This window comes from Castor canadensis, chromosome 3 (assembly GCF_047511655.1).
Source record: "Castor canadensis chromosome 3, mCasCan1.hap1v2, whole genome shotgun sequence".
Classification (NCBI taxonomy): domain Eukaryota; kingdom Metazoa; phylum Chordata; class Mammalia; order Rodentia; family Castoridae; genus Castor; species Castor canadensis.
Window position 1 is genome coordinate 52,301,691 of NC_133388.1, and position 122,449 is coordinate 52,424,139.

General features: G+C 39.0%; 4 protein-coding genes and 1 non-coding gene across 12 annotated transcripts; 3 read left to right on the forward strand and 2 right to left on the reverse strand.

Annotated features, from left to right (window-relative positions):
- The first annotated feature begins 15,907 nt into the window (after window positions 1–15,907).
- Cdkn3 (cyclin dependent kinase inhibitor 3) lies at window positions 15,908–27,869 on the forward strand. 5 transcript variants are annotated; one of them, XM_074067960.1, is made up of 8 exons: window positions 15,908–16,030; window positions 18,409–18,491; window positions 19,974–20,029; window positions 20,538–20,582; window positions 21,647–21,869; window positions 24,182–24,213; window positions 26,289–26,392; window positions 27,644–27,869. In XM_074067960.1, the coding sequence occupies exons 1-8, from the start codon at window positions 16,022–16,024 to the stop codon at window positions 27,728–27,730; spliced, it is 639 nt and encodes a 212-aa protein (XP_073924061.1). In that variant the 5' UTR covers window positions 15,908–16,021; the 3' UTR covers window positions 27,731–27,869. The 5 variants fall into 5 exon arrangements, with proteins under 5 accessions (XP_073924061.1, XP_073924063.1, XP_073924064.1 ...); XM_074067962.1 differs by having other exon boundaries at window positions 26,292–26,392; XM_074067963.1 differs by lacking the exon at window positions 27,644–27,869 and adding an exon at window positions 26,612–27,634.
- A 5,227-nt stretch (window positions 27,870–33,096) lies between these two features.
- Window positions 33,097–47,295, reverse strand: Cnih1 (cornichon family member 1). 2 transcript variants are annotated; one of them, XM_074067965.1, is made up of 6 exons: window positions 47,105–47,295; window positions 43,088–43,156; window positions 42,791–42,838; window positions 38,831–38,943; window positions 37,663–37,806; window positions 33,097–34,002 (listed from the first exon to the last, which is right to left on the reverse strand). In XM_074067965.1, exons 1-6 carry the CDS (start codon window positions 47,183–47,185, stop codon window positions 33,975–33,977), a joined length of 483 nt encoding a protein of 160 aa, XP_073924066.1. In that variant the 5' UTR covers window positions 47,186–47,295; the 3' UTR covers window positions 33,097–33,974. The 2 variants fall into 2 exon arrangements, with proteins under 2 accessions (XP_073924066.1, XP_020017620.1); XM_020162031.2 differs by lacking the exon at window positions 42,791–42,838 and having other exon boundaries at window positions 47,105–47,287.
- Trnat-agu (transfer RNA threonine (anticodon AGU)) lies at window positions 40,731–40,802 on the forward strand. The gene has a single exon. It is a non-coding gene; the product is annotated as a tRNA-Thr (tRNA).
- Window positions 47,296–68,345: 21,050 nt separating the features above from the next.
- On the reverse strand, window positions 68,346–82,393 carry Gmfb (glia maturation factor beta). Its single transcript, XM_020162029.2, has 7 exons — window positions 82,252–82,393; window positions 77,920–78,016; window positions 76,488–76,537; window positions 75,844–75,893; window positions 75,312–75,394; window positions 73,951–74,024; window positions 68,346–71,965 (listed from the first exon to the last, which is right to left on the reverse strand). Exons 1-7 carry the CDS (start codon window positions 82,252–82,254, stop codon window positions 71,894–71,896), a joined length of 429 nt encoding a protein of 142 aa, XP_020017618.1. The 5' UTR covers window positions 82,255–82,393; the 3' UTR covers window positions 68,346–71,893.
- Cgrrf1 (cell growth regulator with ring finger domain 1) lies at window positions 81,467–107,385 on the forward strand. Of its 3 annotated transcripts, none has more exons than XM_074067966.1 (6): window positions 81,467–81,693; window positions 93,382–93,521; window positions 98,621–98,798; window positions 98,945–99,092; window positions 105,068–105,175; window positions 105,765–107,385. In XM_074067966.1, the coding sequence occupies exons 2-6, from the start codon at window positions 93,458–93,460 to the stop codon at window positions 106,083–106,085; spliced, it is 819 nt and encodes a 272-aa protein (XP_073924067.1). In that variant the 5' UTR covers window positions 81,467–81,693; window positions 93,382–93,457; the 3' UTR covers window positions 106,086–107,385. The 3 variants fall into 3 exon arrangements, with proteins under 3 accessions (XP_073924067.1, XP_020017617.1, XP_020017616.1); XM_020162027.2 differs by lacking the exon at window positions 81,467–81,693 and adding an exon at window positions 86,582–86,819; XM_020162028.2 differs by lacking the exons at window positions 81,467–81,693; window positions 105,068–105,175 and adding an exon at window positions 86,580–86,819.
- The last annotated feature ends 15,064 nt before the right edge of the window (window positions 107,386–122,449 follow it).

The following is a 122,449-nucleotide window of genomic DNA, read 5'->3' on the forward strand; positions in this document are numbered from 1 at the left end:
CTGGTAATTAGCATGTAGAAATATTTTTCTAAAAATTATCAATTCTTGCTACCTTTTAAAGAATGGCATCTACTGACTGTTCCTGGTACTCAGCTGATCAATGTTGATCTTCCCACAATTTGAAATTAATTGCTGCTTTGACATAAGACTCACTCACCGAATAGCTTAGCAAAGGTAAAAGTCTAACACAGGCCCAGCAGGGATTTGAATTGGTCTCACCTCTTTGGAAAGTATTTGTCAGAAGCTGGGTGTGATGGTACACTCCTGTAATTCCAGCACTCTGAGAGGCTGAAGCAGGAGGATCATGAATTTGAGGCTACCCTGGGCTACATAGTAAGTTCCAAGTCATCCTGGACTGCAGGGTAACACCCTGTTGGAAAGAAAAGGAGAGGAGAGGAAAAAGGAGTTAATAATCAACTAAAGACACTAATATTCCCTCCCACTTCTATTATATATCCAACAGCAAAAGACATAAACAAGAACGTTTTAGCAGCATTATCCATAACAGCCCCAAACTGGAAATTACCCTGTGGTATATATTAGCTGAAATGGAATGTCATCATGAGAACAAATAAGTACAACACAACAACAGGATTGGCTCTCACTAAGTTCAGCAAGAGATGCCATACATAAAAGATTCAACTTATAGAAAATCCACAAATAAGCAAATTTAACCTATAATGGCAAAAGTAAAACTAGATGTCCCTTGAGGAGGTGCTAATAAACACAGACACAAGGAAGTCTTCTGAGGCCTGGGAATGTTCCAGTTTTTGGTGGAGGAGCTGGTTACATGAGTATGAAAATTTATCAAGCTTACTATTTGTCCCTTCTGCTTCTTTTTACCAGTGAAGCTCATCAGAGGGCCACCCCGAATTAGAGGAGAGTTTCAGACTCCACTTTGTGATGGGAAATGACAAAGTCACATTTCAGAAGCGTACACAGGATGAGCGATATTATTATAGCAAATACAATCTGTTCTAGTTGTAGGATGCAAAATCGTTTAAAGTTTTATGTAGTATTTTAAACACATTTTACCATCTACTCCAATTGTCCAATGCAAGTAAAGAAAACCGTAGCACCAGTAGCCAGCACACACAGAGGAATGCAGTACACTTATGGGTCAGTCTAGATCAGGTACCCAACAAGACCGCATGGCACAGAAGAAGGACAAGTCACCAAAGAGAGAAGCAATGGGAAAACCACAGCCATCTGCTGCAAACATCATTTGCTGTACTGATGCCATCACAGGATAAATCCTTAAACACAGCTTGTCAAGACAAGGGAAGTGTGTCTCTCTCTCTGAGCATACATGTCAAATCCACTCATATTAATATTAAAATATTTTTAAAATATGGACCTCCAAGTGCAACTACTGAAGTCACATGTTTAATTTCTTTTGGAGAATTTCTCAAAATACAGAGGAGCTCGGAACATGTGTTCACACTTTTCCCTCTGGTAGTTTGAAAAAATCTTCCACCTTGTTTGACCACACATATTTCTGTTAACAGCTCTGAGTCACACACAGAAAAACTGACCAAAGACTACAGGTGTGGCAGGCATCTGCTCCCCATCTCAGGGGAAGATCTGGGGAGTTAGAGAGAAACCAGGTGACTGATCCCATTTAATCAAATGATTTGGCCAGAAACCTTGGCAGTTTATGTAGGATCCTCCACAAAGAAGGAACCCAGTGAAGCCAAGGAGAATATTTTAATCTAATAAAGCCAGGATTACTGCTTTTCAAGTAGTCTTAAAGTCATATTATCAGAATTAGCATATACTTCTACCATAGACCAGGCCATGGGTGGACAAACGTTTTCTGAAAGGTTTTCCATGGGTAGACGTCTTGGGCTTTGAGGGCTGTGTTAGTCAGGTTTCTGTTGCTGTAAAGAATATCCATAACTTAAAGGCAGGAAAGGTACATTTGGAGTCGTGGTTTCAGAGGTTTCATTCCGTCATCCCTTAGTCCTGTGTTCGAGGCCTGTGGTGAGAGAGTACATCAGTGTGGGAATGTGTAGCAAGAGACATGGTTCATCTTATGCAGCAAGGAGGCAAAGAGAGGGGGAAAAGCAGGGTCCACTGTACCAATATCTGGCTTAAGGTACTCTCGCAATGACCTACCCTCCTCCCAGTAAGCCCTCACATTCTAAAAGCCTCCACCACCTCCCAACAGTGCCACAAGCTGGGACCCAGCCTTTAATGCCTGGGCCTTTGGGAGACATTCAGTGTCCACACTACACCACAGATCACACAGTCTCTCTTGCAACTCCTCACCTAACTGTAAGAGAGCAAAAGTGGCCACAGATGATAACAACAAAATTCATGAGTGTGCTGTATTCCAACACAATCTAACAGCATCAAGCCTCCGGGATCCAGGCCATCAGGTATGGTTTGTCAGTCCAGACACAGAGATAGAGAGAGAGAGAGAGAGAGAGAGAGAGAAAGTTGAAATGTCTACTCCACCCTAGCCCTCCACTTCTTCCTGGCATGGGACCAGAACCGTCGTCCTCTCTCTTCAGAGTTGTCAGAAGCTAGAGCAGACTGAAACTGTGTCCACACCTGCTGAGGCCAGAGGTGACGGAATTTGCACAGTTCTCAAAAGGACTGGGGCTTTAGTCATCCCTGAGCAGTTGGTCAGGTAGGGATGGGGGGGTGCAGTATATCCTAAGGAAATGGTGGGATGCCTGATGGTGAAAAATAAAATTAGCTCTGTGGAGACACTGGAAGAACTGGGGAGAGGGGAAGAGTTCTAGAGTGAAGGAGTATCAGACATCCTAAAGAACACTGCATACCACTTATTCCCTTTGTCAGAGAGAGCTGTGCATTAGCTTACCTGGACCCACTCTTGAATCCTTCAGGAACAGAAAATGTTAGGGTTTGTTTTGGTTTTTTGTCTGTTTGCATTTGATTTGGTTTGGTTTGGTTTGGTTTTTGGTCTAGCCTAGGACCTGACAAACCCTGGTTCCTAGGTCTCTCACAGGCCCTGCTTCACTGTCTTCCTCTCTCAGCCTCACCTGACGGGCCTCCCACTCCAGCCTCCTCACTGTTCCTTGTTACATCCAGCACACTCCCACTTACGACCTGAGCACGTCCTTCTCTCCAAGCTGAAAACCCTTTCCCTAAACATCCAGCACTTCGCTCTCTCTCCAATAGGCTGCTTTACAGAGACCCCTGAAACATGCCTTCTGTCACTTCCTGTCCAGATAGTATCGTCATCAGGCTCCATGTTTTACCTTTCCTTCGTGGCATACATCACCACTTGACTGTCTCTCCCGAGAGCACACAAGCCACACAAGGGCAGGGATTTCATCTGATTGCTTCATGCCAGTATTCTCAGTATCTTGAATAGCACCAGGGGTACACTGGTGCCCAGTCAATATTTACAGACCCAGTGGATTAATCAAGTCCAGTGTTCATTGACAGTTAATTTTATGTGTCAAGTTGGCCAAGCCATGGGGCCCAAATATTTGATCAGGCATATTTCTGTAAGGGTGTTTTTCTATGAGATTTACATAGAAAAGGGTGGGTTTTGAGCAAAGCAAAGATGAGGTGGGCCTCATCCAATCAGTTGAAGGCCTGACTAGAATGAAAGACATCCCCTCAGCAAGAGAGAATTCTGCAGCAGACAGCCTTTGGACTTGAATTGTAGCACAGTTCAAGTTGGGTCTTCAGTCTACCTGCCCACATTGCAGGTTGTCTCCATAATCATATGAGCTAGTTCTTTAAAATAAATGTAGATACACACACACACACACACACACACACACACACACACACGCACGCACGCACGTACACACTGCCCATCCATTGTGGAGTACTATAATAGATCCCACTATCCTATCGCCCATTAGAACAATCCCTGCCTCCTTCCCCAAATCCCTGCTCCCAAGAACAATTAGAGACGTGACTGTGAAACACAAAAGAGGGCTCACTTGATTTATCTTTGGAGTTTGTTTGGCTTTCTTACAAGTTTGTTTTGATGGAGGGCAGCTGTTTTTGAAAATAAGGAATTATCTAATTAATCAAACAGCGAAGTCCACGTAACTTTATTTTGTGTCTCCAATGTCAACGGCTATGAGACTTTGAGAAGGTCAACAATCAAATGTTCCTCAAGTAGATTAATAAAGTCGATTCCCAAATGAATGGCACGATGCACCCTCTTATAAGTTCTATACAGCTAGTTGATGTTCAAAAGATGTTTTGCTGATTTTTTCCAAACTATACAAGGAGCAATGAGTGAGCGCAGTTGCAGCTCGAATGTTGATTGACTTTTTTTTCCTGCAGTACTGGGGTTTAAACTCAGAGACTGGTGCTTGCTAGGTAAGAGCTCTACCACTTGAGTCATGCCCCCACCCCAACATTTTCATTTGTATTCATGAGAAAGACAGAAACATGGTTAGCAGTCTGCAAAAAACTGAAACTAGATCCATGTATATCACCCTATACCAAGATTAACTCAAAATGGATCAAGGATCTTAATATCAGACCACAAACTCTAAAGTTGGCACAGGAAAGAGTAGGAAATACTCTGGAGTTAGTAGGTATAGGTAAGAACTTTCTCAATGAAACCCCAGCAGCACAGCAACTAAGAGATAGCATAGATAAATGGGACCTCATAAAGCTAAAAAGCTTCTGTTCATCAAAAGAAATGGTCTCTAAACTGAAAAGAACACCCAGAGAGTGGGAGAAAATATTTGCCAACTATACATCAGACAAAGGACTGATAACCAGAATATACAGGGAACTTAAAAAACTAAATTCTCCCAAAACTAATGAACCAATAAAGAAATGGGCAAATGAACTAAACAGAACTTTCTCAAAAGAAGAAATTCAAATGGCCAAAAAAACACATGCAAAACTGCTCACCATCTCTAGCAATAAAGGAAATGTAAATTAAAACCACACTAAGATTCCACCTCACCCCTGTTAGAATAGCCATCATCAGCAACACCACCAACAACAGGTATTGGCGAGGATGCGGGGGAAAAAGGAACCCTCTTATACTGCTGGTGGGAATGTAAACTAGTACAACTACTCTGGAAAAAAATTTGGAGGGTACTTAAAAAGCTAGACATTGATCTACCATTTGATCCAGCAATACCACTCTTGGGGATATACCCAAAAGACTGTGACACAGGTTACTCCAGAGGCACCTGCACATCCATGTTTATTGCAGCACTATTCACAATAGCCAAGTTATGGAAACAGCCAAGATGCCCCAGCACTGACGAATGGATTAAGAAAATGTGGTATCTATACACAATGGAATTTTATGCAGCCATGAAGAAGAACAAAATGTTATCATTCGCTGGTAAATGGATGGAATTGGAGAACATCATTCTGAGTGAGGTTAGCCTGGCCCAAAAGATCAAAAATCGTATGTTCTCCCTCATATGTGGACATTAGATCAAGGGCAAACACAACAAGGGGATTGGACTTTGAGCACAAGATGAAAGCGAGAGCACACAAGGGAGGGGTGAGGATAGGTAAGACACCTAAAAAATTACCTAGCATTTGTTGCCCTTAACGCAGAGAAACTAAAGCAGATACTTTAAAGCAACTGAGGCCAATAGGTAAAGGGGACCAGGAACTAGAGAAAAGGTGAGATCAAAAAGAATTAACCTAGAAGGTAACACACACACACACAGGAAATTAATGTGAGTCAACTCCCTGTATAGCTATCCTTATCTCAACCAGCAAAAACCCTTGTTCCTTCCTATTATGGCTTATACTCTCTCTACAACAAAATTAGAAATAAGGGCAAAATAGTTTCTGCTGGGTATTGAGGGGGTGGGGGGAGAGGGAGGGGGCGGAGTGGGTGGTAAGGGAGGGGGTGGGGGCAGGGGGGAGAAATGACCCAAGCCTGTATGCGCATATGAATAATAATTAAAAAAAAAAGAAAGAAAGATTTTGGAACTTATTGAAGCTTCATTGTGGTCAATACTGATTAGTTTCATTTCATTGTAGTCAATAATGGATCAATTTTTTTGAGTTTTAAAAGTGCTTGAAAAATATATATCTTGTTTTATAGGGCACTAATTATAAATCTATTAAGTTAATCTTTTACAATTCTGTTGCTTAAACATTTTTATCTCTAATTAACGTTAGCTATCTTTATGTCTACAAATGAGAGATTTGTTAAAATTTTCTATTTTGTCTATCACTTATCAATGCTACATTATTTATCACATTTTTTTAATTCTGTGTATTTATGATAGATATATCCCACCATAGAAACAACATGTCCTCTGTGTTTAACTTAAATGTTTGTATTTTACCTTGATTTTTAAAAATGTGCATCTTAATTTCTCTTTTTGGGTACATTTTTTTCTGATACAGTTTAGCCTATTACTTTATGTATAACTTTTCTGAACAATTTGATTTTGATATTTCTTTGTATTCAAAATAAAGCTGAATTTTTGCCTTTTAATCAACATTAAGAATTTTTAAATTAGTATAGGTTAATTTATACTTATTGTCTTAACATTGTTATTCTGTCCGTCAAATTTATTTCAATTTGTGAAACTTCATTTTTTTGCCCTTTAATTTGTATTTTCTTTAATTTTATTTTGTGAATAAAAACCCTTGTGTTTTTTATTTAAAAAAAAAAAGACAGAAACAAAGAACTGTACTCATCCATCAGTGGTGTGAGGGAGGTCTGCTGAGTCAGACAACAGCTTTCAAATAGCAGAGAATGTGTCCTCAACATTCTTGAGCTATTCACAAGGTAACAACTATAGGGATAAAATGCCTCCCCGGGGACATTTGGCAATGACCATTTCGATTGCTATGACTGAGAAGGCACTGCTGGCATTTGGCAGGTAGAGGTCAGGGATGCCACTAAACATTCCTCAGCAACCAAGTCAGCCCCCTCAAACAAATATCTACTTCAAAATATCAATGGCGCTAAGGCTCAGAAACTGAGCTGGACTACCAGCTAAACAGTACACTAAACCTGGGTTTGTAGTGGTTAGCAGAGCAGGTCATCTAACCCAAGCAGGGATCGAGATGATCAAAGCTGGCCCCACACCCTCTGCAAACACATCTATTGTCAGTTGGCTGTCGCTCCTAGAGTATGGCACTTTAAAGTCCCAGCTGAAAGCTTGGGGTACCTAGCAAGGCCCTCACCTTTGCCAGTCCCCAAATTCAGCTGTTTTATTTTTGAGACAAATGCTCTCGAGGTAACCCAGACTGGCCTTGAACTCACAATCCGCTTGCTTCCTCCTCCTGAGTGTGACATAACAGATGCATGCCACCATACCTAGCTAAACTCAACTTTTTTTTTCCCTCTGAACTGGGGTTTGAACTCAGAGCCTCATACTTGCTAGGTAGGCATTCTACCACTTGAGCCACTTGCCAGTCCTTTTTTGTGCTGGTTATTTTCAAGTAGGGTCTCACAAACTGTTTGCCCAGGCTGGCTTTGAACTGCAATCCTTCTGATCTTTACCTCCTGAGTAGCTAGGATTATAAGTATGAGCCACCAGCACCTGGTCAAAACTCAACTTCCTTATCCATGAGTCTATGGAAAGTTCTGCTCAGCTTCTCAGATTTTCAGTTCACTTTCAGAATTAGAAGTAGCTCTTAAGAGAAAACAGCCCCTAATGCTAGTGTCCCTTCTCTGGGTTCTCTCCACCTTCCACCCTGTTAGATCCCCTTCCTACAATTCCTGATATGTAGGCTATACTTGACTGGACCGCTCTCTGATGCCTTCAAACATTTAAAAAATATTTTTATCTGCTTCTTTAGGTATATAAAGTGGGCAGACTGGTCCAAATTATATAGCCAGTCATTGCCAGAAATGGAATAGTGAAATGATCTAATTCTTAAAAGATATCCCTGACCAATGAGAACAGTCTACATGAGGGCAAGAATCCAGAAGACAGTCAGGAGCTATGGTAATAGTCTAGAGAGCTATTCTGACATGGGATATGGTGGTGGTAATATGGTTAAATGATCTGATTGGGGATATAGTTCAGAAGGAGAGAGGAACAGTATGTAGCTTACAGGGTAACTGTAAGGATTACATGTATGTGAAGTGCTTTATCCATCATCATAGACTAGGTGATGCCTCCATAGTTAAAAGAAAGGTCCCACAAGTTCAGGGTGACAAAGATCTAGTTCTCACTCCCACTACACATCTATGCAAGTCAGGTAAAGGCTCCTCTCTGCATCATCATCCTCACCTCTTATCAGAGACCATCTCTTTGGAACTAGAGCAGAAGAAAAGAGTGTAAAATCATTTATTGGCTCTTTAAGTTTCCACCTGGATGTGACACGTCACTTCTCCACTGTCATTTGTACTTACTGAAATATAACTTCAGTAAAGTTGTATTTACAGAAATAAAGAAATTCACAGAAAGTAAATTTGAGTTGGAAATTGACCAACTTCCACAGGGAAGAGCCAAATAATAAAGACTTTCAGCTTTGTGAACCACATATGGTCTCTAGCATGTGCTTTCTATTTTTAGTAACACTTTAAAAATGTAGAACCCCTTCTTGGTTTACAGGCCACACAAAAACAGCCTGCAGAATGCAATTTGCTGAACCTAGACTAGAAGAATCAGTTGGCCGTCTCCACTTTAAGGAAGGAAGAGAGTGAACGCATTTCCGGGAGTCACCAGTGACTGCCACCATGCATGGTAGTGGCCACCACTCCACCGATGCTCAATTTCTTTAACTACTCGCCATCATCCTGAGGATTTCTGCATGTGATTCCTGAGCTTGCTTTCCATGTTTCCCTGAGATCGCAAATCTCAGAGTGCAGGTAGAGGGGAATGAATGCCTGTCACCTCATTCTTCACCATTCTCTAACCGAATCCCTTGCCTTCTGCCTTGCTGGCCTCCCAGCTACTTTGGTCCCGGATGTACCTTTTCTTAGTTAAAAGTTTTGCTATTCATCAAATTCCAGCTGAAGCCCCATAACAACACGAAGTAACAGTTAGGCATGCAAGTTGGAGAATCAGAATTTTGCCTTCAAATCCTGGCTCTTCTATTTAGAAGCTATAGAACCTTGGACAAATGGGATCTTGTCCCTCTGTGGTCTTATCAGTAGTCTCATCTTCAAAAAGAGGTCAATAATTCTTATCTGACAGTGCTAGTGGAAGTATTAAATTAGTGTAACTCTTAGTTACTGTCACAAAAATGCTAAAATCACCCCCAAAATCTCAGTGGCTTACTACAATTATTTATTCTCATGGTGTGTGTGTGTCAGCTAAGGACTGGCTGAAGGCCAGCTTATGTAGGCTATACTTGACTGGACAGCCCTGCTTATCTCACCTGAGTTCTGTACACGTGGACGCTGGGTAGGCTGTTAGCTGATTTTGACTGGGGACTCAGCATTACTCCACAGATGTATGCCATGTCACTCTATTATCCTCCCTGTCTCCTGTGCACTCACCTTCAAAAGCAGCTTTATTGTTAAATGCAGCCATTTTTTCTAGACTGTTCAGGACAAATAAATGCTCAGAAAAAAGAGGTGGGAAGTTGTGTGAACTCATTGTGAAACTTTCAGGAAATTCAGGATTCTGTTCTGTCTCATTACTGAACATGACATGCCTTTCTACTTAAGCGGTATTAGAATGATTTTTACAAAAACACTTTTGTCCCTTTGCACATATCCTTTCAGACTCAAGGTCTGATGGGGGGGGAAGTGATTAGGAAAAACTATCAAGTAATAACTACTAAATAGGAAGCACGGATTTTGTGACAAGGATAAGGAAAAAAAAATAACCCTAGCATTTAGAGAGGTAAAGGGAGAAGAAGGGGATGTAAGACATTAATGATCATTTTTTTGGAACTGCTTCTGGAAGTGTCCCTGTGCCTATGCTGCCTGTCCAAGCTGCTGCAGGCACTTTGAATCTAAACTGACTCCTGAGCCTGCAGGAGCTGAGACTGGAGCTCACAGTAAGATCCGCAGAAGGATGGTATTGGCCCTAACACCGTCTTCAAATGTCAAATGAAGTGATGTCACAGACAAGCAAACAATTTGGAACTGACTGTCTCAGCAAATCCATCTAAAATCAAGGACCAAACTGACTTATTTGGACTAGAATGAGAATCTTAGGGTGGCGGGCCCCATAGTGGGTGGCCATATTGGGATGCTATTAACCCGCTCTGCCTGACCGATGTATGTCCTGCATGGGGTGCTCTCACAGTTGTAAATTCTGTGTTTTCAGAAATGCTACCCATGCCTCCCGGGACTGTACTTTCTGAGTGTGTGCTCTGATTATCACGGCACTGCCTTGCCCTGGAAGGCTTCATTTACTGCCCAGAGTTGTGCTGTCCTGCATGATGACTCAAGCCAGGACAAAAAAGGCTCACACCGAAATTTAATAAACCACCTGGCTTTCTAAGACAGACCTTTATGATTAGTGGGATTTGTTTTAATTTATTAATCCCAGGACCTCTAATGGGGTAACTGCAATTTCATCCCACCCTACTGCATGGGGTCCTCCTGATAATTTTTCTGTATACATCCCTGTGACATTTCACATCTGTTGTCACAGCTCATTGCTGGGAGAGTTAAGAGCGTCCTGTGTGACTCTCGAGTAAGAGGATTCTGAGAAACATGAACCCGATTCCCTTGTGCACCCTTGGACTTTGCCTTGTGCACCTTTCTCTTGGCTGGTTTGGCTCAGTAATAAATGATAGATGTGAGGACAACTATCTGCTGAGTCACATGAGTCCTCCTAACAAGTCACTGAACCTGGGAGTGGGTCTGGGGAGCCCCAACACCTATACCCACTAACATTCCATGGGCTAAAGCAAGTCACATACCCAAAAGCCAAGGAGCTGGAAAATATATGTTGCCTACTGATTACTAGCAGGTACTGCAAAAATCTCATGGTAAAGTCATGAATACAAAGAGGAAAGATGAGGGCTCTTAATGCTGTCTATACAGTCTGTATAAATATGTAAAAAAATTAGAATAGCACTTGACACATTGAATGTGATTAATAAATTATTATTCTACAAAGCCTCCCCAAGTTTTTCTGTCCTATTTTGATTTCTCTTTGTCTGAATGTTTTTAGGGGAGTGATTGAGACAGCATCTCCTTACGTAACCAAGGATGGCCTCAAACTTGAGATTCTCCTGCCTCAGCTTCCAAAGTCCTAGAGTTATAGGCATGAGCTCATTCTCTGATCTTTTATCAACAACTATCACTTAGCTATACAACAGAACTTAGGGGAATTAATTGGTTGGTGTGTTAGCCAAGGCCTCATGGAGCTACAGCTAGTCTCCAGCTCTGTGTTCATTCATCCAATAAATGTTCACGTGCAAGAGGTTTTCCAGGGACTAGCAAACAAAGCAGACAGAACCAGTTCAACATTCTAGTGGTCCAAACTCTTCGGGACTAAGACTTTAAAACCAAACCAACAAGAGAGCAAGCTATAAACCAAATGCCAATTAACCATTTACAATGGAGGTGGACCTTTCCAAGGATCAAAATATCCACATTTACATATATAGTTAACGTTCATTTTATCTTTTGGTATTTGACAATTCAAAAATTAGGTTATGTCTTGCAATCAGCAGCATCTCAAAATGAATTTGCTGTATTATTTCTTGGTTTCCAAGCTCTCCCTGCCCCTCTGCATCAAGGTGATGTCAAAGCATGGAGACACATTTGTACAAAGTTCTGTATCAGTCAGGCCCATCAATGGCTCACATCACCTCCCCCCACCAATATGCTAGAACTCAGGCACATGCACTTCAAATGGCAAGGGAGAAAATAGTTTAGCTATGTGCCCAAAAAGAGGAGAAAACTAGTTAGGTAGAAAACCATCTCTGCCGTGCCTCTCCCTGGACAGGGTAGGGGGATAAAAGACAACCATTTTCTTTATTAGAGGGCTCCCTTTCTTGGACTTCTGCCAGATGCATTCTGTTGGGATGCTTTTGACACAGATGGATTTTTACACTTATCAGGTTTTAGCAGTTTCTTTCACATGCAGTTATGCCTTACTTGATACTATACCCTGCTTTTCCTCATTACATTTTCACACAGCTCTGCCATGAGATCTACTGTATCCTCAGTTAGCTTCTGCGGCCTACCCATGTCATCTAATATGTGTGTGTGTGTGTGTGTGTGTATGTTACTATTTTAACACCTACTATGTCACCCATGCCCAAGTTCTAGGGTTACTTTATTGAGCACACATTAACAAGTTACAGACCTCAACTGGAACCTTTCTTTCCAGTACTAGGGGAAGCTTTACCAATAGTACTTTCTGGCAATGTCGATTCTGTTTCCCATGCTTCATTGTGATCTTTCTCTTCCCCTTCTGGTGCCAAGCACATCAGGAGCCACAGAGTACAGTGCAGACATGGCCAAGTACAAGAATTATACCAACACAACCTGAAAATGGCACAGAAATGGCATCAAGAAACCCAGTCACAAAGGTGTGAGTCTCCAGGGGGAAGAACCCACATTCCTAAAGAACACTTGCCTTGCCAAGAAGCACAAAAAGAAGGGCCTGAAGAAGATTCAGGAAAACAATGCCAAGGCTGTCGAGGCCCATGTGAAGGCCAAAGAGGTTAGGCCCCAAATCCCAAAGGGTGCCGGCCACAGGCTCCAACGACTTGCCAACACTACCCACCCCAAACTTGGGAAGCATATTCCCACCCACATTGCTAAGGTCACTGGCTCTGCCAGCCAAAGATCAAACCCAAACCAAGGTCCAGGCTTCTGGTCCACCCCCCACTCTGGCTCCAGTTCAGGCTCCGAAAGGTTCCCGGGTTCCTGTGCAGTCTCCATAGTAAAGGCCTCCGCCAATCTGAGGACAGATGGACTGGTATGACACCCTACCCCCGGCTGCCATCTTTAGAAAGCTGGTGTCCTGTGCTATTTCTTCAAATAAACCCAAGGTAGGAAAAACAAAACTTACAGACCTCCAGTTTTGTAGAGAAGCAGCATAGCATTGTGCTCAAGAATATCAGCCATCAAGGTCCATCTGCCTCTGTCAACCCCCAGCTGCAGCACCAACAGTGGACATGGGGCAAGATGCTTCAACAGCATCTTTCTGTACCACGTCTTTGGGTAACTAAGAGATAAATGAAGAGGTACAATCCAAGACTTTAAAACAGTGCCTAGCACATGGAAAGCTTTTGGAAAATGGCTATTATTACTAATTATGGCTACTTAACGATCACTTAGTTCCAAAAATGCTTCTGCCCAACCATGGAACATTCCACATCCAATAAAGATTCTTCCTCCATCAGCTAGCAAAGAAACCTATTCTTTCTTTGTGCATTTCCTAATTGTGTCACAGGCTGCCAACAAAGCCTTTAACATGTGGGTATTTGGGGGACAGTATCCAAACCACAGCAACTAGTTTTCCTCCTTCCTTTTCTTGCCCCATTCCAGTCCCTAAAATGTATACAGAAGCATATCCAGTTTTTCTGAAATGTAAAGAATGCAATCACAGTTTTTCTGGATGTAAATTTCAAAAATCAGGAACTTGGGAACCTGAGACAGTAAGTGACTAAGCTATAAAGAAAAAGAGCACCACCACCCCAATGAGGCTGGAGTCAGGGAGGCAGCTGAGTGACAGAGTGAAACTTGGCCAAATACAAAGGCTGACAGGCAGAGTGGCCACAAGAGTTCCCAGGTGGTAGGCAAGGAGGAGAAGAGAGTGGCCTAACAGAGAGATCAACTGCCTATTAAACTTGAACTGAGAATCTTGAGATTAGGACAGCTCAAGGATAAGCTCCTAGTTAAAATGATTCACCTTCTATAAATTGTACAAAACTTGCCTCTGATTAACAAGTTTATTCTGCAGAATGTGAAACTGGAGATGGCTGTTGTTTTTGTGGTCTTCTGTTGCTTTATCGACTTTCGTGGGCCAGGACACCTTTTCTAGTGGTACCACCTGGCTGGTGGTGTTATTCCCTCCCTCCACCCCAGCTTCATCTTCATCTTATTCTCCACTCAAGGGCACTTTGTTTCTCCACACACTCAAGTGCACAACTTACACGTGCTTTATCATCCCCCATGCCCCACATCCCACCCACGTCCTGGCCCTGTTCACCTCTTAGTGGCCTTGGAGCAAAACATGGCAGATACTTCCATCATTCTCTCTTCTCCAACACACCTGCCCAGTCTACCTGACTTTAACTTCTGAGAGAGTGCATTCAAAGAAAAACTATGGGGGTCCCAAACACTAATAGTCACCCTTTATCTATTTTTACCAGCCAAGTTTGCTTTCAAATACATATGCAAATGTATTTAAAACTATGCATAGCCATTGTACCTAAAGAGCCCATGACCCTAGTCATACAACAGAAAGTAGGTGCACCTTAAATATTTGTTGATTCTATGCGCTAAAACAACATTGTAGGTCTAGATGTATACCCACCTGAAGTCTTCTGTATATGTACCATGGCTACTGACATGAACTGCAAACTAACACATCCAAACAACAGTCAAATTTGTGGTGGGTGGTGATCAGTTCCCCAGCTCTACTTCAGTGTCATCTAAGGAAGCAGATGTATATTAGAAAACAATAATTGTAGAGCAGTGATTCCTGGTTTCTGTTCTACTTTAGTCTTCTATTTTGGAGATAATCTGGCAATCTGGTATCCAAATTGGACAGTACAGGTCTAAAAGGATTCACTGACTATAGATATTTTGGTGAACACTATTCTTGATGTTTCTATGAGGGTGTTTTTGGATGAGATTTACATTTAAATTGGTGGACTTTGGGTGAAGCAGATTGTCTTCCATAATATGGGTGAGTTGCATCCTATCAGTTGAAGGCCTGAATAGAACAAAAGGCTGATCTCCCCTGTCAAAGGGGATTTCTTTGGCAGACAGTCTTCAGAATTCATTGGGCTCTTTCTGGTCCTATAACAGACTGCCTTTGAACTCAAACTACAACCGTCTCCTGAATCTCAATCCACTTGCCTCTCCTATCAGATTTAGGCTCACCAAGCCTCCACAATCACATGAACCAATTCCTTAAAATAAATCTTTCTGTATGCATATGTACACATCCTATTTGTTCTGTTTCTCTGGAAAACCCTGAGTAATGCAGGTCCTAAGTCAAACTGTGCTATCTTCTTTACTAAGGAATCCTTTCCAGTGACTTTCTACCCACCAGTTTTCAGACATGAGTCAGGGAGTTAAAACTTCTGGATTTTTTTATTTTTTCTCAGATCTGTAGGTAATGTTACTCCAGGTGATTTCCTTTCCCATGACCAACTAAATGGGGACTGGGGAATGGAGGAGGGAATAATCAAACACATTTTTAAAAGATTGTAACTGATTGTGTAGAAACGCGGCACTATAGACTCATGTGGTATCACTTTGTCTGCCTTTCAGAGGATATTGCTTCATGCAAATTTGGTGACCAGGAAGGCTGATTTACATCCTAACCTGTGTAGATCCTAGAATAGTAAAGAACATAAAATGTCAAGCATATAAATATGTTTATACTTTGGATTCGGGCCTTGATGTTATTTATGTGACTAGATATGACTGCAATTACAAAGTCTATATGATGTTTTTATACGAAATCTCCACTAAAGTACTCCCCACTAACAACGTACATTAAAAAAAAAAAAAAAAAGCTTTAACAAAGCAAGCAAAATCTCCCTACCCTGGTACCACTCAAACCTCCTGCCATTACAAATCAGCTGTGCAGCATCCCCAAAACATCTCTCTCAAGGGAGACGCTTTGCCCCGCCCCTCTCCCCGCCTCCTGCACCTTCCATGTTCCCAACTGGTGGAAGGAGGACGCACTCCAGCCAATCAAGGTTCCGTAAGGCCCTCCTTCCGCGCGTCTTTCAAAGGCCTCCTAGGAACCAATCAGAGTTTAGAGATTGCGCCCGGGACACACAGAGGCGGAGTAAGAAATAGGAAGAGTATCTGATTGGTTTCTAGAGGAAGCTTCGTCCCACCTTCCAAAGAAGGCTTTGCCAATGAGTTGAGTAGAGGGGCGGGCTCGCTAAAGCGGCTGGGACCTAGGTGCAGCCACCCGACGCAGCCACGGGGGGCTGCACTGGCGACGGTGTGCGGCGGCCAGAGATGAAGCCGGTGAGTTGGGCGGGCCGGGGATTGGAGGAGCAATGCCGCAGGATAAGAGTGGTCCCGAAAGCCAGCTCTTGGGCCAGGAGGGCAGCCTGAGCCTGGCCGCGGCATGACTCGCGCAGTAACCGTCCTGTGGGTCGGGGAGGTGGCGCTTCCCTGCACGGATGAGGGTGACCGCTGTAGGAGCGAGAGCCAGCGAAGCAGGGTTAGAGGGGGACGAGGGGAAGCCTGCTGTGGGCTGGCACCTGTCGCCTGCGGGATCTCGAAAGCCCTTGACACCCCTGCCGAAGAGGACACTGATGCGGAGAGGCCCGAAGTGTCTCAGCGGATCAGTTGGCATGACACCCCCGCCCCGAAGGGTGTCCGAAGCAGCTCTGCGCATGCATGCCCCGGATTGGGGGCGACATCACAACTGCCAGGGCCTCCCCGCTCTACGGCCTTCTCCCCAAGGTTTGGAAGCACTGGGCTGGGAGTGGCAAGGTGAATGGGCCACACAAATTTGAAATCTTCATTTCATCAGAATTATTTTAAAGGAAAAGAGTCGGGTGAGTGGCTCACGTCTGTAATCTCAGCCACTCCTGAGGCAGATATCAGGAGGATCACAGTTCAAGGACAGCCCTCGCCCCGTCCCCCGCCCCCCCCCCCCCCACCAACAAGGGTTAGCAGAGACCTCATCTCAACCAATAGCTGGCGTGATGGTGTGCAACTGTCATCCAGCTGCCAAATAGTGTAAATAGGATTGAGGTCCAGCCCAAAAACCTAGGCAAAAAAGGGGACATGATTCCAGTGATAGAGCCCCTGTCCAGCAAGCATGAGGCCCTGAGTTCAACCCCTAGTACCGGAAAAACAAAAAAAAGGGAAGTAGAAAAAAGAAAAAACAGATGCTGTCAAGAAGTTGAAACCCCACCTGACTCATTCCTACCACCAGGATTGATACCCTATCAAAGGGCCTTCTTCTGGGTTCCGTTGATTCTAATACTACAGATCCAAAGCAACTCAAATCCATAGCTTAAATTGGCTCTGTCATGTGACCTAGTAACAAACAGGACCATTACAGAATATGGCTTCGGAGCTAGACAAGGCATTTGGTGATTACACTTGCTAATCCCTCTTCCATGTGGGAGGCATCAGCTGTCCTTCACCTTTGGCCTCCAACATTTGTCCCTGGAAGGATAGAGTGAGTTATGGTTCCTAGAGTTTGGGAGAAACTGAACACAAGTAGCTCAACTTTTTTGATCGTTCTCTTTTGGGATCTACCTGCTGGACTCCAGAAGGTGCTTTCTAGTCATACAGGAACCTGGGGTTGTCCATCACTGCCTGTGACTGGGCAAGTCAGTCTGTCTAATTTGAGCATGAAAAAGTGACAAGCTCACTTGACTATGGCTTTAGGCTACACCCTGCATTTGACAAAAAAGCTAACATTTTGATCTCCATTTGCCCTTCCAATGTCTTGTTTCTTGGTTTCAACTAGAGCGTGGGAAAAAGGCATGTTTTTGGACTGGTCCTTTAAAAGTCCAACAGGGAGTATAGATATCTTCCATGTAGAAATGCTGCCTCAAGAATTTGAGTTCCAACTGCTTAGACCAGCAAACAAGGACCATCTCAATCTTTCTAGTCCAGTGATTCATAAAGTTGGGAGGTGGCTTGTTCACCTGCTCGCTTTTCCTCCCCACCCCACCCCACCAAACTTCTAGGCTGTTCAGGGGTTGTTTTTGAGAAATGATGTTGAATAAAACTACTTTGCTAGCCTCATCTCTTCTGATTCATATCTACTTTGCTATCACTTCCTGAATGCACAGCTCTTTTTCTTTTTGCCTTCATTGATTTCTTCCCCATCTACCTAGAAACCTCCTGCTCTTCCTTTGAAACCCAGCTTAAATACCTCTGTGAAACCTTCTGCAGCTCCCTACATGTTAGTCTTTCCCTTCTCGACTCTACAGCATGTAGTTTCTGCTTCCAGTTCACCATTTAAACCTGTTTGACTCTTCAACTACACTGAAGGCAGGCTATATATTTTTCAGATCTTTGCATCTCTAAAGGTTGGCAAATGAAAGCATCCAAGAAATGCTTGTGAATGAATGAACAAATTCCTTCTCTTTAGAGCTTGAGGAAAACCAAGATCCAGGATAGACCGAAGTGGTTTGTTGAAGCTATCCCAAAGCCAAGATTTCTTGGTTCGCAGTCCAACTCTTTTCACTGTGCAATGCTGTGATTATTAATAGCATGGTGAATAGTAATCATTTATTACTGACATTGCTGCTCTCTGGCAGTCCAAACTGATGCCTAGTAAATATGAATTCAGTAAGTGTTTAAGAATCAACTATGCTAAAAACTATATGTAAATATTCTTCACAGTTATTTAATGTAACATATTTCTTTTCAAGCCTGTTTCAATACAAGCCAGTGAATTTGACTCCTCAGACGAAGAGCCTATTGAAGATGAGCAGACTCCAATTCAGATCTCCTGGTATGTTATCATTTCTGACCAATGAAGGAGCTAAAATAATAGGCATGATATTTGTTCAATGTAGTGCACACAATTGAAAATTCTAAGTGATATTCTTATGATTACATAATTCTAGTCTTTAAGGGATCTTCTAATTCCATGATTTATTTACTCTCTATGATACAAAACGAGGCCTTTTGTTTGTTTGTTTTTCCTTTAGACATTGAGAAAACCTTAGTAGAAGCAAGTAAGTAAGGAATAGAGGTGGGTTTTTGAAACAATCTCCCACCAAAATCTACTTATTCTGTTAAGACAAAAGAAATAGTATAGCAAGAGGATGAGATATTTAATCATTCATCATTAAATTAAACCCTAGATAATACCTAAAATTACATATCACAGTAATGTACTATCATCTGACTCTGCTTAAAATAAAAGCCAAAATGAGTTTCTACATAAATCCAACTTCTAAAGCTTGGAAAATTACTTGTGGTTATATTATATGCTCTACAACCAGCAATCAAATAATCTCTCTCCTCAGAGAAGCACTATTCCTACTGCAAGAAAAGAAAGGAGTACCAAGTATCATTGTCTCTATAGTTCTTTGTCCTGCCATCAAATAGCACTATCTTTCATTTTCCCCTTTAAGCCCCTTTGAAACTCAAAAAGTCATCTATGGTTTTCCTCTAAATTCATCTCTTGGGTTGCAGACAAGGTTGGCCTCTGTCCCTGAGTACTGCAAAGTGGGAATTTGATTTCTTGAAATTATTTCATTTTTAATCAAGATCCATTACAATAGGTAATGGGTAACCTGTGTTTCTCATTATACAAAATGGATATCCGTTAAGGTAGTCCTACCAAAAAAAATCTTAAAATAACAATGTAAAAATGAATGTTAAAGCTGGAACTGTCAGGTGGTCATTTTTCAGCTCATTGACATAAGGTTACTACAGGTTGAACATCACTAATCCAAAATCTGAAATGCTCCAAAATCCTAAAGATTTGATCATCATGTTAACACTAAAAAGGTTTTAGATTTTAGAGCATTTGGGATCAGGGATATTCAGATCAGGGATGCTCAACTGGTAAGATTGATGCAAATATTCCAAAATCTAAAAACTCTGAAATGTCAGATATATCCGAGATTTCAGATAAGTGTTATGTTGTGATACAGCCTATCTCAGTGATCACAGCACAGGGTAACTTTGAATGCACTGCGTACTGTCTGCTGCAGGCATGATGAGCTTTCCCAAGGTGAATTTCAATTAACTTCCTAGTTTAAGACTTAAATTGTAACCAAGTAAGTAAGTCCCTGTTTTAAAACTTTCAGTCTTTCCAGGCCTTTTCGAGCCCTACCTTTTGATAATTAACTATGAATTTTTGTTTTGTGACTTCTGTAGAACTCTAAAACACCCCTTTTCAATGGCAGACACTCAGGATGTTAAAGTTGAATTACCTCTCTGTCTTTTTACTGAACTAAACTTGATAAACATTTCCTTTCAGGCTCCCTCTGTCACGAGTGAACTGCTCTCAGTTTCTAGGTTTATGTGCTCTTCCAGGTCAGTGGCACTATAATTGGCTCCCTGTCCATGTATTTAGGATGGTGTTTTTTGTCAGCTAACACATCATTCTGTGTACTGAGCAATAAGAGAACTTCACAGACCAGTACTGGGAAAGTGACTTTTTGGAAGCCTTTGTGGTGGGTTCTAAATAAAGGACCACAGATCCATTCTTCAACCTTCCAGATCTGCATTCAGAGCTCTACATTTCTGATTTACATATCTTTAACAAAATGTAAACCTTGGGGAACAAATGAGGCTGACGACTACAGCCAGAAACTTGTTATAGAAACCCACAGAAAAAAGAATTCTGGATTAGGAGCTCCTTCAACTAGAATCTATGAATCCCTGCAATTATGTTCCTAAGAATCTAAGGAGTTAAAATTCATATTTAAAATGGAATTGAAGCATGTATGATATGTAGAATGGCTTTAGCTCATGTTTGTCTAAATATGCTGTTATATATGACCCAAACTGACTGTTTTACTTGTCTTATTGCTACTTGTAGGTTGTAAATTTAAAGATGTTAGAAGAAATATTCAAAAAGACACAGGTAAGTGTAATACGACACAACCATAGTAATAGTTTAAACTGAAAATATTTTTGTCTAAAGAAATGAACTGGAATCTCTTCTCTATACACAAAAGTATTCAATATTTTGTGACACTTCAAACTACAAACTTATTCTAATGTGTGAAGGATATTTGTGAAGAGCCAAGAACTCACCATTTATCTAAACATGGGTTTGCTTTTCACTGACTATTGTAGGTAGACATATAAACTGCATTTAAAGCTGGACTGTATAAGCTAGGGAGAAAAGTATTAGTTAGAACTCTGACATACTGCACTGCCCAGATCTTTGAACATCCTGTCCTATACAGACTTAGCTGTGGTAGTAGAATTTAAGCCTGAGGTGGGAACCCAGAGGCAGCAGTGAAATGTCCATCATGTACACTTCCATGTACACTTTGTGGGAAGGACTGAGGAACTGACAGGAAGTTAAGAATCCATTTAATCTCATATTCAATGCACACTTTGTTGTACCTTTTTGTTTTGATCATTAACATCTCTCAGCACTGTGATATGACTAAAAGTGATGAAAACACCCAAGTTCCTCACCAATGTATGTAAAAGAGAAAGAAGTGAGGCATTTGATATGGAGAAGTAATGTGTTGCCTCTGCTCTGACCTATACACATCACTGAAAATCATCACAGAAAAATTAGAAAGCTACATCTAGATGGGAAAAATAGCAAAATGGTTTCCCATGCCAAGGCTGTGCAAACATGACTGATTTTGTGAGAAATTTTTAAAGAAATGCTGTCATTCATTGTTAAGAGCTTAAGTTTTAGTTTTTAACTTTATTTTAAAGAAGTATTTATTGCCATTTTTTTCAAGAGCAGCAATATCATTAACTCATCTTGAAATTCAATAAAAAGCATTCAACTTCCAAATCAACCAGGTTTAATTCTACCTAGCTTTTGGATCAGGTGTTATCAATAGGCATTTCTAATTTATAAATTATCACTTGTTATTAGTTTGGCTTAATAAATGTCACTCCATATGAAATTTGTAATGTTTTTTATGTGTGTCTGTGTGTATCTTGGTCTGTTGACAGAAGAACTAAAGAGCTATGGTATACAAGACATATTTGTTTTCTGCACCAGAGGGGAGCTGTCAAAATACAGAGTCCCAAACCTTTTGGACCTCTACCAGCAGTGTGGAATTAGCACTCATCATCATCCGATCCCAGATGGAGGGACTCCTGACATAGCCAGCTGCTGTGAAATAATGGAGGAGCTTGCAATCTGTCTCAAGAATAACCGGAAAACCTTAATACAGTACGTTCTCCTTTTCTCCATATAGCTATATAAGAAACGTCCCACCCAACATGTTTTCTTGAATTTCTCAGTTATTACTCACCTCCTATTTTTGACATCAGAATTAAAAGTTCCCATATGCATGAGAAGTACTAGCAGTGTCCAATACAGAGTAAGCCTTTTATCCTACAGTGACTACTTTTCTGGATAAAGATCATTTCTGTCTATTCTGCTGTCTTTGGGTGCCCACATTGCTAGATGCCATGGCAAAATCAGGGTCTGACAAAGTTTTTCCACTGTCCTGTTCTTGGCCAGTGCTAGCTCAGTGCTTTTGCCTAGGCATTTTCAGTGCTTTATAAAATCAGCTGTTTTATAATCATCGGATTATATGTTTGCCAACCATATTACATTGTTTCATGTAAGTGAAATTCTTATAAAACAGTACCACAAACTGGATGGCCTATAAAACAGAAACTTATTCTCTTCCAGTTCTGGAGGCTGGAAGTTCAAAATCAAGGTATTAGCGGAGCCATATTGTCTCTGAGTCACTGGGTAGAATCCTTCCTTGCCTCTTCCTAGCTTTTAGGAAAAAGCATCAGTCCTCATTGTTGCTTGGCTTATAGCTGCATCACTCCAATCTGCCTTTGTCATCACAGGCTTCATCCTGCATGTTTGTATCTTCACATGGTGTTTTCCTCTCATAAGGACACAAGTTACATTTGGTTAGGATGTACACTCATGACTTTATTTGATTACATTTGCAAAAGCTATTCCTTTTTTACAGTCTTATTTATTTATTTATTTATTTTGGTGGGACTGGTCTTTGAACTCATGCCTTTACACTTGCAAAGCAGACCACTTGAGCCATGCCTCCAGTCCAAGAATATTTCTGTATAATTTCATATTCATAGGTACTGATGTTTGAACTCAGAGCCTCACGCTTGCTAGGAAAGTATTCTGCAACTTGGGTCATGCCTCCAGCCTTTAGCATGACTTTATAAAGGACGTAATTCAACCTACAGCACCTACTGTATATCAAACACTGAGACTACAAAATGAGGCCACAGTCCCCACCTTCAACAGACCCACAGATGACACCACCTGGAAGTGCAATAAAGACTGCAGGACAGGGCTGGAGGCATGGCTCAAGTAGTAGAGCACCTGCCTAGCAAACGTGAGGTCCTGAGTTCAACCCCCCAGTACTGCCAATAAAACCAAAACACATTCCCCACAAAAAAGAAAACACCACAGGACAGTGATGGTTCTAACAGGGACACAAATTTGAAATGGATTTTGGAAGATGAGTAGGAATTCATCAAACAGAAGGTAAAAATAGCATAAGGTATGAAGTAATATTAATCTTGCAGAAACCCACGCAATCTACCTTTCTCTGTGTTTGTATGATATATCCAGATCTCTTTGAAACAAGCTTACACCTGAGTAATTCTGGGAAGTCAGCACCTATGTGGCCCTCTGTCTCACATCCTATAGTAAAATATGTATCTTCAGCTTTATCTAAAGTCATGAATGGTCATGATGATGAGTCATCAGTTCTAAAGTAGGTTCAGTAGTCCCTCTAAGCAAGTTATAGGATTCTTGAAAATGATTAAAACAAGTGGTTTTGCAGCTTTGAGGGTTTATCTTCATTTTTCTGGAAAATACAGTTTTGCAGAAGTGCTCATTTCTTTACATTGCTAGATAATAGCAGCTCCCATTTATCTATTTCTTACTCTGTGCCACACGCTCTGTTCTAAGCCCTATACAATGTTGCTTCATTTGACCTACTCTGATGTAGGTACTATTGCCATCACCATTTTATAGGTGAAAAGGCAAGGCCTAGCAAGCCTCACTAATGTGCTTAGTTAGCTTCATGCATTTCACAAAGGACAGATCTATGAGCTAAGCACTTGCTGTAAACCTCTGTGATCTGCCACCTTCCTACGCTCTGAGATAACAGAGGGTTATCGTGAGGATGCATTTGTCCCATAACCATTCAGGTTGTCTAAAAGATAGAGGAAAATTAAGTGGGCAGTTAGTAAATATTGTCTGATTCCTATCTGTTTAACAACATGCCCCATTCCTCAGATGTGGATCTTGGAGTTTAAAAAGGTCAATAAGAAGACCTTGCCTATCTTGCCTTAGGGATTCAGCATGCCTACCAACAAATAAGTACATTTTGCTTTTGGGTGACTAAGTGAACAATATGAACCTCTGTGGTCAAGGCCCTGTGCTGGACGTACAGTAATAAATAGCAGGCAGAAAGAACAAGTCTCTACTTGTGACTTGTGATGGAATGAAAATGCACAAACTTCAAAACTGTGTTTCCCTTTCAGCTGTTATGGAGGACTTGGGAGATCTTGTCTTGGTAAGAAGTATTTTTTACTTACTGGTTTTTAACTTCAAAGTAGGCAAACACTTGTTTTTGGGCTATATGCTCACCTCATATTAAAATGAGGCAAAACACAATAAAAGTTTGCCACAACTCAAAAGTATTAAGGTCCTGAACTTGGTGTTCAATAGAAAGCCTAAGTGGGACTGGGAGGTATTTTCAGTTTTGTTTAGAGGATTCCACAAAACATTATTTACAAGTTTCAGCACCTACATTCTTAATTTTTCTAATGTTCTCCCTGTGGAGGTTATTGTACAGTAGCTTCTAAGTAACGCATATCTTAAGAATTAAAAAAAACCTAAAGTTAAGTACTTACTGTATGGTAAATTTAAAATGTGCTATGAAAAACTCATGGGGAGAGGGCAGGGGAATGGTTCAAGTAGTAGAGTGCCTGCCAGCAAGTGTTAAGACCTAAGTTAAAGTCCCAGTACCACCAAAAAAATGTTCACGAAATGCCTCACTACAGTAACAGTCACTCCTTTCAGTGTTGACCAAGATCAAACTTAACTTTTGTGTCTCAAAGGCAAAATGAAAAGAATAGGAAAAAAATATTTTCAAACCATGTATTTGATAAAGGACTTGTACCTAGAATAAATAAAGTACCCTTACAACTCAATATAAAAAGACAAACAAAAAGGACAAAAAAATAGAATAAAAAAAAAGACATCTGAATTTTTAAAACTGAGTAAAGGGACTGCGTTAATATTTCTCCACACAAAATATACAAATGGCCAGTAATTACATGACAAAAATCCCCACATAAGTATTAGCCACCAGGGAAATGTGATCACAAATTCACAGTGGACATTGCCTCATACCTGTTAGGATGGGTAGGACTGAAAAAAAAAAAAAGTTGAAAAATTATCAGTGAAGATGCAGCAAAACTAGAACTTCACACACTGCTGGTGGGAATATAAAATGGTACAACTACTTTGGAAAATCACTTTCTTCCTCAGATGGTGAAACATGAAGTTACCATATGTCAGAAACTCTACCCTTGGAAATATACACCAAAGAAATGACACACGTTCACACAAAAAGTTGTAAACAGCCAGCATGATGGCACACATTTTTAATCTCAGCACTTGGAAGGCAGAAGCAGGAGTTATCATGATTTCAAGGCAAGCCTGGGCTACGTGGTGAGATCCTGTCTCAAACATTTACTGCAGAATTAACTAACTGTATTAAGCAAAAAATGTAAACACCTAAGTGTCTATCAGCTGATGAGTGGACAAACACAATGCGGTATAACCAAACAGTGGATTATTATTCAGTCACAAAAGAGATGGATATGTTACAGTATGTATGAATATTGAACATACAAGTGAAAAGTCAGTCACCAAATATTGAGTGATTCAATTTATGTGAAATACCCAGAATAGGTATATCTATAGAGACAAAAAAAATTAGAATAGTGGTTGCTTAGTGAAGAGGCTAATGGGGTAGTAGGGAAAGATAACAGTAAAAAAGAGTACAGAACTTCTTTTTTTCTTTTTTTGAGACAAGGGTCTTATTATGTAACAAGGGCTGTCCTCAGACTCACACTCCTCCTGCCTCAGCCTTCCAAGTGCTGGGACTAGATGTGTATCACCATTCCCAGCTGGGGATCCTTTTTGAGGCGATGAAAATGTTCCAAAATTCACTGTGGTAATGGCTGTACATGTCTGTGAACATACTAAAATGCACTGGAGTGCACATTTTAAATGGGTGAACTGCATAGTATGCAAATTCTTTCTTTCTCAATAAGCAGCTAGAATGAACCATGTTAAACTTTAATTCAGCCAGTTAAAAGCATAACTTAACTATCAGAGCACAGCTGAAAAGATCCCAATCTTCTAATTCATTTGGAACAATTACACCAGACTGAGTCTTTTCAACTAACATCAAATGTTTTACCTGATCACCAATTTTTTGTTTTGTCTTGTTTTTTTGGTGATACTGGAGTTTGAACTCAGGACCTTGTGCTTGGCAGGCAGGTGCTCTACCACCTGAGCCATGCTACCAGCTGCCAGTTTTGAATAATACATTATTTTTCTTTCATGTTCTCTTAGTAGCCGCTTGTCTCCTCCTATACCTTTCGGACACAGTATCACCACAGCAAGCCATAGACAGCCTGCGAGATGTGAGAGGATCTGGGGCCATACAGACCATAAAAGTAAGGAGCTTGAAGGTTCCTGTTTGCTTGTGGTTAGCCACTGCATAACATACAGAACAAGGGAGGAGGGCCGGGTACCAAGATGAAAATGCTACTATTCAAATACACTCATGTGTTATTTTTAATACACATTTAAATAGAACCCAGGCATCTGCAAATGCCCACAGCATTTTAAACAAAATAATGGAAAACTTTCAACTTTCTACTTTACTCTTTCAGGATCTACTCCTGCTCAGTTTTTGTCCGAATCGGTTCTAGGAATGGATCCTTTTCCCTTGGAATGGGATGCTTACTATAAACTTGGTAGTTTTTTTGTTTTGTTTTTGGTACATTTCTGACCAAAAAGATGTCAAGAGGAATTAAGAGTAATGGTGGGGATGAATCTGATTAAAGTACATTATTTGTGTGTATGGAAACATCACAATGAAACCCCTTCGTACAATGAAAATTCACTAATTTTTAAAAGGCCTAAAGAAAATCCTACTAAATCACTGAATCATTGAACAAAATCATTAAATTGATGGTACAAAACATAAAAAAGCAGTGCTAATTGCCTTTTACTGTGGATAACTGAAGTGACACCTTCACATTTTCCTTCCCCACACACTTCAAAACTAACAATAGCAATGCCAAGAGTATTCTGTTACCAAAAAGATTCTGCAGATTTCACTTGATTGTAGAACTATAAAGCTAACTTGCCTTCCTTTCTGGGCTCTCTCCCTACTTACTCAATAGGTGGAAAAAACCACACTATTTTTTAAATGCTTACTTACAAGGCATTAGATTTACTTTTAATCTTATTTAGTCCTCCCAGTAAAGGGAGAAAGATCTACAGACTTATAAAACATTCATCTGAATTTCATGCTACCTTCAGAGTTTGAATTTTCTAAAGCAATAGTTTTTCACATGGTATGCAGCTTTTTTTTTTTTACAAATAAAATCTGTTCTTTAAAAAATATTATTAGCATGTAATAGTTGGGGGGGGTAGGGATACATTGTGAAATTTACCTGTGCTTACAACGTATCTTAATTTGTTTCACCCTCTCCATCTTTCTCCCTCATCCCCCTCTTCCTGCCTCCAGCTTCATTTCAAGACAAAACTTCCTCAGGTTGCAAACACATTTTACCCAAGATGTAGAACTGTTGCTAGCAACTTTTTATTATTATTATTTCCAATTCCTGTTAGTATCAAGCCTACTCTGGTGACTAGTTTTCTACAATGTATTTCAATATCTCTTCACTGTTTTCCAGCAATATAATTATCTTCATGAGTTCCGAGACAAACTAGCTTCCTATCTATCATCAAGAGATTCACTGTCAAGATCTGTGTCAAGATAAAGGATTTCAAATAGCAATATGTGACCATGAAATTGGGAAGTTCTCCGGTATAATCTGTATTGAAACAAGGCTAATGTTATCTCCTTGAATGTAAATGTGTATGTGCAGATATTCCTAAAGCTTTTATTGACAAAAGTCATTGTGTCTCTTTCATCTCCTAGTGGAGGGATAGAAAAAAATGGAACAGTTTTCCTTTTAGAAATGCACTTGCTGCTCTGGTCTATCTCCCTTAGAGGTCATGCTGAGAGAAGATGGAAAAACACTTGCATGTTTGCATTTACTGCACTTTTGCCTCATCTTACTTGTTAGCATACAACATAGTAATAAGTATGAAGTTTTTGTACGAGTACCCCTGCTTACTTTTTAACAACATTCACCCTCTATTCCTCATGAAATCCTTCTCTTTTTTGTTTTTTCCATACTTTGTAGACTTACAGCTTTGAAAGAGATCCCATGAGTCTTCTGGTCACCTCCTCCTACTAGGGAGCTGAAAAGCTGGGACTTTTTCAGATGAGGAATTCATTGGTTCAAATAGCTGCTCCGTTTTTACAGCGTTTTTTTTTCACCCAAATACTACACAAAATAAATTTAATCTCCCAGTTTCTTAAAAAGTACTTAGCTGCAGATTAACAATTTCCAATTCTCCCACTCCTTCATCTCCCCCTATATTAATAAAACTTCCTGTCTTTACATTCAGCTTTGAGTTACCCAACACAGTGATTTGGGCTGTAAACAAGGAGTGCCCATTTTAACTACAGTGGTCTCATGGCTCTGTTGGCTACTGGTAATCACGAGGTGTACCAGTGGTCACTTGACGATTACCATCGTCTGCAGAGTCATAGGCACTTCCACAAAAAGGCATTTCACCACATCAAAAATTAGTTCTTAGATAATCATGTGATGACTGGGCGTCCTCTGCCTCATACTCTTCTGAGGAAGCACGTGAATTTCATTAGGGAATACTCTAAAATTAAATTACTAGTGCTATTTGGGAACGTCAGACCAAAGTACCAGTCTGTTCTGTAATATAATATCAGTATTTTAATGTTTACATATGCACTGCTTCTAGAACTAAAGATTTTATAAAAATAATAAGGAAGATGGAAGAATCGCATAACCCACCCCCATATTTAACCTAGGTAATTTTTTTTTAATCTCAGTAAGTGCCAAAAATTATGGCTAGAAAGTTATTGTTTTATAGTAGTCTACAATAATTGATTAGCCTTCATGATTTTTGTATCATGAAGTTGTATTTAAAGCAAATACAACTTAAAATTACAATAACCAATAAACTAGACAAGTCAATGAAACTGACATTAGCAAATCTTACATTTGCTTTCTCCCACTATAAATGTACAGCTTATTCATAAATATTTAGGAAAATGAAGGGAAAAAAATTGGCATGATTTAATCAAATCCTTTAATAAACTGAATTTTCAAAGTTCATGCATCTCTCAACTTCCAGTGTAAGTGCTCACTAACCATCCACATCCAAAATGCTTGTTTAAACTATTTTAATACCAAGTATAACGGAAAACATCAATTACCCACAACAGAGAAACTCAAGGTGTTATCCCTGAAATATACCTGTCCAGTTAAACTTAGTAACATGTGATTCCAACATTCTGGGAAAAGAACTTTCTCTGCCTAACCTGTGTGGTATCTTCCAAAAACATTGGGGCTGGAGGAGGCAGAAAGACAATCCTGGTTATACACAAGCCAGTTAGCTGCATTTGAAATTAATACATGATTGAACCATTATCCATAAATCACACAAGGAAATATTTGAGACAGTTTTTATTAAATATACAAAAGCAAAATAATAAGTAAGCTCTAAGAAATAAGGTTGGGCTACTTAAGGGCATTTTCTTTGGGCAGTGGTAAAGCACCATCAAGCTTACAGTTTAACAAACCATGAGCAAAGATGCCTAATTACATTTTCTGTTTCTCTTAGTAGTGTTAGGGGCTACCTAGTCATCAATCCATGTGAGAAATTTCTTCTCCAGAATACGTAAACATGATAGCCAAAGAAACTTAAATATTTAGTAAAAGCATCGTACAATAAAATTGATATGGAGATACAATCCATTCTTTTGCATGTCAACATGTTCACATCTTCCATGATGTGCACTAATAAGTCAATGCAGGAAAAACCCATCACTCCAACCCCACAGAGCGGTCACCTCACATAGCTAACACTGTTTTCCAAAGCAAAGTGAACAAACAGCAGTCATTTACTGCTTTTAGACACTTAGCTTTAGAACTCTAAGTTTTAATCAAAGTAAAACTGTTTTAAGCTAGTCAATGTATCAAGAAATAGAAGCACATTTTTACTCTTGGAATCATTCTGGAGTATTAGTTCACAATTATCTCCTAAGTGACATTACTAATAGCCCACAGTTATTAGTTGCTGGTCTGCAGATCAATGACCAGTTTGACCAAAAATACTTAAAATTATTTAAGACTAACATTGTTTCCCAAAAAGATGAATATGATTGTATGAACAATGCTAGACAAGGTATCAATATTTTTCTTTCCCCTCAAAAATGAGTATTGTTTTAGTCATCAAAATTTCTGATTTACAATTATACTATACAACTGACCAGAGCACATTATCTACATTTGAAACGAAAGCAGACCTCTGCAGGGTAGAAGAGATACACAGAAATCATTAGTTGCTCTATGGCAGTAATATTCCATGAACACTACTTATAATTATATTATATGTAACTGAAGAAATATTATGCAAAATATTTTGCCAGTTTCTTCCCCCCTTCTCCCCATCGGCAGTACTGGGGTTTGAACTCAAGGCCTGTGCTTGCAAGATATACTCTCTACCTCTTGAACCACACACCTCCAGCCTTTGTCAGTTCCAATACACATTCAAGCTTTATTTCCTCTTTATGTAATTACATGTATCTTCAAAATTTATAAAAGAGCTATTGAGAGCTATTAGCCTGGGCGTTCTTTAAGCTGAGAGACCCTGAACACACTGTCAAAGAGACACAGGCTGCAAACCACCCTGTATTTTGCTTCCTTGCAAGAGATCATTATCCAAACATGTGAACCTGACTAGAAGCTCATGATATAATTGGTGAAACTTCACTTATTAATACTCAAATATAAAACAAGTGTAGATTATCTGGTTTCCTATCACTTCCTCTTCCCATTAAAAATAATTCAAACTTCAAACAAATTAGCAGTTTAGCTACAGCCTGGGACCAAACTCACTTCTACCCTGGAATGAGAAATGAGGAGTATCAGTTAAGTATTGTGAAAACCATCAAATATCAATAACATTTAGATACAAGAATTCAATAGTTTCTACCCGTACATCTCCTCAATACTCTAGGAGCCTATTGCCATGATAGACTATTACTAAGCAAATAACTTTGCTAAAGAGATACTTATTACTTAAGATTTTTACTTCAGGAAAATCTGTAGAATCCATAGCAACAAAGAATTGTTAAAAATACAGCCATAGTTACACTAGATGCAATAAAGCAGGCACAAATGGGGGAAATGGTTTCTGAGCTAGAGAGCTGGCAAAGATGAAGTATGTGATATCAAAAGTAATTGTAACAAAGAAAAAGTAGAAAGCATGCTTAAATAAACCACTGTTGTTGCACAGTGTGAGCATTTGATATGAGCTGAAGAAGATTATAGACCCAGGCTAACTATGCCCAGCTGAACCTTCAGGAATAACAGAAGTAAGGCTAGCTCCACAATTAATCTCAGAACAAGAAAAGGAGCCAGTGGGATATTGCAGATATTTTGTCTCTGCTTTTTCTGGGTAAGTGGTCTAATTTCATCCAACACTGAAAAGGCAAAAGTGAGTAGATATGGGGATATAAATACCCAAGTCTAATCACTAACATGGCTACCAGCCAACAACCCACCAGTGAGAAGGGTGACCTAACTTCACTGTTGATCTTCGAATACATCCAACATTTTAAGCATAAGAATGTGGCTTCCAACCAACACTCTGTATTAACCCTGGGGATGACTCTGGTTATTAATGTTGGTTAAAAATGATAAAGTAGGGAGTGGTGGCTCATGCCTATAATCCTAACTACTTAGGAGGCAGAGAACTGGAAGGCAGCAATTTGAGGCCACCCTAGGCAAACAGCAAGACCCCATTTCAATCAATAAAAAGCTGGGTGTGGTGATTCAGTCTTGTCATCTAGCTACACAGGAAGCTTAAATAGAAGAACCACAGTTCAGACTGGCCTGGGCATAAATGCAAGAACCTATCTCAAAATAACCAAAGCTAAAGGGGCTGCAGGAATGGCTCAGGGGGTAGAGCACCTACCTCGCAAGTGTGAGTTCAAACCCGAGTACCACAAAAAAAGAGAAAAGCAATTCTAGTATTTGCTAGGAGAGCAAGGATTCATGAAAATACTTTGACAGGAATATTAAAATAACAGTCCTAAGAGATCTATCTGGATTGTAGAAATGGCCAGGTCTCATCAACAGTACTTGTGAACAAGAAAGGAAAATTATATAATTAGACATCTGAAACTGAATGATTACTTGTCCCATAATCAAAGTATGAATCTTCAGTGCCTACCAAGTGCTCAGTAAATAATTTACTGCACAATCTGAAGAACAGCCAAGTGTCCTTTAGTTCTCTAGACTACAAATTACAAGGTCTTTAAAGCTTTCCTTGTGAAATGGTTTGACTCTCCTCATTCTTCCAGCTCTACATTTTCTTCTTCAATGTACTCACCCTAATTACCCAATCCCAAAATGGAACATGGAGGAAGCAGTATTTCAAAGCATTTTTTACTAGTAGAAAATAAAACAACTAGTGCAAGAAGTTCTGAGAGTACAATATTCATAAATTCCCTTAATCATTATGGGAATTTCTTTGATCCTTTGTTGAAGAAACTCCAGAACCAGTTACATTACTTTCAATTACCTTGACTTTCTCATCCTAAATAAAGCACAAGCATGCTTATGAAAACATGCAAGCCACAAGAGACCCGCCTCACAAGAAACAGCAAAAATTCAAATTTGCCAATCACCTTTCCTCAAAACCAACTGTTTCAAAAAGAAAAACAAACTTAAAACCGTTAAGTGCCATAACAATTTTTTAATTGGTAACAGAAATGAGGCTGCTGCTCTATCAACAGTTAAGAAATCTTCTCAAATTAAAAAAAAAAAAATCTTCTCAAATGGTAACAGGGTAATGTGCTTGGCCACATAAAACCATTCGTTTTTAGATCTGGGCACAGTATTTTTTTAAGAAAAACCATGACAGAATCATACTCTACTTTTAAAAAATGACCGTAATATGTCTTTTGTTATTAAGCAAGTGAGAAGTAGCTCTCTGCAATCTTTAAAACAACGCACTGAAATGCATCTTAATTTCAGAGTTTTATTGTATTGCACTAAAGGAACAGCAGGATGGTTATACAATTCTGTTTTGAAAATCTAAAGTACTTGCAAATTCTTAAGAATACCTTTACCACCAGATTAGAACTGTAAGCATAATATAACCAATTTCCTAATAAGTAAGGTCTTACAAATAAAAACACATTTAAAATAGCTTTAAATGCATTCTTCACAAGTAACTCAGTATATATTTTTATATCATGTTCACTTATGCTTAAGAATTAAAGCAAGTATATTACTCTGATGGAAATATGGAAAATTTCTCATTCATGCAATATATAGGGATAATATTCAAGTCAAAGGGAAAAAAATCCCACTTTTCTTATTTTTGTAAATGTATCCATATATAATCATCTACATGATAAATGAGGAGACCTATAAAGTCTCCCACAGGTCAAATAAACATTTTCAGTTCATCAGAAGTACCTGATAACTAAAGCTAATTTATAATTAGATGGCATTTCAATAAAACCAATATGAGACCTACAAGTTCCTATAAACAAAAGCTTCCAATGGACTAAGGACAGTCAGTAACTGACGCAGTCATTCGGAGGATTATGGCTGTTCCTTAAGGAGTGCAAGTTCAAACCTTTCAATACCAGAGGTAATCATTTTATATTAATTTAAACGTAATTCCATTTAAATTCTTTATCCAAGTATAACATATGAAAACAGTCTTTCCACAAGCAAAAAATGTGGAAACATTTAAAAAATAAGGAGTCATTTTTTAAAGAAACAGATCAAATTCCATACGCTACTCTTGGAAACAGGATCTTGCTGGATAGAATCCCTTCACTTGGTGGCTTTTTGCATGCACTTAACTGGACCAGTTCTTCTGTGTGTTGTTCTAAGAGCTCACCAAAACATAGATCATGCTGAAAAAAGAGAGAAGTCATTAATTCAAACATTCTAAATTATAAAAACTAAGAGCACAAAAAAGTTGAGCTGTTTTATACAGCAAACTAGTATGTGGCACCATGCCATCAAAGAAATGAAAAGACTAATGGCGAGTTCATACTGTGATTTTAATTTGGATTTATGGACTTCTGACTAAGGTAAGAAGGACTTGGCCCAGTGCATGTGCTATACTTGCTCCCTATTTCCTTTCCAATTTTAGCAAGTAGAACAGCTCAGCTGAAAGCTTAATGGGGATCAGACCTTAAAGGTGTAATTCAAAACACCATACCCTCTGGAGCTGCACAGAGTGACAGGAGGCAGCAGCTCCAAAGAGCACACTTTGTGCTAGGCCCCTGTGATAGTAGGCAGTACCTCACTTTAATGCTCCATGCAGTCCTACAAGGGAGGTACTGGTATTATGCCCATTTCATAGAAGGGAATGAAGGATCAATTGAGTAATGTTCTCCTTAGAGCCTATTGCTTAGAGCCTTTCCCATTAGACAACAGGGTTTAAAAACAAAAGGGTACAAGCCAGGAGTGTTACTCAATATTTTCACCCTGTGAGACAGCTTCTCACAATAAAGAACAATCAAATCCAGAATGTCTATGGTATAAAAGTTGAAAAGCCCAACTTAGAGAATAGTGAAATGAGCCATCAGTATAAAAGGGGAGACACATCTATAACTGCACCACCCTACAGCACAAACTGTTGTGTTCTTTTTAAAATTAGGATACATTCACTATACAGGGAGGGATTTTAAGTGACAATTCCAATTAGGCTTATATCATACATTAGTTACATTGTCCCCATCATCTCCCCCTAATCCCCTCCCCACAACACTTAAAGCAATTGTAAGAGGTTTCTTTTATATATTCATATAGATATATGAAGTCCATCAACCATATACCCTCACCTTAATCTCCTTCACCCTCTCACTGGTTCTCCTCATACACACTGTACCTATTTTACAGTCCTCTCGTTATTAATATTTAAGTTGATGGTCAAAGGGGCTTCTCAACTTGTTCCCGCTCTGGGTATACTTTACTTTGGTCCATTCAGCCTATTCCATTACTCTCCGTTACCCCTTCGCCTCCTACCCACCCCCCATTTTTCAACAGCTTTCAATATACATCCTTATATTCTCTTCCTTCACAGACGTTATGTTTTACAGTATTACTGATGTTCTATCACTCTTTTCCTTTTTTCCCTATGTTCCATAGAGTAGTTCCACTATTACAGACATAGTCTACATGAGTTTGTATATGATCATGCCTTTTAGATCTCTCTTCCACATATGAGAGAAAACATGTGGCCTTTGTCTTTCTGAGGCCGGTTTATTTCACTTAACATGATGTCCTCCAATTGCATCCACTTACTTTCAAACCACATATCATTCATTATTCCTTATGGCTGAGTAAAATGCCATTGTGTATATTTACCACATTTTCTTGGTCCATTCATCAGTTGTAGGGCACCCAGGGTGTTTCCAAAGTTTGGCTATTGTGATTAGCGCTGCGACGAACAACAGTGTACAGGTGTCTCTACTGTATCCTGACTTACATCCAGTGAGTGGTATCACTGGATCATATGGCAGTTCTATCTTTAGTTTTTTGAGGAATCTCCATACTACTTTCCATAATAGTTGTGCTACTTTGCATTCCTACCAGCAGTGTATAAGGGTTCTTGTTTTGCCACATCCTCACCAGCATTTATTGCTGTTATTACCCTTGATTATGGCCTTGCTAACTGGGGTGAGATGAAATCTAAGTGTTGTTTTGAGTTGCATTTCTTTTTTTTTTTTTGAGTTGCATTTCTTTTAGAACCAGGGAAGTTGAACACTTCTTCATGTATTTACTGGACATTTGTACCTCTTCCTTTGAGAATTCCATTTAATTTATGTGCCCATTTCTTCATTGGGGTGTTGATTCCTTTGAGGTTGAGTTTTTTGTGTTCCCTGTAGATTCTGGATATTATTCCCTTATCAGATAAATAGCTGGCAAAGATTTTCTCCCATTCTGTGGGCTGTCTCTTTAGTCTAGTGACTGTTTCTTTTGCTGTGCAGAAGCTCTTTAGTTTGATGCAGTCCCATTTGTTCATTCTTTCTCTTAGATGCTGAGCCTTTTGAGTTCTACTTAGGAAGTGTATTTCCTACTAATTCCTGGTGTTGTTTCAAAGTTTCAGGCCTTATATTAAGGTCTTTGATCCACTTTGAGTTGACTTTGGTAGTGTGAATGACAGGGATCTAGCTTCAGTTTTCTACATGTGGATATCCAGTTTTCCCAGCAACATTTGTTGAAGAGGCTGTCTTTTCCCCATCATGTTTTGGGCTCCTTTGTCAAAGATCAGCATCCTGTAGATGCACAGATTTATGTCTGGATCTTCTATTCTGATCCACTGGTCTTCCTATCTGTTCTTGTGCCAGTAACATGCTGTTTTTATTATGGCTCTGTAGTACAGTTTGAAGGTGGGTACTGTGATACTTCCAGCAATGGACTTTTTGCTTTGGGTATTCGAGGTCTTTTGCATATCTATATGTAGTTCAGGACTGACTTTTCTATTTTTGTGCAGAATGTCATTGGAATTTTTATAGGGACTTTTCTAGGAATTTTTATAGGAACATGGAGATTGCTTTTGGTAGTATGGCCATTTTCACAATGTTGATCCTACCAATCCACAAGCATAGAGATCTTTCCATTTTCTAATGTCTTCTTCATTCAATTTCTGTCATCAGTAGTTAACACTTATCATTAAAAAGTTCTTTGGTTTCCTTCATTAAATTTATTCCAAGGTACTTTATTGGTTTTGAGGCTATTGTAAATGGGATTGTTGCCCTGATTTTTCTTAATCTGTTCGTTACTGTTGTACAGGAGGACTACTGATTTCTGTATGTTAATTTTGTAACCTGCTACTTTGCCAAAAGAATTTATAATTTCTAATAGTTTTTTGGTCGACTTTTTAGGGTATTTTAGGTGTACAATAATGTCATCTGCAAATAAGGATAGTATGACTTCTTCCTTCCTTATTGAAATGCCTTTTATTTCTTGCTCTTGTCTTATTTCTCTGGCTAGAGATTCCAAAACTATATTGAATAGGAGTGGGGAAAGCAGGCATCCCTGTCTGGTTCCTGATTTTAGTAAGCATGGTTTCAGTTGTTCTCCATTTAGTATAAATAAACTGTTTTTTTTTTTTTCATTCATCCCATTCAGATCAAGCAAACCAGAAAATAAAGAGCAGAACAGTTTATGAAGAATAGGAAAAGAAGTAAACACTATCTCTGGAGAGACACTGAAGCCAAGCACTTCTATTTTGCAAACTCACACAGTCCTATCCTCTCAATACCATTACTCTGACATGAAGAATAAGGATTATTCTTTACCAACTGAGTATATCTGCAAACTTAGGAACAGCACTCCTATTCAAACTCTGTGCCTCTGGTTACAGCCCACTACTGGCATGACATGTTCCACTGTACATCTCAAATGAAAATGTGGGAATTGGATGGAGTATACTGTGCCATTACCAATTACCACCACTCAAGACACTGTGTTATTCAAGTGGTCTTTAAGGTATTAAAATGCCTGCAACTTCATGGGCAGCAAAATGAAATCATATGTTCATTTTATTTTTTTAAACTTACCCATATAGGTAGTAAAAAAATGCTAGAAGGTAAAAAGCTAATTTGCACCATCCTTCTTTCTGACAGTATGCTAAAATATCTGCATTCATGATGGTAGTAGGGTCATAGAGTCCTGGTCCACTCATCACCGGTCTACTCATATACCTGGAAAAAATATAGCCCATTAGCCACCTGGAAAAGGACAGCAAACCTTCAAGACAAAAATGAGGATTTTTCTTCTCAGCGCTTGTTACAAGGAGGTGGTCCAGTTAGCAAAGTACACTTTTACTTAATTTTACTTAATTTTAAAACTAGAGCCCTTAAATAAGAATGGAGCAGCTACACAAATCATGTCTGGTTTTGATGTTTTCAGAAATCTAAGAAAAATAGGAGTAATTGTAAAAGGGAAATTAGATTATCTTTTAACTTTATCTCAACATAATTTTAGACTTGCACCAGAGAAGGTGCAAGAACCCTTCACCCAGAGTCAAAATGCTCACATTTACTGCACTTGCAGTAAATGCTCATTCAGTCACTAACCATGGGTACTTTTCTTTCTGAACCAACTCAGAGTTGCAAACATGATACCACTCTACTCCTATAACACCTTTTTAGTCTGTATTTCCTAAAATTGAGAGCAATGAGATTTTGACATGTTTATAACAAAAAATTCTTAACTCTATTCAAGGTAGATATAACTATTTGAAGTTATAAAATGTGGCTATCTTCTATAAAATAGCCAAATATTTTTACAGTCATAAAGTAAACATGGAGAAAGAAGAAGACACACACTGTTTTATTTTTTAAAGATAGACAAAACTAATTTAAGTGAGTAGAGAAGAGGCAGAAGGTAATCTTCTGGGGCTGAAATGCTATATACCTTGATCTCTGGGGGAAATTTCACAGATATATTCAACCATACATACAAATTCACTACATTTACACTGTAGACTTATACATGTTATTGTAAGTTATACATCATCTTTTTTTAAATCTCCTTAAAAAGTAACGAAGCAAGCTCCTTATTGTACTCCGTGAGAGGTACTAAAAGTTATCTGTTCCCTGAGTTTTTAAAAGTAAATGCTAATTAATTTTCAGTTTTCATTTAGGTGAGTAACATATAAGATAACCATGTCAACCACAATAAATTTTAACTAGAAAAAATATTTAAAGTATATCTAAATATTACCTCCAAATATGATATGCCAAGAGGGGCATATTGAGGCCCAGTGTAAGCCATTCTGCTGCACAAAGAAACATGACACAGAAGAAAGCATGGATGAGGTACTCTGGAAGTACAAGCTGGAAGAAAAACACAAGCCCATTACCAAACACCTTGGCAGTGAGTCAAATGCTAATCTGGAAAGGAGGTGGTAACCAAGTTTCCACACTTAAAAAAAAAAAAAAAAAAAAATCACTGTTTTCTTAGAATCAGAAACAAAATATGACACTGAGTTTTATTTCCATATTTAGCTTTTTACCAAAAGCAGATTACAAACAAACTGAACAGAGGCTATAGCTTACACTAAAAGAATAGGTATGACTTAAAATTTAAAACTCAAATTCTTGGAGGAATTGGAAAAGTTATACAAAGTTACCACCCAGATTGATCAGTTACTTGCTAATCAATTGGAATGCTTTTCATTTCCACCAGCAAAAATGACAAAAATACAAAAATGAAATACCTGGTCACATGCAAGATGATAAAAAAAAATTCACAAAACACAACTCCCATTTGTAAGTTCATATATTAGTGTTTTTAAGCCTTTAACAAAAACCAGGAATGTTACACATACAATATTTAGCCAATCACATCACATTACCACAAAAGTAAATTTTCAATGGAAAGCCAATCAGCCAATAATCTCAGCACAGTCACAAGTTGAAGATCATTAATATGCACAAATGCAAACGATGTGCTTTCTGCAATGTACGAGGGAAAAGACTGCATTCTTAACCATAAAATAAGAATTTCCCAGCTTCCGAAGTTCTCATTCTTACATGGCCTTTCGGTTCCTTTATACCTGCTTCAATGAAATACTGCATGGCAGAAGACAAGTAGAGCCTCAGAATCCAAAAAGAAACTAAGTCTTTTGATAGTAAGAAGAATTAAGTGAGGAAAACTTAATTCGAGAAAAATGTGTTTTATAAAATGGCCAAGACTTAATGCTTTTATTTTAAATCACCTTTCTCATCCTAAAGATTTCAGCCTAAAAATTTTGTTAAATAAAAAAAAATCAAAACCTTTTATTGCAAGATTCAGCCAGAGCACCTACAAAGTCATAGTTGAAAAGCCAGTTTCTCAATTGGCTTTATACCAAGTTAAATGTCATTACCATTGCTGTAGAAGTAATACAATTATACTACACACTAAAACCCAATTTTCCAATACTTCCAAATTACTTTTTCCAATTGAAAGCTTTCTTTTCCCCTTCTGATGCTGAGAACCAAACCCAGGTCCTCAGGCAAATGCTCTACCTATGAACTTATATCCCTAGTCCTAGAGTAAACTTTTTAATATTATTTTAAATAAAATTCTAGTAAAACCAACTAATTAATCTATGCCATTAGCCAGATATTTTCTATGAAATTCAGTCATTATAAAAAATGTCAGATAAATTCTGCCTATGTATATAAACCTATAAATAAAATGAACGTTTAAGCCAGCTCTGTTTATGATCAAAGTTCCCTAAAACAACAACAAAAAATATCTATAGGACATCTGTGAAATCCCATGACTACAACCAGAACAAATCAAGAAAAGCATACATGAGAAGCTCCACTAGAATTGTTTTTGTAACACTCATTTAAATTACAAACCTATTTCAGCCCTCTAAGCCAATTGATACCTAACCATACAAATTACCTTGCAAGGTTTCATCCTACACTTACAGACTGAGGTACAGAGGAAATAATTTTGAAATCAGCATGACCCATTGCCTAAAGAATATCCTTTAGGAAAAGAGCTAATATAAAGGTAGCCTTCAACTCTACCAGTTCTAATAAGAAACAAATCTCATACTCCTCAGAAACAGTCCAGAAACATTTATTATGCATTTCTCATTAAAAAAAAAAAAAAATCAAGGGCTGGTGGAGTGGCTCAGAGGTAGAGCATCTGCCTAGTAAGCGTGAGGCCCTGAGTTCAAACCCCAGCATCACCAAAAAAAAAAAATTAACAACAAAAAAAAATCAGTTCTCTCCAATCATTCTTCAATGAAGATGAAATTTCACTGTAAGAACCACAAAAATCATTCTATTTAGGAACCAAAGTTCACACAAAAACTAGTATCCAGAAAAAAAACCAAAAACCTCATGCAAATATGGCAGAAATGATAGTATTTAAACATGCAAAACAATATTCTTGTTAAAGTTCACGTTTTTAAAAGTAGTATTTGTCTTCCCCCATACTTTGGCAGAACTGTCAAAACAAATTTAAATAGGGAAAACTGTCAGATGCACTGCTGCTCAGCCAAATATCGGCACCCTATCCAAAATGTACTTGTACTGCTATAAAAGCATCTTTCCAACCTTCTGTACCATCAGGATGTCTCAAGCTCATGTCTTTTCTCAATGAAAATTCCTTTCCATTAAGAAAAGCCAGAAATCACACTCTATATGTTAAAATGAAATTACTCCCTCTTAAAATTATAGTAAATAAGGAAAACACAGAGCTTGAGCTTAAAGATCAGGATGTCTGGGTTCAAATTTTGCCTACCTTAGCTCTGTAACCATGGGCAAAGTGCTTCAAACTCACAAAGCAACTTGGTTAACTATGCTAATTTAGGAGAAGAAGAATATACATACCTCATACCCCTTAAGACTGTCATGATAACTGAATGAAAAAAAAAAAAATCCAGGGGAAGTACCTACAAGCACAGAGCCTGGCACCCAGGAAAATGCAACTGATGTCAGCTGTTACTCTCATGTCATTTGGTTCTTTAAAGTAATGAAAAGCCAATGGGCACAGAATGCTATTAATAAACAAAAGGAGAAAGTTCAGTTTCTTAACTTCTTGGTAACAATTAAGTGTAAAGTACTAAAGATGTTTTACAATACACACTTACTACTTTCCAAACAGAAGGCAGATTCATTCCTTGTTTTGTTTCCTAAGAGCAGGGAAACAGCTAGCAAATTAAAACTGCTAATTGTACCTGTATCAATTGAACCTGTTAACAGTTCTCTAAGCACAACCAGAAATCTATTTCATCATTGACATTAATCTGGGAAACAATGTTCAAACAGCAAAGTGACTTTATAGGTGCTTTACAAAATAAGATCTTCTACCATGCTAGTGCATTGGAGTTTCACACAATTCTCATCTTAAAGATTAATTACTACTTTCTATTGCTTGAATACAAACACACTGCTTTCTCACAGGCAACTTTTCAGTTTCTAACCCATCAGGCAAAATCACACTTACAGACTAGGAGAATCTTCCCAAAAGAAGAAGGAAAAAAAAAAATATATATATAAATATATTTATATATTTATAACCCTCAAGCACAAGGGAACCACACCATCACTAAATCCATCATAGCCTAGAACTTAGGTTAAGACAGGCCTGTTTTAGAAATTAAAGTACACAGGTATAACTATGTAGATCTTTATATATAAATTTCTATCTGCAAAGTTCTGGCACCTTGAGTCCAAAGGGCAGCATTATTGCAAGTAAGATTCCAGAGCCCAAGAACAGAGCAATCTACCTAAAAGATCCTGATAAACATCAGCTGAACGACTGAACCAATGTCTTCCAGAACACAAGGCAACCTCAAGTAATACTAGACACAGCAGGTGAGTCCACACTCCAGATTCCATTTGTATGCTGCCTCCTAAGTCACAGCCCAAGAACAATTTCACCTTCTAATAAAATAATTTTATGTTGAGCAACTTTCAAATACTACACCAAATAATTTAATGCAGATGTGCCTATGGCTATAACATTTTTAAATGCATAAGCATTTAACAGCTTTCCCTACTTTACTGGGCCAGCAAGCAAACATTTGCAAAAAGTATGAAGTTTCATGAAATCATAAACCTCAACAGGCATATGAACAAGCACACTGAACAGAACAGTACAAGTACAAATGCCCTAACCCTCCCCATGAAATGAACGTAGCATTAAAACATTAAACTAAAAAGCAGTACACACCTTTAGTGCAATTTTGACTCTTTTAATCTTTTTGACCTTTTCAACTGTCTTTGGCCGACAATGTAAAAAGCAGATTGGAAGAATGTTAGTATGACAGCTGACAAGATCACCAGTAGATTAATAATAGTCAGAATAGTCAAGCATGATAGGAAAAAGAATTATTTTTTTATTATTCTACCTACTTCAAAATATACAAATATATCATGCTACTGAGAATATTGGCCATTTTCAAATTACATCAAGTTAAAAGCAAATACATTTTAAAAATCTAAAGATAAATCTGTTACTATAACTTACAGGATTCAGGGTATTACACTGGTCTATAGGATTCTTGTAATCAGTCTTCAGCTCATCAAATGCTATAATCTAAAATAAAATTAACACAGTTAGGACCACTCATTTAAAAGCAGCAATAAGCCTACCCCATTGTCATATAATTATTGAATAAACCAAAAGTGCACTTGAATTACAGGAATTTATAGGAACTCGAATATGCTAAAGAGTAAGAGCAACCAGAGTCAGATTTAAAGAACTGAAAACATTTTCATGTCATTAGTACTAAAATGAACCTATGATCCTGTGATAAGTTTTTAATTACCAATGTTCTCAATGCCTCTGTTCAAGTCATTTTTCTACTTGAATTGAGTTTTCCTTCCCTTCATAACTGTACATAAAACCCCTCTTCCTGTGTGGACTCCTCTCTGTAGGTTTTTCCTGACTCCTGTCAGCAGAAGTAAGCATATTCTTGTCTAGGTCTCACATTTATAATGTAGTATGGTGTTTATGTGCAGGTTTGTTCCCCCCACTGGACTGTGTGGGCCTCAGGGAGGACCGTTTTCAATTATGCCCTCCCTCGGCACAGTGCTCAGGGAGATGCTAGAGAAGAATTCAAAACAACTCAGTTTATTCTCATTTGGGCTCAAATACATTTCTGAGAATGTTCTGTTCATGCTTTGGAGAAATATGGTTTTAGCCAAGTCAAAATGTGCTAAGAATCAGAACAGGGGTTGGTTGTATACCACTCTGAGCCATTAACTCAGGTGTCAAGAAGCCAACCAGGTTTCTGGGGGAGCTATTTTAGTTGCTGTCACTGGTCACCCAGGACAGAGGACCTAACTAACCATTCTGCTAGTGGGTTAGGCATAGTTCTTTGGATATGATAGAATGTTACTCAATATTATCAGTGATCAGTGGCGGTGCGTTATTTCTGGCTTTTAACATGCTTATTTCCCAATTAAAGTTCTTAGTGTCATAAAAACATGGGTTTTTCATAATTGCTAGAATTTCACAAAATTAGCCAACCTACTGTAATAAAACCTGCAATCAAACAGAAATAGAAGAAAAACTAAACTGTTATCTCCAGAACAGCAAAGATTTTCATTACATACACGACTGTATCCCAGGGCCTAAAATACAACATAATGCCTGGCACATAATTGTTTGACAAATATTTATTGAATGAAAGAGGGGGGAGGTTAAAAAAAGTGAAAGATAAAAAAAAGCACTAGGCAAACGAATTAAAAAACACAGAATTCAGCGAAACAGATTTTCCTTTGCTAATGATCTCTAACACAGTTAAATGTTAAAAGCATAAAGTACAATTACAGAAGTAAACAAATAAAAATAAAGTGTAATTAGAAAATAATTTCTGATTAGTTATGAATATAATTAGTCAGCTACATGACATTCAGTGTGCTATATCCCCAATGTATTTTAGTAACAAAACTTCAAAACCAGGACCATAACTGCAATAAATACAATTACTTGCTTATAACAAGCTCCAATGTAATAGCAAAATGAATACAAAGCTTATTTTTAAAACTAATTTTTTCAATTGGACATTTTCTTTCAGGTGGCTTCAAAGGATTTTTTGAGTCAGTTGATGAATGGGTTTCTTTGCAGTGCTATAAGAATTTTCTAAATTCTTCTGGTAAGATTCTTAACCTGGTGGTTTTCCTCCCTTTTTACAGCTGCGCAGCTGAACAAAAAACATTCGTAAAACTTTCCACATTCGTAAAACTTTCCACTGAAGTATGAAACAACAAATACATATCCCTACAGATGTCAAAGCACACAACTCAAGACACCTTCAAATCTGGTGAGGGCCTTGAAGGAATGACTGCTGTACTTTCAGCTTTAAAACCATCTGTGCCCCAGCTCTGCCCTGCCCAGCGCACCCACCTCAGGTCAGGACTAACTTAACTGACAAAACCATTACCAATGAAAACATCCTCCCATACAACAATCAGTGTAAACAAGATTTGGGGGATTTCACTTAAGGGTTCAAAAGAGTCTTCTGGAAAATATAAAGCTACATATTTACTTAAAACTGTTTCTGAAAGGATGCAATAATTTTCTTAACTAAGAAATCCCTGAGCACAAAAGCTCTCCACTAACCTGTGGAACAATTTTTTTAAATTCTGTAATAGGACTTAAAATTATCTACTCCATCCAGACACAATCCCTTCAACACTGCAACTCTGAAAAAAGGCATTTGAGGTTTTCCTTAAATCAAATCCAACCGGACTTAAAATGCAAAAAAGTGAAAAAATTCACCCCACAACTCTCTTCTATGAATCTCCATCCTCCCTGAGAAAAAGCGAACCTATCAAGCAGAAAGTGAGGGAAAGACAGGTGGAAGAACGCCAGACTTTCAGTTTCATGGGAGGCTGACTAAGGCGGAGTTAGTTCGCAGCTGGCATTATCTTATTTATTGTTCTTCCACCAAGGCTGGAGATGTCCTTCAAGCTTCTGGTTCCTGGAGAGGAGCATTTTGAGGTAACAGTTATTTCTGATGCAGTGAACAGCCTACACAAGCCTTCTCCACTCCACAAGCAGGCTGGTTCTAAAATAAGTACAATCATGCTGTTTGGCAAAAGGGAAGGGATTTGTGATATCAATCTACTTTTGAGACCATTGTTTGCACATAATACTGTTGCCATTTAATCACTCTGGCCCCCAAGTTTCCTAGGGAATGAGTGATTGGAGTGTGATGGTTCATATTTGTAATCCCAGCACTCGGGAGAGAAGGTTGGAGAATTGTGAGTTTGAGGCCAGCTTAGGCTATGTAGTAAGTTCTCAGCCACAGTGGGCTATGTAAAGAGATCCTGTCTTCTTTTTTTGTTTGTTTGTTTTTTGAAATGCTGGGCACTGGTGGCTCACACCTGTAATCCCAGCTACTTAGGAGGCTGAGACAGGGGAGAATACTGGTTGGAGGACAGCCTGGGCACAAAGTTCGAGAAACCCCCATCTTCAAAATAACCTGGAGCAAAAAATGGACTTGGGGTGTGGCTCAAGAGGTGGGGCGTCTGCTTTGCAAGTGCAAAGTCCTGAGTCCAAAACCCCTACCCAGGTCCCATCCAAAAAAAAAGAAAAAAACAAAGAAATCAGTTATGGTCATGATAAAATCTGCCTTAAAATTTACATCACTGAAACTAATACCAATGTTCCAGAAGGTACTGGAATATGGAAAGGGCAGAAGCATATATGGGATAAATTTTTAATGAATGTTGATCTCAATGCTTCTAAGGTTGTGCTAGAAAACAGAAACCGTTAACAATCTCTTGTAGACCCGTCACAGGGAACTTGGAGCTTGCTCCGTACAGGGCTCATTAAGAATCTGCTTCTATCCTGCAACATGACACAGGCAACAGAAATAAAACTGCCCTAGAGAAGTTTACGGTGTCTGAGCATTTCCAAAATCGAATGAGAACAGCTTCGGCTATAGGAAGCAACCCTCAATACAGAGGTGTCTTGGAAAGCTGCCTCTTGAACTCCCGCAGTCAAAGTATGATTTACGGGGAAACGCGGAGTTGGGAGTTGCAGCTTGCGCAGCCATCGATCCGGGCGACATCAAAGTTCACCAGCAAGCAGGAATCCAAAAAGCTCCCACCTCCTGCAAGTCGAGTTGCAAATTCAGCTAAAGTAGGTTAGGAGGATGCGCCCTGGCCACGCTCGGATCTGTCCGTATTCCAGGATGGAAATCCGCAAAACTTGACGCCAAGTGCGCATCACCGCTCCGCGCGCACTTGACATCCTCCCGGCCCTGGGGCCCCGAGGCCAGGGCCGTCCAGCCGGCCGTGGACTCCGCGTCGCCCGGCCGGGCCCAGGAGAGGCAGCTCACCGTGCGCGGCCTGCGCCGGGACCCGGCGGCGCATCCGACCTTCGGCGCGCAGGCCGGGAGCGCGCGCACCGCCCGGCCCCATCCCGGCTCGCCGACCTCCGGGGCCGGAGCAACGCCGACCGCGGGTCCGCGGCGACCCGAGGCTGCGGCGGCGCCGCCTCGCCCTCCCTCTTTCGGCCCCAGCTACTCACGTGCCAAATGGCGAAGAAGATGAGCGCAGCGGTGAGCAGCAGCGCCAGCATGTAGCAGAAGGCCGCGAACGTAAACGCCATGGCCGGAGAGAAGCTGGCAGCCGCGCCAGTGCCAGCGGAGAAAGGCAGCGCAGGGCCCTCTGGGTAAAACCATTCACTTCCCCCGGCAGCAGCCACGACCGCCGCCGCCGCCGCCGCCGCCTTGGAGCCCGCCCTCCCAACGCGCCTGCGCACCACGCCGGACTCGTCGGCGCCCTCTGTTGTCAAGAGTCTACGTGCAGTTCCGTTGTCCGCACAGCTGGTCTATTTGCTTGTCCTTCATTGTCTCGCTTATTCTTTGAACAAGTATTTATTGATTGAGTTCCTAATTTGTTCCAGACCCCATGCTTCTCCCTTGAGATACAAAAATAAGTAATATAGTGCTCGCATTGAAAGAATTTAGTGTAGTGCAAGAAAAGAACAGCTAAATAAATTACGGTTTTACAACCCTGTAAAATGGATGTCTTTCTGATGCTAGGGAAGGTCAAAGAAGGGCACCCAGCCTGTCCCGAAGCTCTCATTCAGGACAAGATTCCTGGAGCAGATGCTTCCTAACCCGAGTCCTAAATGATGACTAAAAGTCATCCAGACAAAGAAATACAAGGAAATGGTTCTGAATGAGCAAAGACATGGACAGAGAGAAAGCTTGGTGTCTTAGTGAAGCAAGCAGCAGTTCTGTATTAGACTGAACTGAAAGATAGGCAGATGAGAGTTAGGAAAGGGTTAGCCAGAGATCAGCTTACAGAGGGTCGTATAAGCTGAGTTAAAGGAGCTTAGATTCATATCCTATAAACCGAGGTTTTCAAACATTTTTGCTAATAGTGCATAATTAGAAAGATTTTTTCTGCACTATGCTTCTTTACATAGCAGCCCACCATCATCTCTCCTTTTAATGGTGTCCTAATCTTTGTTTTCTCCTTTAAAAAAAGGATTTTTTTTTCATTGCAGTCCACTGACATCATAAACACATCAAATTACAGAGCAATGGGCATCTAGATATAGGGAAAAAGAAATATAGAACCAAAACAAAAATTTCACAAAACAGTACCAAAGATCTATTTCCTTTTTTTCTATTTGGTTTTGTTTTTAATGCTGGCTGCAGCCCACAAAATTGATTCACCACTTCCTAACTGCTGCTGTTGGAAGTGTAAATCATCCAAGGCTTTTAAATAAGAGGACATGTTCAGATTTGCACTGAAGATGGCTCACACTAGCCATCTTCTGTAGAATGTTTTAGAAGAAGGTATCCAGTGCTATCCAATAGAATTTTCTGCAATGGTGGAAATTTGCTATATTGATATTTCCAATACAGTAACCACTGGTCGAACATGGCTATTGAGCATTGACAATGTGGCGAGTATGGCTGAGGAATCGAACTTTAAATTTTCCACCATTTTAATTAAGTGAAACTTAAATAACATGTGGGTAGCATACTGAACAGTGCAGTACTAAACTGCCAGGATTATGGGGCATCCTTGTGCATATTGCAAAGGTATTTTCTCCAGATAGACAGATGCCTACACTAGAGAATTCAAATTTTATACTTCAGCGCTGCTAACTTCCTTAGCTAGGCAGGTATGTGCAATACACAAATTGTTCAACCGTGCACAATGACCCTTACAAGTGGAAATGGGCTTACAGCTATGGTCCAGGCAAAGCTGCTGTGAATCTGAACTAGAGAAGAGAAGCTATGATGAAAAGGAATGAACATATTTGATAGTGTGTGGGAGAGAAGCTCGGCAGGACCTGATCAATTGGGTGTGTAATGAAGGAGACAGTGATGACTTATTCGTACTTCACATCACAGAAGTAGAACAAAATACAGCATTGGACATATTTGTGCAGAATTCACTATCTGATGAGATGCAGATGCAGCATTCTGGGCTCAGAGGAAAGAGAGTTTGATTGGAATTGTTCAGGCATAAGATCCTTCTAAAGGAATCTCATCTCTACCCTGGGAAGTGAGGTTTCACCACCAGATACAAAAAGAACCTAGCCTTTCACAGCAAACTTTTCTTCACCTTTACTGGAAATTTATCTTTCCCTTGCCTGACAACTATGACCAGCACCTTGTCTCACAGAATGAATCTGTCTCCCAGGGACCCAGCCTTAATTAAGAAGGGGCTGCCCCTATTTCACCTGAGGAGGTAGATGGAATTTATAAAAGAAAGTCTGTCTACCCCTCTCCCATTACTGATGTTATATAAAAACCATGTCCCTCCACTTCACTCAGGGATAGCATTTTACTTATCTCAGCAGCTTCACTGAGCACCCATTCTATGTCAGGTGGAATGCTGGCTGATTCTTATACTCATATAATCTATAGCATGACAAAGCCTCCTTCACATATTACCAGAGCACACAGATCAAAGTAAACTTTAGACCTATGCCATCTAATATAGGAGCCATTAGTCATGGGTGGCTATTTAACTTAAAATTAAATAAAATGAAAAATTAGTTCCTCAGAGACAATAGTCATATTTCAAGTGCTCAATGCCCTCTGTGATTCATGGGTACTGTATTAGACAGTGTAAATATAGAATATCTCTATCATCTCAGAAAGTTCTATTGAACAGCACGGCTGTAGATAACACTACATAGCTGTAATCTATTGGAGATACACCATTTTAATGAGAGCAAAGAGCCAATAAAATCAACCAACCATATACAAGACAGTTGATGATGAAATTAATGGGTTTCCTTGACATTTTGAAGGACCATTACAAACCATGAGCAACTTTTATCCTCTATGTCCAAAGAATTTTGGAATTTGCATTAATTCTTTCAGCCCATGAGATTACTTTTTCAGTACTTACTAAATTAAGTTGTATGTATGGAAAGGCTGAATCATATTGCAAAGCAGCACTAATCTGATGTAATCTGATGTATTCATTCTCTCCTGTTCTCTCTCTCTCTCTCTCTCTCTCTCTCTCTCTCTCTCTCTCTCTCTCTCTCTCTCTCTCTCTTTCTCTTCCTTTCCTTCTCCCCCTGGTCAAATTCCTTTGTTTAAAATGTCTTTCCACCATTTACTCCTACATGGTCTATTGACCATGCCTTCAGTCCAGACAAGTCAGGCACTGGAGACCTTGAAAATGAAACCCACACACAAAGCATCCTGTCAGAAAAAGACCAAAAACAATTCAGATACACTCCTGATAAATATCTAGCCCCTAGATGAGACAAAGTCAATATTGAGGAAGAGGGAAGCAGAGATGCTAAGAAGTTAGGAGAAGGTGAGCCTTAACATGTTGCAAACCTCTGCAGGAAAAACTCCAGGGAGTCACTTAGCAGATCAACTCAGTTTTCCCCTTGGTTTTCTTCATTTCCACTGCCTATTGAGGCATGCCAGTTGACAGCAGGACACCTCATCCATGGATCATCCAGGTGGGAGTCATGCTTAGCACCCTTCTAAGTATCTAGTCCACTCCACGTCAAGGAGAGTGTCCTTGTTCTTAGACCAAGGACACTTACATGTCACAAGCCAACTCCATGGGGAGAATGGAGTAGGGTATTTAAAGACAGGGTGGTAACATAAAAGTTCACTGGTATGAACTCACCCTATGCCAACTTAAGGACTCTCACAGACATGGAACAATAAATGAATCTGTCATCCCAGTTATAAATACTACATGGAGCCCACAATGCTTTGGGACAATATGGACCTTACCTTGAGTAAGGTACTTCCAAGAGGAAAGAACCCTGAGCATGGAAAATTCTAGATCAGCAGTTCCCAATCTTCCAAAAGAGGTTTGCATATTTGGGGAAGAAGTAATCTTGCCAGGGACTTATGGGTGGTTGTGGATATCATATGGGTCTAGACACATGTCCAAGGTAAGCCTTGGAATAGATAGCTATGAAATTGGGGACAGATGACAGATGGGTGACAGAAAGTGTGGGATGCTCCAAAATACACCCCCATGTACTCAGAGGAGGAGCCTTTCTCAGCCCCAGGTCTTGGGGAAAAGTAGCCCCTATCTTTCTAGAATGAAGTATAGCCCTCATGTAGCAGGGCTGATAATTCGTGTTGCTTTCTGTTCACTATATACATGTCTAAAACCTCAGGCTAAGGCTGCATGCAAGTAGAGAGTGTTGGGCTGTCCAGCTGGATGTGGTTTCTCAATCTCAAATGGCCATGTCACCCACGTTGACTTTTGCCCTAGGAGTGCCAGCCACACAACCATTATGAAAGGAATTAGTCTACCGAAATGACGTAGTCAACAATCTCATGTGCAAAAACATATAGCTCTTTATTGTTATTATTTTTTGTGTATTTTTTCATAGTCTCATAAAGGTAAAGTTTAAGGACGGTGAAATGTACAATCTCAGTAAATGTACAGTTCACTATACATTCAATATATGCAGACACTCATGTAAACTCTTTCCCCAAACAAAGTGAGAACATTGCCATTTACTCCACAAAGCTCCGTCATAGCCCACGATACCTACCCCCTACCAAGACAACAAATGTTCTGCTCTTCAGCACAGAACAAATTTATCTGTTCTTGAACTTCTCGAAGTGGAATCATGTGATATGTATTTTTTGTGTCTCTTTGGTGTGTTTTTTTGGCTCAGCATAATGTTTGGGTAGTGTTTGTTTTTTAATTTGAGACTTCTCCACATTGCTATATGTATCAGTAGTTTATTCAGTCATGAAGTCAACTTTATTAAGGCCTGATTTACATAAGATGTACCCACTTTAAGAGTACAATGAGTTTACATAATATTACACACAAATGTGATTCCACTTTCATCTTTCCAAACCCACAAGGCAATCGGTAATGTGCTTTCTGTCATTATGAATTAGATTTGTCTTTTCTAGAGCATCCTATCATTAAAATTAGATAATATGTCTTACATTTGATTCCTTTCATTCAGCATATTTTTGAGGTTCAGCCACATTGTTGTAATAGTAGTTCATTCTTTTGTTCTGTAATACTCCACATAATTTTCATACATCCTCCTATCAGTGGACACCTGGGTTATTTCCAGTCTAGGGCTATTATCAAGAAATCTGCTACATACATTCTTGAACAAGTCTTTTTTTTTCTGTGACTGTATGTCTTCATTTCTCTTAGGTAAATTCTTAGTTTTGAAACTGCTGGTTCGTGGAGAAGGTATTATGTTCTTTATTCTATTTAGGTTTGTTGTTGTTGTAGTTTTGGTGGTACTGGGGTTTGAATTCAGGGCTTTACACTTGCTAGGCTGGCGCTTTACCATTTGAGCCACTCTGCCAGCCCTGTTCAGGTAGTTTTATTCTAAACCTAGTCCTCCTTCCCCTGGATTAGTAACTATTCTGTCTCAAATTTTGTGGGTAACCCCCGTCAGAATCACATTAGAGTCTCAGAAATGTATGTGGGCACAGCAATAGAACTGGCAGACGTCCAAATCTTTGCCAAGGTTTGGAGCTCTAATTCCTCCAAGGCCTCACCAGGATTAACCTCTTCACTATCATCCCCATCCCAGCCCTATAGCCCAAGCCACATGTCTCCACTGCATGCAAGACACACAGGCTTCTTGATCCCTTCCTGGTTTAGGAGACTAGCTGGTTTAGGACCTAGCAAAGCTTCACTCACCACTTTCCTCCCCTGAGGGTCACCTAGCAGAGTCTCTGGTGCATTGAGGGATTTTGAAAAAAGCAAGCAAAGCTATTGACTTCAGATGGCTTCTTTTTTCTGTCCTGTCTGTGAAAAATTCCTGAGGCAAAGCAGTCAAAAGAGCCTGGCCACCTTCCTGGTGTGTGTGTAGGAGGGCAGGGGGGTGATAAGGAAGGAAAAGCAAGAAAGCACCAATAATTACTTTGAGAGTTACTTAGCTACATTTTAAGCATGGAAAAATGTTTAATCTCTTTACAGTAGTTCCACACATTTGATTTTCTGAAGTGTAATTGGAACATCAACTTTGTTGAACTACATCTGTGAAGGAGCCAGAATGGCTCTATGTGACATTCTGTTCAAAGTTCACTCACCATGATGATCCATAAATGAGGTAGTCAGGCTCACTGGAGTTGCAAGGAACAGAGTCGTGCACAAGTGTCACGGTTCCAGGAAGTTTACTGTAAGGATGCACTGGGAATTAGAGGCACTAGGAGGAACCACAGCCTTTGCACAAATGCCCTCACAGGCCTCTAAGAGACTCCATGGTAGGCCAAAGATTCAGAACCCAGGAGTCTCTGCGTGACACGCATGTGCTGCCCTCATTCCAGTGCCACAGCTTTATAGTAACAGCATCATCTCAAGTTCAGGTTCACCTTCAAGGGCCGTGAAATGGCCAGGTTCTTGACCCCACACAGGAACCTGGACACACACTAGGAGACTCAAGGCTACAAGCATTGAGCACCAATTCCTGGTCTTAACAAATTAACTGTCAGCCGCAGCTTGCAGAATATATTAGAAGGATGCAAAGCCTTCCACAAATATTGATTCACAAAGAATCTGAATTTTAACTTTGAGCATGTACACAATCAAAACATAAAAATTCTACTGGATGTGGTGGTGCATGCCTATAATCTCAGTAGAAGGAAGCCTGAAGCAGGGGAATCACAAGTTTTAGGTCTGCTTGGTAGACATAGCAAGACCCTGCCTCAAAAACAAAAATACAGACAAATTAAAAAAAAAAAAACACCTCCAACTAGTAAATAATAAAAGCTCCTGAAGGCTTGAGAGAAAAGATGATGCAAGACCTTCTAGAAAATCCCCAGAGTTGAATATAGAAGAATGGAGCTATAACCTAAACTAGTTCCTTATTAGACAATGTAAGAAGGAAGAACTAGCCATTGACTTTGGGATCTATCATGAGGAAGTGCCCTTGCCAAGAGTTCAAAGGCCAGTCCTGGAGTCAGAAACCACTGTGCTGTTACTTCTAGTTCTGGAGTGACTTTGGGGGAAGTAACTCTACCACTCAAAGTCTCTATTTCATCATCTGAAAAAAATATGGATGGCAATAACATCATAAAGATGTAAGGATTCAATGAGACACAAAAGTCCTCAGCTCAGTTAAAGAGAAGTGACAATAATCCCTACCAGGAAGTGAGCAGGCTCAAAAGTCTTGGCAAAAGATAATTTCAGTGCAAAAGGAATGAGGAAAAGGGAAGAGGTAAGATTCAGAGCCTGAGTGAAAAAATTTACATTTAGAAGAAAGGTATTTATCCACACCCAGAAAGAAGTCTGGGGACATGTTCAGACCTTCACTGACTCAAACAAAAGTTGATTATGTTCCCCAGGCTTACCAAATTCATCCCTTCTAAGGAAAACTGATCATGTAACTACAACAACCTGTCATGGCCAGTTGGACCCAGGCTTGTGGCTGGGCCTCTCAATCAAGCCTCTTGGTCTCAGGAACCAAACAATGGTAGGTGCTGCCTGGGTGATGCTCTTCCTCCCCAGAACCACAGTCCTGATGGACTCCATGGATTCTTTGTCTCTCAGGCATTTTAATGGGAGACATACAAGAACATTGAGCAGCTGAGGGCAAGGCACAAGTAGAGAGAAAACAGTCAATAGAACCCAGAAATATGTGGGATCCCAGAGTAAGTTGAAATCATGAATAGTAGGAGTTATGAGTAGGTCAAAACAATATTTAAGCAGAACCAAACTAATCACTTCCTTGCAGGTGCCTCTTTCCCTTCCTAAACAGGAATGAGAAGCTATTCAGAATCATACAGAGGTTCAGTTTGCTCTGGTCCACTCAGGCTGCTCTAACAAAATACAATAGTCTGAGTAGCTTTGAAACAACATTTTTACCTCACTGTTCTGGAGGCTGGAAAGTCCAACATGAAGGAATCAGCGGGTTCAGGGTCTGGTGAGAACCTCTTTCTTGTTCATAGATATAGCCATCCAGCTATGCCTTCATATGGTGGAAGGAGTGAATAAGCTCCCTTAGGCCTACTTGTAAGGGCACTAGGTCCATTCATGAGAGCAGAATCCTCATGACCTAATTTTCTCTCAAAGGCCCTACCAGACCACAGCAAATACAAGTCACTGTTTGGTTGCTCCTTACATCTACTGTTCCGATCAACCTAGGTCAACCTCTCTAGACCCTGAAACATCATAGAACTTGACCTTGGGAGTCTAGTACCTCAACTGGCTTAGACAACATGAAATGAGTAAACTTCTGTAGATGTAACACAACATCTCTTGGTGCATGGAGATGCTGTGCAGCTGATACCGAGCACATTCTCTGTCGTCCACCTGTGGTAATTAGACTAGCTAATGAAGGTATGGGTATCTTGTTTACCACTTGTTAATCTTTATATTTTATACTCTTGTAATTAATCTTTAAACTGCACACTTTTAAATTTTAAATGCTTTTATTATTAGGAGCATTTTGTAATTTTTTTAAAGCTTATACCTTTTTAAAAAAGAACATATTTTCCTCTGATTCCAATGAACTAACCCCATTTCAGTTTCTCTGAGAGGACCACAAGCTAGAACAATGATGAGATTGTACTTTCTTACCTCCAAAGCTATGAGGAGTCTCACCTAGAGAAGCCAGGCTGCAACTGAGGTGGCCAGGCCTGGGACAGATACCATCCAGGACATCACACATTGGACTGTTTGCAATGGTGTGGGCAAGATTAAAGGAAACTGACAAGGCATGGTGCAGCACTCTGGGCCAGCCATTGCCAGAAGCTATAACCACTCCCAGGCCTGAAGGGTTGTAAAAGAAACCAAATTTGAATTCATAATCCAAGAGTGGCTATTAGGCAGGAAGGGCTAAGGTAGGCCATGAGTGAAGGGAAGGCAAGTCAGTCATAAGTAAAACAACAACATGAGGCAGAGGAAAGATAAACAGAACTGAGGGTGAGGTGGGATCTGACTGCAGGCGTACTGAAACTAGACAGGGAGGCGATTTATTACCCGATGACAGGTGACTGCCTCTGACATGAAAACCAGAGCATTCAACCTGTGCAACTAGAGGTGGGTGCTGCCAATTTCCAGGCATGTTCAAATGTCAACGTGGATGGACAGCCATCGCTAGGCTCGATCTCTTTACAATCAGGAGTGACCTCATGAGGAATCCAACTGGAGAGTACCCAAAGTGACTCCTTATTCTTGATAGGCTCCTAAAGAGCCTGGTGAAAATGAGCAGCCAGAAATTTCAACAAGGAGTGAGTGTGTGCTGCCCATATGAGCAAAATTTTGCCACCTCACTGAGAAAAATGAAAGACCTAAATGAAATATCACTTGATCAAAGTTTGTAAAGATGCCATTTGCTCCCAAATTAATTGGTATTATCATGATTATAATCAAAATCCCAAAGAAATTTGGAACAAAATTATTCTGAAGTTCACCTTAAGCAATAAATACATGAAAATTCCAAGTAAGTATCTGAAAATAAAGAAAAGTGAGATGAAATTAACTCTTCCAGATTTGAAAACACTTTACAAAGCTGTAATAACTATGGCTGAGGCACAAGAATCAACAAACAGATCAACATATTAGAATAATGTTCCAGAAAAAGATCCCTTCCAAAAGAAGGGATAGTATTTTTTAAGAATCATATAGTTTTAAAAGAAGAATACCAAATTGTTGGAGAAATCATTTTTAGTGGTTTTGGGCTTTTGTTGAGGTAAATAATTAAATTGGGAGGGGAGTGCTGGGGGATCAATCCGGGGTCTTTTGCATGCTAAGCACACACTTTTACCACTAAGCCCTATAAGTTAAATTCTCTCCTCACAGGTAAATCAAGACTAACCATAAAATGCTAACAGAACACAGAAGGACTCTAAAAAAGAAAAGAAAAGAAAGAAAGAAAGAAAGAAAGAAAGAAAGGAAGGAAGGAAGGAAGGAAGGAAGGAAGGAAGGAAGGAAGGAAGGAAGGAAGGAAGGAAGGAAAGAAAGAAAGAAAGAAAGAAAGAAAGAAAGAAAGAAAGAAAGAAAGAAAGAAAGAAAGAAAGAAAGAAAGAGAAAGAAAAAACCCAGTGGATTAGATCACAAAATAAAAGTCAATACATTTTGCAACAACAAAAAAAATAAGTATAGACTGGAGGTGTGGCTTGAGGGGTAGAGAGCACTTGCTTTGCAAGTGTGAAGCCCTGAGTTCAAACCCCAGTTCCCCCCAACAAAAAAGTATAAACATAAAAAAATTACCAAAATAAAAAGGGTACTATAAAATACTCCCAGCAAAATGATGAAGGGTTAATAAGCACATTAAAAACTCACTAAAATAAGTTCTAAAATTACAAAAACCTCAACTGATGAATGGATATAGGGTAAATTTATAGCTATAATTACAGCTATAATTATAAATATATGAAATTAATAAATACATGAAAAAGGTCAACACTCTCTAATAAAGAAAAATTTTAAAAAGAGACAACCATTTTGATCAATCAAATTAGGCAATACTTTAAATAAGCAAGAGTATTCAATGTTGGCAAGACTCTCTTGTCTGTTACAGCTGGGAGTCCAGTTATAATAAGGCTCTTGAAAATAATCCCGAAGGTGGTAAAAAAGCACAAAAAGTATCTCTAGCCAATAGTTTTTGTTTTGTTTTGTTTTGTTTTGTGGTGCTGGGATCTAACCCAAGGCTTCATGCATGCTAGGTAAGTGCTCTACCACTGAGCTACACCCCAGTCTTAGCAATAGTTTTGAAAACCACCAAAATATGCAAGAATAAGGAAATTGCTAAGTAAATCATGATATATATACTCAAAAATATTACGAAACTATGCTGGAGAATGTTTATATGGTACTTATAGTATGAAGTTGGATACATATCATATACAATAACTTTTTAAAATACATGGAAAACAATTGAGAGAAACTAATGTTACAGTGTTTGTGATGATTAGCCCAAAGGGTGGTATAATAAGAATTTCCCCTTATTTTCACATTTCTGTATTTGCCATATTTTCCACCAGGAGAAATACATTTTTAAATACATGCTATTATTATTATTATTATTATTGGTGGGACTGGGGTTTGAAGTTTGCATTTGCAAAGCAGGCACTCTACCACTTGAACCATACCTCCAGTCCATTTTGCTGTGGTTATTTTGGAGATGGGGTTCTCAAGAACTATTTTCCTGGCCTGGCCTCAAACCAGGATCCTCCTGATCTCAACTTCCCAAAATAGCTAGGATTACAGGCATGAGCCACCAGCGCTCAGCAAATTTTATTTTATTTTTTTAATGGCAGAAAAGATGTAGATAATTTGGCTTCAATTCAGAGTTTATCTGGAGGGCACTCTGAGGTTAATATCAAACATTTATTTTTTAAAAGTACACAAATAATGTTTAAACAAGTGATAAAATTGTTATTACTCTGGAGCAAATGTTCACTGGAAGCCCAATGTTCTTAGATTGAACTGAATCTTAACTTTATTTTAAAGAATACACCATTTGAAAACTTCAACCCTTTTTGTAATATAGTCATGCAATTCAGATTCAATTTTCACTTGCTGCCCTTTTCAGTGTTCAATAAATGTGATTTGATTGTCCAATCTATGTTCCAAACACGTTACAACACATCTAATTTCATAGTATCTTAAATGGCAAGATACTATTTAATAACACATATTTACAGATAAAAACAGTGAATTGAGAAATTCAGCAACTTATTCAAAGTTAAATGTGTAGCCAATGGATAAAGTTTGTAATTGTTTCAAAGTAGATCATTGAAGAATTCACATTCCCAATTTTGAATCTTTATACAAAGATAGAGTAATCAAAATCTTGTGTTATCGACATAAACATAAACATAGATCTGGTCTGGGTATAAAACATAAGACCTTATCTGAAAAACAAAATACAAACTAAAAAGGGGTGTCACTCAAGTGGTAGAGCACTTTCCTAGTAATGGAGAGGCCCTGAGTTCAATCCCTAGTACTGCCAATAAATAAATAATAAAAAATTAACACAAGACTATGTTAAGGAACAAGAAATCCATTTCATCCCTTTCGTTGGAAACTGGTCTGGAGACTTACAGAGTTTACAGGTGACCAAGGATATTACTTTCGGGCTGTCCAGGAACACTGGCAAACTTGAGGATCTCAGATATAGAGAGGTACACATACATTAAAAGATAGAAGATGAGAAAGGCTGGGGATATAGCTCAGTGGTAGAGTGCCTGCTTAGCATGTGCAAGGCCATGGTTTAATGCCTAAAGCCACAAGAAGAGAGAGAGAATGACAAGATCTAAAATCTTAATTCTTGAGCTTAAATGAGGTAATAAGGATAAGTGAAAGGAAAAAAAAAACAAGAATCAAATGCTTTGGCATTTTCTAAGAAATCTCCAGATAGCAGTGAACACTAGCTGGGCACCAGTGGCTCACACTGTAACCCCAGCTACTTGGGAGGCTCAGATCAGGAGGATCATGGTTTGAGTTCAGTCTGGGAAAACAGAAGACCTCCATCTCCAAAATAACCAAAGAAAAATGGATTAAGGCGTGGCTCAAGTGGTAGAGTGCTTGCCAAGCAAGTGTGAGGCCCTGAGTTCAAGTCCCAGTCCCATAAAAAAATAAGTGAACACCGTGGCCTTAGTAATCTTACAGCTCTTGTGATGGTTAATTCCAGGTGTCAACTTGGCTGGAGGAAGGGGTGGCCAGATGAAACATTATTTTTGGGCATGTTGGAGAGGGTGTTTCTGGATGAAATTCACATTTGAATCACTGCACTCAGTAGATTGCCCTTCCCAGTGTGGGCAGGCATCACCATCACCCAATAAATAAGGCCTGAATAGAACACAATGGGGAGGAAGGATGAATCTGTGTTTTTGTTTCCTGCCCATGATCTTCATTCAGCTGGGAAATAAATTATCTCCTGTCCCTGGGCTGCAATTTGCACCATTGGCTACCATTCCTCTGCCTTTGGACTCCGACTAGAATTAAGGCACTGCCTTTCATGGATATCCAGCTTGCAATGCGCAGATCATGTGAGTTCTTCATTTCCATAATTATATGAGCCAATCCTTCATAATAAAATAGATGATGGATAGATAAATAGAAAGACAGACAGAAGGTACTTAGCTCTCCAGATCCATGGGTTCTACAGCTGTGGATTCAATCAACTACAGATCAAAAATATTTGGAAAAATATTTCATCTGTACTACACATGTACAGTCTTTTTTCTTGTCATTATTCCTTAAACTATTTACACAGTATTAGGTATCATAAGTAGTCTAGAGATGATTTAAAGTATAGGAAGATGTGCACTGGTCATATGTAAATACTATACCATCTTCTTTAAGGGAAATTGTCCACAAAGTGTGTTATCCAAGGAGAGGTCCTGGAACCAATCCGTGGGTCATGGAGTTTTGTCTCTATGTGTGTGTGTATCCTGCTGGATCTCTTTCTTGGTACTGGAGTTTGAAATCTCTCTCTCTCTCTCTCTGTACTGGAATTTGAACTCAGGGCTTCACACTGTGTGAAGCAGGTATTGTACCTCTTGAGCCACACCTCCAGTCCTGGATATACTTCTCTAGAGAACTCTGATGGATACAGCTCTATCCTGATGAACAGACCAAGGACATCTTTGATGTCAACCAACACCTCCTATTTTTGTAGCAGGAACAAAAAGGGTCGTGACACCAAGATCTGGAAGCAGCAGTGCCATAGCTCAGCAGGATAACTCCCAAAGTCTGAGCCCCAAACACAGTAGGGCTTTTACTTTTATACATAAGCAAGTTCTATGTACACCAAGGCAGGGAGTTAACACATTTTCATTGGAGAACAGCTTTTTATATTCCTAATATGGGTGCAAGCTTGTCTATAGCACAGCAGGGCAAGGGAGGGGGGGTGTCAAAGTGGGCAAAGAGGTTTTTACTTCTGTTTTTTTCACTTTTGCCATTGCGGTTATCTTGCTGCAGGCACCTGTCAGCAACTGCAAACCCCTGGTTTTTGCTTCTGTGGCTAAGTGTCTGTGAGTTCAGCTACTGCCTGTCAACAAAACTGTTAAAATTGATTTTTCCACTTTTCTCTGCCACATTATATCCATGTAAATAAAATATTCCACACAGGACAGAATATTCCATACAGCTTAAAAGCTTTTACCTACAAACTATATGAAGATCTACCACTGAAACTCATTTGGAGATTTCTTCTCTAAAGCAGAAAACTGGCTTAAAGGGAAATTATCAATCCACATAAAAATACATATATCACTATTAATCATGATTATGTATTATGTAAAATTAAGTCTGTATCTAATTTATACCAAAAATGTAAAAAGCGATTGACTTGGTGAGACAAGCATCCAAACATCAAGCACCTTTTCTTTTTTTTTTTTTTTTTTTTTCATTTTTCTTTTATTATTCATATGTGCATACAAGGCTTGGTTCATTTCTCCCCCCTGCCCCCACCCCCTCCCTTACCACCCACTCCACCCCCTCCCGCTCCCCCCCTCAATACCCAGCAGAAACTATTTTGCCCTTATCTCTAATTTTGTTGTAGAGAGAGTATAAGCAATAATAGGAAGGAACAAGGGGTTTTTCTGGTTGAGATAAGGATAGCTATACAGGGCATTGACTCACATTGATTTCCTGTGCGTGGGTGTTACCTTCTAGGTTAATTCTTTTTGATCTAACCTTTTCTCTAGTTCCTGGTCCCCTTTTCCTATTGGCCTCAGTTCAAGCACCTTTTCTTAAGGAAGACAAGTTTTAAAGATTTTCTACCTCAGTGGTTCACAGTGGCCGCTAGACCAGTGATATATGCTTCACCTGAGAACTTGTTAGAGAAGCAAATTATTGGGCCACACACCAGACTTACTGAGTTAGAAACACTGGGGGTAGATCCAGGAATCTGTGATCTAACATGCTTTTCAGGTGATTCTAGGGCAAGCTGAAGTTTGAGAACTACTGGTGTAAATATATGAGTTAAAAACTGTTCCACAGTAGGTCTGAGTCAGAATTTTTTCTTTTGCTTTAATTCACACCCTTCAAGAAGTTACATTCCTGATAAAATACTTTAATAATTTTCTGATAAACTTTGACGGCATTAAGACTTGTTCTGGGAAATTAATTGCCTATCCATAACATTGACCATCAGCTGACTGAGAACCAAGGGTATTTTGACCAGATTTGTTATTATTGTTTCTAGACTAACAATGTCTATACAACCAATCTTTTCTCCTCTAAAGTGTATCTACTAGAAGCAAATCTTGAAATCAGTCTACTAGGAAGCTTTTAAAGATTGAAAGACATGTTTACTGAGGTTCATAGAAAACATCCCATTTCCATATGCAATCACAAAAACTGACCATAGAGAGGGAGAGCCTCTAAGGTGAAAAGGTGTTCAGCATCACTAGTCATCAGGGAACTACAAATTGAAACATTAATGAGATATGACTTCCTGCTCATTAAACTGTTTCTCATCAACAAATTGGAAAATAACAAATGTGGAGAAACTGAAACCCTTGTGCACTGCTGGGAGAAGTAAAATGGTACAGCTGGGATGGAAAACAGCATGATGGTTCCTCAAAATATCAAACATAGAGGAACACTGAAACCAGTCAAAGTCATTTTAAGAAGGGCGAAGGGGAAGAGAACAATTTAAGAAGTGAACCAAACCAGGGTACACTGTAAGCATATATGGAAATGTCACAATGAAACCCCCTGTACAACTACAATATACTAATAAAAACATTAAAAAAATTAAAGATCGAATTACCATATGATCCAGCAATTCCCCTTCTGGATACAAAAACTTGAAAAAAGGGTCTATATGGGTATGTCTGTGCACCAATAATACCATTATTTACAAATGCCAAAAGGTGGGAAAATGTGGTAGTTAATGTTCATTGTTGATAAATTGTTTCATTTTATATAAGAACAAAGAAGAATTTAGGACATGTAGTAATGTCTTTTTAAATGTATTTTTAAAATATTCAACTGTAGAGATGGTGCTAGCTACCTATTCCAAGGTTAAAGTCCTTTGTTGAAATAAATAGGCATTTTTGTTAAGTATAAAGAAATTTTACTTTTTTCATTGCTTACCTTAGCATTGTTTGTTCTTACAAATAAAACTTGTGTGACTTTAAAAAATTATAACTGAAACCTTTAAATCGGCAGGGAGGCTGGAAAAGAAAATTGAGGGAAATCTCCTAGAATAAGAATAAAAAAGGCAACGAGTAAATGAATGACAGAAAACATAACAAAATTAGTGAATCACAGCAAGTGGCCCAACATCCAAATTAATGAGTTCTAGAAAGAACAAAAACATGGAGGTTATCAAATAAATAATAAAAAAAAAATTCCTGAACAATAGGAATCTTCAGGTTCCAGTGAGCAATCAAATCTCCAACTCAATGAATGAAACCTGACCCATACCAAGTCTCTTCTCAGAGACATTTCGGAACAGGAGAAATAAGGAGAAAGTCCTAAAAGCTTCAGGAGAGGAGAAAAAAGTCAATTTATTAAAAAAAAAAAAAGGAGTAAAACTGGTATCAGTGTTAACAGCACACAGAAGCTAGACATAGAGGAGCCCTTAGAATTCCCACTCTAGAATTTCATATCCAGAAAAGTAATGACACATTCAAATCAGGATAATTTGGAAAAGATTTGATGAAGGGTCATTACAAAGCAGTGGGAAGGGAATACTGTGATACTCCGTACAATACAGGAGAATGATGGAGGGGTGAATTCAACTATGATACATTTATTGTAAGAGTTTTATAAATGTCACAATGTACCCCAGCACAACAATAAAAAAAGAAAGAAAGAAAAACAGGACAAAAGAAGAAAAGGAGAGAAGTGGTGTTTTCCAGGATTCAGAAGGAGCAGGTCATGAAGAGAAGTCTGTTTTGAGTGGAGGAGTGACTTGAACAAAGGCCCATAGCCTATCAAGGAAGCCCTAATGAAGTGACTAAGGAATAAATCTGTCCTCTTTCCACTCTCCCTAGATTGGCTGAACCCAAGCAGAAACCAGAGGACAAGAGAGCTACGTGGCATAGCTCCTAAAGGCCAGCCTCCTGGGGGCAGAGCCCAGGTGGTGAAGGTAGAGAGGAGTTCTGGACAGGCAAAATGAAAATATCCAGCAGTGAAATCACCAGTCGACCCTGAGCATGGAGGAAAAACATTTCAGAAATACACTGAGCTTTAGCAAAATGAATTAACATGACAGTGAATATATAGGATCTAACAAGGGACTCCAGCTAAGAAGGCAAATGAAAGAACCTCAGGATGACAGTGGTACCTCATGCTTAGAGAAAAGCCTGTCCAGATTTTAGGAGGTAGGTGGAAGACTGGAAAGGGTGGCTCTGAAGGGAAGAAAATGAACTGACAGATTATCTTACATGTGGGGCCATTCAGAAAAATTGCTAGGCATTCGACCAATCTGTTGAGGTATTTGTGTGTGGGGGGGTGGGGAATAGCAATGACTACATAGAAAATTAAAAGAAATGGGAAAAGATTATCAATAACCCAAGTATGCCAAAAGCTGTAGAGAGTAATCAAGAAGAAACCTTGAAAGGCCATTTAAGGTCCCAAAGATGACCCCCAGGAATGAGCTATCATTTGGATTCTTGCTCCACTTTTAGACTTTATATGTTAAACACGAGCCCCATGGCATCCAGAATAGAGTCTATCCATCAACAACATGAGGATGCTTACCAATCCTTAACCTGTCTGCCTTCCCTCTCCAAAACAGCATAGCAGGACAAGAAAGGCCAGGCACCGATGGCTCATGCTACTCAGGAGGCAGAGATCAGGAGGATCATGGTTCGAAGCCATCCCAGGAAACTAGTTCTGTGATACTCTATCTTGAAAACCCTTCACAAAAATAGGGCTGGTGGAGTGGCCCAAGGTGAAGGCCCTGAATTCATGCCCCATAGCAGGGCATGAGGACATGTTGCTCCTTTACCCCATCCCTTATCCAAAGCATAAGTTTAGGCCCTGCTGAGAGAATTTTAAATCAAATACAAGTTGAAATGTTTTAAATTAACAGAAGTGAAACTTAGTAACAGAAAAGGCACTTTAAGCAACTAAATGACTCGGATATTATGGAAAAATCCTATCAAGGCAAGGCATCTAACCAGAGGAAAAGAGAGTTTTGACAGGGAACAGAAATAGCATTTTTTGGGAAAATAACTAAAAAAATTGTTGTTACATTATTCCATTTGAGAGTCCTCAATCAGACCAGTTACAGAATTTAGAAAAGTATCAGAGGAGGTAAATGGTAGGCAGAGAATTAAAACATATGGATGTGATGGTGAATGTGTTGTTATCTTAGGATGGATGAGCAGGAGAGGCCCCTGGGAGAGGCAGCCTTAAAGCTCAGTTCAGAATGAAGAAGCCAGTCATAGAAATATTTGGGTTGGAATAGGGAGAAAGTAGGCAATCTTCCCGGAAAAGTGAGGACAGAATATACTCAGCATGCCTTAGGGGTGGTGGACTAGGATGAGAATAGGACAAATTAAGATGAAAGGCTTGCAGGAACCAAGTGAGAGCTGACCCTGCTGTCAGAGGGAGCAAGCTGTATACTTGGCTAAGATGCCAGTCTGGAGAAACAAGGTGACTGTAATAGAGAGGCTAGAAGCCATGAGCTGGGAAGGGCAGTTGCTAAGCCATCTGCCAGAGGAGCCATGACCAAAGCCAGGGGACCTACAGCCCAAGTTCCCAATGGGGGAGTAACCAAGAAACTCATAAAAACAACATCATGGGAGGAAACAGTTGGTAGTTGGTGGCTACATTTAGAAGGCACCAACTCTAGATGATGTCTACACCAGGTTAATAAGTATTTTGCTCCATGGCACTGACTCTCCTTTTCTAATCACAAAGGGACCAAAGACAACTAGTGATAAAGGAGTAAAGCAGGAATGAGGAGCAGGCCACTTCCCGCCCCCTACCTTAGGTTTATGGACAATGATGCAAACTTGAAAGTGAGGCGGAGGAGAGGGAAGGAAAGGAAGAGAGCTTTAAATAAAGCTGAGGTTTTTATTATCTGAAAAAAGTGAGCATAATTCCATATTTAAGACTGACCAGAAAAGCTATGGCTCCAGAGAAAAACTTCCTCCACACAGGGAAAGATACAACCATAATGTCAAAATGGATTTCCCTGGACCACAGAATTTTTCTTCCTTTTATTTGTGCCTTATAATTTTTCTCTAACGATATACTAGTTGTTTAATAAGCGTTTATTTTTAAACAAGAATGATCAGATTTCATGGTCTAAAAAATATTTGAGATGACTTTTGAAGGTCATTTATTTTGGCAGCCAGCATAAACATGGGAAGTGTTTCTGTTAATGGAAAATGATGAGCTCAGGCCCTGTCTGTAGGTAGGCAGGAGTTAGTGTAAATGTAGAAGACAGTGGCAGATAAACCTGGAGCTGCATCGCAGTTAGGCACTTTTGTATGAAAGTAAACAGATTTACCCATGTGAAGCAACAAAGGGTTTCACCTAAGGAGATACGCAAAGGAAAAAACTGACCAACAGAAATAAAGGCCTCGGAAACAGAGGGCCCTGAAAAGTGCTGGATCAAAGGGGCTTTCAGCAGGAGCATGATTCCTCAGTTTGGTGCTCCATATTTAATCTGATTCAGCTACTTTGCATGACTGCTTCATTTGAAACTGCCCCAGTTGGCATCTTCTTTCCCTCTGCTCTGTAGGTTGCACATGGCCTCTTTTCTACTTAATGGCATTCTTTCAAGTTCAGCTCCCACTACTAACTACCTCATTCAAGAAAATGATTAGCCCAGTTCATTTTTGGTACCAGTTGAACAACATCATAGAGGTTGGCTGTCCTTGGGTTGAACAAGGTGGGGCAGAAAGCAACCATCTTTTGTGTATCAGATAGAAAGGGGCTGAAAACAGGAAAGTACAGCCAGGGGCAGTGGCTGGGACATTTCCACCTAACATAGGGAACAGCGGGCTTAGCTGTTCATCTGGTCTCAGTGTGTCCCCTAAAACTTATGTGTTGGGAACTTAATCCTCAGTGCAGTGTAGTGAAGTGTAGCCTTATGGGCAAAGCCCTCATGAATGAATGTTTAATGGCCACTATAGAAAAGGGTTGTGAGAGTGGGTTTGCCTCTTTCTACCTTCTGCCATGTGAGGATGCAGCAAGAAAGCCACCAGGAGCCAGCCCCTCGATCTTAATACTTCCTAGCCTCCAGAACTGTGAAAAATAAATTTCTATCCTTCATAAATTAACTCAGTCTCAGATATTGTTACAGCAGCATAAAATGGACTGACAGCTGTCCAGCTCAGAAAATAGGCCAAAATATGAGTCTTAAATTCCAGAATAAGAAAATCTGAACTTAAACTATGTAGGTTACTGTGACTTTAGAAAATTCTCTCTATCCCCCTGCTTTGTTTTTTAGGTGGCTTCAGAAAGAAGGTGACCTCACCAAGGAACTTTCACAAAACCTAAGGCAGATCTCAGTGGAGGATAAGTCTGTGTGGACTCTCCATGATGCTCAGCAGTAAAATCTTTAATTTAACTGGCTCCCTGACATGGGAAAATATTCTGTACAAGATACAATATCCACTCCAAGTATATCCTCAAGCAAGTGAGAGTGGGCCTGTTGTGAGGCTAAGTGTTTATAAATGCTTTTTGCTCCTAAAAGTGAAGAGGACAAAAAGTTAATAAAGATTGTTTACTGACGGTGAAAAAAATAAATTTAGGAAATAAGTTAGATACAAATGTTTCTTGGCTTTGGCCAATTCTCCTTGGGAGACTTTTTCCTTGGGAGATTTTTAAGATAGGAAGACGTAAACTTACGCCTTTCATATCCAAAACAAACCGTGATTATGACTATATATTTAATCACAAGAAGTCATGGTATACTCTAAAACATGTAAGCATGAGTGATTTGTATCTATTCTAATAGAAACTTATGACATATACCATCTAAACTCTGTATAAAAGGCAAGATGGGTTTCAATAACTGTTTAATAAATAGCAATAAACTATTTCCAACCAGAGAACCTTTGATCTTATTTCTTAGGACATGCGCAGACCTCCTAACTTCTAATTTTCCCTTTTGAAACAAGGTTCATCATTTGGAATAACTCCCTCTCTCTGCCCCATCATTCACTGACATTTTCTACAAATCAAATAGTTTTAACATCAAATTAAGTTTTACAACTTTTCATAATCTCATAATATCCTCTCTTCACCAAGATACTCAGTGATTCTTATTTCTTTTGCTTCTTAGTTTTTACAAATAAAGTAACCTGCTGAATAGGTGTGTGGCTCACACAAATGAAGTCAGACAGCTATCAGTAACTTCAAAGTGGGGAAGAGACAAGTAAAAAATGAAAAACTGGAAATTCTTTCATGTTAACATTTTATTTAAATCAGTACAAGCACCATGCTTAACAAAAGACTGTCCAAAATAAACATGCAATATGAACTAGCAGAGACTGAAATCACAGCTTGAGAAGTTGTGCCAGTTGTTGGTTTTGTTAAACAATGACAAAGAACTGTTAAAATTCACAAGACTAAACCATTAATGTTTCAAGCCTCCTGAATGAGATTGTATTGGACCATCTAGATCAGTGGGAGTTGCCCTGGCATGTTAGTGATCTCAAACAATATTCAAGTAATTATTTGCGTATGAATTATATTCCAAAAGCAAGAAGTTTCCATCACAAGCTTAACTTAGCTGTTTTTAAACATTATAGGAATATCTTCACTGATTTGAAATGTCAAATGGCCTAACAGGAAACAGGATTCTCAAGAATAGTCAACTTGGGACCAATGGTTTCAAGTGGCCTAGATTATTTACATTCTTCCAGAAATACAAAGTAAGATTTGTCCAGAAATGTTGAAACACTTAAGTTGTAAAGGCTCAAATTTATAGATTCCAGTATTATCAGTCTATTGAACAAACAGGAAGTGCAACCATACTAAGAATACTTGAATGGACAGAATACAAGTTACTCTCTACTTCCACCAAATATCAGCATTTAAACTTTTATGAAAATATCTATTTATCACTAGTCCACATGCAGATTAATGACATTGCTTGGGTTTTAAAAGTAGTTCAAACATGTTTTTAGTTCACTTTCCTTAATATCTACGTGGGTAGGGGAAAAGAGCCAAATTTAATTTGGCAATAAACTCCCTTAACTGGAAACTTTTAGTTAAAGTGTCAGACAAGGATACAGCTTATGGCTACATTTGACTCCTGAAAATAGGAGATAAAAAAGGAGGGATGTGCAAACAGACATTTTGCCACACAGATTATTTAGTAATGACAATAAAAAAATTTAGCAACACCCTCTGAGACAAGAATATGTTTAACTGTACTAGGCATTTAGTAAACTTTTTAGAAATAGACAATTTGAACATTTTCGAAGTCAATTAAACAAAAACAGTACACTTTTTTTTTTCCCTAACGTAACTGCTTGAATACCAGAACAAAGTGATTACTATTCAAAACTCAGGTATTTTGGAATTTCAGCATAGTAACCTGAGGACAGTTTTCTTCCGATGTCAGTTATGCTGCCACAAAACCCAACAAAATACATACTTAAATTACTAGTTGGTTCTATCAGATGCTATGCAGAGCTTATACACAAGGCCCACAATCTCAAAACTAATGATGACTTAGAAGACCATGAAGGAGATTCCCAGGAAAAAGTTGCTGTCAAAAGGAAAGAGTAAGATTTAAGGCTGAATGGGAACTGTTGTACCAGAAAGTTATGGAATGTAAAAATCGGAATTATGCAATCTGTAGTTTCTATTTCTGGAAAGGCAGAAAAAGAAACTAGACAATACATTTTAAAAGAACAATGAAAAATTTGGTTCAAGGAAAATTTCTATAAATACTTGAGGAATACTTTAGAGCATGAGATCTGCAGATCTCCCTACATGATAAACAGAATTTAAAAATGTTCTACTGACCCCTAACCCAGTCTGTTGTCTTGCAAAACTCACATTACTGATAAGAAACCAGATAAACTCAAAAAAGCATAGCTCTTAAACACCTGTGTATGGCAAGTGAGTACTATCTGACCTTATGGAGGACTTCCAAATTAAAAAAAAAAAAAGTAAACTAAAATGCACAAGGCTAAAGAAGGAACCTCATTAAAAAATATACATTCTCACAGCACTAGTTTCTCTTTTTGATGTAAATCAGATGAAAGGAAATCCTATTTACTTCATTAAAAACATTAAAACCACTTTCTACTCACTTGGGTGTCATCTGCATTTCTGCAGAATTATAAGCAAGTTATTCTCCAATATTAAAAAATCTGCTTAAAGAATACTTAAACTTCCTGGGTGAAGTTTTTCTTTCTTCTGGAAATTGGAATAAAGGAACTTTCTCCATTCATTAACTAAAACAAATCCTTCTTCTAGCACTTGCTCATCTCCAACTTATAATTGTTTCTGACTTCCAAGATAAGTGAAGCCAGTGCTGGGAGCAGAAGATGCTCTATTCAAAATTGTTCAAACTATTTTCACCTCTTTATTAAAGTTGGCACAGAGCCTTCAAAAATCAAACACAAAGAATGAATGAATGAAAACTATACCAAAGTGAAAAGAATGCCTTTGCTAGTTTTGAAATGACTACGACATTCTTAATAAAAGAATTCACTCACTAAATTTGGTTAGTCTCTAGTCTCTGGACATTTTATCAAATTAACACTCAGCAGTTTATTAGAATTCTTGCTTTATCCTTCATCTAATATGACTGATTTAGCCAATCATTCAGGTGTCCAGTTTAGAATATCTTCTGGCATTTAGGATAAAAGGTGTGATTTCTATTGATGTGTTGTTATTAACTATGGCCAAAATTTTATATAAGTAATTCTTACATATGGCACAAAACTAATCACAAGTAAACCTAAAATTATTAACTCTTTACTTGCCATATATTCACTAATGCAAGCAGATAGCTGGAATTTTAAAAATAAGAAGTTGATTTTTAATATAAATTTCAGATACACATGTTAGAAAATTGTTTTACTTGGACCCTTTAAAAAAGTATTAATTTCACCAAATCTAGAATACTAGCAGTGTAAAAGTCTTAAACTAACTTTAAAGGTAACAAATCAAAGGCACAGTATTAACACATTTAAAATAATTAGTGTTCACAAGATGTTAGGAAGAGCTTTATAAATAAAGTATTATTAACTAGATTCAAAATTATTTAGAATTGATGTAATTGGGAATGAAGCCCTTGATTATTTCAATCTTCCAACTTCTAAGAGTAAGATGCTATTTTCCATAAGACAAAAACCTAACAGTCATAACTCTATCAAAAAATCTAACTCCCAGACCTTAAGAATGAGTGATTGATGAAGCTAAGTTTCTAGACCTGATTTAAAAAGGTAAAGGAAACCAAAAGAGGTACAAAAATTGGTGAAAAATGTACTTGTAATGCAGGTTACACTACAGTAAATTATTATTCATGGCTCAAAATTAGGTTACTCAAGTCTTTAACCCCAAATTAACTTCAGTGATTTGACAAGTGATAGTATGCTATTTTCATTTACAAACTGCTAATATCCAGTATTTGTCAAAAGGAGGCAACTGTTGTCTCTCATAATCTAATACCCACTCTCCAATGGTGTCTGCAAATAGTAACAAATTCTGAACCGTAAGTTATAGAAATTAGTCACAAGAGTGCAAAAAGTCCCTGGAGAAAAGTTGTCCACCTAACAATTACAAATATAAGGAAACAGTTTACGAAGTTTTATTACTATGAAGATGATTTTCTCTTTGTTCAAACTTTGCACAAATGAAGAATTTTTCTTTACTGCAGGAAACAAACTGTAACAGTGCATTTTTAGGCATAAATAAGTATTTATGTCTGGTTCCAGTATGGTCAGGTTAATACATAAATACTTTAGAAACACAGAAGTTCACATTAGTGGAAAAATCCAAGTTTCTCACGCAACCATTCTTCAGTTAGGTCTTCAGTGTTTCTTATTTCAAATACCTAAAAGGAAACAAAACAAAGCAACACAACCACCTTAAGTCACACTCTTTAAACTTAAAAAAAACACAACACATTATATATTTGAGTATTAAATACAAAATTCAGCCTCCTTCATATGGGTTGTGAATCAAACTGTGTAAATCAGATGCACCTTTTTTTAGGCAGTACTTTACTTCTTTAAATGCTGAGTAATCAGCAAAGGATAGCAATCAAGATGACATTAAACCAAAATTCTCTTAAAAGCACAAATCTATAAATATTCTTCTGTAAATCTTACTCATTAGAAGAAACAACCAAATATACACATCTAAATCACTCTAGCTAGAAACTGGAAGAACATAATGCCAGTCCTCCATAGTTTGAACATCAAATGAAAACACCAACCGTAGATTGTTCTGATAAGGACTGAAGTCCAGTCCACAGGTACCAAGCTCCAGGAAGAATGTGCATTATCACAGGCAGAAAGTACGACTATAGGGAGACACAGCTTGCAGCAGAACAGATGGGATTTGGGACCAGATGTGAATTTGAACACTTGCTCTGTCTTACTCTCATGCAAACCCGGGCAAGTCGTTCATCTTCTGAACCTGTTTTCCTATCTACAGAACAGGGATACTACCATCAACCTCACAAAGCTACGGTAAGGATTCAATGAGATTATGTACAAAAGTAATTTGAAAATATAATGTGTCAACTCTAGCAATCTGGGGCACAGAGAGGGTTAGAAAAGACATAAGGCTGTTAATAGAACTCCTTTGCAGTTCTGGGTTGACTAAACCCAGACTTTGCACATGCTGCTTATCCACCCAAAGCCTTCCAGCAACTCCTGAATGTTCCTATGATAGGAAAAAAGTAGTATGTAGAAGTTGATGGTATCAGTGATAATCACAGGGGCTTAAAAAACAAAAGCAGGGCACACATAAAGATGTTCCCTGAGATGGTGAGAAAGCACGCAAGGGGAGAACATTGATGCTGTCCTTAAAACCTGAAACATTCTCTAATACAGCTTTAACGATACCGTATTTTATTTCAAAACCTTAAATATACCTATTTTTTCCAACTCAAAACAATTATATAGAAGTTAAATTTGACAGCAAGGACCTCTTACTCTTCACCTTCAAAAATGCAAGACAGTGGAGATACATGACACCTTAACGCAAGTGTCTCATATAAAAGTATTGTAGCTTTATCAATATACTTAACAATTTAATTTTAGATTTGGGAACAACATAGTTAGCTACATAGTACAAAATTCCAGCATAGAATCTGGTTCACTTTAGACTACGAGAAAGGGCTCAGGAAGCCTCAATATGACCTTATTTATTAGAAATTATACCATGGAAGATAAAGAACTCACAATAGATTTAATCAGTAGCTTTTCCGAAGTTGCTCACATTTTTAATGTGATTTCTTCTAATTGACTTATGAAAAAAATACAAACACTATTATTATTCTATTTTCTTTAATTTTTTTTCGGGGGGGGGTAGGCAGTACTGGGGTTTTGAGCTTAGGGTCTCCTGCTTGCTAGGCAGGTGCTGGTACTTGAGCCACACCCCAGCCCATTTTGTTCTAGTTATTTTTCAGATAGGGTCTTGTGCTTTTGCTTGGGTGGGACTCAACAGCTATCCCCATCTCTGCCTCTCACATAGCTGGCATTACTGACATAAACCACCATGCCCAGCTTGTTCTTTGAAATGGGGGGTGGGGCTCACTAACTTTTTGGTTTTTTTTTTTTTTTACTCAGGCTGGCCTTGAACTGCAATCCTCCTACTTCCACCTCCCAAGGAGCTAGGGAGTATGAGCCACTGCACCCAGCCCCTAACATCCTGTTTCTAACTAATTAACCTTGTCCTGCATTAAAAACAAACAAACAAACAAACAAACAAACAAAAAAACCCAACTTAATCATCCAGGCTATTTTAGCTATTGTTCTATATTATAAGGGAAAATATACTATCAACAAGCAAGTCAAATATAAGTATTACCTTGGTTAATTCAGCTGTTTGAACTAACTTATTCTTACTCCCAGCATACATCATCTGTTGTTCAGGTTTACATCCTAGAAAAGAGAGATTAGTGTAGAAATGAGGTAAAGATTTTTAAAAAATAATGATTTTCATTACTTTTTATTTTTAAAAAACTTTTTTTTTTCTTTTTTTTGGGTGGTACTAGTATTTGAACTCAGGGCCTCGTGCTTGCTAGGCAGGCACTTAACACTTGAGCCACTCCACCAGCCCTTTTTCTGTGTGTTTTTTTTTTTCCAAGATTGGGTCTCATAAACTATTTGCGTGGGCTGGCTTCAATGAGCGATCCCCCTGATCTCTACCTTTGGAATAGCTAGAATTACAGGCATGAGCCATCAGTGCCCTGCTGAAAAAGACATACTTAAGATTTCCTTTGCTACTGAGTTTACAAAAGCTCTGGTGTAAATGTCTACGGGCCGATCAATATATTGAGTCTTATATTGCATAATGCCTACAGAGACATAGCTATAAATAAGCCTACAGATCAACAAAAGAAAAAGATTCTAGACCTCTATATGTTGACTTACATAGCCTTGCAAACACTTTGTTCAGCACTACCTTCCTTTTGACACTGAATACTAAGATCAATTTTATGGATCCTTAAAACATGTAAGTTTTGAGATAGTGGTGGGGCAGGGATACGTGCTCTGAAGAAAAGTTAGTCTGCTTACAGATTTACTTAAAAATATAGTACAGCATATTTTAAGGGCTAAGAAAATGACACAGAAAAGAGCTCAGTGAGTGCATTCTTTCCTGCGAGCATGAACACTGGTGGTAAGGGAGTTTGGGTGATGAGTCCTTAAGTGCAATGATCCATTTCAACATCTAAGCTGTTCTGGAACAGTCTCAGGATTACAGACAAATCACTCTGGATTACTTTTAAAAGGTAAACACAAATACATATCATGATTATACAAAGTTTACACACTTACAAACAAGACTAAAATAAAATATGTAAGAAAATATAGTTCTGATATCTAAAAAAGTGTCACAGTATTCCAAAGTCATTAAGACGTATGATTTGACCCAACAATTATCCTTGCAGGAATTCATCTAAGAAGGTAAACACATTCTAAGAGATAGTGCTTTAGAGTACCTGCTTTCTAGTGACGTATGCAGGTGCATGTAAACACAAATGCACACCCCCAAATTGAATTATTCAACAATCTCATCTTTAAAAAGAGGCATGGCCTACTAAGTCCTAGGCCAAGTTCAAACCCAAGTACCTCAAAAATAAATAAATAAAGCATAAAGTCTATATAGTAAATGATGATTTAGTTAGATCAGAGCCAAGGACACATTATTTAAAGAAATTCACTTACCAACAGGACTGGAGAAAATAAAGCACAGAGGATATGAAACTCTTCCATCATCATGTTGATATTTATAACTATACACAATGAAAGTTTTTCTCAAGTTAAAGAAACTGAAGTTCTTGCTCTGAGACAGGTCATTCACCAATACCCAGGGAGCCAGTGAGTAGTAAATTGATACCTTATGCACTTAGGCCATGACTTCATTATTATCTTTCCACAAAATTATAAATGGGACCCAAAGGTAAGTTACAAAATCATGTAATCTCTGAAAAAGAAAATTTACTAAAGTATAGACTTGATATGGTTTGTTCTCAATTTTTATTTTTAATAAAGAGAATTATTCTTAGTCATCCCACTAAGACATCAACTTTTCAATCAATTTTCTTAGCCTAAAATATAATGCATACTTTCATTTGATCGTGATAATAATGTAGGACATTAAAAAAAATATGTATCTTTTCAAAGTTTAATCAGTTCATGACTAAAATGCTAATCACAAATGCAAACAAATCTTTCTAAAGCACTAAGAAAAGGATATCGAGGTTGCCGTTCAGGTAGCTCATCTTTAAGTTCATCCGGAGAAATGCCCTAGTACCACAGAGAAAGCAACTTTAAAGCACACACCAATAGCGTTATCTCCTAAAAGCTGTAATTCTACTAATAGCTACGATTTCATTATTACCTGCCACAAAATAAAATTACTTCCATTTATTAACTAAACATGGGGCTTAAAGACACAGTATTCTTTCTATGCTTATGCTCCAATTATCAGGAAATACTGCATGAAATAAGCCAACACCTCGGAGTAATCATCAGATTTCAGAAATAAAAAAGTTAATTTATTTCCACTCTAGTTACTTAATAACTAAATACTCAAGTTGTAGGATTTTAGTTTTAAATTACTCTCCAAGCAATTTAGAAGTTATAAAGTTGACTCACTTTTTACTGGGCATCAAGCCCTAACTTCTACCACTTATTAAACTGGATCTCATTAATGCTTTTAGAAGGTAGTTAAATTAGTAAGAATTTAGTATAAAATAATTCGTCCACGCTTTTCATGCATAACGAGTATGTATTTAAAGAAGGTTCAGAACTCATTTTAGAAGTACATGTAACTAACACAGCATCTTTTGAACAATAATTGCTTAACAACAAAAACTGTTTTTAGCTCATTAAACAAACCTCAAGTTCCTCATCCAGTACCACCAGGCGTTTATCCTTGTCAATTTTCACTAAAATGAAAATAAAATGAGTAAAATGATGATTCTAACGTGATCTTGGATCTACCCCACCCAAACAGTCTCAGACCTTTTGGAGGGCATCTAAAATTAAAACATCAAGAAACACAGCATAAAACTCATTTGCAGTTTTAGTTAATGGTCTATCAGCTTTGCTTTTGAAGCAGTTACCATTTAAGCCTTTATCCAAAATTCCCAGCACCTAGTTTGCTTATTTAGAACTTTCTGTCAACTCCAGTCATGAAGAACTTTGAAACTCAAAAAAGCAGCTTCCTAGAAGAAAAGCAAAGGTCTGAAAGGGTGACTATGATTGAGATGTATCCATGTGAAACATGGTTATAACTGCAAGGGAAAAGTGGACCAGGGGCCAGGACAGAGAAACCTCGAGATTTCCAGCTTCTCCAAAGTTAGGATTTCATGGCGCAGTACCATTATTCTGAGAAACTGAATTACCAAATAGCATTGATAGCTGCGTTCAAATATATCTAGCATAAATCAAAGCCAAGTCAAAGTAAGCATAGGTAATCTAAGACTTTATTCTTTTCCAGTAGTCTGAAAAGTTGGCCATGTTTTAGTTTTGCACAAATCTTGTAGTACATCCTATAAAATATAAGATGATCTCAAACAGCTGTTGTGGTAAGATGGCACTAGCATGCATTTCCACTTTTAAGAACCGCATTATGTTCATAATGGAGTCAGAACTCATGACAAGGTGCATCACCTCTGCTTAATTCACAAACTAATGCAGCTGTTCAGCACAGTCTGCAGTTTTACATTTCACCTCCTCACTATTCCTTCACCATTAAAAATCATCACCCACATACTGAATATTATCTATGAAAACAAGGATATCTGCATAGTATCAGATACTATGGCCCACAGTGGGAGAGGCAAAATGCAAATCATTCTTTCTATTTTCAGAAGGCAGAAACATTTAAAAGCACTCTCCATGAAAGTAGAATTTCAGTATAGAATTTTAATAAGACGCAAAGTCAGTCTGGACCCCAAGGTTGAACTTTACCATTTTCGGTATGGACAAAGGTTTCTGTTTGAGGCCGAATACCCAATCTGTTTTAGTCTCCCAAGAAGGATGGAGTTGGACTGGTCACTACAAATGGGAATCCTCCTTCCCCAAGCAAACAAAATGATCATTTTTCCAGGGTTGTGTAGGCAGATGAGAGAACTACTGGGGGCAGGGGGTGAGACATTCCAAATCTGTTTCCTGACATTACAAACAGTTGCTGATTAATTTTTAAAGGTAGTATGGGGGGAATGTAATAGGTAAAAGCAATGTTACTTTCTAAAGGCTCAGTTTATTCAGTGTAGCTGTAAGATAAAAACAAACTAAACCTTTGAGACAATCATTTTCAGCTTACTTATAATGGCAGCATTGTTTGTTTCTTTGCGGAAACGGAACTTTCTCAGCTTTTCCACCAAATCTTCAGCAACATCACAAACCACCAAAGACTCACTCTATGATAGAAGGAGAAAAAACATAAAATGCCATGACTTCAATATATATCTACATGTTAAAAGAACTTTCGAATCTACTAATCTTTGGGTCCAATACTGTTTAACCATAAATGTTTGTTCAGGACTGGAAGCATAATTCAAGTGGCAGAGCACCAGCTTTGTAAGCGCGAAGCCCTGAGTTCAAACTTCAGTCCCACCAAAAATAATTATAAAAAAAAGAGTTTGTTCATATTTTCGTAAGGTATACTTTTTCCCTTTGGCTAAAAAATGTTTCAAAAGTCAAGAACATAAAAATGGGCATTTCATCAGAATTGAAAAGGCAAGGAGGAAAATGGGAAAAGTCAAGGATCACCATCTGCTGTTAGATAGGGCAAGCATAATATTTTTACACTGTGCAGAAAGAACAGGAAAAATCATCTTTTTTGTTTGGACTTCACAATTATGGGAAAAAAATTAAAATAACCAAAGCATAAAAAGCAAACCATAAGACTAAAGATGAACAACATCTTATATCTTAAGTGAGTATGGAAATTAGAGCTATTAAGAATGTACAAAAGCAAAACAAGGTGAAACAAATCCAAAGGCTAAAAGAACTATTTAAAAATTATGAAGAAATATGAGAAGCTTCCCCAAAAATCTAGCAAGGAAATATTCAAATGCATTATTCCTTTAGTAGTGCAATGCATAACTGCACACAAAAGAATGGAAGTATTTGAGGTTTTTCACTTGTGTTTGAGAAGGGGGGTCTTACTATGTTGCCCAGGATGGCCTTGAACTTGTGACCCTTCTGCCTCAGTCTCCCCAGAAGCTGGGATTATAGACATGAACCACTGCACTTAGCTATTTTCTGTTTTTAGTATGTAAAACTCCAAACACATATAAAAGTAGAGAACAGAACAGTGAGACCCTATGTATTAATCACTCATATATTAATCACTATGTATTAATCACTTCAACTATTTTCAACCATATTTCCTCCAACACTCCAGCAATACCTCCACAGTCAAGGCCAGAAGTCAGTTCACATGGAAACAGTTCAGTATGTAGCATTTGAAAGACAGAATATGGTATGAAAAACATCATCCCACCTTACTCCACCTTACAAAACTGAAAATTCTAGTCTCCAATATACGAAGTGTTCTAATTCCCTCATTGTTTTAGTATTTTTAGCGTTGGTTTGGTTGAGTCAAGTTCCAAACAAGGTCCATATACTTTGATATCTTTTCCTACAGAGGCTCCACGTCTGAGACCAATGCTAAATACAAATCTCATTACAACCAAAAGCATTAAGATTTCCAATTTTAAGTTAAAATAAAAATTTAATAAAAGCCCATTTGCTTGATCCTGTATTAGGAAAAAGACAGCATATACTAAAGTAGTAAACGGCTATCAATTTTAACTGTCTTTTAAATTCACAACACTGGTAATATGTAAGGTGTGACAGACACCACAGGATATGCTATTATATAATCCAAAAGTTCAGCCCATCAAAAGGCATCCGATAAGTTACACCCCTGGAGGAGTTATGTATTTCCATTCTTTTAAACTCCCGGTTAATAATTGTTCTATTTCTCAAGGAAGATAATGAAGTTAGAAAACTAGAATTTCCACTCTGTCTTTGAAGAAAAGTAGAATACATTAGCAGAACTAATAAATGCTTTAGATTTTTGTTTAGGCAAAGATCAATTTGTCATGAAAGTCTTATCTTCCTTCCTGCTCTGATAATCTGAGCTGCATGTATAAGCTTGACATCCTAGGATCAGAAACCAAGTGAAAAGTATGCTGGGTATGTGGCTCAGTTAGGCTCACTTGCTGTCAAGGCCCTGGGCTTGATAACTCATTTTTGCATTCTCACCTTTTCCAATACCACAGTAAGGCCATAAAATTCCTTCCTACAAGGAAGGAATCAGGCTCAGTCAACACTTGCACTTGCTCACACTTAGTAGAACCATTTAAGAATGAGTATAATGCCATAAAAACAACTTTATGTGGTAAGTGTTACTTGAGATAGCTGAGATAAAGTATTCATTTATTGGTTTGTCTACACAATGAATATTTAATGAGTGCCAGCACTGTGCTAAGTGCTAGAAATTCAGTCATACAAAAATAAATAAGTAAAACATATGGCCCCTGGCCTCGTGTAGCCTACATAGACCCTTTTGTCTAGTTGAGATCAGATGCACATCAAAAGGATCAGGAAAAATATGAAACTGCAGCTGTGGTAAGGGATAGAAAGGAGAGATACACAATGTTTTGAGAACTTATGACCTGTGAAGAACAGCATGGGCACTGAGACTTCTCTGTAAAAGGCACATGAAGGACTGCACAAAGCCCTTTTGATTAAAGTAACTACAGCACATCCAAGATAATGAAGGACACTGTGATTTGCACCCAGACAACTAACAGGAGGAACATGTCTGAAGCAGAAGAGGTGGCTCATAGTAAGTATTTTGGTTTATATACCATGGGCAAAACGAAACCACTAGAGTATTTTAAATAGGGTGAGGAAGGAAAACATGGTCATATTTGCATTTTGAAAGGATCATATTTGCTGTGGTGTACAGGAAAAAGGCAGAGCACCAGGATGAACACAGCAAGACTAGTTAATGGCCAAAACCAGTGGATAAAAGATGAAAAGAACCTTAGAGAAGTTGATGATGAGCATAAAGAGAAGTGAATAATGCTAAAAACAATGTATTAAACACCATGAGAGAAACACTGTGCTGTCCTTTACATGAATTTGTCATACTCAAATAATCCCATGAATACTATCACTATTCCCATTTTGCAAGAAAGTAAGGCTTAGACAGATGAAGTATCTTCCCAAATTATGCAGCCAGCTGAGCCAGGATTCCGTCCATGCAGTGTAAGTTCTGACACACTCTCTTAACCACTACATAGGAGTTAGTGACAGACTGGACATGGGGGAAGTGGAAAAAGAGGGTTATGAAGATAACACCTAGGCTTCTGGTTGTGAATGGCACAACCTTACACTGAGCTAGCAACACTGAATGAACACCAGATGAGGGGACACACTGGGGTGGCTTTGAGGCATCCAAGTGGTGAAAAGCTTACCAGGATGTTAACTAAAGACTGGAATATAAAATTTGGACTAGGTCTCAGAAGCAAGGTCTGAGATACAAATCCACAAGCCATCTGAACATAGGTGGTAACCGAAGCCATGAAAAAGAGAGAATACAGAATAGAAAAATGAAGGATTAGGATGGCGCATAGGACTCCTATGTGCACTGTCCAGGTAAAGGAGAATAGTATGCATGGGAAACTGATAGATCAGAAGTTGGAGGAAAACCAGGAGTTCTGTATCCCAGAGGCCAAGAAGGAAGCAGGAGGGAAGAGAATGCTTCAAAAAGGAAAAGAGTGTCAACACCCTGGAATGCAGCTGAAAGGTCAGAAATGATGAAAACTGAAAAGAGTTCGTTTGATTCTGTGACCATGACTAGATCTACTCGATGGAAGTGGGGTGCAGAGTGAGTGGGAGTTCAGGGACAAAGCAGTATTTTCTGTTGTCATTTCCAACGAAACCCGATCATATTTAAAAACCCATCGAGAAGAGTCCAGAAGATCCCTGATGGCAAATGATTTAATTCTCCACTTTATTTTTCAAGCTCGGGAGCCACTGTATAGAAGAGAAGCCATAGCCCGAGATCCAGCAAAGAGTAAGTCTTTGACAGTTACTTGAAGGCCAAACGCCAAAGCCTTGGGGTTAAAGGTTCCAACTGTACTAACTCAAAGAGTGCATGGGTAAGGAGAAATCTCTCCTAGGAAAGGTGGGGGAAGGGGAAGACAGAAGGAAGCTTAGGAGAGACCGAGAGAGAGAGCAATCAGAATTCGAGTCCTCTAGGCAGAACATCCTCGGGGCACGCCGGCCCCTCAAGCCAGGCCCTGGATGGCCGTCGCAGGGAAACCGGCGTTTGGGGGAGTCCCACTGCCCCCCTACTTTAGCTCAGAAGCTGGAGCCCTCCATCCAGAGGGGCTAGGGGAAGACGACCCCACCCCTACCCCACTCCACCCCACCCCACCCTAGCAGTGGCCGCACTGAGAGAGTGGACCCCGGGCGGGGATGGTGGATGCTGCCCTTAGACGCGTCGGAGGCCAACTTTCTAAGTAGAAACGGCCGCCGACGCACCCCGGATGCTGCCTGCCACTGTGGAAAACAGGAAAGCCCGGCTGGCTGGCCCAGCCCTCCGGCCCCCGCCCTCCCCTCGGCAACTCACCATTTTCCTTCCGGCCGTCAGCACCCGATGTCTCCTCTAGGGCTCCTTTAAGAATGGCACGGCAGCCGCCTCCCTTCCTGCCCGGGCGCCAGGCTTAATCGCCCCCTCCTACAACGCGGCCGCGCGGGCGGGCACGTGACCGCGTACGGCAGGCGGCGCGGGTCAAAATTAGCCGCACCGCGAACGCGCGCCCCTCCTCCCTGCGCGCTCTCGGGCGGATGCTCCACCTTGCTGCAGGTGAGCGACCATCCCGAGACGCGCCACTGCTCAGCAGCTTCAAACTTTCTCCAAGCTTTGAAAGCAGTTTCGTCGTGGCAAAATTGAGTCCATGATTTTAGTGGTAAATGTGTGTGTTGATCAGAGTTTACCTTTCCAATTTAATCTCCCTCAGACCTAGGCATGCCTCCCTTCTTCCACTTTTCCAGAACTCCGCCTCTGATCCCCACCGCCTTCCAGGACTTGGTTAATACATTTCTTTTTCCAGTAGTGTTGATTAAGCATCAAATGATTAGTTCTCTCATGCATGGGCCACTGCCTAACTGCACTTTGAAAACAACTGCCATTTTCTACCCTAATTGTGATATTATTTACATGGCCTCTATTCGTCAGTTAAAAATCCATAGAACTCACACCAAACTTGGTGAATTTTACTGTATGTAAATTAAAAATTTCCAAAGTGTAAAAAAAAAAAAAACCAAAAACGTAGACTGGAGAGTAGAGGTAGAAGCAAAGAAATTATTTCGGAGCATATTGTGGCAATCAAAGGGAAGACTGGCTTGCACCAAGGTGGAAACAGGGATCTAGTGAGGAGTGCCCAGGGCCAATCACATTTTCTCTGCCAAGTTTTCTCAACCTCAGCAATATTGACATTTGAGGTCCCATAATTCTATGTGGTGAGTCGATGTGTTGTGCATTGTGCCCATGTTTGGCAACATTCCAGGTCTCTACTCACTAGAGGCCAGTACAACTCCTCTCACCAGTTTCAACCAGTGAAAAATGACTCAGACATTGCCAAAGGTTAAAGTGGGGGGGAAGATCACCCCCAAATGTGAATCACTCTTTTAGATGAATGTCTTAAGCTTTGGGCCACAGATCAAGTGTTAGAGCACTTGCCTAGCAAGGGCTCATTAAGTTGGCTCAGACTTTAGATAGACTCCTACCATTTAGTGTATAGACAACAAAAGCCCAACATCTTTTTTATATCATTCAGTCACACTGCAGGAAATAAATGTTATTGGAAAAAGAAATGTATTGACCAAGTCCTGGAAGGTGGAAGATGGTGATCAGAAGTGGTACAAAGATCTTAATGTAAGACCTGAACCTTTGGAACTACTACAGGGAAAACACTTGAAGACGTAGGCAATAGCAATTACCTGCTAAATAGGACTCCAATTGCCATGGTATAAAAGCAAGAACTGACAAATGAGATTGTATCAAATTAAACAGCTTCTGCACATCAAAGGAAACAATTTCTAGAATCAAGAGACAATGCACAGAAGGGTAGAAAATCCTTGCAAGCTATTCATTGGACAAAACCTTAATATCCAGAATATATAAAGAACTCAAAAACTGGGAGAGGGTGGGGGCAGGGGGCAGAGTGGAGAAATGACCCAAACAATGTATGCACATGTGGATAAATGAATTTTAAAAATCTTAAAAATCAAAAGAACAAATAATCTAATTAATAAATGGGTAAAAGAACTGCCAGTTCTCAAAAGAAGTACAAATGGCTAATAAATACATGAAGAAATGTTTGACATCTTCAGTCATAAAGGAAATGTAAATCAAAATGACACAGATTCCATTTTACCCCAGTTAGAATGGCTGACATCAAGAAAACAAGTACAAATGCTGGTGAGGATGTAGGAAAAGGGAGCCCTTATATACTGTTGGTGGGAATATAAATTAGTCTAGCCACTATGAAATCAATATGAAAGTTCCTCAAGAAACTAACATTAGAGTTATTGGATGATCCTGTGATACCACTCATGGGCATATTTCCAAAGGAATGTAAATCAACACACAGGAGAGATACCTGTACGCCCATGTTTACGGGAGCATTATGTATCATAGCCAAGCTGTGGAACCAGCCTATGATTGGATAGAGAAAACGTGGCACATATAGACAATGAAGTGTTATTCAGCCATGAAGAAGAATGAAATTATGACATTTGCACAAAAATTCATTGAACTGGAAATCATGTTACATGAGATAAGCTAAGCTAAGCTCAGAAAGACATCGCATGTTTTTATATGAGAAATATAGACCTAATAATTACATGACATAATTGTAAAACAGGGACTGTTTGTTAGAGGACAACCAGTGGGTGGGGAGGGGGGAAAGAAGAGGGTGCATGAATATTACAGAAGTTCTGCATATAAATCCATACATATGTCTATACATGAAAATAGCATGATGAAACCACCCAAAGCTGTTAAAAAGAAGGGGGAGGACAGAAGGAGGGTTAAGAAAGTAATATAGATGGGGTGAATTTCTGAAGTCTCGTTGCAAATATCATAATGAACCCTCTTTGTATCATTTATGCTAATAAATTAAATTAGAAAAACATTTCATAATCCAGACACTTTTAACAGTAAAAGTGGAAGAGAGGTTTTGAATTTGATGATATACCTGCTTTGATATGGTCCTGGTGCAATGATGTTCAGCTACAGAGATGACCTAATGCACTGTCCTCGAATCTAAGATAACTGCTAATTCCCAATAGCTGACATGTGACCTGTAGGAGAATCTACATATTCATTCATTCCCCCAGTAAATAAAATTGGAGATGGTGAAAAATCTTGTGAGCCAGCAGATCTAAGAAGCCATATTTGTGAGAGTTTCAGAACCACAGGTAAGTGGCTGAAGTCCTGGACCTCAGCAGTTGGTGCTGACCTACTGTCGGAGAAGGCCTAGCTAAATCTTCATCTTAGTGAGGACCTGGGATTGTCCTGGAGGGTTGAAGTCTGATTTCACCTTCCCCCCACTATAAGATATCATGAACATTTTGTGCAATTAGCTATCATCTTAGCTAGAATCAAGAGAAGGGGGAGGAGAGACTAAAAATTTTCTTGAAAGAGACCAGATTTATAAAAGGGACAATTAAACTCAAAATACATTCTTTCATTAAAGAAAGATGTCTTCTACATTTATCTTTAATTGATAAATGTAAGCTCCTGCTGTCCTCTCTTTTCCCCCTTCTGTTCAATAGAGTGGGACTTCAAGAACAAAACTAGTTCAGTTGTGGATAATAAAGCAGAGCCATTCTTCCTGCTAATCTGAGAGTCATATTTTTTTACCCTAATATAGATACTTAGTGCTGCCAAGTAATCTCATGGAGAAGAACTTCTTTTATTCATTTGTTACCTCCAATAATGTGACAACCAGACATAAGCTAGGTGCTTGTGGCACAAATACCAATTAGGTGTCCTTCCTTTGCTACCTAAGCAGGTTGGGTAGACTAGTGAGCAGGTGCTCACAGTAGGGACAGAAGGACTCCCATACAAAAACATACTAGGTACTTTGAAAGATGCAACTCCCTAAAGGTTAGGAAGCATCTAGGAAGGCTTTCCTAAATGCTCTTCCTCCTCTCCTGTCCCTTTAAATGGTAAGCCTCTCTCCATCAAATCTCATGTCAGTTACCTGTTCTATATTCCTCCATTTCCTTATTATAAGCTCTCGGAGTTCTATGTACTTTTTTTTTTTTTTTCTTTGGTGATACTGGGGTTTGAACCCATCCTCACTTAAGCTATGCCCCCAGCCCTTTTTTGCTTTAGTTATTTTTTTGTATAAGGTCTCGATTTTTGCCTTCGTGGACCGTAAGTGGCAATCCTCTCACCTACAAATCGCTTGTGGTAGACACTCCTAGTCGTGTTTTTATTGTGCCTATTTGTAAGTCTTCTAGATTAAACAAGAACAGGTGTGAAGTTATTTCACTTTGTGGACCCTAAGATGCGGGCTCTCCTCTATGCAAATTAGCTTAGGGTCTAATACGCAGGGTTTCAGGATTGAGAAACGGTGCACGTGGATTTCGGAAAATACCTTTCTTGGGCATCTGAAAATCTGCATTCGCATAAATTCAATCAGCGTTCGCACCAATTTCTATTCACAATTTGCCGGCAGAACAGCGATGACCATTGGTCCACACTGGCGTAGATGGGTCTGGTAGGCCACCAATCCAGTAAGTCGGGGGCGGTGCGAGGCCATCTACGCAGCCAATAGCTCGGGGTGGGAACAGGAGAGGCGTGGCTCGCCCTGCTGGCGACGTCGTGATTGGCCCGCCGGCTCCCACAGCCGGTGAGCCTGCAGGGACTTTAAGCTGCCGGAAACCTAGGCGAATACGGACCTACAAAGTTTGTCTGCTCCGGGGCACCGTAGTGGCTTTTCCCTGGGCCGGGGGGCTGGGCTCGGTGGGGCTGGGCTGGGCAGGGCTGCTGGAGCCAGGCTCAGCCCGGGAGACCCTGATGGCTGCGGTGTTTCTGGTAACGCTCTATGAATACTCGCCGCTTTTCTACATCGCGGTGGTCTTTACCTGTTTCATCGTGACCACCGGCCTGGTACTAGGATGGTAAGTGTCCCAGGGCTGGGAGCAAGGGACAAACAGCTGGGAGAGGGGTCGTGGCGAACTGCAGTGGCGCCGGAGACCCGTCCGGGAGTCGGTGCCCAGGACCCCGACCGGACACAAGAGGGACCCCGCACCTGCGTCACTGTCCCGCATCGCCGTCGCGGAGGGCTCCTGGAAGTGGCACCGGGTGGGGGTATTTTATCTCGCTTTGTTTCTAGGGGGCAGAGCGGCCAGGAAGCACCTGGTCACTTGGTGTTGGGATGAAGGGCTTCTCTGCTAGGCTTTGTCCCCGATTGGGGCCTACTGTGTGCCCAGGGCCAATGAATCAGTCACCTGCCCTTTCCTGCACATGGACAGTAAACGAGGTGATCTGAGTGGAACACCTGACCTCAGAGCTTTCAGCGGAACTTGCAACTGAATTCTGTTATCATTTGAGAATTTGATGGTTTCTAATTCATGCCACACCTTTTGAAATGATAGTCGGTAGAATTGTAACTATCAAAATTTTAGAGCCGAAAGTTTAGAAGTAAGTTGCACCAGGGGATGGAGGCAAGTTACCTATGGAGACAAGGAAGATAGACTATTAGAGATCTGTTGAGTAGCTCCTGGGCAGGTCTTCCCACCTAGAGATTCTAGTTTCTCTTTTGAAGAGATGCCACGGTATCGGGTTTAGGAAACCTTGTAAATACAGCTAGTTGAAATCATTTTACTAGTCCACAATTGTTTTTTTAGGCTGCAGCCTTCATCCACCCTTTGAAAAGATGGTGGTTGGAAACAGGTTGAATAGTGGTTCTCAATGGGTACCAGCCATGACCTGAAGAGGTCCCAGAGGACCCCAGTAAGACAGAAACATGAGCCGGATTTTGGAGAATGAGTATTTTGAAAAACAGTTCAATGCATATAGTAGAAAAGAGAAGGCAATTCAGAGAACACACCATGAACAAAGGGCAAAGGAGGACGTGTGAGTGACTGAAGCAGGCTTTGTGAAACAAGCTATCGTTACTTTCAAGGGGTACAGGGCCTATAAGTTTCTGAAAATATGTGCTATTGTTAAGAACTAAGGAGAATGTTAACATTTCCACATGCTTCCCCACCCAGCAAGTGTTAGAGCATAAGATTCCTTGTATGTGGGTGGGGAAAGATGAAGACCAAGCTTACATAATTTGTTGCTCTTTTTTAAAAAATAGGGGTCTCTATGCAGCCCAGGATGGTCTTAAACTAGTAATCTTCCTGTCTCCACCTCCGCCTACACCGCCTGGGTGTTGCTGACATTACAGATGTGTGCCACCACACATGGCTCACAGTTTATTATTCTTGACCTGTCAGATTTTAATTGCTGTTATTCATCTCAAGAAAGCTTATAATTGGAATCAAGAAGATGTCCAAGTGTGAAAAGCAGTCTTAACAAAAGATTTTAATGACTATAATGTTGGTGTTATTTTTCTTGATAATTCTTAAATATCAGAACCTACTTCATAATTAAATCATATGCTTACATTTTTATTTTATTTTATTATTTTTTTACCAGAAAAATTCTGTTATTATACAACACTAACAGATTTTTTTAAATTGTTTTTACATTTACTCACACGTGTATACATTGTTTGGGCCATCCCTCCCCTCTGACTCCCCCCCCTAAATTTTTATTTTAAATAGGTCAACTAATTAGTTACTTCAGACGTTTGCCTTTTGCATTGGGAAAATGTGTGAAATCCACATTGAAAATGATGCTGGCATCTGTGACTAAAGAGTCATCAGGAGCCTCATGTTTGTATTGGTTAAGAGACAGACTTTGGAGTCAGACGTAGGTTCAAACCCTGGCTCTGACAGGTTTAAAGCTTGGTATGAATATGTAAAGATTATTCAATCACCCTATGTAGATAAGACTTTTACAAGAGTGGAAGTCCAGGTAATTGTAGAACTTGTAGAAATTTTGGCTAAGCATTACTTAGGCCACAAGACCACATGAATGCCAGTCACTTCCATCCTGCTTTGGACCTAAGCAGTCATCTGTGCCTAACTCACCATTGTTTCCATCTGGCTTAACTTTGCCTATGTAAATAAAGCTTTTACTATGTTATTTGCAAACCTAAGCCAAGGCCACAGTTTTATTGACTGGAAATGATGAAAACTTAGACATTATTTTGATCTCACAAAAATATCTTTCTAGTAATATCCCAGCCAGAAGGGTAAACGATTTAACCCACCATACTTTTCATACTTTTGTCATTTTTTTAAACCTCCCCCAATTTAGTCCCTATTGGTCATCTGTTTTCTCTGTCAGAGTTCTTACCCCTCTACTGCTGAGTTTCTTTTCCATTGCTTCTTTCCACCACTCTGTGACCAGTTGCACTAATGGAGGTGAAGAAAGATCAGGAGTGTCTGATTATTGGATTCCAATATCAGTAGCAAAGAACTGTGCAACTGGAAGTGTGATATTTCTATTAACCTACATGGTGGTTTCTATGAGCTCTAATATCTCTTGCCAGGCACTGTGCAGAAAAGAGTCCAAATGTTTACACATCTTTTAACAGTTTCATATGATCAAGGACCCTGACTCAGCAGCTACTATTTATGAAGCTGTTAACAACTTCATACCACTCTTATATATGCTGTCTATGAATCTGGAGCAGAAGTCTAAACCACATTTCTGCTTTTTGCTAGTTGGCTGCCTATCCAGCTTCATCAAGAAGAGAGACAGACTGAAAAAGTCTGGAAGAGGATCAAGAGGCTTGTCACTTTCTGCTTGATCCTTTTCTTATCTGTCTTCCCATAGTAACAGTACCTCGTTCTAGCAGTGGTCTTAGTAGTTCCAGCTTCTGATTTTCTACCTTCCTAGAACCAGTTCCATTATACTCCCTTAAAGATACCAGTATCTTTTCCTCAGATCTGAGTCCCAGCTCATGGGTTCCCTACTTCAAATTTCTAGACTGTAGTAATTCTCTTTCCTCTATCCTTTTGTTCTCACTGGTGCTGGGGATCAAACCCAAGGCTTTGCACAGTCTAGGCAAACACTCTACCACTGACTTCCATCCCCAACCCTGGTTAACATTTTTTTAAATATTAAATTCTTTCTATTAAAATAATTTGTGTGGTTTTTGGTCTTTGACTGTAGCCTGACTGATAAAAAAAGTGTTACTAAAAATGGAATCCTGGGAGAAAAAAACCCTCAAAGATAGGATTTGGGGGTTGGGTTAGTTATTCCTCAACTCCTTGCTAATGAAAAATAATCTCATAATCCATAGCATGTAGTTGCATCTTAATTACTTAAATTACTACCTTTGGTTGATTGTGATTGTGATAAAATGACTTCTGAAACAGGTGCCTTGGGGGACCAAGTTTTAAAGCACTTGACTGTTAGGCAGTAATGGTGACTACAGGGAATGAGGAAAAGGTACAATAGTTGCTTCTGGGCTCACTGGTCCATTTACAGAAAGAAGAAGACAAGCTCAAATCTTTAAACTCTCAAATCAGTTTCTATGGTTCTAAAGCACTTTATGTTGTATAGTCACGAGTCCGCCTTTCTTTTATTTTTTTTTCTTTTATTATTCATATGTGCATACAAGGCTTGGGTCATTTCTTCCCCCTGCCCCCACCCCTTCCTTATCACCCACTCCGCCCCCTACGAGTCCGCCTTTCTAAAAACTAAATCTAGTTTTAATTGTGTGGTAGTAGAATTGCACAGTCTTTTCAGTGTCTCACTTTGGACATCCATTGGAGAGAAGTAGCACTCTGAGACTTGGAATGGGGGCATCTAAATAAACATGGCCAGAGCTGAGACTTTTTAAAGCCCTATGGGACAAAAGTCTGACCTATTTGGAGATAGCATAACCTCTGAAAGAATTGCAAAATTTTTTTAATTTGTATCTATAGAAACCTGAAGCATATGTATGAGAATAAATTGTTAGTATGTTAGTTAGTCCAGGGAGGGCAGAATGTAAGACTAGATGAGATCAAATTTATTGATTTGGATATATTCTCAAATGTTAATTAACACTTGTTTGGTTGAAACTCAATTCAGTGGTGGTCTATATTTAATAAGGTTTAGATGTTTACTGCTTTTTTCCCCCTTTTTTCTTTTGTTGTCTGGAATAAAAAATGATTTAGGGCTTTAAAATTTTCCTAAATGTACTGATTTGTCAACATTCCATAATGTTGATCCATATGTTTTCATTTTTATACACTTCAGAATTTAAAATTTTTTCTTTTCTGATTTTCCTTGATCTCTGTGTTATTATTTAGTCCAAATATTTGGGAACTTTAAAGATATCTTTCTGTTGTTGATTTATAATTTGATTCCATGTGGTCAGAGAAATACTTTTTATGGTTTGATTCTTGGAAATTTATTGAGACATTTTATAGTCCAGAAATGGTCTTTCTTTAGTAAATGTCCTAGTGTATTTAAAAGGGGTGTATATTCTGCTATTGCTGAGTGAGATGTTCTGTATCTGTCCTAGGTCAAATTGGCCTCTAGTGTTACTCAAGTGTTTGCTGTTTTGACTGATTTCCTACCTATTTGTGCTACCAATTATTGAGTTGGTAGAGAGTATTGAAATCTCTGATAGATTTTTCCATTTCTTTTTGCAGTTGTACCAATTTTTGCTTCATATTTTGAAGTTCTATTACTAGATGAATAAACATTTAGGATTATTACGTCTACTTGATGAGTTAACGCCCATATGATTATGAAATGGCCCTCTTTACTTCTGGTAATAGTCTTTGCTCTGATATCTGTTTTGTCTGCTATTAATATAGCCACTCCTTCCTTCCTTCCGTCCTTCCTTTCTTCCTTCCTTCCCTCCTTCTTCTCCCTCCCCTCCTTGTCCCCCTCCCTCCCCTGCTCCTACCCTTCACCCTTGCACCAAATGCTCTGCCACTGACCTGTATCTTTAGTCCTTCCAGCTTTCTTTTGATTAGTGTTAGCATGTATATCTTTTTCCATCTTTTATTTATAATCTGTTTTCATTTTTATCTTTAAAATGGGTTTCTGATATGCAACATACAGATAGATCTTATGTTTTTAATCCAATCTGATAATCTTCTTTTTTTTTTTTGGTGGGTGCTGGGGTTTGAACTCAGGGCCTTGACCTGTTAGGTGCTCTGTCACTTGAGACATGCCACCAGCCTCACTCTGTCTTTTAACTGGAGAGTTTAAATAATTTGCATCTGATGTGATTATTGATATGGTCAGATTTAAATCCACCATCTTACTATTTGTTTTCTATTTGCCCTGTCTGTATTGTGTTCCTTTCCTCCTTTTGTTTATTCATTTGCATTAGTTAGGTAATTTAGGTTGGTTTATTAGCAATGACTTTTTCAAGTGGTTGCTTCAGGGTCTGTATATATCTCTTAACTTTCAAGAAATAATTTAAAGAGATTTAAATATGAGGAAAAACAGTATCTCCAGAGTTATTGTTTTCTGTGCTAGTCATTTCTTTGTATCAATCCAAATTGCTATTTTGTATCAATTACTCTTTCCAAAAGACTTCCTTTAATATTTTTTGTTATGAAGTCTGTCAATGATGATTCCTTTTTGCTTTTGTTACATTTGAAAAAGTATTTTGCTTTTGAAAAATATAAGTATAGAATCAGCAATACTTTTCTCTTTCTTACATTGTTCTTTTCTTTTTATTTTTTTTCTCATTTTTACATTTTTAAAGTTATTCTGATAAGAAAGCTGTTGCCATTCTCACCTTTGGTCCTTTGTATGTAATGTATCTGTTTCCCTGAGTTTCTGTTAAGATATTCTCCTTATAAGTGGTTTTAAGCTATTTGATTATTACTTGCCTTCATATATCTTTTTTGCTTGTGCTTGAAGTTCTCTGGTTTTTTGGATCTCTGGGTTTATAGTTTTCAGCAGATTTGTCTATTACGTATTCCAATTCTTTACCTGTTCTCTGACCCTCTGCAGACTTCATTCACATGCATGTTAGACTATGTTGAAGTCCCTTGGGCCACTGAGGTTTTGTGGTTTTTTGTTCGGTCTTTTTTTCCTCTCTGTGTTTTACTTTGGATACTTTTTATTATGCTGTCCTCAAATTATCTTTTGTTCTACACTGTCTAATCTGCTGTTAATTCTACCCAGGATATTTTTCATCTCAGACATTGTATGTGTCATTTCTAAATATTGGGACCTTTTTTTTTTTTTTTTTGTGCTTGTACGGGGGTTGAACCTCAAGGTTTCTCACTTGCTAAGCAGGTGCTCTACTACTTGAGCCACTTCGCCTTCACCAGCCCTGTTCTGTGTTGGGTACTTTGGAGATATGGTCTCACAAACTATTTGCCTAGCTGACTTCGAACCTCAGTTCTCCCCATCTCTGCCTCCCAAGTAGCTATGATTATAGGCATGAGCCACTGGTGCCTGGCTATTTGGACCTATTTAATATCTTCCTTGTTTCTATGTAATATGTTCAATCTTTACTTACCTTCTTTAACATATGAAATATAATTTTAATGACTACTTAGATGTCCTTGTCTACTAATTGTAGAATCTTTACCATTTGTGGCACATACATTACATATAACATAAAGTTTAAAATTTGTTAAAATTATATTTTATTTTCAGGTTCGGTTGGGATGTTCCAGTAATTCTGAGAAATTCAGAAGAGACCCAGTTCAGCACAAGAGTTTTCAAAAAACATATGAGACAAGTCAAGAATCCTTTTGGCTTGGAGATCACTAACCCGTCCACAGCTTCAATTACAAGTTGGTGGCTATTTTCCAAAGGTTTTCTCTCATTGTATACCACAGCTCCCCATCCCCCCTTCTCTATTGCCTTTTCTTCGTTAAACCTTTACCAAACATTTGTTAAACACCTGTTGTATTCCAGGGACTAGACTGAATACTACAGATACAAAGATTAGAAATTTATGAATTTTTTTCCCATGAAGCTTATCAAGTAGTAAACAGGCAAATATGTAGGCAAAGGAGGAGAATGAAGTATTACAGGTGCTCATGAGAGGTGTCTGTGAGGAGCCTGTGCCATTTTCATTGGTCTCGAAGTGAGAAATGCAGTAAGTCTAAGTACAGTTAATGTAAGGTTGCTAACCTTCTGAAGAACTGTTTTTTTAATCTGCAGTTATAGTACTTTGGTATACATTATTTTCCTATACAATGTTATCTTTATAGATGGTAATAATAGCTAGCAGTTGTTTGTTTCTGTACTTAGAAAACTAAATTATTGATAGTACCATTTAGAACCACTGGAGTGAATTATAAAGAAAGAAATGGTTAAATCGGCTTCACTGAATTCTGAGACATATTTAGGAAAGGCTTCATAGACAAGAGTATGATGAATCTCTCATCTCTCATTTTTGCTCTTTCCCACCCCTTTTGGATTAGTCTTGATTGGAAGATAAGTAGGTATTTACCTGGGATTTGAGGAGACTTCTAGGTAGAGGAGGAAACATGAACAAAGTACCCAGGTAGGTGAGAAACAAAATGATACATTAGATAAATAAGAAGGCATTTGTTATTGCTAAAATAGGGGGGAAAGGTAAGAGAGGGGTTTAGAAAAACTGAAGTTCTTTGTATGAGTCTCCACAGACAGCTCATACTACAGAGATAGGGAATATAGGAGAAACAGTAGGTTTGGGAAAAAAGGTATTGAATTTAATTTTGAGCTTTTGGACTTTGAAATGCTTTCGGGATGATTCAGCAGAGATACAGAGTAGATAGGTCTAGATATAGTTCTATAGGTCTCCAGAGATCGCTGGGCTGAGATGCGTACCTTTTACACCTGCTAACCTTGCAAGTATCTTAAAAACAAACAAGTCTAATCTTTCTCAGCTTTTTCCCTTTGATTCTGGTTATTGCCCCATTTTTGTTCTCAGAGTTGGCCAGTCTTTGATATCATGCCCCTATGACTTCTGTGGACTGTTCTTGTCTAATCATTCCTGCCTCTATCTTTCAGAATCTCATCACCTATCAAAAACCAGCTTACTTAGTCAATATGGATCATCATCCTTAAGTAAATCTTGATTTGTAAGGAAAAAGCACAAAATTTTTGATTCTTCCTCCTTAAATGCAGATAATGTTACCCTGTGGGTTGAAGGAAACTAAGGTTTTTTTTCCCTGTAAAGTAGATAAAAGTTCATTCTGACATTTTTCACTTCTGAAAACCAAATTTTAAGACGTGAGAGAAAAAACCAATTTGTGTAGAAGACAGTAGGTTGTGCAGTCCTATAAACTATTATAATAGTGGTGGTTCATTGACCTCCAACCTCTGTGACTTTGACATGAAACTTGCTGCAATGTCACATCTGGCTCTTGGGCAAGGACTGCCAGTCAAAACAATATGCCAATATAAGGCCATCCTCCAGCAACACAGTCCACAAGCCTGTTAAATACACTGAAGAAATAGAAGAGCTAATATATTATGAGCAAAACTGTGTCTTCACTTGCAAGCTAGAAAGTATGAGGAAATCCATCAATCTGCCTTTCAGGCAGAAGTAGTCACAAATTGAGCCAGCTCTGCAGATTTGAAGCAAATGAAAAGATAGCCAGTAAGTAAACCTTTCGGCTGTGCCCACACATGAGGCACTAACCAATAAAAGTATTATTCAAATACTTGAAAAGTTTTTGCAGTGGAATTAGTGAAAAAATTAATTTTTAAGGTACCGATGTATATCATTTATTATCTACTGTAAGGGAAATAAGGAGAAAGATCTGGGTGTAAGAATAAAATTCATTTGTTTAATCTATGGAAAGTTGGGTGTCCTTAAGGATGTCTACACAGGATTGTGAAATAATCTTATGATAATACTTGTGACATTTTAAAAAGTTATTTCATTAGATGTATAGATACTTTAAAAATTAATGCAGGATTCTTTCTTCATCATTGTGCCCAAAGTGCTTAACATATTGCAAGGGAGTGAGGGGAATATCTAGAGATCTAATTTAACTTGAAAACAAACTAGAGAATTGCTTTTAATCTGTTTACTAGGGGCGGTTGTTGAGATTTTTTTTGTTGTTATGTAATGATGTTGTATTTGGGCTGGTTTCCATGTCCTCAATACAAAGGCTTTAATGAAATTGTAATTAGGTACTCAATAAGTATTAGTTGAGTTGAATTAATTTGGTTCAGGAATTCTGTTGTCAGTTTGTAAGCAACTTCCTCGTATTTTTAGCTTACTTATCCTGGTAAGAGATTAACATAAAGCAAGAGAGTTAGGCAAAATAACAGAGAGTAGTTTTGCACAGGAGTATTTGAACTATCATCAGATAGTATAAATCAGTGCATTCTCTTCTCATTCAATGGAATGGTCAAGTTATGAAGGACTATAGATTCTATAGTTCTTTTCCATTACCTTTTAATATTAGTTTCAGAGACATTAAAGTCTGATTATTATCTAATTGTCAGTGGTCTGACACTGCTCCCCTTTCGGTCAAGTATATGAAGTCTATAAACAAGTGTTTTATGCAATTCTGAGTCGCTAGACTCTTTCCTGGAGTGCTGATTCATTTTATAAAGCAAATAAAGTTGGCAGTTTTATATGTCCTATAGGTTGAATTTTTCAAAGGCTTTTACTTCCATTCTTTTTAAATGTAAACAAACACATATATAGATAGCCTCTCTTATAAGGTGAACAGTAATATATATGTACTTTTTTCCACCTTGCTTTTGTCATTTAACAATATAGTCTGAAGATTATTTCATAATAGTACATATAGCTATTTTAATATGCTTCAACTTATTTATTTATTTATTTTTTGCAGTACTGAGATTAAAACCCATGCCCTTGTACATGCTAGGCAAGTGCTCAACCCCTGAACTACATCCCTAGCTCCTCAATTCATTTTTAATAGCTACATAGTACTTCCTTGTAGAGTACGATATTTTACTCATTCAGTCCCCATTGGTGGACATTTGGGTTCATTCCAGCATTTTGCTATTGTTCCTAGAGCTATAATAATATATCTTCCATATTTTTGGCAGTAATACAGTAATACTAAGCAATTACTTTCTGGGTTTCTTTTTCTTTTTTCTTTTTTTTAAATATTCTCAAGTCATTTTATTTTTATTTTTTTTACCAAATAAAAATTTAATACTAATTACATACATACACATATAAACAAAAACAAAAATTCCATAGAGGCAATATTTTTATGATAATCTACCTTACTCTATTCCATTAAAGGTAACAGTAGAAATTCTGGGTTTCTTTTTCTACCTTTTTTTATATTCTTTTTTTCTATTTTTCTTTTTCCTGTTTATGTGCAGTGGTTTTCTCCTGTCTTATGTTGTTTGGTTCCAAAGTGACATAGAGAAAATTATGTGTGATTTTATGTGTGATTATAAATTTCTGTACATGGATTTTTTTTCAGCTATTAAATACCTAATGGTATTTTCCATTCTTGTATTAATACTTGATGATTATCAATTTCTACTCCCAATTATCTATGCAAAATACCTACCAGTTAAAATTTTTGCCTAACTAATTAGAAATGGCCCTGTGTAACTATTATGCATACTTAGAGTCTCAGACTCTGTATATACTACTGATACTGAGGAGAAAAGTGAAAAACTCAATTTTTGATAACCTATGAAGCATTTGCCTGTGTTTGTGTATCTCCTCCAAACATATACCTTTGATATTATTTATTTATTTATTTATTTTCACATTACTGGGGTTTGAACTCAGAGGCTACACCTTAAATCACTCCACCAGCCCTTTTTTGTGATGGGTTTTTTCAAGATAGGGTGTCACTACCTCTTTGGCCCAGCTGGCTTTGAACTGCGATCCTCCTGATCTCTGCCTCATGACTAGGTAGGATTACAGGTGTGAGCCACTAGTGCCCAGCCTTGATCACATTTTTAAAAATAAACAATGTATCAATCAGAATTCATATTAGCAAGCAACAGAATGAACACCAATAAAAAAAATACTGAGTAGCTTGCAGAATTGTTGGTAGGTTTAGAAAGCCAGAATCAGAAACCAAGCTGCCTCGCCAGGAACAATGATCCAAACAGTGCCCTTTTGGTTTAGTCAAGTTCACCAATGCTATTGAGCACTAAAGGTTAGGTTGCAGGTTGCACTGCCAATAGTTTGAGTCACTGGATGTTTCTACCTTTGAACTTGGTAATGCTACATCTACCACTACTGAGGAGAAAACAATTACATTGGTGGCACATCGTAAGTCTTATGTATGTACAAAATAAGTAAAACTATATAAAGTAATTTGTATGTGCACTTATAATTTATATATCCACTAGTAAATTGTAATATCTTTCCTTCCATCTCAAGCAAGCAAAAGAACAAGGGTATTGCTATTAAATCTTCCATGCTTTAGAATCCCCACTCTTTCCTCAGGCCATTTTGCGAGTGACATGTGCTATTAACTGTGTGACAGACTATTAATGTTGTCAATGTGCATATTAATACTAGTAAAGCTCAATTTCTGTTTCATTTTTTCTTACTCCAGTGATCATCTTCTGAACTCAATGGGTCGTGTGTATCCAGTTTTTGGGGGTAGTTCAGCTCTGCTGTACTGTTCCTTGCTCCAAAGGAAAAAAAGTCTTGGAACCACCAAAAAAGAAAATTAAACTGATTAGTTTAAAGCTTAAATATACAAATAGTAAGAAAGAGTTTGCTCAAATAGTGTTCAAAACCTGCATAGATATTGAGATTTTTATATCTTTTGTTTCAGAGGCCAGTCCTTTCATTTGTAGGTACATATCCTATAGCAAGTCCCTTGAACTACCTGGCCAACACCCAAAGGAAGCTTGTGTTTCTCATTCTGTATAATTGTATCAGAAGTTACAGTAGGTCATTTCCATTCTCTTTCTGGTTTGTTTTCTGCAGCTGGCATAACCTTGACAACAGATTGCCTTGAAGATAGCCGTCTTACATGCTACTGGGGGTGCAGTGTCCAAAAATTATATGAAGCTCTGCAGAAACATGTTTATTGCTTCAGAATAAGCACTCCCCAAGCTTTAGAAGATGCTCTGTATAGCGAATATCTCTACCAAGAACAGTATTTGTATCCTTTTATCTGATAATCCCTGTCAGCACATGAAAATTAGACTTTTAATGGATACAATAATATATTGTTAAGTTATTGATTGGTTTTGGTATATTTTTGTTCTTTTGGCTATAGTGGCAATTTGCCTTTACATTTTCAAAAAGTATTAAAAAGGACAGCAAAGAAGAAATATATTGCCAGTTACCAAGAGATACTAAAATTGAAGACTTTGGCACAGTGCCTAGATCTCGTTATCCATTGGTAGCACTGTTGACCTTAGCTGATGAGGATGACCGAGAAATTTATGATATCGTAAGTAATTTGAAAATTCTGAAAGCATTGCCTTTAAGTGATTTGGATGGTGGTTCTTAATTATTTGGCGAAGTAAAAAAATTATTTTAATTTCTTTTTAAATACTAACTTCTAAGGATATGATTTGGCCTGGACACATTTGCCTTGAAAGATGAAAATGCAGGGGGTATCCCTGTATAATTTGTATATGTGTAATAGACCCTTCAGAGTATGACTGTTTTGCCCTCAGGTCACAAGAATGTAACTTTATTTACAAAATAAAAGATATATTATTATTGACTTAAATTTAATTTCACTATTGATGACTTAAAGTTAATTTCACCATTCTATAATGGTTGCATATAGAAAAGTCTGTCAACATTATTCTTAACGTTTAAGTACTGAATAAGCCAACATAATAATGACTTAATGGACTCAATTTTAAGGCCTTATCTACTCTTTTCTTTGCATAGTTGCAGTCACCATGTTTTCATGAAAGCCCCTGCTATTTTCAGTAATTATACTAACTTTGTTTTCTCATTATGTTCTAATTATTTCTGTAGTCTAGTAGTTCATCCTTATTAGGAAGATAAAAGCATCAGAGATTGAAGAGGACCTGAATCTTGGCAATCCTCTAAGTGTGGCAGAAATTTATATAGGCTGAGCATCTCCAATCTGAAAATCTAAAATTTATTGAGTACTGACATGCCACCATAAGTGTAAAATTCCAACCGTACCTCATTGATCAGTCATAGCCAAATGTGTGCATACTAAAAATATTGTGTAAAATTGTCTTCTAACAATATATTAAATGTGAATGAATTTCATGATTAGACTTGTGTCCCATCCTTAGGATATCTAACTATGTATATGCAAATATTCCCAAATCTGAAACTCTTCTGGTTGCAAGCATCTCAGATAAGGGATGCTCAACCAGTATATGAAATAAACTTGTGGTGAAATCATATCATGGCAGTAATGCCCTTGTACATAATTTACTAATTTTCTGAAGCACTCACTAGAGAGAGATGTTCGTTAGTAGAGATACAGATTTAAAGTCAGGGACTCATGCTTGTTAGCACTCTATCACTTAAACCACACCCTCAGTTCTGTTTTGCTTTAGTTATTTTTCAGGTAGGGTCTTGTGCTTTTGCTCAGGGCTAGCCTCAGACCATGATCCTCCTAACTCTGTGATACTTTTATAATATACAAAATAGTCCACTAACAGTGGCTTACTTTTTCCTTCTTGTATTAGGGCAAATGCCCTTGCAGACTGAAACAGATACAAGAAAAATCCCCATCACCTCCCACCCCTTTTTGTGGTCCTGGGGTTCAAATCCAGGGCCTCATACATGCCAGGAAAATGCTCTTCCACTGAGCCATGTTCCAGTTCCTGCTGTTTCTTTTTTAAAATCATTTTTTTATTTTTGCAGTACTAGAGTTTGAACTCAGGGCTTCATGTTTTCTAGGCAGATACTTTACCACTTTAGCCACTCTGCCAGCCCCTTGCTCTTTCTTTAAAAACAGAATTTCTTACTGAAACAAATGTACATTGTGCTTTGGATGTGTGCAGGCTCTTATTGGAAACTGTAGCCCTGGTCATTTGCAGTTAAGCCTCTCAGCTTCCCCCCACCCCCCACCCCCAATTAAATGAGCAAGAAGGAGAAAATGGGGAAATGTAGGCCACTGGATACAAAATTCAGTTATGTAGAATGAACAAGTTTAGAGATCTAATGTTTAGTATGAAGAGTATAGTTAGTTACAATTGTATCTAGTATTTTTGATTAAAATATTAGATGCTCTTGTCACAGAAAAGGAGAAATAACTATGTGAAATGATGGATATGTTAATTTGCTTGACCACAATCGCCATTTCACTATCATGTTATATACTTTAATAAATACAATAAAGTCATACCAATAGTAATATATTTCCAGAACCTAGTGCAATGCCTCCAACACAGAAAATACTCAAGGGTTTGTGGTAAGTGTGGAAAAAAATCCTACCAAGCAATGTCAGTGAACCTCAGAGAGCTTGTTGACAAAAGTTAGTTGCACACACTCCTCTCTTTCAATTGCAGATAAATAAGATCTGTCAAGTTGATGCCCCATGTTTCCAGCTTCTTTGCTCATTACCATACCTTCCTGGGCAAGATAGCCCTTTTCACATCTCCTAAGTTCCCTAGGTTCTGTTCTGTTTATTCCACATAGGAGGATCTGATCTCTGCCATCTTGCATTCTAGCTTCCCTTCGGATTCCCTTCCCCTCTGACCATGCTCTGTGTACTACAGATGCCGGGGGCTTCCTTTGTTTTATAACTTTCCTCCTCTACCTGAACAGGGAAGGATTTTTATGTGTGGTAAAATATAAATAACAGAAAATTTGCCATTTGAACTATTTCTAAGTACACACTTCAGTGGCATATGAAGAAGGATTTACTCTCAGATCCTTGATCTACTTGGAATGGAGCCCATGTGGCCCATCTGCTTGGAGCAGTTGTTCCCACAGGGGATCCTGAGCACCTGGCTCCCAAGAGTTAACCACCACTTTCTCTTGCTGTTAGTGTTTCTGCTTGTCTAAGTTCTTTTGTTTGTTTTTCATTCCTATCTCCCTCCCCCTTTTCCTGTTAATCTTTGCTTCTTTTTTTTCTCCCAGTTTGGGGATAGTGTTGGCAGTAAAGTATACTCATTAATAAATTTTATATCAATGTTTTTCTTCATAATTTTAATTACAAACTGAGTATTTCATATTTCTTTTTCATAGGTGGTTTTAAATTACTTTGGAGTCATGGACACTAAATAAAAACAAACTACTCCCACTCCCATTGTTTTTTTTTTGTTTTTTTCCAGATAACATTAGTTTATTTGGATGTTTCTGTTTGCAACTTATTTTTTTTATTTTATTATTCATATGTGCATACAAGGCTTGGGTCATTTCTCCCCCCAACCCCCACCCCCTCCCTTACCACCTCCCACTCCCATTGTAACAGGAAAGAACTACTTTACATAGTGCAGTTAGGAACTGGTTCATTGTTTTAAGCAGATGACGGCAAGCAAGAATTCTTATTATAAAGTTTTGACTTCAAGACTTTTTAATTTTTACTGAAGTGCATTAGGTTGTTTCCCCTGCATTATTCAAACAGCACAGTTTATGAGGGAGAAATGAGCGAACCTAGGTAAGCGGAAAGGTAAGATGAAAAGTGTAAGCCCTGTATTCTGTCATCCAAAGATAATTACTATGAACACATGCCTATATATTTCTAGACCTTTATTTGTGGACTTTTTAAAAGAAAGATGAAATCATACTTTGCTCTGTAACTCACTTTCATTTAATAGTATATTTGAACATCCTTTCCATATCCTATTCAACTACATGTACATAACCCACTCTCGTGGCTTGGCTCTCCCTTGACCTGTGAGGAGGACCTTCAGCTCTTCTGTGGGTATTTTCTACTCAGATTGATGTTTCTGCAGGGAACATTCCCTGAAGAATCCTGTTCTGCCTTCAGGCTCCACCCTGTTCTGTAGGCTCTGTAAGGCAATACAGAAATCCTGCTTTTTATAAAACATTCCCCTGGATGTAATTGCCATTGATGGTTCTGGCCAGATTTTTTTGTTGACTATGATGGTGGAAGATGATTATTTTCCAGCTCCAGACCTTCCTGTCAGGCTGTGGCATGCTACTACAAGCCAGAGACTTCCCTTCTCTTCATTGGTTTATTTGCTTATTTCTCTGCATGTTATCTCTGTGGCCTCATGAGTTGCCTTCTTTCTCTCAGTGGTTTATAGCTCACTACTGAAGGTGATTACTTTAGTACTCAAAAGTACTGCCAAGACTGAGCATTTATAGAGAAACTGTGCTTGTAAGTTACTTGAATTCCCTCTCTCAAAAGTCAGAAAACTATACAAAGAGATACTGTCTTCTGTGTCCCTTCATTCCCATGCACCTTAATGCATGTAGATAACCAAATTCATTGTTTTCTATTTCTCTTCCCTGTGTTTCTTATTTTTTTTCTTCTTTCTTACACAAAGGTTGCATACTGTCTAGCTATGCATACTTATTCTTCTGTTCTCATTTCATTTCATAATATCCCCTAGAAATAGGTTCACAAAGATCTCACATTAAAATTTTTTGTATTCCAATAAACCTGTATTTATAAAAATGGGTCACATTTGGACTGTAGGCTACCTTTTTAAAAAACAGCTATATAGCACTTCATTGGGTTTGGACCATAATCCTGAAACAAATAATTCTGAAGTCCATAATCCTGAAAGTTAAAATCTTGAAAATTCAAAATCCCAAAATACAATTCTGGAAAAAAACAACTTTAAAAAATTCTTAGGGCTGGGCACATATAATCCCAGCTATGTGGGAAGCAGAGATCAGAGGATCACAGTTCAAAGCCAGCCCAGATGAAAAAGTTAAAGAGACCCTATCTCAAAAAACAACCTAGGTGTAATCTCAGCACTGCAGGAGGAGGAGGTAGGAGGGTTATAGTCAAAAACTCGAGATTCTATCTGAAAAATGTTAAAGTAAAAAGGATTGGGAACATGGTTCAAGTGGTAGAACTCATGCTATAAGTGCTAGATCCTCAGTTCAAACCCCAGTACTGCCAAAAAAAAAATTCTTCAAAAGACATTTATTTATATTTTAAAAAGAGGATTTATTTGAGAAACATAAAAACATGACAGAACACCTCATGGGTTGCTTTACACAATAAAAGACAATGATGTCATACATGTTATCATAAGCATAAATACTCATGTACCCTAACAATGCTCACACATCTATAACAGTTAGGAACAGATAAACCATAGTCAAAGAAATAGGTCAAAAAGCAAAATGATGTTTGTTTTGGTTTGGTTTTGAGGCAAGGTCTTGCTGCCTTAGTAGCCAGGCTGTCCTTGAACTCGAGATTTTCCTGCCTTAGTCTCCAAAGTGCTGTGTCTTTTGGGGTTGTAATCGGCACTGAACTTGACTGCACATACAGTGTGCAGGTCCCATAGTCATGTGGCCGGTCTCCTGTGCTTGAAGGAGTTTCTGGTGTTCTGCTGTAGCAATCTTGTACCAAATAAGCTATGCATGTGTAGCTTGATGTTGCTGGGGTTGTTTGGTTGAAGTATAAATGCATATTATTTTGTTAGATGGTTCCAAACTCCCTTAATTGGCAGTTGTATCTCTTTTTTTTTTTTTTTTTTACCAGTACTAGGAGCTTTACTCAGGCCTTGAATATGCTCCACCACGTGAGCCATGCCCCATCCCTTTCATTTTTGTTTTGTTTTTGAGATGGGGTGTTTACTTACTACCTTTTCTGGGGCTGCCCTTGACCTCCCAGTCCTCCTGCCTCCACATCTGGAGTAGCTGGGATTACGAGTATAAAACACCATACCCTTCTCTTTTTCTTTTTTTTTTAGAAACATTTCCACCAGCAATGAATGAGAATGACTGTTTCTCCATAGAGTATATAGACAAGCTTTTGAACTTATACCAATTTGATGTGTAGCCTTTTTTGCTTTATTTTTGAGGATAGGGTCTCCTGGTTCTGCCCAGGATGGCCTGGACCAGCACCCTCCTATTTATGCCTCCTGTGTAGCTAGAATGACAAGTAGGTGCCTCCGTGCCCATCTATTGGTTAAGATAGTGGTCTCACCAATTTTTTTGCCCAGGCTGACCTCAAACCTCAATCCTCCCTATCTCTGCTTCTGGAGTAACCACCATGCCTGCCTTTTCCTAGCTATTCTTATGTGTTCATTTCTCCATGTGAGAATTTTAGACTTTGTGTATGTAGCTCCATAAAAAAGCTCATTGGTATTTTTACAGGATCCCATTAAATTTATAGTTTAAGTGTAATTCAAATAACTGCCAAAAATATATCAGTAACTGATTCCTCTTCAGTGACTGATTAATACAAATTAATGTAAATTTTCTAATATTTCCACATATTTGTGAAATAATTAAAAAGGTTAAGCACTGACTAGTGTTTAATTTTTATTTTAGATTTCTATGGTGTCAGTAATTCATATTCCTGATAAGACATATAAACTTCCTTGCAGAATATTATATCAATATTTACTCCTGGCTCAAGGTCAATTTCATGATCTTAAGGTAAGTTGTACCCTTATAGTCTTACCTTTGTCTCTTGCGGGGGAGGGTTTGTTTATTTGTTTTGTTTTTTGGCAGTACTGGGGTATGAAATCAAGGCCTCCTGCAGGCTAGGCAGGCACTTTACTACTTGAGCCACACTCACCCAGCCCTTTTTTGTTTTAGCTGTTTTTCAGGTAGGGTCTCTATTTTTGCCCAGGCCAACCTTCCAGGACAATCATCCTCCCTTTGCCTCCCATGTAGCTAGGATTACAGAGATGCGCCACCAGCTTAATTGTTGAGGTGGTCTTGCTAACTTTTGGGGAGGGGGGTCTAGCTGGCCTCAAACTTTGATCCTCCAGATCTCTGCCTCCTGAGTACCTGGGATTATAGCATGCAACACCACACCTAGCCTCTTGGCTCTTGTTTATAGAGTTTCAGAGAATGGCTGTGTATAAACAGAATTATATTTTTCAGTTACTTATTACAGAAGGCAACTATTCTTTGCTATTGGATATGCTAGCTCATGAATTTTGAGTAGCTCTTGAGACTCCAGATTTAAAGAGTAATTGTCATTTTTAATTACCTTTATACTTGTTTCCTTCATTTTCAGCAACTTTTCATGTCTGCAAATAATAACTCCACTCCTTCCAGCAGTCCCTCTCCAGAAGAAAAAAATGCAGACCGAAGTCTGTTGGAAAAGGCTGGACTATCTGAAGGGGATGTGGAGCCATTGGAGGAGAACAGCAAGGACTGTGTCGTCTGCCAGAACGGGAGTGTGAACTGGGTGCTGCTGCCGTGCCGGCACACGTGCCTGTGTGACAGCTGTGTGAGGTATTTCCAGCAGTGCCCGATGTGCAGGCAGTTTGTGCAGGAATCGTTTGCACTTTGCAGTCAAAAAGAACAAGATAGAGACAAACCAAAAACTCTTTGAAGATGTTGTGACCTGAAAGTTTACACTGAAAGTAAACTTTCTCCCTAAGATGCAGAAACTTGTGTCCTCTAATTAATCGTAACATGGAATGTACAGTACTGACCATCAAAGAAAATTGTGTTTTAACTTCCTGTTTGTGCAATCCATGGATGATGGAAACTAATTCTTCTTCCCTGCTCAGTGTGGTGAACACCGGAATGAATACTGTCTGTGTTAATCATAACAATTCATTCAGCTCGTGAGAAGAGTGTCAACACTGGCCTTTTGTCAGCTAGAAGATCTCACATATTGTTGATGAGAAAATCATTGTGAAAAGCAGTCTGTCTGAGATTGAGGGGATGCCAGTCTCAAGGCGGCGAAATGCTTTCCTTACATAATCTGGAGTGAGATTAGGAAGAAAGAGCTCTTCTTAAAGAAATTGTAAAGGAATGAGGGCTGGGATGTAGCTTGGTGGTACAGTGCTTGCCTAGCATGTGCGAAGCCCTGAATTCAATCCCAGCACAGAAAAAGAAAAAAACAAAAAAAAGAAATTATAAAGGAACAAGAAAGGGCTTCTCACATTAAATCCTTCCCTGAAATGTGTTTTTATAAATACCCATCTGTTTGGTTTCTAATTTTCCTTATCATCATAGTCACATAAACACATCTTAATTTTTAAATACAGGTTCCTAAGTCATAAATGCAAGGTACAAATATCATAGATTAAAATGATTCTCATCTACAGGAGTCAGATGTATAAACCTGGATAATAAAATTTCTTGGCTAATTAAATTTATTAACTTGATTGTCAAATGTGATTAGATTAGCAGAATGTTCTATAGCAGGGAAGATCTGTGAGACTCCACTGCCTTACCTTAGATATCCTCCTGCACAGCAAATCTATCCCAAACTGGAGGAGTTGTGGAGCTAGAAAAATCACTAAAAGGAACAAATAACTTTTTCCTAGTGTATTGTTATTCCAGATGAACTCAGCACATTGGGTAGTAAATTATCTTACTTATGTCCCTTCATATTTCCTTGTAAGAGTTGGGGAACTTGACAGCTCCTACTCTTTCCAAGATGACTAAGAACAAAAGGGAAGTCAGAGAGCCCAGGTCTTTAGTAGAAATCACCTTCAGCTCACCAGAAAGTAGATACTGATGTTTAGGGAGATGTTCAAGCCTTTTCTAAGAAGAGGAATGCCTTACCTTTGTATCAGTGTTTTTGAATATTACTTCATTCCAAACAGATGTAGCACTTTCAAGAAGACATCTATTTTCCATTTTATAAATCAAATTAAACTTTCATTTGCATTCAGTAACTATGTATCAAGTATCTCCCAGTGTTTGAGCTTGAATGGATCAGGCAAGGCTCCTGACCTCAAAATATTTGTGCCTAAAAGAGTCATTGATGGCTGAGTAAGAACACATCCCCATCCTTGGAAGTTCCTGCAGCTCTTTGTAACTCTGCCCCTGGAAGCTGGGTAGTGAGAACTCCAGTCACTGCAGTGTCACAGTGTATCCTGAAAACTTAGTTTGTCCTGTAAACTGAGGCATGCTCAGATTGTTTCCTCTATCCCAGCTATCCTGCCTTCTGTTACAGATCTGTTTGTACCTAAACTGACTCAGGTACATAGTTGCCTTCTCATGGGAAGGACATTTTTTGCAACCCTATTATCTTACTCCATTTTTTCATAACTTTTTTGTAGAGAAAATACATAAAATTTACCATTGTAACCATTTTAAAGTGTAAAATCCAGTGACATTGAAGGACATTTTCAGTATTGTGCAACCATAATGGAATTCTGTCCATTTCCAGAATTCTATCAGGCCAAACCGATACTCTCCCCATACAACACTAACCCCACTCTCCCCTCCCATAGTCTCGTGACTGCCATCTACTTTCTATGAATTTGACTACACTAGGTCCTTCATCTAAGTGGAGTCATGCCATCTTTTTTTGTGGCTTATTTCACATAGCATATGTTTTCAAGGATTATCCATGTTGTAGCATTCATCAAAATTTTATTCTTTTTAAGGCAATAATATTACACATTTTGATACCCATTTATGTGTTATTTTTCATGTCTCTTAAAGATGATTTTCCTTCTGTTCTCTTGCCACAGCTAAAGTAATTGTTCTTCCTGCCCTCAGTGGTAATAAATATGTGGAATTTGGTTAGGCAATTAAGTCAGAACAGGAATAAATGGCCCTGGCTTACAATGGCTCTACTAATAATTTTTCAACTTCACAATATTGCAAAAGTGATACTCCTTCAGTAGAAGCCATACTTCAGATTTTTGATTTTTGGCTAGCATTTGCAGCATGATGCTCTCTCACAATGTTGGGCTTCATTAGGAAGCTACAGCTCCCAGTCAGCCACGCCACCACAAGGGTAAACAACTGATACTCTACAGTGTGCTGAGTTGCTAAGTTAGGATGGTCATAAGAGTGGTAGCTGTATTAAATACATTTTCCACTTACGGTATTTTTCAGTCTACCTTTTGTTTATTAGGATGTAACTCCATCTTTAGGAGGAGCTATAACACTGATTCCTGGAGGCTTATGTCAGAATTTTCCAGAAGCAGTGAATAGTGACATTATGTGAGAACATCTGTAAAAGCATTTGATATGAATAGATTACTAGAAAGATAAAACATCTGGTTCATATGGACTAGTGCTGCTTTCTAAAAATTCCAACCAGGGCTATACTCAAGTTGACTTGACAAGCTAGTCACTTGTGTCTTCCCTAACCTTTTTTTCTTCTTAACTTGATGCCTGGTGGAAATTGTTTTGTTTGTTTTATATTTGGCACTGCTGGGGTTTGAACTCAAGGCCTTGTGTTTGCCAGGTGGGTTCTCTACCACTTGAACCATGCTGCCAACCCCTTTTGTTTTATGTATTTTGTGAATAGGGTCTTACAAATTTATGTCTGGACCAAGATCCTCCTATTGATGCTTCACATATGTCTGGGATGACAGACATGTGCCACCACACCAAGCTTTTATTAGTTGAGATGGGGTCTTGTGAACTTTTTGTCTGAGCTGGCCTCAAACCACAATTCTTCTGATTTTTGCCTCCTAGGTAACTGGGATTACAAGTGTGTACCTCCATACCTGGCCTACTGAACATTCTTAATGTCTAAACCAGCTCTACAGAAGGGACTTACAAACTGTTACTTAAGTACTTACCAGTCATTGAATTATCTCATGTGAGGTTATCTTATTTGTTAAGCCTACCATTAGTCACAGAATTGAGAGCTCTGTCTTGGCTCTTGAATTCTGAAGCATCAACATAGGCAGCTAGGTCTTAGGAAAGATGGAGAAAATGCTGTTGGTCTCTCATACAGTAATTCAGTCCTGCCTCAGGTGGGCCTTACCCTTCTGGAAGTTTCCACAACTCCATTTCCCAGGTCTTGGACATGGAATCCCCCTCTCTGAGCATGTTTCTATCCTTGTATGTCTCCTATATTGTATTCCTCCTAAACCTTTTCTTCCTTGTCACCATGACCTCTACTTGCTGGGCCCCTGAGTAATGTAATAATTGATTAACTTGCCCCTAGGTTCCCTGTTCAACTATTTAAAATGTGTTTTCATCAGAGCTTGCTTTCTTTGCCCCTTCACATTTCCTGCCCCAGCAACCCACAAACTTGGCTTAACTCAACTGTGCTATGTTATACTAGGTCAAGTGACCTGACCAATTAATAGAGTCCACTGCAAAGTCACATTGTTTAGTTGCATCAGGCCTTCAGCACTGTTCAACAAATCTTTTTTTTTTTTAATCCTCTAATGGACCTACTACCAAATTCTCAGTAGCCATTCCAAACCTCTTCTACTCTTCCCAACTTCTGTCTCACACCACTGTATCACTCTCAGTGAAGAACCTTCAAAGGTAGCCTGGTGTGGAAGTGAAGATAACAAGCCCCAAAGTCAGATATCTTGGGTTTTTCAGTCAGTTCTGCCACTAAATTGCTAGTCACCTTGAACAAGTTACCTAATGTCACTCTGCTTCAGTTTCCTTATCTATAAAATGGTGGTAATAACAGTGATAACTTACCTACAGGCTGTTGAGGGGTTCACAGCAGTTAATATGTATAAAATACTTAGAAGAAGGCCTAGCACAGACTGGTGCATGTGACAGGCTTTACTCTCAGTGATTTGCCTAGGTGGTCAAAGCCAATAGACTTCCTTTTCTCTCTTCCCTAAGAAAAGAATGTGTTATATCTCCTTTAAGGCTAACACTGTATGTTCTTGATCTCATCTCTGCTTGCCCCTAAACTAATTATTTGATAATTATTGAGTGTCAAAGATATACCTTGCTTGGGCTGTTATGAACAATGCCTCGATAAGTTTTTAGGTACAAGTTTTGTGTGTGTATATATTTTCATTTCTCAGGTATATATGTAGGGAAAGGAAAAACTTTTTCTCTACTCTTAGATTTTATTGTTTTGGGGTCTATGAGTTAAGCTGACAAATCACAGATTAACCAGACAGAAGACAGATTTTAATCATATACATATAGGAGTTCACAAAGAAACTTGAATCAAAGGAGTGGTTAGAATATAGAGTCTACATATCATCCCAAGAAATGAAGGGGATGGAGAGCAGGGCCCTTACAGAAGGATGACCTTTGGAGAAGATAGACGGGCCCTTAGCTGAACAGATGGAAGGAGATACAGGTCTTGCAAGTGTCTCTGTCTAGGTATGGTATTTGGAGACTTCCCAGTTCTGGTGATGATTCAGCTTCCTTGGTTGAGACAGCAGAGGGGACTTAGGGCAATTGGGTTCCTTTCGGAGGCTCTGCCTTTAGGTTGATAAGTGATTATAGGCACTGTTGGCAATAATGGCTTCGGTGGGTTCCTGTTTCTTGCTGCACCCTTAGGTTTCAGTTTCCCAGGGTCACAATACCACCTAGCTTGGACTTCCTTACTTCCCAACCTCCAATCAGCATGAACCACAGGGTCCTAACCAATCGGATAATGCCAAATCTCACTGAGGGGTATTTAAGCCCCTGCCCTTCCTGCTTCTCTCTCTCTTGGCACTCTCCCTCTCCAACCCGGCAATAAAGAATATCTTGTCCAGGTCACTCCTCTCCGCGTGGTCACTTTGGGCCTACATTTGCCTTACATTTGGTGCCGTGACTCGGATTGGGGTTCCCCACTAATCCTGGTGGGACCCCAATTCTGACTCGCCCCATGACCACCCTGAGGATGTGACTGGCCAGGACTCATCCTCCCAGTCACCCTCTCTCGCATCCAACACTGGACATTCTTTGGTGAGTTCACCTACCCTTCTTGGGCTCCCTTTGTGGTCTCTCCCTTTGGTGTCTCTGGAGTTTTAGAACACTTCCCCTGCTTTGGGCTATCTCTGGGTGGCTCAGATGGTAGAGGGATCCCCTTCTCCGCAGGGCTTGGATTTTACAGGGTCTGGGACCCTACAAAATCTAGGCCTAGGTAATCCAAGCCTCCGGCCTCTGGCCTGCAAACCACCTGAACTCAGTGACGACTGATTCTTGTGCGTTTTGCATTCTCTCAGATATTTGTGCTGCGCGGGGACACCCCACAGTACATAATATCCTCCTCTCCCATTCCAGGACCAGGTCCCTCATAATGGGTGCCTCTACATCTTCTCTGCCGTCTGACTCCCCACTGAGATGCCTCCTCAATAATTTGGACACCTTGGGTTTGACCCCAGATATAAAACAAAAAATTTGATCCGCTTTTGCACTCAAATCTGGTCCACTTATCCTTTAGACAAACAAAGTCACTGGCTCCTTTTCAGGTCTTCAGATCCCAACCTTTTATGGGACATATAACTATTGTGAGCGATCAGGATGATGGGGAGAGATTCCATTATGTCCAAGCCTTTTCATACCTCTGTCTAAATCCGGCTCTCTGACTTCAAACCCTCCCTCTGTACTTTCTGTTCCCCTGTGCAGATTCTATCAGCCTGTAAACCACTTTCTAAATCAGTCAATTCCTCTCCCAAACCTCCTCCTTCCCCATGTAAGCAGACTTCTTGCACTGCTTACCATACCTATCTCTTCCTATCTTCATGAAAAACTTTCCCTGTCATGGTGTTAAGCAAGCCACTCCTTGCCAATTCTGGCCTCAAGGCAGTTCCAGCTCTGGAAGAGCTCATGCTCCCTTCCTGTGGGCTGAGACCAAGCCCCAGATTTATTCGGTGACCAGAGAGTGGAGGTTTCGTTTTGCCGAAAGCCTGCCAGTACCAATCAATGGGAGCAACCTAGAGATACAGGTGATGGCTAATCCCTTAAGTGTGTGTCATGCCTCCAGGCTCTACCTTCCCCTCCCTTACCTAAGATGTCAGTACACCTTTTCTGCCTCCTCCATGGTCTCACCACATGTCCTCTGTCTCTGTCTGCCTTCCCCTCCCTGGGCTTACTGGGACACTGCCTCCCATGAAAAACCTGTAGCATGGTACCTTATGACTTAAGTTATTCCAACTAGTTTGCCAGGCCTCTCAGTCTAAAGTAACTTTAAATTAGCTGCTTTACAAAAGCGCTTACAAAAAACTGCGGCTGCCACGCTTGCGCTGTAACTCCCGTCCCCACAAGAGGAGGATGGAAAGCAAACAGGCACATCTGTGCACAGGATGCCGGCTTCTGGACACAGCAAAATTGGCTGCCATAGCTAAGAGAATCCATAGAGAGGACCTAGCACATCCTGGGCCGCCAGCCACACGTAGTGATGGCTGCAGCCTGCCGCCACTTCCCCTAGAATAAATACGCGCAGAGTACACAGAAAGGGGGGAAGGGTGACAGGCCACAGGATCAGGCCTAGGTGGTCAGGGTCATTTGTCCCAGGTGTGTGTGGAGGGAGTGGCACCTTGCACAAGTCCTGCTCCTACCCCCACCTCACACCTCAGGGCATCAGACCCAGCCCTTGTAAGTCAATTGTTAGCTCAAGGTTATAGTTCCAGAAATAACAAAATAGACATTACTGTGGTCTCTAAACTTCTCACTTAGAATTTTCTATACCTTTGGCCTCAACATAAATTTTTCCCTCCAAATATTAACACTAGTTGTCCCGTATGGCACTGTTATTGGCCTGAAATGCCCTCTGAATGCCCTTCTCTAACTTTACAAATGATTTCTTTGTTAAAAGACAGGATCCTAGCATTTTGTTCTGTCTAGATGGGACCTGCATCTTCCAGTCTTCTGGCTGGTAGATGTTGGAAGATTTGTACTGAGGTCAGCCTCAGTATGCCTTGGGTGACCAAGAGAAGTGGCCTTCACAGGGTTCCTTAAATTACAATACCATACTCCAATTAGACTTTTCTATAAAAGTAAAAAAGTAAACTGAGGTCCCCTATACAAATTTCTACCTTCTAAGCCACTCCAATACTCAGAACCTCTTAATGAGTGCTTCCCTCTTCAACAGGCAATGGTAGGAAGAGGGCAAGTTTTATGTCCCCTTCCAGTTATCAGATCTAAGGGAAATTTAAAAACATCTAAACAGCTGTACCGATGCCCAAATACATCCAACCCTTTATTTCTGTGATCCAAACCTTTCAACTGACATGAAAGGATATTATGCTTCTACTAGACCAGACACTTATTTCATTAGAGAAGCAATGGGTTCTGGCCCAGGCCACTCAGGTTGGACATGATTATATGGCTCAAGCAGTAGAGTGTGCTTTACAGTCATAAAGTCCTGAGTTCAAGCCCAGTACAGCCAAAGTAAAAAAAAAAAAATTGGGGGCTGAGGAAGTAGCTCAATGGGAGAATGTCTGCCCAGCATGTGCAAAGCCCTGGGTTCAATTCCCCAGCATTACTAAAAAAATAGAAATAAAAAAATAAAAAATGGTAAAGAAGATAAGTGGCATTAATGTCACTTCCGCCATCTCATAGTAGAAAAACGTAGTTTAACCTAGACCAGATCCCTCATTCTTCAAGTGAGGAAATTGAGGCCCAGAACAGTTCAGAGACTGCTCTCCAGAGTGTCACATGTCATTGTAAAAGAACTACTTTACAGCAACAACTTAAAAAAAAAAAATCCTCTTACCTTTCTATAGCATCTTAAGGATGCTATCAGAAAGCATACCACGGTGGACTCAGAGTCACAGGTGAGACTCAAAGATAAATTTCTAACAGGCAGCCCCAGATATTCATAAAAAACTCAGACTGTGGCTGAAGGGAAAAGTCATCAAACCAAGTAATACAGCTAGCCATGTCTGTATTTATGGCTATGTCTGTATGTCTGGGACCTTACTAACAGGAGAGAAAAAGATAAGAGATACCATGGCCTCATTGCTGCTCTCAGAGAGGGCTCCACCCGGCAGGGGCCTGTATCCTGAACTTGCTACCGTGGTGGTGGACAGGAGGGGCATTTCTGCAGAGACTGCTTAAGGGGGGACAGCCCGGGAGACAGCCCCGCCCCCAGCCGGGACCCTGCCCTCTCTGCAAAGGTAACCACTGGAGGTCTAAGTGCCTGTCACCAGATGGAAGGCAAGATGCCTCCTCCTATGGATTGATGGGTGATGGGTCCCAGCCTCCTGTCCATACTCCACTTCTTGGCATCAATGTTGAGGAGCCATAATGGCAGAAAAACAAAAGGTCATTTTCTTCCTAGACAGTGGAGCCCGTTTCTCTGTTTTACCTTTTTCTCCTGGTCCCTGGTCCAAAGACAAAAGTTATCATTTGGGGCAAATCTGGCCAGCCCCTAGAGTGCTAGTTTACCTGGCCTCTGGCTTGCTTTTGGGGAGACCTCCTCTTCTGTCACTCTTTCCTCATAGTACCTAAAACTCCAGTGTCCCTACTGGGACAGGATTTACTATCTCAATTAAAGGCTCAAATTCTCCTCCCCCCAGGCAGCTATCTCTGCTGCCCTCTCCTTCAGGAACAAATAGATCCCACAGTGTGGACTGATAGGATGACTGTAGGGTGAGCCAGGACTGCCCTCCTTATTCAAATAAAACTCAAAATCCCTCACAGTTTCCACACCCAAAACAATATCCCCTCAAGCCTGAGGGATGATGAGGTCTTATGCCTATTCCTAAAAACAATAAGGGCTACTAATTAGTTGCTTCAGCCCCTATAATAAATTTAAAATTCTTATAAAAGTTAATTTTAAAATACAAGTTACAAAGTAAACAACTGGAAAGGATATAGATAGGTAATAAATGTATTTTTTAAAAAAAAGTTCAAGGAAAAATAAATGTTTTTGGATAAGAAAGGATTTTGTAAAAAAGGGTTTATCTTAAAGATTGATGTTTCATCAAAGGGTTTAGTATGCTACATAAAGGTCTAAGTAAGTTTTAAAAGTGCATAATAAAAAGCTTTGATTTGTGATAAAGTTAAAGTTGAATATAATCTAGGAGTTGCCTAAAAGATTTTTAGGGTCATGTCAAACTAAAATCAAATCCTCTATGTCTATAAAATAATGAGCTAAAGCTCTCTTTTATCCAAGAGTGTTACATTTAAATCCTGACAGCCCCTGCCTCCCAAAGGTCACCTACCTAGGTGTGGCCTTAAAGGGACAGACTCACTCCCTGAGTCATAAATGCATCAACCCAATCTTCTGTTTCCCAAACCCCATACCATAAGACAGCTTACAGCTTTCCTGGCAGTTACAGGATTTTGCAGAATTCAGATCCCTAGGTATGTAGTCCCTGAACAGACACTTTTTTATGCTCCTCCTAATATTCCTATTTGGGTCTTAGATAATGTATGGCCACCCATTTCTCTCTCTGTAGTTGGAGGACTCTTGAAATTGTCTAGAGAAGAACATTTCACAGAGGTTCTCCTGGCCAATGCCCATCCTAATGCCTATTGTTCTTGCTCTCCTATTCTTAAGCTTCCTCTCTTGCATCATACTACATGTCTGCTACTGCTAATCAAAAATTTAACCAGTTGTACCTCCAGGGACACCAACCTCTCCAAAACGCCAGGATAGTAGACTGATACTCACCTTGTGGAGGTCGGAGGATTGGCTTGAGACTCTTGACGACCTATGGCTACAAGGGACCTTCATCAACTTCAGGGAAGAGGAAATCTTCATTTTCAGAGCCTGGGTGTACACCATCATGAGGCTCAGCACCCCAACATTGTTTGCCAACTAACCCTCCCTTCCCCTACACCACCCCTTGCCAGCTCAAAGAACCCAGAGCGAACACAACGCCCCCCTTCCTTAACAAACAGGAACTCAAATAATTGTGATGCCATGGTGGCTTCTTACACCTACAAGTGAGTCACGTGGCCCCTCCATGTTGAACGTTTTGAGGAGCTTCCCAACTGATTTCCAAAGCAGCTACAACATTTCACATTTGTTCCAGCAATGTAGGTACAAGCTTCTCCACATCCTTATTATCAGTAGCACTTATTATATTTTCTACTATTCTCATCCTGGTGGGTGTGAAGTGTTATAATTGTAGTATTTTTCTAATTAGTGAAAACAACATATAATACAAAACTTACCATCTTAACCATTTGTAAGTACAGTTTAGTAGTGTTAAGAATATAGCCCTTCCTTTACAGCATACCCCCAGAAGTTTTGCAACTTCAAAACTGAAAATCTGTGCCCCATTTCCCTTCTATCCAGTGGTTAGAAACCACCATTCTATGGTACAATTGTGGTTCTGATTCGCATTTCCCCATGGATACTGATACCTGAACTTTTGTCCATTTCAAAATTGGGTTTTGGGCTTTTTATCATTAAGTTGTAAGAGTTCTTTATTCTAGATTCAAGTCCCTTATCAGCTGTATGATTTACAAATATTTTGCAGGTTTTTCACTTTCTTGCTGCTGTCTTTTGAAGCATGAAAGTTTATTTTTATGAAGTCTAACTTATCTACTGTATCTTTTATTATTTACGCTTGTAGTGTCCCATCTAAGAAGGTCTTGCAGTTCAAGGCCACAGTGATTCATATTTTCTTGAAGAGTTTTATAATTTTAGCTCTTATTTAAGCTTACAATCAATTTGGAGTTTATTTTTGTATGTATTGTGAGGAAGAGGGTTTGCATGTGGGATGTCCACATGCAATAGAGTGTGGTTCCAATACCATTTGTTGAAAAGGCTACTCTTTCCTCATTGAATAATCTTGGCACATTTGGTGAAAATCAATTGACTATAAATAAAAGGTTTGTTTCTAGGCTCTCAGTTCCTTTTCATTGATCTAAATGAAGTAATGTTTGTGCCAGTGATGCATGTCTTTCTTACAGGAGCTTTATAGGAAGTTTTGAAATTGGGAAGTGAAAGTCATCCAACTTTGTTCTTTTTTTCAAGATTGTCTCAGCTACTCTGGATTTCTTGAATTTTAGGATCAGCTTGTCAATTTCTAGGGGAAAAAAATGCCAGCTGGGATTTTGACAGTTATGCACAAAATCTTCAGATCACTTTGGGACTATTGTCATCTTAACAGTATAAGTCTTCCAAACTATGATTATAGGACATCTTTTGATTTATTTAGGTTCTCTTTAATTTCTTTCAACAGTGTTTTATGGTTTTCAGTACACAAGCTTTACATTTGTTTTATTAAATTTATTTCTAAGCACTTTATTCTTTTGGATGCTATTATAAATAGAATTATTTTCTTAATTTCATTTTCAAATTGTTCATTGCTGATGTATAGAAATATAATTGGTTTTTATATTGATATTACACCCTTCAAATTTGCACAGTTTTAGTTCTAACAGTTTTTTAGTGGATTCCTTATGCCTTTCTATACACAAGGTCATGTCATATGCAAGCAGAAGTAATTTTACTTCTTCACCCCCAAAATGGATACCTTTTATCTCTCTCTCTCTCTCTCTCTCTCTCTCCCCCCCCCCCTCCTCTTTTCTTTCTTACCTGATTCCCCTGGCTAGAATTTTCAGGACAGTATTCAGTAGAAGTGCAGAATGGGTGCTTGACTTTTTATAACCTGGTCTTGTATGCCACCATTATTTATTCCCACTGTACTCTACAGTCAACATAGTCACAAGGCCTTCCAGATTCAAAGGAAGCAGACATAGGCTCTATCAGGGTCATAGCTCATAGCTCAGTGGCAGAGCACTTGCCTGTCTCTTGATGGAAAGAATATTAAAGAACTTTCAGTTTGTTTTTAAAAGCCACCACCATTTACTTTCCTAGACATCAAGTGAAAAATTCATTTCAGGGAGGAGAGAGTAGTCTATGTTAAGTGATACTGTTAGTTTGTGTGAGATCTGAGAATTGACAACTAGATTTAAAAATGCAGAGTTCATTTGTGGCTTGCTTAGTCACAGTTTTTTTGTTTGTTTTTGTTTTTGCTTTCTTGTAGTACTGAAGTTTGAACTCTGGGCCTCATGTTTGCTAGGCAAGCATGCTACCACTTGAGTCATGCCTACCCCCTTCCCATTGTCAAAGTTTGGGTGTTGTGTATGGTGAAAACCTGTTTGGAATGAAGTTAAGAGAGTGTGGAAGAAATGGTTTGGAGGCCACAAACCTCTTTTGAGGATTTTGTCATAAAAAGAAGAAAGTGTTGTAGTAACTATGAGGGGTTATAGGTTTACCAGTGTTTAATTTTAAAATGGGATCAAACAGTAGTATGTTTGAGTGTTCATGAGAATTTTCTAATAGAGAGGAAAAAAATTGCTGCTGCCTGGGTAATAGGAACAATTTCTGGAGCTATATCTTTGAGAAAGCAAAAGAATACTTATATACCTCCTTTCTCTTGCATCTTCAACATTTCCTTTAGCCTCAAATTATCCTAAATATCAATACCGAAGAAAATTCCTCCCTCCACTCTGTCTCTCATTCAGTCCTGCAACTCTTATTTAGCTTCCATCTCCTTTCCATTTCCCATAGCTCCAGACATTTGGAGAAAATAGTGACACCAATGATTCCCCCAAGGCCAAAACTTATCCAAAGCACAATCAGATCCTAGGCATTTTGAGTCAGAAGTTCCCTAGGCAATCCTAATACATTGCTAAGTTGGGAGCCTCTGAAGCTTACACTCCAGTTATTTTTGTTTTCTTAGGTCTCATTCTCATTCACTATTAATTATTCCTCTTATATTCCTATTACCCTACCGGAACTGTATTCCCATAGATGCACAGTGATCTTTTCTAATTCCTCATTCTTCATGGCCCCTCTGAGACATTCCACACATAACTTCCTTTATCTCATAGAAACTCCCTTCTCTTGGCTTCTGAGTCACCATGTTTCATTGCATTTTTATGGTGCTTAAGCATTGCCTTTGAGGGAGATGTATTTTTGCATCTCCAGGTCCCTCCCTCCTAAAATTCTGACTCAGTAGGTCTGAAACCTGGGTCAGGAATCTTTATTCAATAGGCAGTGATTCTGAAGTAGGTGATCCACAGAAATCACAGCCATGTATTGTTTCTCCTGTCTCTGACAGCCTCACACATTGGACCAATGTCTTGTGGTTAAGCTCTGTTCTCATGGCATGCTTGACACTGTGCAGGTTAGACAAGTGGAACTAGCAGTTCCCAAAAGGCTCACTTTTATTGCATTCAGCCCTTACTTCTTGGCCATTTTCCTTCTATCTGTTTCTCTACTTCTGACTATGTTTCAAACTTTCATTTCTAAATGACTAGGGTTTTTTAAATTAATTTATTTTTTCCAGGACTGGTGCTTAAACTCAAAGCCTCACTTACTAGGCAGGCAATCTACTACTTACACTCTGCCAGCACATACATACTTTGGCAGTGCTGGGGTTTGAACTCGAGGCCTCGTGCTTGCTAGGCAGGTACTCTACCATTTGAGCCACTGGGTAGTTCTCTCACTGTCTCTCACAGGCACTTCTAGCATATCCAAATTAGAACACATCTTCTGACAAAAACCTATTTCCCATTTCCTATTCCTGAGTTAGTGGTATTGCTGTCTTCCCAACCTAAAAAAACCCAGAATTATAGTCTACTCTTCCCGACCCCTTGTCCCTTTCCTACATCTGATTAGTTAGCAAATCTTGATTTCACCCTGTTTTTTAAAATTAATTTGGGGCTTTGGGGAGGAGATATAGTCTCCCTATGTAGCCCAGGCTAGCCTCAAACTCAGAATCCTCCTGCCTCTGCCTCCTGTGTGCTGGGATTATAGATGTGTGCCAGTGTACCCAGCTTCACGCTGTATTTTTAATTGCTATATCTGTCTCCTTTCCTTACCTACAAGCATACCTACTCTTTGCTCTACACCTTCCACTACACCTTCCTTCACTTCAGCTGTCCTTTAAATGTAAGTATAACTCAGGGTTCAGGCCTCAGTAATCTCTTCTTACCACCTGTAGCTGATTCTATCCATCACTATGGTGATGATCCCTAAACTGTATAAACTAGGGTTAGAACTTTCTTCTGAACCCTAAACCCATATTCTTCTATTCTTTGTCTCACAGGCTTCTCAACCTCAATATGCTCAAAGTTTAATTCCTGCTTTGCTTCCTGGATTCTTCATCTCAGTGAATGATATTAACCAGAACCCAGTTACCAAGCCAAAAGCATGGACGTTTCTTACCCTTTCTCCTCTGTATCCTTTTCAAAATCCCTAGCCCATCCTTCCCTTCCACACTGCCCCTCAACCCATTCTAGGCTTCCCACTCCCACCACTAGATGACTTTGTAGCAGTTTCTTCATGTTCTTGTGGCCTAGCCCCTAAGTCCCCCCAACATAAGGGCTCATTCTCTACATTTAACCAGATAGGTGTTTATAAAAAATAAATCAAGTAGTGTTACCTTTTACCATGAAGAAGTCTAGATGGCCCATAACCCCTTATTGATTCTTGCCTCAGTTTTCCCCAGAAGCTTCATTCTGGAGGGGCAGACCAAGAATTCAGTCTTACATCTTTTAAGTGTGAGATGCAATGTTAAGCCTACCTGTTTGTTCTGTTTAATTCATTGAACTTCCTGTCACGAGATATCTTCTATCTTTGTCATTGCTAGGTCCTACAGAAATTCTGCAAATATACCAGGCATAGGACTGATTATGCCTGGTAATTATGTCAGGTTAGCAGGAGGGGAATAGCTATTATATATGTTTTCTAGGCTCCAAATTTGTGCCAGCAATTAAGCTTTTCCTTCTCATCTCCAAACCCACCTTTCTATCCTCTGTGATGCTGGGGTTAGGATTCTGCAAACCACATTTATGCATTGCCAGCTGCCTCCCTGTGAGGCTTTGGAAATCAGATACGAGGAAGAGATCTCCCCTTCCTGTGTGCTTCCTCCTTCCTGTACCTGTGAGCATCATCCCAGCCTCTCTTCTTTAAGTTGGCAGTCATGGTTGATTCCAGAAGCCATTGGATTCAGATTTCCATTCTTCCAAAATTTGACAAACCTGCTTCCTCGCCCTCCTCAGGACACTAGCCCAGCAGTATGCCTTGGTCTCCATCAGAGGCCTGAATGTTTCAGCTCTGTGGGAGCCCTTCCTGCAATCTTCTAAATTTTTATAAAGCCAACTTCATTTTGTTTCCTCACCCTATGGATGATAGCAGCTCTCTGCAATTACTGCCGCTGTTATACTTTTGTGTTTTCCTTTCAGCTTCTCAGCTAACAACTCTATATTAATAATTTCTGATAAAATAATTGGTGTGTTTTCTGTCTCCTGGGTGAATTTCAATCAATACAATTAGTAGATATTATCTCAAATACTCCTGGCACAATTTACTAAGACAGACAAAAAACTGAGGCAAAATGAGGTTAAACAGTTAGCCTTTAATCCTGTACAGAGCCACTAGGTGACAGAGTAGGTATTTGAACCCAGTTTTGTTCTGTTTTACCTGAAGATTGGGCTCTAATCACTAGTCACCTTTTATATTGCCTGAAAAACACATGGTTTTTTCAACATGGAACTGTAAGTACAATTTCCAAATTCTTTCATCATTTTTATTGCTTTTTTCCTAACCTGTTATCAGATCCAGCACTTCCCAAAATATGCCAGGCAACTCTGGCACTGCAAGAAGAACTGTGAAATGTGGGTTCTGGAGTTAAGAAAGTTTTTTTTTTTTAATTTTTCTTTTATTATTCATATGTGCATACAAGGCTTGGTTCATTTCTCCCCCCTGCCCCCACCCCCTACCTTACCACCCACTCCTCCCCCTCCCTCTCCCCCCGCCTCAATACCCAGCAGAAACTATTTTGCCCTTATTTCTAATTTTGTTGAAGAGAGAGTATAAGCAATAATAGGAAGGAACAAGGGTTTTTGCTGGTTGAGATAAGGATAGCTATACAGGGAGTTGACTCACATTAATTTCCTGTGCGTATGTGTTACCTTCTAGGTTAATTCTTTTTGATCTAACCTTTTCTCTAGTTCCTGGTCCCCTTTTCCTATTGGCCTCAGTTGCTTTTAAGGTATCTGCTTTAGTTTCTCTGCGTTAAGGGCAACAAATGCTAGCTAGTTTTTTAGGTGTTTTACCTATCCTCACCCCTCCCTTGTGTGCTCTCGCTTTTATCATGTGCT

Bases quoted from the DNA above. Each gene is read 5' to 3' on its own strand.
- Cgrrf1 (XM_020162027.2), top strand. From the start codon at position 86,716: ATGGCTGCGGTGTTTCTGGTAACGCTCTATGAATACTCGCCGCTTTTC. The intron at 86,820-93,381 runs GTAAGTGTCCCA...TTTTATTTTCAG, and splicing joins ACCGGCCTGGTACTAGGATG to GTTCGGTTGGGATGTTCCAG. The intron at 99,093-105,067 runs GTAAGTAATTTG...TTTTTATTTTAG, and splicing joins ACCGAGAAATTTATGATATC to ATTTCTATGGTGTCAGTAAT.
- Cdkn3 (XM_074067960.1), top strand. The intron at 18,492-19,973 runs GTATGTTATCAT...ATTTCCTTTCAG, and splicing joins ACTCCAATTCAGATCTCCTG to GCTCCCTCTGTCACGAGTGA. The intron at 20,030-20,537 runs GTCAGTGGCACT...TGCTACTTGTAG, and splicing joins AGGTTTATGTGCTCTTCCAG to GTTGTAAATTTAAAGATGTT.
- Gmfb (XM_020162029.2), bottom strand. The intron at 76,538-77,919 runs GTAAGCTGAAAA...TTTTCATTTTAG, and splicing joins AAACAATGCTGCCATTATAA to TGAAAATTGACAAGGATAAA. The intron at 71,966-73,950 runs GTAATACTTATA...GTTTCCTTTTAG, and splicing joins AAACAGCTGAATTAACCAAG to GTATTTGAAATAAGAAACAC.
- Cnih1 (XM_074067965.1), bottom strand. From the start codon at position 47,185: ATGGCGTTTACGTTCGCGGCCTTCTGCTACATGCTGGCGCTGCTGCTC. The intron at 38,944-42,790 runs GTGTGTACTGCT...TTTTTCTTCCAG, and splicing joins GAGTCAAAATTGCACTAAAG to CTTGTACTTCCAGAGTACCT. The intron at 37,807-38,830 runs GTAATATTTAGA...TATTTTTTCCAG, and splicing joins TTGGCATATCATATTTGGAG to GTATATGAGTAGACCGGTGA.